Here is a 140,761-nt window from a genome sequence, read left to right as displayed (position 1 = left end):
TGGGAACACGGTCCCGACGAGATCGTGATTTTTTGAGAGCAGCTCGCCGCAAGGTTGCGACTTCCTTTCCATCCCCTCCTCGTCGAAGTGATAAACCACTTCGGTGTCACCATTGGCCAGATTCATCCGAACTCTATTCGGAACCTGGTGGGGACGATATCCCTTTTTTGCGAGCAGAATTTCCCCTTGGATTTAGAGATATTCTCCTCTATCTTGATGCTCAAGAGACAGGCGGGTCCTCTTCCTGGGGGGAGACGGGCGTACTACCTTACTCCTCGCCAGGGTTTTAAGCTTCTGCACGATCTCCCTAACAAGGTCCCGACGTGGAAGCGGGACTATTTCAGCGTGCGAAGTGCATAAGGATGGCCCTTTCAGACCGGGTGGGGTGAGCCGCTCCCGACTCGGGCGTAACTCTTGATAAAGAGACGGTGAAGGGTCTCCGGCAGTGGGCACGACAAGGCTTAAAGTGCCACCACTACTTAACGGAGGCTAAGCTTTTTGCAGCAGGCCTGAGTTCGGGTAGGTTTCTGGCTATGCGGTTTCTTGCTTGCTCTGTTCCTTCATTTTTTCTGATGTCGAACTCGTTCTGTAGCTGTGATGGATGCGGAGAGAACTCGCAGCGGACGTTTGTCACTTCTGCAGTTTGTCTACTGAGCTCACGCCAACCTTTCAGCTCGCGTCCAAGTCTTTTCCAGCTCGCGTCAAGGCTGTTTATACAGTTCACGGTTCTTTGGTTTTTCTTCAAACTTTCCGGTGAGCACTTTCTTGAATTCGTCTTTTCCCCAATGTCTAGCTTTGATAGCTCAGACGATTCTTCGAGTAGAGCCGATGTAGGTTCCACCAACCGAGCCGTGTCCCCAAACTGCCTCAGTGATCCTGAGGTGGAGTTTGAGGACTACGAACCAGTAGGTCAAGTCGCTTCGGGCAGTTTGGCGTCTACCTCCCGCCGAGGTCAGATGCTAGACCGGTTTGGCCCTTCGACCATGACGCTTGAGGGGCTTCAATCCATACTTCTGTCTTATAATCTTCCTGGGGGGTACACATATTTTATTCCTTCGGGCAGCTTTCCTTGGGAACACGGTCCCGACGAGATCGTGATTTTTCGAGAGCAGCTTGCTGTAGGGTTGCGACTTCCTTTCCATCCCCTTCTCATCGAAGTCATAAACCACTTCGGTGTCACCATTCCCTTTTTTGCGAGCAGAACTTTCCCTTAAACTTAGAGATATTCTCCTCTATCTTGATGCTCAAGAGACAGGCGGGTTCTCTTCCTGGGGGGAGACGGGCGTAATACCTTTCTCCTCGCCAGGGTTTTATGCTTTTGCACGATCTTCCTAATAAGGTCTCGGCTTGGAAGCGGGACTACTTCGGCGTGCGAAGTACACAAGGATGGCCCTTTCAGACCGGGTGGGGTGAGGCCGCTCCCGATTTGGGCGTAACTCTTGATAAAGAGACGGTGAAGGGTCTCCGGCAGTGGACACGGCAAGGCTTAAAGTGCCACCACTACTTAACGGAGGCTAAGCTTTTTGCAACCGGCCTGAGTTTGGGTAGGTTTCTGGCTATGCGGCTTTTTCTTTTTTTTTGATGTCGAACTCGTTTCTATAGGTGTGATGGATGCAGAGAGAACTCGTGGGGGGCGTTTGATCCAAGGTATGAAGAGGAGGAAGCGGGTCGCCAAGCGAACTCGTAACGAGCTGCCCCTGGATGAGGAGCCCCAAGCCCCAGACCATACGCCAGAGGATCTGCCCAAGGAGCCCGAAGTGACTCCATCGGTGCACGACACTGCCGGGGCGCCTTACGCTGAAACCACTCATACGGGCGCTCTTGCGTACTCAAGTGCTTCTGCTCACTCCGGGTCTGCTCATACACGGGCAAGGCCCTCAGGCTCGGGAGCTCAAGGGGAGTTTAGGAGCGTGTTGACGCCGAACTACGCTCTTCAGAAGAGTAGGGACGCTACTTTCCCCGAGGAAGTCCCGGCATGGACCGATCTTCCCTTGAATCAGGTCGCTTGCCGCGCCGTAACACATGCCATGGTGGTAAGTTAGATTCTGTCTTCCTTTTTTATTCTGTTGCTTCTGCTATCAACAGCATGAGCGACAGCCTCAGCAGCATGAATCGAGCAGTCATTTTGCTTCTTCGATTCATGCCTTGGCGGCCCAAGTGGAGATGAGCTCGCGACAGGCGCGAGCTGCTGAGGCTGCCGCTCATGCTGCTGAAGAAGCCTTCCGTGCTACAGAGGCAAATACCCGGGCTGCTGAGGCGGCTGCTTATGCTGCTGAAAAGGCTGCTCGCGTCGCGATGGCTAGACAGGCGAGGTCTCAGCGTGACGCCGAAGCCATGGGGGTAGTTGTCAAGCATATGGCGGACTTGAAGTTGGATTTGCAGCATCAAGTCGAGTATCTTCAGGAGGACATTAGGGAGAGAACACAGATTTTTTCCCAAGGCATTGAAGACGCCAAGAAGAAGACAGTTGAAAACTACATTGCCTCCCCGCGTTTTGACGATCTGATGGTGTAATCTTACAGGAGGGGGTTCAAGTTGAGCCGGTGGATGATCCGGAATACATACCCCGACCTCGATGTAAGTGCCATAACCACTTCGCGTATAACTCAGGAGATGGCCAATGCTGCCAATGGCGAGCCGGACTCTGAAGGAGAGGCAGGGCCTTCGGGTGTTGTTGAAGTGCCTTCCGATGGCGAAGTAGTGGATCCGGGCATGTAAAATTTTTTTTTTTGCCAGTGTACTGTTTCTTGCAATGGAGTGTCTTTTTCCCCTTCCTCATCTTCCCCGAGCCGTTTCTTTGCCGGGTTTTTAAATTTCCATGACCTTTTATGCCGCGAACTGATTTTTGCCGAACTGATAATGTGCTGAAGTTCCTCGGCTTGCCTTGTGGCACATGGCTTGATTTCGTCCACTTTGCTAGGTGGTTTATAGGTAGTATCGCCTTAAGTTCACGATGTTCCACGTTCGGGGTACTCATTTGCCTTCCAAGGTTTCGAGTTCGTATGCGCCCCCGAGCGTTGTTTTTACTTTATAGGGCCCTTCCCAATTAGGTCCAAGCTTGCCGACGCCGGGTTCGGGCACCATAATCTTACGAAGGACCAGGTCGCCGACTCGGAAGCTTTGTTGCTTGACTCTGCTATTGTAGTAGCGAGCTACCTGCTGCTGGTATGCCGATGTTCGGATGTGCACGAGGTACCTTACCTCGTCCAGTAGGTCGAGGTTGGTGCGTAACTCGTCTCCGTTCGTCCGATCGTCGTATGTTTCTAATCGCAACGTTGGTATTTCAATTTCCACCGGGATCACCGCTTCAGTGCCGTAGGAGAGGTTGAAGGGGGTTTCTCCCGTGGCTGCTTTTTCGGTCGTTCGGTGATCCCATAAGACACTTGGTAGCTCTTCGGCCCACAATCCCTTAGCACGATCCAGACGTGCTTTCAGTCTGCGCAGGATGGCTCTGTTCATCACTTCCGTCTGGCCGTTAGCCTGTGGGTGCGCGACTGACGTGAAATTTTGCCGAATCCCCATGTCCTGGCACCACTCTTGGAACTTGATATCCTCGAATTGTTTGCCGTTGTCGTAGATTAGAACCCGAGGTAATCCGAACCGACATACTATGTTCTTCCAAAAGAAGTTTTGTATGTTTCGGGCCGTAACAGTTGCCAGAGGTTCGACTTCTATCCACTTCGTAAAATAATCTACTACAACAACTGAGAATTTTCTTCCGCCTGTTGCTGGTGGGAATGGCCTTAGGAGGTCGATGCCCCATTGTGCAAAGGGCCACGGGCTGGCGAGGTAATTGAGGTCGGAGGCAGGTTGGTGGTGGATGTTAGCGTGCTTTTGACACTTGTCGCATTTTCTGACGAGCTCGACAGCTTCTGCTTTCATCGTTGGCCAGTAGTATCCTTGTCGAATTGCCTTTTGGGCGAGTGCTCTGCCCCCCAAGTGTCCACTGCACAGGCCTTCATGATTGTCGCGGAGTACAAACTCGGCTTCGGTAGGTCGCAGGCACCGCAAATAGGGGAGTGTGTACGACCGTCGGTATAACCGTTCGTCTATTATGACATATTTGGCCGCCTGGCGCTGCACCCTCTTGTGCAGCACTTGGTGCTGGTGAAGTTGGTGTTGCTGGAACTGTTGCATTTGGGCTTGCATTGCCCGCATGCACTGCATCAGGTCCTCCAATCGGTCTTGGCTAGCTGTCAGGGGGACGGCAGTTGGTTTAGTGAAGGTTGTCTCAATGGGGAGAGGAAATGGGACGTTTGTGGTAGGAGGGTTTATGGGTGCCACTGCTTGTGGCGTGTTCAGGATGGGGATCCCATCTGCCGAAAGGGGGATGGTGAACTGTCCAACGCACACTACGGGGACCTGAAGTTGCTCCCTGGTGGCGTTTGTCTCTGTGCCACGTCCGGTGTTGCTGGAGGAGGCCATGAGTGTTGGATTTTTTTTAAGAAAAAAGGGGGTATCGAAGTTAGGAGGGAGGCTTTTTGAAGCGTTTTCCCACAGACGACGCCAATTGATGGAGCGCGATCCGGCCGGTCTTAGCTGTCCGCTGCCTTGCTTTCGAACGGGGTAGCAAGGAACCTGAAACGGAGGAGATGGGAAAGCTCCGGGGGGAACCCGGTGTAGAGGCTCCGAAGCTCAAGTTAGAATCTTTCAAAAGCAAGGTAATACCAGATAGCACAAAGTTTGCATACCTCCGTTGTCGAGGGGCAGGGGGCTCTTATAGTCACTTCGTGTACTCGTCCCGAGGCCCTTGTCAGATCGGGTATGATTACCCTTGCGCTTGTCAACTCGGCCGTCGTCCCTTCTACTGAGACAAAACCGTCACTGCCTAACCGTCTAACTGGAGATGGCGGCGTCAGTAGCGGTGGCAGGTGGCCGTTTAGAGTGCTGCTACCAAACGTCAGATCCCAAGTCAGTCAGGCGTGGCGCCCTCGGGCACGGACTTCCCTGGTGTCAGGCATGGTACGACTTGTTTGGATTTGGTGCCCAGAAGATGATGTGAAGTGCTCAGCGAGGCGGTCTTGAGCTCGGAGGTATCCCGAACTGTTACAAGGTGGGTCAGTTCGGCGAAGTGTATCCCGAGCTGTTACAAGGTGGGTCAGTTCGGCGAAGTGTATCCCGAGTTGTTACAAGGTGGGTCAGTTTGGCGAAGTCTATCCCGAGCTGTTACAAGGTGGGTCAGTTCGGCGAAGTGTATCCCGAGCTGTTACAAGGTGGGTCAGTTCGGCGGTGTGTCCCCTTGTTCCCGCCTAGGCTTGACCCCTTCTGCCGAGCTGTCGTTTCTGCCATGTATCACATAATGAAGAGGTGGACCAAATCTTCCTTCATCACCTTGTATCTTATGTTTTATAGCAATATCAATATATCTAGATATGTTTAGATATATTCATAAACGGTTTTTTTTAAACAACTAAAACTTTAAAATGATGAATGTGACCCTTTAAAACCTATAAAATAGAAAAATAAAAAACATACCATATTATTTGCCATATTGATACACACCAATACTCTTGGATATGTTGATATCTTAATCCTTCAATCCAACCATTCATATTAAAGTCTATTTAATTTTCAACAATTCACTTTTTTAAAATGTATTTTCACCAAGATTAAAATCATTGTGTTGTTCATAAACTAAGTACAATTGGCCATTTTCTCAAAAAGAAAAAATTATAATTCAGAATAATGAACATGCATATACCCAACCCTTTTGAATATTGATGGATTCTCCCGCTTGTCATTGTTCCCAACACTATAGACTCGTAAAGATTTATAAGGTGGACTGAACAATAAAATCCCCCAAAAGGAGAGAGCTTATTGTTTTGAGTTTTCTCGAACACCCTTCTTTCTTTCTTTTTTTTTTTTTTTAAATTGACACAAGAATATCTATTACCATATAAAATAGGTATTTGACTTGGGTTGAGTATAGGTCATAAAAGTTAAATCCAACTATCATACATCAATACATACATGGTTAATAGTTATTTGTATATGATACATGCTCTTTCACCAAATACTATATAACATATTTGTAGAGACAATTAAGGGTGTCAATGGACTGGTTTTAGATTGGACCCCATTCAAAATTAATTTGGATGGATTTGTTTACTGCACTAATAACCCATAAACATGAACGATCAAGAGAGGAGAATAATTTTTCATTCCTTGCTTGCCAAACAAAATACCAAGTAATTGCTAGCCACTAGTCTCTCATTGTCTCCAGGGGTGTCAACTGGTCTGGGTTTGGTCCAATCCGATCCAGTCCAATGTGAGTTTATTACAAATGGACCAAGTCCAATCCAATCCAATGAATATTTTGGACCAGTCCAATCCAATTTCTGGACCGTCCAATCTATTCAAATTCATTTTAATTTATATTAATCTCAACCCAATCCCGGTCCATTGATACCTATATTCTTATCTTATATCAATGGACCAGGAAAGTTTCCTACACTTGAATGAAACAAAAATGCCTCTTTTAATAAAGGGTTTTTATGGCTAAAATGGTTATTTCCTTTTTTACTTGGGAAATAAAAAAAATATATGAGTAAATACACTTACCTACAGGTAAGTGTTTCCCAAGGAAATTTACCCAGATAAATAATTTACCAAAAGCATGGTTTTCAAAATCGGACTGGATCGGACGATCAGACTAGAAAAATCGATAACCGGTCAGCCATTCGGGTCCGGTTTTACTAAAAATTGGAAAATTGAAAAAACATTGAAAATTAAAAAAACCCGTTGACCCGGGCGATTGGACCGCTAAACTGTTCGACCCGGGTAGTGGTTTGTAGGTTAATATTTTTATTTTTAATGTTTTAAATAAAAACAAAAAATAAAATGCCAATTATATCCCACAATTTTCAAATCCCAATCCCTAGTCCCTTATTCGGTTTAGCCTTTAGGGTTCCCGAGTTCCCTCGTCACTCCTTAGTCCTCTCAAGTCTCAACCCTCACACCCTACCATATGCAGCAGCCATCAACTCCGGCATCCGACGGCAACACACATAGACGGCGACCAGCGAACTTGCAGCGGCGAAGAGTACCCAAGCAATTGCAGTGGCGAAGAGTACCCAAACACTTGCAGCGGTGGACGGCGAACGACTTGTAGTAGCGGCAACTTGTAGCGACGGACTACCAGAGCCCACCGCGACGAATCCCTGAAGGTATAATTTTTTTTTTTGTGATTTAATTGATTTTTTGAAATCTTTGGACCTACTAGAATGGTAATATATATATATATATATATATATATATATATATATATATATATATATATATATATTTTGCTTGTTTAGTAAGCATGAATTAATTTTTCTAGAGACAACTTGAGATTGAAAGAAAATTGCTAGGGACACTTAACTCCTTAATCCTTATTTTTACTGATTGATGAGGGAGCTCTTGATTCAATTGAATCAATCAATTTTCTTTCTTTTTTTTCTTCACAAAATATGTTTTGATATGAAATTTATGTTTTCTTCTCAAAATATGTTCAGATAATTTTTTTTTTCTGAACTGATGTGCTTTTCTCTTCTCAAAAAAAAAACAAAAAATCAGGTGCTCATTACATATTCTTGCTTACATATTTTTTCTATAATTTTTGGATTTTTTTTCTGCATTTTTTTTGTATTTTCTATATTTTATTATATGTATATTTAGATATTTTTATTTTTTTCATATGTTGTTCTTTTTCCTATATTTTTCTGTGTATTTTTTGTATTTTATTTAAAGTTCTATGTTATTTTTTATTATATAAATATTTTTTGTTTTTATTTATTTATGACGTTATAGGTCGAACCGCCAAACCGGAAAACGGTGCCCTGACCGGTTCGATCACCGATTCGGTTTTAAAAACCATGCCTAAAAGTGAACGAGGCCTATATTATCCAATTTCATGCGGTGGCTTTAGCTCCACCTGAAAAGCCTATATTTGGTGAAATGTTCAGAATATCTAATGCAGCTCAATCAAAGCTTAAGCTCTCCGATTTTTTTTTTTTTAGTAGAATAGGCGACAAGCAATAGCCGGCAGGGTAGGGCGTCAAGGGCATCGAACAAGGAAAAGAGTCTCCTTCACGGGTCACGGCGCCAAAATGATTTTGATTGATCATGAGGAAGAATGAACATTTGATTTCAACTCCGGATTGCGACTTTCGCGGTGTCTTGAACGGCTTAGCCGGATGCACCATCATTTCAATTCCCTTGTTTGGGCTCGGGAGTTGGGCCCCCTACATTTGAAAAACCAAGTTTTCGATGTCGACGTCCATGTCATCGATTAGATACTGCATAAGAACCAGCGGCGGCAGTTCATGTTCCAAATTTCAATCTTCCTCAAGTCAGGAGACTCGGGGCTTGCTTCACTTCGGGTCGGGTATATTTTGTTGGACATGCCCGGGTCCGTCAACCAAGTCCACGTGGCCCGCCCACCTAAGCAACATCGATCATGTGGGTTCGTGGTGGGCATCCACCAAGTTCCAACCCGGATGGACCCCATTGCCAGATGATGTTGGATGGCCCACAACGTAGACTTATTAGTGAGATCCGCAACCCAAACTGCACTAGATATATGATTACGCATGCAAAATAAAGAATAATGGTGTGTTTTACCACAATAATGACAGATCAAAGATTGGAATAATTGGAACTCTCTTTTGACGGGAATAGAACAACCAAAACCCGACAAATTCCGAGCGGTCCACGAGGCAGCCCAGTAAGGGACATATGTATTGGGCCTCCAGATTTTGACGGCAACCACTACGCTTCTAATCTCACTTCCCAAAGTTAAATAGGGCCATGCTCGCCATTTCCCTTTACAACCCAACAAAAAACGGGTTGTCGGGTTCTTATGGCTCGTTTTTATTCCCTGTTCCGTAGAAAGAGAAAGACAATGACCCACCCACGGCCCACGCCATCTCTTTTGTTTCCTTACAACCCAGACCCAGAGGCCCGGACCTGTGTTTGAATTGAAAATAAATTGTCATTTATCCCTTCCCACAACACTGCAATTCTACAAAATGCATGTTGATTTTCTCTATAAAAAAAAACAAACGAACCAGCTGCCCTCTTGGCTGTTGCACCACACGTTACAAAAAGTCCAACCTGATTTTGGCATTTTTGAGACAGCCCGAACCCCATATCAGGAGTTGGGTAGAAAACTTTGGACGGTTGTGATTATTGGTTTGTGCTCGATCTCTTGTCTTAATAATGAATAAGAGATGCCAATCATGTCAAAACAACAACAATCTCGATGAATTTAAAACAAGATTGTACATCGGTGTTTTTACCCGACCCGAAACCCCGAAAAAGGAGCCTGTCGGGTTAATAAATAGAGAGAAAAAAAGCTCTTCTAGGATCTATCTTGTGACACCACATGCAGACGTGGGTTATGATTAATAATTATGAACCCCTGCCCTTCGGATTGAAATCTGAAAATTTTCACGTTTTGAACTGCTTTCACCCGGCCCATTAAGAATCCTATATATGTTTTGTAGCCCCGGCCCACTAAGAGTTCTGCCTATATTTTGCATCTGTTATGATATGGGAGGATCATCGAACCGGACTCGGTGGCAAACAAACATCAGTACATCACTAAGATTTTAAATTATTTATTTATTTTGGATGAAAACATCACTAAGATTGCGACAAAGAAGAAGTTGTACATTCGGTAGTGATCTTCATGTGATGTTGCCATAATAGGACAGCCTTGACATTTGCGCAAATATATTTACTCAGATTAACAGCATTAATTAAGTAAATTTATTTTATATCAAGTTGAATGCACGTGCATAAGAGATGAGTAGAATGGGAAAGGGGAAAATGAATAGATTATATTTTTCTTCAATAATAATAATTCAAAAAAATATATCAGTTTTTTCAAAATGGTGGTTTGGATGTGAAATACCATTTTTTCTCTACTAAAAAAACATATTACATTCTAACCTAAAGCATTTTCAAAGGGGTGCCAATTTAAACCTATCCAAGTTGCACCCCAAAATTTTTCTTTTTCTAATTCTAGAGCTGTTAATAGTGGTGCAACTTGGTTCGGGTTGAATTGGAATTTTGCCAAAATTTCAATGGATTCAAACCCTAAATTGAGCCCAATGTAGTTGAAATTGTTCAAAGTAGGCAATCCGACTTTCAAACGAGATCAGATCAATTTTATAAAATCAAACACAGAACTAAAATAATTATTAATTGGATGTGACTCAATTAGACCCCATTATATTTGACATCTATAATTACTTATGATATAACAACTCAAATATCAATTTTTTATGATATAACTTTATTTGGAAATGGCAGGAAATAGAAATTTATTTTTTATGATGATAAAGTAAGTGTTTTTTAATTAAAACTATCTTATATACTCTTTATGAAATTTGCATCTTTAGACAAAATATAACAAAGTTTATATAAAAAAAAAACTATGAAATTTTATATATCATTATGTCTTAATCCGTTTGAAATAATAAGAATAGATTCTGCCCCAATCATAATCTAAACATAAAACTTAGAAGCAGAACGGATATAATCAATAAAATTTGGTTAAATATGCTAGACCCAATTAACTGACACCTATATTTTTTCAAATTTTTTTCCTTTTTCTATATAAATCATTTTCGATTCATTTTCTTTTTTGTTTTCAAAATTGCTTTTCAAGCTTCATGCATGTGAAGGTTGACAAACTTAGCCCTCTTTTGGAGTGGTTGGGTATAATATAAAGCAAACAAAGTAGTTACGGGGATCACCGAGCCCTTTCCATTGATAAAATCATCTGAGAAGTACGGAAGCATCCCATGCATAATTCTGAATTCCAGCCCTCCCTACTATTGGCCCTTTCCTCGTATAAACCATATCCTGTCCATGAATTTGACATCAATTCACGGTCAGGATACATTCCCCTGTACTATAAGACGATAAAATTCTGATATGCTGATTGGTCATTCTCCCTAAAATCATTCCCACAATCCTAAGAGGGAATTCCAATTTAACAAGCAAAGAATAAAGTACCCATTAAAATATCTAAACACAGCCTACGCTTTTAAGTATGTATATCCTTCATGTGACCTAGACTACTTTCGGCACAAATTATTATCTCACAGTCCCCCACGTCTCCTGTGTAAAGTAGAGTTGGAGTAGGACCGTGGGGAAGGTCAGTCTTGTAATTAAGAAGCAATCACAAGGGTAATTGGGTCCCCAAAACTTTGGGCGGGGGGGAGAGGAATCACTGTTTGGGCGGAGGAAGGAAGACAGCGGCAGTGTTGGGGAGTCATTGTCTTTTTCTGTCCCCTGCCAGCGCACCAGGAAATCAACATTGAGGACAGAATGGTACGAGCTATGTTGACGAAAATACCCTCGTTATTTACTAAATTACACAGTTGAATTATCATTCTACACATCCTTAAATGTAAGCTATCCATAAATAGTTGTCCTCCCTCCTGTTATCGATACTTGCTTATATCTCGTACAGTGTTTTAGTCTCTCTGCATCTTGCCATTGAGGTCAGAGAAAGCTTATATCTCGTACAGTGTTTTAGTCTCTCTGCATCTTTAGATTCTTTACTACATAAATGCCGATGCTTGCCTTGGCTTCACGTCAAGGCGACCAAGATAACGAGGGAGATCAAAACTACCCATAGAGATTGTTTGACCAAGTAGTCTAGTTTTTAATTCTTTTTTATTATAATTGAATTTCAGCATGAAATTGTACTTCAGACCCAATTATTCTAATTAGTAACTATAACTGATCTATTTGAAAATAGCATTAAACATTGAATATGACAATATGTCCTAAATGTTGGTATTTAACATTTTTGATGACCTTGAAAACCAATATGATATGGTACAATAAATATCAATTGTCATGTATATAACAAAATACGGTAAATTGTCCAAGAGTGTCCTTTTATTTTTGTGCCCCTGATTAAATGAATGCATCAATCAAGATGAAACAAGGGACCCTCCCAACAATGTGGACCCCATGCATTAGTCAATCACAATGTAAGTTGACAAATACAAAATACAGAAACAAGTACGTATGGGAGCACCCAAGCAAATAGAAGAGAAAGAAACACAAATCTCGATTTGAAATATGCCTGTGGCGAATGGAATTGATCGTCCCTTAAGCCTGCAAAATTATAGGTAGGGAGAGTCACCACTCACCAGAGAGAGAGGGGTACAGGGTATAATCCATTGCTCATAAATTATGTAAGGAATTCAAGGGTATTTTTGACAATTCAACTTTGGCTTGCCTCATTCCTGCTTACAGGCTTACATGTACATGGAGTAGAAAACACTACACCCGCTGCCTCTCTTTTAGCTACACTTGATATCTCCCTTCCTCTCGTTCCTTCGCATTCATGCCCAGCCATTTGACAACAGAGACAAAGGCTCATTGGATTTTCACAACACCCACCATCTCTCTCTCTCTCTGGTTTACTAAATTCTCCATTTTGATATTGGTCGTCCTTTCCACGAATTAAATCCGACCATTAGATATTCGCCCCTTCATCTTCCACTGCACTTCTCCTTTGCTCTGATAGCTTCTTCAGCCCTCCATCAAATATTCTCTTCTCTGGGGTATTTATGTTCTGTTGTTACTGTTCCGTTCCTTGTTAATGGCTGCTGCAGCTGCTACTCAAAGCTTTCAGAACAGCAACAATGACCGCCATCAAGTTAGTAGGCAAGAAATCCAGGTCGCCATTGCCAAAGCTGTAGAGCTCAGAGCTCTTCATGCTGCTTTGATTAAAGGGAACAGCCCTGCAAATCGCAGGTTCCCTAGCTCTGCTTCTCCCTCTCTTTCACGTCCTTCCTCTCAGCTCTCAGCTCATGATTACCCTGTTTTTACTCCGGTGAGTTTTCTCAGTTTCCCTTTTTTGGGTTTTGTTGGCTAATTTTTGTCCCATCAATTCCTAAGTTGAGTTGATGTCATCGGTTAATTTAATGTAAATTTCGTTATTGCAAATTTAATATGCTGTAATGCCATTACTGAGTTTTTCCTGTAATGCTAGCTTTTAAGGCTTAGGCTTAGAATTGAGTAAAACCTTCTGATAATTAATCTCTTTTATCGTGGCGGTCACCAATGTGTGCTTGCGATACTTTTGCCTAGTTAATTGAGTTGTGCTAGTTTGAACTTTGAACAGAGCTATGGAGAGGAGTCATTACCTGGGTTTCACCACAATCGATGGGAAAAAACTTCATCGGAAAATTTTGATGTAGGAAACGAGGATGGAGACCATCCGTCTGACACTACAAAGGATATTTCGCCTTCCTGGAAGGGGTTTCCTTCTGTTTTGTTTGGCAGAGAACCCCATGTCTGTCTGTCTGAAGATCATAAGTCTGTGAAAAGTTCTTGCACGAACCACATTACTACCCTTACATCCCCTGGAGCTGATTTTTTGAAGTCGAGCAGGAGTACCGGTTCCAGTGATTTCAAATCCGTCACAACCTGCAATAGATGCAAGCCTGCGGTTATTACCACTGGAAGTGATAATGGGTCCAAAATCATCAAGAATTCTAATCTCGTAGTGCCTCTATCGGATTCTCACTTGACAGTTCAGTCACAACCAAGGAGTAAAGGAGCTATCTTCTCATGGCTCTTTCCTCGGTTAAGGAAGAAGCACAAGAATGAGACGTCCCTAAACCGAACAGAATCTGAACAAGTATCTCAGATTTTCAAGGGCTTGGGAATCATGTCGCTCGAATCATTGAAGAAAGAACTGATGGAAGCTAACGAGCATAGAGATGCAGCTTTAATGGAGGTATCAGAGATGAAATCTTCCTTGGGGGATCTGAAACACAAGCTGGAGTACCTTGAGGCCTACTGCGAAGAGCTGAAGAAAGCTCTGAAACAAGCAATGCTGGGAAAAGATGCTCAAGTCCCTGAAAAGTCCATTAGTTTGCTGAAAAGAGGGAAATCAATTGATGGAAATGGTGATAACCTAATGCCTGTTAGCCATGAAGTAATGGTGGAGGGTTTTTTGCAAATTGTATCTGAAGCAAGATTATCAGTGAAACAGTTCTGCAAGATTCTTGTTGAGCAGATTCAAGAAACAGACAACAATTTGATGGAGAACCTAAATTTGCTTCTCCAACCACACAAGCTGACTTTTAACTCAAAGTATTCAAAGGCAGTATTGTACCATTTAGAAGCACTCATAAACCAGTCTCTCTTTCAGGATTTCGAGAACTGCATATTCCAGAAGAATGGTTCACCCAAAATCTTAGATCCTAAGCAAGAACGCCAAGCTCAGTTCTCATCATTTGTTGCACTGAGAAACCTAAGTTGGAATGAAGTTCTACGCAAGGGAACCAAGTATTACAGTAAAGAATTCAGTAGGTTCTGCGATCAGAAGATGAGTTGCATCATTTCCACACTGAATTGGACTAGACCATGGTCTGAACAGCTACTCCAATCATTCTTTGTAAGTGCCAAGTGCATTTGGTTACTCCATCTGCTTGCATTCTCATTCAATCCCCCAATAGCAATCTTGAGAGTTGAAGAGAATAGATGCTTTAATGCCCTATACATGGAGGATATATTTGTAGAACAACAGAGATCACAAACTCCAACTAGAGTTAAGATCATGGTGATGCCAGGATTTTATGTTCAAGATAGAGTGCTTAGGTGTAAGGTTCTCTGTAAGTATAAGGCCATTCGCTAATTTGCAATTCATTTCCGTGCCATTTTTGCTCTTCCTCCATGGCACTAACCAAAAGGCTGTATCATTTTTTCAGTTGTTCATGAGCAGCTTCAATCAAATGTATAAGTTTGTTTGTTTTGAATTTTAAGTTAATAAGTGCTTGAAAGAGAGCTTCTTTTTATTTCAATTCGAGGGAAGTCAGGTGAAAATTTGAAGCCCCATACATTTCAATGGTTGGTAATGCAGATTAGTATTTCCCTTCTTGTTTTTGTGGGATTACATCAGCCTGGATGTTCAGATTTGCCTCTTCAATTCATCAACCCCAATGACTGATTGGTTTCACATTGGGTTAGTACTTAGTACAACTGTATCCATTTGATCCATCTAGTTATTTGTGGAACATGTGTGTTTGATTACCTCAAACTCAAAGTTCATGTGCAACATTCTTACGTTAAGACTGAACATGGTTTAGCATCACAACTGTCCTAACTGCAGATCATTCATTTTATTCAGACAGAATCTTGATCATGATTTGATTATCCAACTTAGTTGATGTTCAACAAAGTACTGCTCTCAGAGTTCAGAACAATCAGTTGTGGAACTGATTCATTCCAAGCTGCAGTATAGGTTATAGCTAGTCACACTAGGCTGGACACGTTGAACCTGAGCTGGTCAGGGACAATGGGGTACGTAGTCTCAGACTGCTAGGCACAAGCTCGACGACCCATAAGGTTGTTAATTGCAATATGGGTATGCAAACATTACATTGGACATACCTGGGAGGGGGTTGGTTGGGGCACAGATGCATGACTTGGGCCAATTCTGTAGGTGGGTCAGATCTGTTTCTTCAAATGAAACTTGTCGAGCCCGATAAATTGTAGTGACATCTTTTAGAAAGGCTTTAATTGATGGTTTCATCCGACCAAATTTCTCCAACAACGTGAGAGCAATCAGGTAGTGGGTGCTTTTGCCAACATGAGATGTAAGCTTCAGGACGTTATAATATTTCATCATAAAAACGATAATTTAGAGAAGGTTCTTCCTTTTGTACTCAAAATTTATAAAAATAAGTATAGCTGTAAAGGAGTAGAGGCTCTCAGCTCGCCTCTCCCACACTCATCACTCACCGCTCACCAAAGGCAACAGAGGTGAAGCGGTGGACGTGTGGGTCTTGCATATGCACAGAGTGGTGGCCCATTCAGACAGGACATGGGCCGCAGTGAATTCATGGAAATTGGAAACCGGTGTCCGACTTGATTGATGCGCTCTATTCAGCCTCTGGCGTTGGTCTCCAGAATGATATTGTGAATCTTCAGTCTTGAATTCTTCCTGTAAGTTCAAGTCTGTGGATATTAATTATCGGGGTTTCTGGGCGTTTCTGAAGCAAGAGATGGGTTAAGAGTAAAACACCATTGTTTCCTCAGAAAATCTTGGGGTTGTTTTATTGTTGGTTTGAGTCAGTTCAGTTGGTGTTACAAACATAAATGCTGTCATATCAGTGCCAGATAGTTGTTTTGAGTTCAATGATAAATTTTCTGTTTGGTTGGAAAAGTTTTGAGTTAAAATAGAGACAACACTTTCCATGAGAATCCATGCTTGAGGGTGTTTCAAGATATATCAATTTGATGTTTTCTTGTTTTAAGAAGCAAATACCTATCGGTCAATGTTTAATTATTATGGGTTGAGATGTTAAGTGTAAGAGACCATTGAAACTTGTTTTATCTGATAAGTTATATCTTACTTAAGTTCATTGTCCTTGGCCTTCATAGGATGGATTGGCTCAAGGATCATTTAATGTAAATATCTGACCCATTAAAAACTCATATTGATGGATTCAAGGGTTCACAATACTTGACAGTGAATTCAACCTGAGCAACTTGCTTAATGGGCCATACAAAGTGAACCAATTGGGCTAGCAGCTACCTAGGGACGTGAGCAACTTGCTTAATGGGCTTGAAGCCTATGATTAATTGGATTAATCAAGTAATCACATGACAACTTAAACAATCGTATGATTTGGACAAATATGGGTTTAGAGCACCCATTCTCATAAAAAAATAACTCTTATTCTCTAATAGAATCTAAATCCAAATAAAAATTTGGATTACTAGCCTCCTAATTCAATTAGGAGTAATGCTTCTTAAGAAATAAGAAAAGAGATATCAATTCGCTTTAAGATATAAACCGTGTTTCAAATTCATAACGTTGTAGGTTGAAACACCAATGGTACCAAAGACAACCCTAGTCCAAGCAAAATAATGTATTAAATAAACCTGAATTCTTGACCCAACATGGATTCCTAATCTCAACCAACTATTCACATTCATCTAAATGGTATAGAAAGACTTCAACTAATCTAGCCCACCCAAATAATGTATCAAATTAACCCAAAGGTCTAAGCCATCAAAGTGGTTGGTTTCCTGACACCAGTAAATTACCCTCAATGTACCAGGATTTTAACCAATCGAAACCAGTTGGGATCACATTTAATATGCTTACTTATGTTGTACCTATTAGATCCGATCTCATCAAAACCACCTATATCATGTATCAAAGAGCCAAGGTGTTAATTAATCACACCATTCGAGTGATTCAATAACAATAGAAATCCAATCCAAAACGATGCACCAAACAAATATAAAATCTACACCATCAAAATGGCCTCCTAAGTACTTACATTAATCAACTAAACAACCAGCTATCCAAATAATTTAGCAAGATTAAACTACTCTAACCCATACAAATGATATACTAAATCAACTCAAAGATCTATGTCATCAGAACGGCCTCCTATAGCAACAGATTAATCACATCCATCCAAGTAATGCTCTAATAAACGAAACCAACTATGTGTCCAGTTTAATAAAGTGGTGTCCATTAATGAATTAATGGATTTAGGTCATTCAATTGTTAGAGTTTCCACACGGTAGAATATATGACTTCTGCCTTTAACCAAAATAATGTATCACCACTATCTCTAATTTTCTCTCTAATTCATGGTTTTAAAAAGTGACCCAGAAATGAAATTGTTTTGGTAACTAGTTTTCAGATTAAATGGTCTAATTGTCCGGTCTGAATCTCAATCAGACAGCTTTGGGGCCAAAACTAGATCCAGAGCCACGATCGGTTCCCAGATCAACCGATCCAACTGTTTAGTCTGTTCTGGTTTTCAAAACCATACTCTATACCACCATTTCCACCACCCAATATGCTCTCATCATTAAAGTAATATACGTCGCTTCTTTCAATCTTAACCTGTTAAACCATTAAAATGGCCCTTTCAGAGTTGTCAATATTAGAGGTGAGCAAATGTGTAGGTTTTACCTAAAATCAAATGGAACCAATCTCTAATCGGCCTTGAATCGATCATACCCAATTTGTTATAGGGTAGGTCTGGTTCCAAATTCTTGTACCAGCCTCCACCAAGGCTGGTTCCAGGGCCTAAGGGTTTACCTACCTGAACCAACCCAATGAATTGGCCTTGCTTGGCCTTGGTGGAATCGGCCTTAGAAGCAAATTTGCCTTGAAATAAACCCCAAAATGCTTTTGAGGATGTGAAGATTTAAACTTAAACACTCATGGTTAGAAAGGTCATGGTCTCACTTGACCATTGAGTTAAATGATTTGATGTTTGTTTTCATTTTAATATTTAAATGTGTATAAAAAGTAATGTACAAGTTAATATTTACAAAATTTAAATTATAATGATATATTTTAAAAGTAATGTACATATAATGATATATGTACAAATTAATATATTATGATAATCTACATATTAAATTATGCAATTTCATCAATAAAGATAATGCAAGTTTTAAACTATATATTATATTTATTAAAAGTCAAATTTTTATAAGATATTGTTTCTTTTTTTTTAAGCGGGGTAGTAAAACAAAGAATAGGTTCCACAGGAAGACCCTAGTATTGACCTCGGAACCACCAAGGCCATAATCGACCTTCACAGGATAGGTTTCAGTTCCAAAAAAAAACTAGAATCGACCCCTATAGAGTAGATTCTAGGTTCTACAATGGAACCAAACCGAACTGGCTCATGCTAACCCCTGGTCAATATATCTCAGTTACTCATGTAAGTGAAATATCAAATTTTCGAATACACTACATTCTTTATCACCTTCGTGGAAGGTGATGCTGAAATATGTTATAGGTTCTTGCCTACTCGGTGCTTGTTTGGGATGGATAACTTTGCCTGTTGGGGTCCAATAGCATAGGTTGTTGAGAGCAGTTTTGGGCTGGGCACATATTCACGCCCATGTCTTTCTTTTTTATCAAATTAAAATGGGATGCAATTACTAATTTGCCTACTTTTATGGTAACGTGGCATTCCTAAAATCACTCTCAACAGTATTGACTGTTGGTCCCCAATGGCCAAAATTTTTCCCGCGTTAATCCATTCATGCCCCTATTTGTATTTTTTATCAAAAGAAAAAAAGAAGAGATACAATTACTCTTTTACCCCACCCCATGAAGACATATCATGCCCAAAAACGTTTTCAACAGGCTAGGCTGTTGGGGGCCAACAGCCAAAGTTTACACAGGCTTCTGGCTTTGCAAGGTGGGTCCACTTGGACAGCTTACAAGTTATATTTAATGATAACCCCAGAGAGCCGAAAATGAATGTTTTAGAAGCCATGTTCCACTGAAGCTTCTTTTAGTGGCTTCTCAAAAGCCATTTAAACAACACTTAATCCCTCCAAAATGGACATTCATTAGTATCTAGCTTTTAAATTTTCACTCTTTATATGATGTTTACAAGTAGATCTGTCCATGGGCCGAGTTCAGATTTGACCTTTGACAAAATTTTAAAGCGCCCAGCCCGAACCCCGAATCTAAAACAGAGCAAAATTGAACTGAACCCTAAAGCTGGCCCATTAATAGGTCTATCACAACTCACAAGGTATTAGTATTAGAGATGGTGGCCCATTAATGGGGAGGTTGCATGCACATACGTGGAGATTAAATTCGGAAGGACAAGACTGGGACAAGTTGCAATCCGTTCGAATGTTGCAATGCTACATTGCTACATTGCTACAATGCCATTGGATTGGGCCTGGCACGACAGTCACTATTCAAAACGTAATGAAGGCTGACGTAGCCAAACCGATTACAATTCCCACAGTGATTCTTGACCAAAATCATGCTCAATTTGAATGAAAACAGTGTAGCATCCGTAATCTCAACTGGGCTAACCCAATAGGGTTGTATTCGGGTTGATCTCAATTGGGCTTCAGGTCAAGTTCCGGTTTAGGCTGGCCCACACTAAACCCATTTCATGAAGCGGGTTTTAAAAGCGAAAACTGAATTTTGGGGGTAGTGTCAAGTTATTAATCTAATTTTTAAACATGTCATTGGAGTTCTTAAATTTTCAAGAATTGTTAATTTGGTTACTGATATTAATACCGTAAGTTATTTATTGAAAATGTCAAAACTATCCTTCAAAAGAAGAGATTGTTTATTGTCTTCTATCTTGAGATTGAACTAGTTGAGGTATTTGAAATTTTAGACTACGGAAGTCATTGTCTTCTACCTTTAGATCTGAAACACATTCTTGTCTAGTTAATTTCTTTGCTTTCAGTTATTGTTTCCCTCCATCATATTTCATTTTTTTTTTCTTTGAAAGTAACCGGTTCAGTTTCAAAATAAAAAACAATGAATAGTGTCAGTGTCTTCATTTGAAAGATAGTTTTGATATTTTCAATAGATAATTGATGATCGATTAATGACAGGGACCAATTTGACACTTTTTCAAAGTTTAAATAGTGCAATTAATTGAAATTTAGGATATACACTACCCCTAAAATTCAGGGTACAAAATAAACACTCTTATTCCAATAACTCAAAAAGGTATAAGTTGAAAATTGTGAAATTTGAAAATGTTGCAAAGGAATCTCTTTTATGTAATGTAGCATGTAACTATTGAATTATAGAGTAAAACCCAGTTGCACCATTTTTGTTTCAATGATATCTATATGAAACAACGTATAACAAAAACGTGATTCATAAGACTTGAATCTTAATTATTAGAGATTTGTTTTTTATGTTTATATTTATGACATCACGTGTTACTAGTCAAATTGAGAGACAATCAATATCACCATTGCCAAGAATAGGTGGCACCGTTCATGGGACGGGTCTGGTTGGGTTTGCTAACCTAAAAGCAATGGCAGAGTGTGATTGCTTGGACACAACCGACAAGAGTCTATAAATAAAGGTTTAACTGTTTAAGGTTGACTTTTTTTGGATAAATTACAAAACCTTTTTGTACTATGGGGTCTGTGACAAAGACCCCCTGTACTTTTTTAATCCCATGCTACCAATGTGATAATTATTCTTAAAATTGAAAAAAAAAATATTGTTCATCTTCCCGACCTTAAGATACATGAAAGCTTCCGCTTTCCTCTCTTTTTCCGCTACTCTCTGGTCATAGCCGCAACAACTTTTTTCTTTTTTTTTTGACAAGTGAAATGTTTAAACCAGCATTTAGTGAGTGAGTGAATAACTCCACCACCTCGATGGCAGCTTCTCTCGTGACTCATACACCCACCACCTCAGCTCTAACACAACATACACGAATGGTTGTTGTTTTTTCTCCTCCCTCTCCTCGGAAATCAGTTCCCTGTTATTCTACTTTTGGTTTTGATTGTTCTTGACTTTCTTTCTCCACCCTCCCTTTGCTTTGTCAAGCAACTAATAAGGACAGAGTTTAGCGACAAGAATTTTAGAAATTCAAAATCCCAATTCTTGATAAAGAAAAAAGGAAAAAAAGAAAAAATAGTAGAATAGAAACAAAGATTAATAAAAAAAGGAAAAAAACGTGTTAACCCATCTTTGAAACATTGGATGGAAAAGTTCTTTGGTGGGTCAAGAGTCAGACAGACAACTGGAAGGGAAAAAGAGTTGTCGTGGTCTTTGTTCCTGCGCAGTTGCTTGTGAATTTTGTGGTGGTAGAAAGAGGAGTAGGGGAAGCACGTGATTCTTCTATTGCTCGCAAATCGCAATGGTGAATGAGGATTTAATTTTGGAGACTGTAGTTAAATTGGTTCTCACCTGCTCTCTTTCCCTCTTCCTTTTCTGGCAACGCACATCTAACTGACAATAGTGACCTTGAACTGGTGTCTCTTCTGGTTGAAGACTTGAGAGCTCTGGCTTGGCTTCTCCCCTCTCTCTCTCTCTCTCTCTCTCTCTCTCTCTCTCTCTCTTCTCCCCTCTCAAACCAGCCTCTTGAAACTCTGAAAGTTGGAATCTATCTTGGTTCCTCAATTCAGCTTTGAACAAGGAAAAGAAAAAGTTGCCGAATCTTTGTTCTTTCTTTCTTCTTTCTCACAGATCCAAAAAGATTCTCTACCACTGCGGGTTGTCAGCTTTGTGCCAATCGGAGGTTCAGTTTCTGCGCTCCAAAGATGCCACACTTCTGAGATAAGGAGAGAGAGAGAGCCTTGATGGATTCCTGTGCTTTTCCACTTTCAGTTCGAAATACAAGCACGAATGACTTTAAAAATATACAGTATCCTGGAAGATAAGCTTTTATTTAGAAACACAGTGAAAATAGCAATTTCATTCATTAAAAAAAAAAAAACAGGAAATAAGCTGTCAGTTGTAAATCGTAAGGAATAATGGTAATAAACAACTTTCGACGACTCTTTTATAGTTTTATTAAAAATGCATGTCGGACTTTATCTTATTACTGTGTATGGTGTTTTTGGTTTTATACAACCAAGTTTAAAGTTTAAACAAAGTTGAGTTGGACTTTATTTTTCTCCTACCATGATCGGACCAATGTTTTCGATTGCTTTTAAGAGAAAAAATAAAAGCAAGAAAAATAAAATAGGAAATATTTGGGAGGGTATTTTGGTAATTTAATGTTTTTCCGTTATCTGACTTAATGGCCAAGGAGGTCTTTGTCTAGGCTACAGTTCAAGGGGAGTTTTGTCGCAAAAGAAATCAAAGTACAGGGGGACTTTGTCACTGACCCCATAGTATAAGGGAGGTCTTTGATCAAAGTGAAGTGACAACTCAATTTGAAGGGTCTTTGTGTGGTAGTTAGTAAGTCACTTTTAGGTTGTGTTTGGTTTGAAAGAAAAATAGGGGAAGGAAGAAAAATGTAGGAAACCTTTACAAAACTTCTATAAGTTTCCCTATGTTTCTCTTCATTTTCCTACCTTTTTCTTCAAACCTAACATAGTCTTAGAGACATATTCTCCACACGTGTGGCCCATGGTAAAATCTATGATGCGATAAAGACACAGATGATTACCACTTTTATAATTTCAGATGATTTATCAGAAATTTTTTGGATGCCATATCTTTCCAAATTCCGATATCATAATCTTACCCTTTTTATTAAATTAATAGGATTATAAATAATAATTGTTTTATTTAAAAAGTTAAATGAAATATAAATAAGAAAATTGAAGGAGTGGAGAACCCATTGAGAGAGGAATTGGAAAAACCCTGTTTCCATTGGGGGGAGTGGAAACAAGGATGGAAATGGAAATTTCTGCAAAGATAGATGAAAATTGGCTTACTTGTTCTTACCTGCCTAGACCTGACAAAAAGTTGATCCAACCCGTGAATCAAACCTGAACCAACCCAAAAAAGCAAGGTTAGGATCTTATATTTAGCTACCTAGATTTGAGAATGACTTGACCCAACTCAACCCAACCCAGAAAAAATTGGGTTGGGTTGAGTTGGGTCATGGGTCAACCCATTAATGTTAGGTCTAGTTGGGACTATTTATGCATTGTTATAAGTTTTCACTCTTTAATTTTTACTATTTAGTTTTTACTCTTTATTGTTTACTCTTTGAAAACTTTCATAAATTTTTTTATTTTTTTTTATTTTGGTTTTTTGAAAATAACCAAAATTAACCCATGGGTCAATCCTAACCCAAACACTTAGGATCAGGATCTAACATTTGACAACCTAACCTCAAATTCAACCCGACCCAAAATCAACCTGAAGTATCTTAACCCAACCCACCCAACCCAATTGCCATGTCTAAACCTGCCCTTTGAGAGGAAAAATAAAGTTAGAGTATATTGGAGGAAGAAATAACAAGAGAAAACAAGTCAGATTTCCAAGTTTGGTCGGCTTAAATGAAGCAAAATAGGGTATAGAAGGGGGAAATGGTGAAATATTGCAAATTCTTGAATGCGATTTAACATTATCTGAATGCTTTGAATATATTCTGATTCTGGTTCATCCATGCAACATCAGAACCTTTCCCTTGGAAAGTCTCCCCAGCTTAAACTCCTCCGAAGGCTACCAAGTTGGTCTTGGTTTCTAACTTTCAAAGTTGGGATCATCTGATAAAAAATGCATTTGACTGAACACGGATCACCTATCATGGTGAAGATGATGATGAGCTAGCCATTCCAACAATCCATGCATCTACTTGGGTCAAACAGTACAATCGTCCAATCCAAACCTTGGCCATATAGTTTTTGGGTCCAAAATTAGACATGGGTCATGGCTCGACCACACAGTTCAATCTAGTTTTCAAAACCATGGTATATAGGTATATATGAATTTAATTATTACATGTTTTTATCTTATATATATATATATTCAAAAAAACAAGATTTAAGTTGTAAGCAAGGAGCCTATATAAGACTTAAGCTTAGATATGACGCAGTGTGGTCAGCCTATGATCACCTCCTATACGATTCTAACCTTCTTTTGTGCCAAAACTTTGGTGGCATTTGAAAACTTGAAGTTTGATGTCTGACAAAAAACTATTATTCAAATTTAAAATCTGAAACGAAGCAAAGATGATTTTTTGCTTTTTAATGTCTAAACAATTAAGATTGTTTGAGTTGAAGTGATTCTCCAACTTCTGAAACTATGAAAGTTACTTTTTTATCTCTAGAAATAGCCTATTTGGTAATATTAAGAATATTAAATAATAATAATAATTGATATTATTTATTATTAAATAAATAATATTTTATTATTATTAAATAAATAGCATTAACCATCTCATCACATCTAAAATGAGTCTAATTACGGTAAAAATATGAGACCATATCTAATGAACCCGGATTTTATCATCACAAATTTGATTGTCATAATGTCCTCACAACTCTTATAACCATAGATTGGGAACATATTCCCATGAATGAACAAGTACCAAGATGTTCCCAATGCATGACTGCAAATAAAAAAGCTATTATTTGGATCTAAAATTTGAAAAGAAGTATAATTGATTTTCTGCTTTTTAAGTGGAGCAATTCTCCAACACCCAAACTATGAAGCTTACTATTTTACTCTTAGAAATAAATTGTTTGATAATATATTATTAAACCCTATTATAAATAAAACAAATAGTATTAAAAAGAATGTGAAATAAAAATATTATTAAATTAATAAACAAATACTATTATTTATTGAAATAAATAATTATTTATTATTCAATTAATATTATTATTTATTTATCATTATTAACTAATAAATAAAAACATCTTAATTATTATTATTAAGCATATTATTTTATATTATTACTAAATACTATTAATTCTTTAAATAATAAAATATTATTATTATTTTAATAATAAATATTTAATAATAATATTTATTATTGTTTTTTTTATTAATTAGATGAATGATGGTTCAGCCATAATCAGAATTTTTATACAAAGTATCTCGGGATTGATGTCAATTCACTGTCAGGAATTGATGTATAGAATAGGGGACTTTTGACATTTTCAATGTTTATAGGTCGAAATGTGCATATTGTTGTGCCTGTATGTACTGTTCCGATTTGTTTAGGTGTGGACAGACATGGTAATTGGTAAATACTAAATACACACGTATATAACGTATGAAAAGCAAATTGTTATCAAACGCGAAAAGTGAGACGAGAGAAGATGTAGAGGGTGTTGAGTAGACCTAGCTGGGTGGGTTGTGCTTTTGCTCTTTATTAACAAGATTTTTTTAGGCCTGAGCCCAAGCCCGGCCTTCATAAAAAGCTTGAAGTCTGGACCCGAATCCGAAACTCGACCTAACAGAGGCTGAAATGTAGGACGACTGAGTTTACTAGTCGTGCGGCTGGCATTGGTGCCTGAGTTCGCCATTGTCGATGCTTAAGTTCACTGGTTCCTGGGAATATGCAACAATGCATGAGAATGAGAACTGCAAGAGAGACAAGAGAGAGAGGAATGGTGGAGAGAGAGAGAGAGAGAGAGAGAGAAGATTCACTGCCAGAGAGAGGGGTGACTGAGTTCACTAGTGGCGCGGCTAGCGTCGGTGCCTGAGTTCGTCGGTTCCTAAATCCTGAGAATATGCGAGTGCCCTACAAGTGAGAACTATGAGAGAGAGAGAGAGAGAGAGAGAGAGGGAGAGAGAAGATTCACCGCTATGAATGTGAACAGTGGTCGCTTGTTTGAATTCGCACCGATTATTGAGAGTGAGAATGAGGAGAGAAAGATAAAAGATGAAAAGAGGGAATAGGAAAGGTTAATCGACTAGGGTTTACAATAAAATACAAAATGTTGAGTCGTGCCGAGCTTTTGTGACAAATCCTGAGCCCAGCCCGTAAAATAGTTGGGCTCGGGAAACCCGCGGGCTAAAGTTCATGCACAAGCCCGTCCGAGGTCGGGCCAGGCCGGGCCGGCCCGTCGGGCTAGCCGGCCCATGAACAGGTCTAGTTTTGGCCACTTAACCCTACTGCCCTAACATTTCAAAATTACTTTGCCAACCTACCCATGACATACGTCAGTAGATGCGTCGGATTAGATTCCCTCTTTACTTCGTTGGCCAAATCTTTCTATTTCTAACACGAGAGAGAGAGAGAGAGAGAGAGAGAGAGAGAGAGAGATCGTCTCTTCTTTCTAGAGCATCGGTCTAGGTCAAGTCCTCTCTCTCTCTCAGATACCAAATGACTGAAAGGGAAAATGATGTTGTTCTGTTTCCATTCATGGCTCAAGGCCATCTAATCCCCTTCTTGGCGCTTGCTCACCGGATACAAGAGAGAACAGGCTACACTGTGACCTACGTCAACACCCCACTCAACATCAAAAACCTCCGCTCATCCCTCCCTTCCAACACCACCATCCGCTTTGCCGAGCTTCCTTTCTGCAGCGCCGACCATGGCCTCCCACCCGACTCCGAGAACACCGATGTCCTTCCTTATCCACTCATCGTTCGCCTCTTAGAAGCTAGTCTCTCTCTCAAACCCTCTTTCAAACGCCTCCTCTCCGATATCACCCATCAACAAAATGGTCGTCCTCCTCTTTGCATTATCGCCGACATGTTTTTCGGATGGTCGGCCGAGGTCGCCGACGACCTGGGTATATTTCATTCCGTTTTCAACGCTGGCGGTGCTTACGGCATGGCCATCTACTTTTCCATGTGGTCCCACCTCCCTCACTGCCAAACGGATTCTCCCGAGTTCCTGCTACCAGATTTTCCCGAGGTCTCTGTTATCCACCGCACCCAGCTCCCAAACAACATCAAGTACGCTAATGGGACTGATGCTTGGTCTAGATTCATACAGACACAGGTTCGTCTGTGGTTGAGATCCGACGGGCTTTTGTTTAACACGGTGGAGGACTTCGATCGGACTGGTTTACAATATTTCAGAAGGTTGAGTGGTCGGCCCGTTTGGGCGATTGGGCCTACCGCCTCTTCCTTGACCAACAAAACCCGTACGGACAAAGCCGCCGGAACCACACCGAATCAATGTATCGAGTGGCTCGATATGCAGCCTCCAGATTCTGTTCTTTACGTCTGCTTCGGTTCTCAGAACACAATCTCTGCGTCACAAATGACGGAATTGGCTATTGCTTTGGAGGCAAGCGGCAGGAATTTTATATGGGTCGTTAGGCCTCCGGTGGGATTTGACATAAACTCTGAATTCAGGGCAGATGACTGGTTGCCGGAAGGATTCGAGGAACGAATAAAAGCGCAAAACAGAGGATTATTGGTACGTAAATGGGCACCCCAGGTGGATATTCTATCTCACAGGTCTACCTCTGCCTTTCTGAGCCACTGCGGTTGGAATTCGGTGACGGAAAGCTTGAGCCGTGGCGTGCCAATCATCGGGTGGCCGATCGCCGCCGATCAGTTTTACAACACGAAATTTTTGGAGGAGGAAGTTGGCGTTTGCGTTGAGGTTTCTAGGGGAAACGAGTGTGAGGTCAGAAGCGAGCACATAAGAAGCGTGATTGAGTCGGTGATGGGTAGTGAGACAAAAGGAGCGGAGATGAGAAGGAAGGCCCGTGTTGTGAAGGAGCTGATAAAGGACGCCATTAGAGACGAGGAAGGTTACAAGGGTTCTTCTGTCAAAGCTCTGGATGAATTTATTGCCATGGCACACGCTGCGAAGAAGACGAAGAAGGAACTGAGCAACGGTTCGAGTGTGTGAAGAATGTTTAATGTGTTATTTTCCCCAAATTTCCAATGTTTTCTGTGTTTTTATATCCATGATAATTATTTTTCCGACCAACTCAGCCTCTTGTGCTGCTTTCGTGTAAGGATCGAAGGACTTCTGTTCCTAGCAGTATCAAATTACCTATGATTCCAATTAAATCAAATCTCTGGTCTTCTTCAGTCTTCGGTCTTCAAAAAATAAATAAATCTCCGGTCAACTTTCAACGAAAAGCCCCTACCTCATAAATTATTATTATTTTAGAAACCTCCTATAACATGCCCCGATGCCCCATCGCATTTTAACATATTCTATTATTCTTACATCTTCCTCGGTGCAAATTAATAACAATTTGGTGTAAACGGTATCCGATTATTCGATTTCTAATTCGATATTCAACTTAATTGAATCGAATTTGAATGATTGATAAATTTAATAGTAACATTTTATCAATTAATTTATCGAATTCCTATTATCCATACAATAAAATTCGAATTTGATTAATTATATATATATATATATATATTTTTTAATATATATTAATAATAAATATAATAAAATATAAAATTTATATCAATTTAAACATAAAGTCATAAAGAGGGATCATGTCCATCATAAAAAAAATGTTGACATCTTGGCTAACTGTAATGATGTCTCTTGAATGGTCATTCTCCCCCCTCCCCTCTCTTTCTCTCTCTTTTGTCCTTTCCTCTACCTCTTTTAACTTTTAATTTTATTTTTCTTCCTCTTTTTCTCTTCCTCTCTCTCCCTCCGTCTTTTTTATTCACTCTTCTTCTCTTTCTCTCTCCCTTTGTTTCTTTCATTTCCAATCTTTGATAGCAGCCGATCACTGGTCACCGGCCACTATCATCTCCTTGGTCCCTGCTCAACGCCTCAAGGCCCTCAACTGTCCAACATCACCAGCCAACATTGCTCACTAGTCACTACCACCGCATTTGCACCGCTATGATCACACACTTACACTCGGCCCATCGTCGGGAACCCACAATTGTTATCGTCAATCCCTTGCCTCTTTTCTCAAATTAATTATTTGTTTTTCTTTGTAAACTCAATCATTTAAGATTCTAGGCCTCATGCCAGTCGAATTCGAATCGATTCGAATATTCGATTTAATAATCAAATTCAAATTTAAATTGAAAGTCGGATATCGAATCGAATTCGAACATTGTTTTTTATAATCGATTTCGGATTCGAATCTAGCCTAATTCAATTCGAATTTGATTCGTTTACAGGCCTATTTTTTAGGCAGGGGAATTAATAAAAATCCCTTAATGATAATTTAAATATTCATTCAATTAATAGTGTGAGAAATTAAGGATACAAAGTTAAGAGTTCGGCTAAAGTCAGGGCAAAGCCCATTCGATAGAGTTGTTCACGGGTCGGGTTACCTGAGATGGAAACCGAAACCGACCCAGTGTTAAGCAAAACAGACCTGGTCAGTTTGAGTCGGTTTGGGTCAGTTTCGGTTCTAAGTTCATCCATGCCCCCCATGGCCCATGTGCCTGTGTAGTGCAAGTTTGGGTTGTCAGATATTCCAGTTTTTATGTAAAATTGAAATATCTTTATTTAACAGTTTTAAATATAAAATATATTTAAATTAAAATTGAAATATATATTTAAATAGATTAGGTCGATTTAATTTAAAATCAAAATATATATTTAAATAGTTAAGTAGGAACTAAGTTGGTTCGGTTTCGGTTTTCACACAAGAAAACCGAAACTGACCCAAACCATTGGTTTATGAATTTGTACAACCCAAAACCGACCAGTGCTGATGAAAACCCGATCAACTTGGGTTGGACCGGTCTGGGTTGGTCGGGTTGGGCCTTCTTATGAACAGCCCTACCATTCGGGCAGTTTTTATTGCCTTGTATTGAGAATATTTCTATACTTGTGTGCTTTATTTCATGGGGAGATATTCCCAATGCAAAGTTGCAAAAGGTTGTTAGAATGGTGTGGGCACAGATTTGCCCTATTAGAAGCCAATCTCCGAAGTTAAATGGTTTGAATACAAATATAAATATGTATGGTACAAATACTTTTAAAATAATACAAAATACAAAGTTTTTCACTGTACACATTTGTATTTATGTTCTTCCTAAACTATGCTAAGTGAAGAGTACAAATACAAATATGTTTAGTGCAAAACCTTATCTATGGTTATATTTACATTATATATATTTGTATTTACACTCTTGACCCTTCCTTAGGCTTAGTTTGGAAGGACTACAAATACAAATATGTAGAGTGCAACAAGGTAGGGATCATATTCCCTATCCATAATCGTCTATTATTTCGATCATAAAAGTTATCTTCCATCCCTAACCCTTGACAGAACAAGGATCGAGATTGTCATCCCTAACTTTAATCCATGGTTTTGAAAACTGAATCGGATCGAATGGTTGGACCAATTGACTCGAGAAGTGGTTATGGCTCCAGGTCCAATTTTGAACCAAAACACCGTCTAACTAGGGTTTGGATTGGATATTCAAATCATTTGACCTAAGAACCGATGGTCAAATCAATTCTGTTTTTTGTCCAATTTTCAAAGCCATGCTTAAATCGTGTTTGTATCAAAATTGTGTTGACTTATTTAGTCACCAATAAAAGGTGTTAATTTTAGGTTGACATGACTTATTTATGACCGGAAAAATTATGTAGTTTGTGTCAATCCAATTATGGCCTAAGGAAATATATTCTCATCAAGGCCTTTATATACCATTTAATTATGATACTAGAGGAGGGGGCCCTACGTTGTAGGACTCACTCATAAACAATCAAGCTCGATATCGATTTGAATTAGAAACTTGAGCTCGGCTCGAATTAAAAGCTTAGAAGTTCAAGCTTGACTACCTTTGATTGCAAGTCTTTCAATCATTCGAGGTGTTGAGCTTCCTCAATTGCCGAGGTGCCAAACCGATGTCTCCCTTAGTTGCTAAAGTGTCGAGCTAAGGTTTCCCTAACAGGCGAGGTGTCGAGCTAAGGTCTCCCTTAGTTGACAAGGTGCCAAGCCGATGTCTCCCTCAGTGGTTAATTTGAATTAGAGACTTAAACTTGAGATCAAAAGTTTGAGCTCGGCTCGGCTCAAACTTGACTACCTTTGAATGCAAGTCCCCCTAGCAGCCAAGATGCCAAGCTAAGGTCTCCCTCAGTTGGAGAGAGAGTGGCATTCTTGTAATTTAAAAGGAGAGAGAGAGAGAGAGAGAGAGAGAGAGGGAGAGAGAGAAAGAGAATTGATAGGAGAGAGTGGCATTCTTTTAATTTGAAAGAAAGAGAGAGAGAGAGAGAGAGAGAGAGAGGTTGGTAAAGAGTGGTATTCTTGTAATTTATATGAAAAAATGCAAAAAATACTATTAGATTTCATTTCCCTCATTCTCAGGCCTTCTCAAGTACACATTTCAGCTATATATATATATATATTGATTATAGTTTTAATATTTATTTTACTATTGAAATTTATTTATACTTTAATTTAAACAAGCTAATCATGTTGATTTCATATCAGTTCAGATTATACATGTCATTAGTATTGAAATAAATGGGTTAATGTGATCGTATTCATGTCTGAAATTTTGACAGAATGATTAATTATATTCATATAGACCTATGTGTCCAAATAATCTTACCTTGACACAACATGAAAAAACAAATTACCACCCCTAAAACTGAACAAACACCATCTTAGCATATAGTATAGTGTCGTCGGCTAATATTGAATTGGTGAGATTCCAATACCATTGTGACCTGTTCCTGAAGTAGTAGGTATAAGCACTCAACAAATACTCTTGTCTTAAGATTCAACAAATACTGCTACATTGTATGATTTAAAGGATAAGGCAGGAATATTTTTTAGAACAGCCGTCAGAATCATTGCCCTACCCATCACCCAGCTTAATATTTTAGGAAGCAGGTGTGAGAAAATTTCTAAAACAGCTATCAAACCATTGCCCTACCCACCATTCAGTTTAATATTTTAGGAAGCAGGTGTGAGAAATTTTCTAAAACAGCAGTCAGACTCGTTACCATACCCACCCAGCTTACAAAAGAATAGAATCTAATACGAGGATGAAGTAGTTTAATATCTATTCACAAATAAAACTCAACCCAAAAACTCTCCCCCTAATCCCCTATAGACTCTCTTCCCAACCCTCTTTGCAAATATCATAGCATAGTTTAGTCAACTTGAATTAATAATTGATAAAAGAATCCTGATGTGTAAGTAATATTTTGGTTGATTTATCAAGACACCTCCTGTACATCGTATTAATTAAGACATTTGGGAATGGTCAAGTGTTTCATTAAACAATGGAAGGGCATGATCTCACAACTTTTTATCCAAAAATACCTTTTAAACAAGCCATCCTCCGCTCCATTTGAAACCTCAAACGACATCGCAGAAAAGGACAATGTCAGCAATTCTGGGAGTATGAAAACAAATAAAGCCTCAAGGAAAGTCATTGCCCTACGATTCTACGAAGTCCCATATCTAACTTGTTAATAGATAACACAAAAAATACAGATAGTAGACAGAACAAATTCATGATGAAGCTTTCTGGGCTAACATTTGACTAATGATGGGTAAAGCTTGAAATCAACGCGTCTCATAGCCTTGGGATTGTAGCTTTAATATTTTGGTTTCTTTTTTTGGTTTTAAGATTTACAGCCTCCATGGACCTAATATGTGGAAAATCATGCACAATATTTTAACAACTGCCATCATACAAGTCAATAAAGCTAAACTACGACGGAATTAACAGACCACAACCATGATCATGCCTCAGGGTCGCATGCTCCTTGTTTCTTTTTTCCCCCCATTTTTTCAAGAGTCGAGAAACCCTGTGATCCGGTGAATGCTAGTCGCGGAGATAAGCTAACAAAAGGAAACTCAAGGAGACGCTACTTCATCAAACTAGCATCTTGGGTTACTGCTTTAAATGCATCTTATCCCCAACAGAATCACCATGAAAATGGAGGATGGGAAGTGTAAAATATAGGGGAAAGAGAAGGAATTCTATATGTAAATCGTATCGGATAGATGGCCCCCTGATTAAAAACAGACGGTGCCAACCATGCGACCTTTTCGCGAAACTATCCAAAACAAGAAATTTGCCAAAGAAAATTCCCTTCTGATCGAGGCAAACTAAGTTCAACTGAAGGATATATACAGGACAAATGGGAGCATCAACATGATGGGGTTCCCCAACAAAAAGAGCACTATTTATTCAATTGAGGACAGCTGTGTTGCTAGAACACAAGTATGAACACAAACCAAAATGAGATAGATAAGCAATCAGGAGCCTGGAGAGTTGCAGCCATCGCTCCACCAAAAGCTAACAGAGAAACTTGTTGTCAAAGACCTTACATAATGCCACCATTTTGGAGGAATATAAAGCATTTCACCTTCTTCTAAAATGCAGTCCACAAAATCCAAGCCTTGAACCTTTGGGAACTCTTTCTCATCTAGATTGTCAAGATCTACCTGAAAAGAGAAAGGGGAATAGAAAAATATATATCATTTAAGGTTTTGTTGCAGTGAGTGAGTTATTAACTTCCCATACATATATGCTTTCAAAATCAAGTTCTTCAAGGTCTAAACATGTAAAGCAGGTGATGAAACAGGAGCCTCATGCTTAAGCTGGAACAAAGACATCAATGAGAAATGAAACAAAAGTCAACAAACACTGACATGCAGCAAAACCATACAAGAAAATTTGAGAAAGCAATTCTTTGAGAACCACATCAAAAGAATTAACAGGAGCAACCCTATCCACCAAGTCAAAAATCCACACTAGTTCTAGCAAAAGACAGAATGGAGATGACCCTGCAGTTGATGACAGATCAGTGTACTTCCCACGGGATTTTTAGTTCCCACAACTTTGGTTGGTTTATTGTATAACCCCAACTTCATATAGGATACTTTAAATCTGAGGAGCAAATCTATTTCCATTTATGGGCAAACTGTACTAGGCTCAGGTCCGTATTTTGGTTGGTTGCTGAAAGAAGGCAAGAACCAAGATAGACTGACAAGGTTCCCATGCTGTAAAAGCTAACCAAGATGAATTAAGCCATCAGAAACAAAAGGTAAATTGATAGATTATTTTGGATTCAAAACAATATATAGTTTAGTTTTGTTTAGAAAAATAAGATATAGTTTCAAAAATAATTTTCAATAGTTTAAGCACAAAAACAAATAGTGTCTCATTAAATCAATATTGAAATTCAAAACGTAGCTTAACAAATAAAAAAAAAAACAATTCAAAACCTAGCTTACATGCATTAAATAAATATAAAATGAAATAACATTTGAAACTCATAGATTTATCAAAAGTGAAATGAAATCATATTTGAAACCCAAAAGCTTCAATATTTGTTGTTTTGCTTGTATGTTGACATATATTGCAAAAAGAAGGCCAAAAGTTTGGACCTTTTCCAATCTACCCCTCCCACTGGAACCAACATTGGGTGAGCCTTTAACTAATGCTTGTATGTTCATGTATATACTTTTTTTTGGTATTAATATGTTCATCTATATTACAATTATACAAACATACATGCCTATTCTTCCCTTAGTAGACAACTGATATGGTTTTGTCATGCCTATTCTTCATATAATGTATATTACCGATGCATGAATACATCAGTAACGAGTGAATTGATGCAAGGGCCCAAAGAGCAAAGGGAAAACCAAAGAATGCATAATTTCAAGTGATTGAAAACAATTAAGGACCTGTAATTTGACAGCAAACATGGTTCTTGATAGAGCAAAATGGTGGGATAGGATTTGAGCAGCCAACCCCAAATGGAGATTAATGCTGAATTGGGTTGAGGAAAACATTGGAAAATTAAACAAAAAAAAGGCCATTACCCAAAGTTGGTCCTAGCCATCTGAGGTCTTGGGAGGGGTAAACTGGATACAGTTGTAACCTCTGGCATTTTTTCCAAGAAGTGGCACAGATTCGAACCTGCTTCTCAGACTTGCAAGTGCAAGATTTTACCATTACACCAAGGTGAACACACTATGTGAAACATAGTCACTTTTCCTACAATATCTGAAGCATGTACTAATTACAGAAAGACAAAAAATAAACACACTACCCATGTCAAAAACATATAGACACGCAAACAACCAACTTAATAGTTAGGAAATATGCTGTTTATCAAATCTATAAGTATATCTGCAATACAAGACAATTTAATGGGAGCAGGTCTGCTAGTCAGGTCATTAAATGAAGATTGAGCAACCAAGACATCTTTCATGTGGCAAATTGATCTGGATCCCAAAATGACCCCATACTTTACGCTTGTAATCCACTATTAACAGGGATAATTTGATCCCAGAACCCTTGGTATGTGGCCAAAATAAATCACTTTTTTCAGGCAAATTAATATTTAAAAAATAGAATTTTCAAGGTCCAATATTACTTACGAAGTATACTTTTTTTTAAGAAGGTAAGGTATATTTGAATTAATAGTATAACAAAATATCAGGGTCTGTACAATGAGATTCTGATAAGGATTGAAAATTTGCAGAGGTGACGAATCCCTAGGGTTCCCTACTTGGTTGACAGTTTGGATTGCCGATGACATCCCTTCACAAGGCAAGTGTAACATGTTATGCACAAAGTTCCCTACTTGACCCATTTAAGAATCTTTTCCCCATTTAAAATAGTTGATTACAAATATTTTAATTGGTTATTGTTGCTTGCATTAGCTTATGCTTCATCATCTACTTTGCATTCTTTTCCAACATTTATTCAATTATTTTTATAAACTAATAGTACATAATATTACAAAAAAAAAAACCAAAAAAAAAAAACTAAAACTCAAAAATTGAAGTACACTTGTGGAGTCCCCAATTCCCTTTTTATTTTACAAAAAAAAATATCCTATTTTTCAGAATCACTGAGAGACACCCTTATCCAAGTGGTGTAGAAAGAATAGAGGTACATTCATCAAAAAAATAAAAAAGGTACCAACAAGTCAAATCTAGACAAGGTATATGCATATCCAGACCCAAAAACTATACTAGATATGCCAATTCAAGTTATGGTCAATTGGATACTGAACCTAATCCACCAAAAAACACGACTAACAGACCATACCAAATTAATTGCACAAATACAATTAAAACTTAGAGGAAAATGTTGATTCTTTATAAATTTCAAGATTCACATATCATTAGTTTAGCAGGTATCCATCCAGGACTAATGTTTGCAAACCCAGACCTGACTGGGGCCACCTGCGTTGGATATCCAGGCAATCAGGTACCCATTGACACCCAAAAAAGAAAGATATATAATTATTCCATACAGGCATACACATAACATATCCATCAAGGGATCCAAAACTTGAACATATACAGTGCGCTGAAAGAAAAGATTGGCATCCTCTACATGAGAAAGAAATGGCATAGAACTCAGAAACCACCAATTAGAAGATTGATGAAGCATTACAAACCAGTGGCACCAGAAATGATGATCCCTTGCATCCAAATTCGAATTTCTCAGGTCTTAACCTTTTCACCTCTCTTTCAAAGTTAGCATTGATATCTCTGACCCAGTGTTCTCAGATATCAATGATAAATCATAAAAGTACTTTGAAAAAATGCATTAAATCTAGCAAACAGGGGAACATTCTCAGTAAAAATAAAAGATAAAGGTTGTAAACAATAGTCAATACAGGGCTTGCTTCCAAAGGTGCTGTCGAAAGGAACCAGGTAGATGACCAAAATACCAGATTAACTTGTCTCAAATGAACTTTTTTTTAAGCAAGAGAGACTTGGAAGACAAGCTACCTGGCTGGAATTGTTAAGCATAGATTCACTGTAAGGATAAAGATCCTCTGATATCGAAGCAGGATAAAGCCTTACATACTTTTTTCCAACAACCTGAAGAAAGATAGATGAAGATCACTCAGAGTCATGTATGAGTGACTCAAAACATATGATATGCCTATGTGAGTATTTTGGTATCCAAGATAGAGATAGAGGTAAAAGTAATCATTATAAAAACATAATGCTCCTAAAGCAAGAGCATAGATGAGTGGGGAAATCACAGGATGCATGAAATTGTTATTCTAGATACCCTTGAAGAACAAGCTTTGACTTGGTTATAATGTTTATTATGAATCTAAAGCTGATGAAGACAAAAGATGTAATGTTACCAATATCAGGATAGGATTCATATTTTAAAACTGTCAAACTAAATATAGCATGGTTGGTTTTAGTTGAAACTTTGAGCTGTGTAAAACTGTAAATAACCTATCCTTGAAAGATTTTCTATTTGTATGGTTACTATTTCATACAATCGTATGAACAAATTACTCTTTAATTTTACTTGTTAATCATCTGACACTTTCAATACCTAGATAGGACATGACTCTGATACATCATCTGATCATCTACAACTAAATTAAAGCATCCAACATTAATATGATATCCATGTGGAACTATTCAAGTAATACCAGTGCATCTTTCCTTCCCTTCTTTTAATGAAAGTTTCCATTTCTCAAAAATACCAGTGCATCTTTCACCTAGCAACCTTCCACAAGAGGAGCTTCAATTTATTGTTATGTTGATTCTAATATTTATATAGCCAAGTCCTTTTGACATTTCACTTGTGACCACATCTCATCAATGTATCAAATATTGATATTGATCCATTCTTGCTTAAGAAAAACATGCTATGGTATTTCAACTTATTATTCATATTGTTTAGGTGTGATTTTGCACCGTAGGCTTTAAAAATACAATGACAAGGTCAATACGAACTCTGGTTCAGGTGATGAAAACGGTTTCAGTAGTCTATTCTTTAACAGAGTTTTATCATCCATAATGATGAAGTTTTATTGTATGGAAGAATGATATTCAACAATTTTTGGGTCGAGCACCCCAACAGATGACCTAGCTCCCAATAGTCACTTGATTTTCTTTACTAAGTATCTCTTTAGGGAATCATTCCCCAGTATGGTTGAATTCTATTAAGTCCTAATCTTGCCAACCCATCCACCATACTTTTGGCAGGCCTTAGGAGTGCAGTAATAAACTTGCTACCAAGATTGTAAAGAGCTGTGCAATCTCTCTTATTAGGCACCTATGTTTCCAAGATCCAGTGCTTTCTTTAACAGAGAATATGGTATATGATAACGTATATGGTTCAGATATTTATCCAACCCTACTTGCAGCAAGACAACTCTCCTCCTCTCTTTTGCCAATGCCAATGAGAAGGAGCATGTAAATTGCAGAACTCGCAGAATTGAATTTTTCATCCTCATTCTTCAAATACCTAAAATTAATAAGAAGATTAACATCAGACAATACACACACATAACTATTTTATTCTGTAATTGACTTCATATATTGGTGGTTGTGCCTTGTTATGGTTGGTACACCAGACAGGGCTTTCTTTCTATGCAGCTGCAGGGACCAGAATCTTAAAATTTTTTGGGAGGTAAGACAAACTGTAAGAAGTTTCTCCACTCTTCTTGGCTTCCTGTGCCTACAAAATAAATAAGATCATATCAGTTAAAAGACTTGAGTTTATGCAGATGGCACATGACCCATTGATTAAACAACCAGTGAAACCTCCAAAAAAATATTGGGAAGTTAATCCATTGGGTGTATTGACTTAAAACATGAATACGGATGGTTTTAAAACTTGGGTGATGTTTTAGGTTCTGCAGTAATTTCAGAATAAAAGCTTTCTTGGACAAATTGTAGGGCAAAGTGCAACTGGCTTTAAGGCTATTGTTAGGATTAACAATTAGACTATAGGGCTCAAAGGAAACAATATCTCGGCTTTATGACTAGTACAGGAAGTGGGGTGAGGAAGGGAGTAAAACCATAAGCAGGTAAAACAAAGTGAACTAAAAAGAATGAAACCTTCTCCAGAAAAATGGATAAAAAAGGTATACTGTCACTAATCATTTTGGAGATAATAGGGAAGGGTGTTGTTCCCTTTAAATGGAATCCTACCACCACTAAAGGGATGAAAACACCAGAAACATGCAGAAACAAAATGAATGTGGAAGTCTTTAAAGGAAAAAAGAAAAAGAATTATTTCAAGCAAGAGTATGTCGTCCAATAATTTTCTATTCAAAGAGAACATGTTTCAACTTTCAAATGGTAAGAATTATAGCTTAAAGAATATCTCATATATCCCCATAGTTCTAGAGTAGAACTAAAAATTAGGTAACTGGAAAACATGTCTGATACAACTAAACTTGATGCCCAACAGACACAGCTCTCTTGACTGAATAATATAATCCTACAATGTGGTGATCAACCAATGGGCTTCACATGCATCTTAGGGCTTTGTTAGACCATTGATTGAACAATTTGAGGTTAACAATGTACCCATGAGAGACCAGCTACCCGGTCTCAGATTTCTCAGTTATTTGCTTGCCATAACACCATGACATGAGCAATGAGAATTAACTCTTCTAGGGTATGTTTACACATGAAGAAAAATAGAAGCACAGTTCAAAACTCCTCCATTAGATGCTCCAGAGTATACTTGTAATGCCAGCTTCTGCAACATGCAATAACCAGATACAAGAAGCAAAATAAATAAATAAAGCATTTAAAGTTGCACTAGTCTGGGATAATTTTTGACAGTAAATTAGCTTCTTTCTGCGAGATGTTGAAGTATTAAAGAGCAACTCAACTAGCTTACGTAGAAAAATCACCCTTACAAATATAAAAAATGATGTTTTTATCATCAACCCAAGGACTTATTAATTTATCAACAACCCCTTACTTCAGAGAGGTAAGAGAGAGAGAGAGAGAGAGAACAAATACGATAATTATAGGCCAACATCTCATTACAAATATAAAATCACCCTTACAAACTGACCTCTCTATGCCCCCAACAACAGATTCTCCCTTGTTGCACTTCTATTGATAAGGCATCGGCAACATTGTTTGCTGTTATTGGTTTCCACCTAAATGAGTGATTCAGGAGCCAGGTGATCTTGTTAAAACCCAACCAACCACTCCTTGCCAGTCCTCTATTATCAGTTAATTCCATCCTGATGAACAGGCTAATCATTGAACTAGAGAAAAAAATTCAGATCACAAGAGATTTCCTTCCTCATCTGGCCCTTAAAAGTTTGGGATAATGTTGCCAAAACGGTCCCCTAGATACTCCACCCTTACACCTGACAAGCCCAAATTACCAAGACAACACCCACCATAGTTAGGTTTTGTTATCCCCATTTCTGGCACTATTCACACTGCATCCCCCTGATGTCTTCCTGGGTAAAAGCTAGCCACTGAAGACCAAATATAGAGTCCAACAACACACATTTAAACTCCTCTCTTTATGAGTACCCAACAACCTATCCTCACCGCAATGAAGTGAAAATGCTGCCCCCTCTTGCTCATTTGTATATATTTCTCCTAGCACATTCCATGTTTCTCAATTTCATTCTGTTACTCTTTATCAGGACCATGACTACAAAATTTTAGAAAACCGTTTGTCTCACCATTCTGCTTCTCATATTATTTTTTGAGAGAGTTTAACCAGAATTCATTAAGAAAAAGAGAGGGAACATGGGATCTCATATTATTTCCCACCAACATAAAAATTAGCTGCCAAAGTAAACATAAGTCCACCCAGTTGTTTTGTTTTATTGGTTCAAATCTGGTTTCTGGGTGCACATAAAAACAAGTTATTGTTCCTAGCTCCATGCTAAGGCCAGAAACAAGCACATGACCCTTACAATTGCACAATCAACAATGTTGGAAATCCCAAACTAACTTAAGCAAATTCATTGTAACAAACCAAATGCTAAATATACAAGTAGAAATATTGGCACTTCATTTGCAATTGGTTAATTGTAAAAATGCATTTTCTTCTTCAATACAAGTAGGGAACAAGTTTGGTTACCATCTTTAAGGCATTTCCTATTAAGAACAAAAAGAATAAGTAAAGAAGGCATTGGTATTTGGACAAGGCTTTGTGCAAAAAATGCCAATGGTTAGGTCTGAATGCACTCCACCCCTCCTCCCAAGATAGGGTAATGACCTGACATTTTGTAGAAAAATGTCAATGGTTAGGTCTGAATGCACTCCACCCCTCCTCCCAAGATTGGGTAATGACCTGACATTTTGTAGAAAAGATTCCTCAGTTCACAAAGTCTGAAATGACTATCCAGTATTATACACAATTTCCAGATCATCCCAAAAATACCTCATAAAAGTAGATACTGTAACAGAATTCTGTCCTTTTCCAAAGAATTGTTACATCTTATTGGCCACTATTCCATGTTTGACCTTTATTCCTTATATCTAGCCATGCTGCATCAACAATAACTGTACTTCTTGATGTACATGCAAGTCATTGAGACATTGACAAACGATAGGATTCCTCACATGGGGAAACATTTCTTCTCAATTATACATGGAGAACTGTTGGAAGCAGGATTTTCTGAAAAGGACAATTGCAGCATAGAAGTTTCAAAAGCTAAAATAGTCATGACTCATAAATTTCAAAAACAAGAGCAGACATAAAATACTGAAAAGGAAAACAGGGCTGAAGGAGGAAAAACATCCTAATAAATCTTCATATTTATCCAATGTATAACAATAAGACCAGTAAACCTGAGCAAGAATATTATGGTGAGGGTCATGGTGCAATGGTGTCACCGTCCCAGCTGGTCCAAACCAAGCATTAAGAGACCTGAGCTCTCCTCCACCAGCAAAACAATAGTCAGGGACAAAAATGTCTCTCCGCAGCTCTTGTATCTGCCAATTAATTGTAACATAAAGAATTGAGACATTGCCTAATAAACTCCAAAGAGAAATCTGGGGAGAAGCAAAAGGACAAATATGAGAGAAAAAATGAATCTAAGGTCAACATAAAATAAAGAGAAAGTAAGTCACTTTCTCCAAATACAATGATTGAGTTGTATCCAACCCCAAGTTGAAATTACTAATTTAATGGGTCATTTGGATAAGCTTTTACCCTTTTCTCCCTTTAGTCAAGGGCAAAATAGAGCAATTTTTTTCCTTGAAAACCTTGCACATCAACCCCAAGACAGTGAGAAGAGCATAATGACACGTTCTTATCAAAAAAGCAACATTCTTATGCTCCATAAAGAAGCTCAGGAAAGAGCTTTGCTTATCTAAACTTTGAATGTACTTTTCATTTGATGCCTGACCACAAACCCAGAATTCTTTTTTTTCTTTGCCTTTTGTTATCTTTTTTTTTTTAGATAAATTGTTTTTTGTCTTCTATTATCTTCAGCATAGCACTTCCTAAAGTTTATCCAAACAAACCCTAAGATTCTTTTTATGAGTAACTGTTAGAGAATTTATTGAACAAACCCTAAGGGGCCATTTGATAACAGCTGAAGTTACTGAACTAAATGACTTGTTGCTTTGTCATTTAGTGGATAAAATAATAAAATATTCAAGGGTATGGTAACCTACCCAACTTCAGCTTCAGTCATTAAGGAACCACTGACTTAAAATATTATTCACTAAAAGACGAAGCAATAAGCTTTTCAGTTCAGCCATTTCAGCTGTTATCAAACAGCCCCTAAGACTCTTTCAAGCTTAAAACATTTAAAATTAAAAGCCTAACAAATACGTAAAGCATTTTCCATTAACTTCAAAGATTTCATAAACTGTTGGAAGTTAGAAAATTTAGAAATCTGCATCTAATCTCCAGCCAATTACAACTGGATCCAATAAACCAAAATGGCACTGTATCCACAATTGGTACCTTTAATACACCAATTAGCAATCAACCCATCCATTCCTCATCAACTACCAACTGTTGACCATAAAATAACTAACCACATACTTGCTTCTTACGTTAATTTTAACCCTCCATTTCCTAAACTTACTTCCTTTTAACTTACATGATGCAAAATCAATTGGTTCTATCACGATATCACCTTTCAAAGTTATCTTTCATTTTGCAAATATAGTGATTGGAGTAGCTTCACACCAGAAATCATCCATAGTAAGGACAAATACCTGATCAAACAATGGATGTTGAGCAAGATATGTTGGGACATCAAAGGGACATTCACTAGATTGGATCCTTTCAAGAAACTCGGAAAAAGTAATTAGTTCTTGTTTCCACTCTGAGCACAGATAGTTCTTTCCTACCTGCAAAATATTTTTAACTTTACCAAACTTCAGTTCAAGTCATTTTGAGAATCAAATTTCTTCGAAATCATATAAGAATAAGGTTTTATAACAGCAAGAGAGAGAGAGAGAGAGAGATGACAACAAAGTAGGAAAAAAGAAAAGGAACAGAGAAGCATCAAATTATGGCAGATTATCCAAATGCCAGGTTTCAGCTTTGTTGTTTTAGAAATTAAAATGCAATAGGTCTACCGGAACAAAGTAACTACATGGTAAGATAAGGCCAAAAATATAAGAAACAACAAAAAATAAGTGGTGATTCTACTGATGAGATAAGTGGTTGCAAGGATGATGCATGGTATAGGTAGGAGTAGTGACTCTAATAGCTATCAAAAACCAAGTCCACAAATATTTTTCACCATTGCGCTACTGGAGAGAGGAATAAGGCAGCTGAAGTGTTAGGGAATATACACATACAGAGAAGATAAATCTGCTCCACTGCAGAAGAGAAGAAGAATTTACAGACCTCCCAAACAGGTTAATCAGTGCGAGAATATGTTGGACAAAAGCATTGGAGTGTTTATAACTCGGTCCATGATCTTGCTCCAACAGAAGAGGTTAGAGCCAGCATAAGACATGCCACACACCTGTACCCATCATTACTTCTAAGAAGCAGGTGAGCTAGATTCACATTAACCAAGAGGCTCGTTGACCCTTTCATTCAGCATTCACAATGAAACCCCTGAGACCCCATTGACTCATCCAGCAGAGTAACATAGGCCCAGGGTCAGATGTCACCTAGAAGAGCCCCTAGCTCAAACTTGTATTTAGGAATGCACGAAATGAAATCAGGAAGCATTTATATAAGCTAACTAGTTCACCAGACAAATACAATATATCATGACGTTTTAGCTCTGCCCCAAATGGCATAGATGTGGAATACCCAATGTCTTTTACAGTGAGCAAAAAGAAAACTGGTCCTTTCTACCAATATGCCTACAGAAGGAACTATAAAGAGCAGGTTTACATTCTTTAGGACCACAAGAAGAAATCCAGGGCATAGAAGTAAGCTGATCAACATATGTATTTGGAAATGGTTAACAATTCTCCTCTCAAGCAACAAATTAGGGATGTTTTGCTCAAGATAATGAAGTAATAAAATTAAGTGATATTAATCACCTCAACTGGAACTGTCCGATCACCTGCAACTCTTCTGAGATAATCCATTTCCTTCCAATTTGTCCTGGCAGGCCAATGACCCATGCAGTCTCTGATTATAACCGGAGAACCTGATAGGAAATAATCACAAAGGAATCCCTCCAAAGATAAAGAAGACCTCTTCTCAACTATCTTACAAGAAAGAGACTTTGTTGGCAGAATTTGAAGCACCTAATCAAAATGGGAAAAAATATTAGAGACACTAAAAATACTACAAAGAAATAGCAGGTTACCATAAGGAAATAACAAATAGTTCAATAAGTCATAACCAATAGGTCGAAATGCAGGATATAAGAAAATAACAAGAATATGAGACATTATAGGAAGGCAATATTCAAGTTACCTAATAAGTGAAGATAAACTGGAAGTAATAAAAGAAAAACAAATGCGGCAAAAATATTTTGTAATAACTATAATAGGCACATCTCTATTTGAATATTTAGTGCATAGCGAGCACCTTTCATCCCAAACTCTTGACATGATGTCAATAGGGCCGTAAATGGGTTGGATCCAACATATCAGACTCAGATATGTTGAAACTTCAAATCAGATCAAATTCCAGTCCAATCCAAAATCAAATATATCTGACTCAGATCAAATTCAGGTTATAGCATTAAAACAAAGAATTTTTTTAAAAATTTACTTTTTAACTTATACATATATATTATATTTATATAAATAGATATATTGAACTTATTAGTTATAAACCTTATAGAATTTATGTATAATATCTATATACAAACATGAGTATGCTACATATATATTATTTGGACTCAGATCTTAACCAGATCAGATGGGGTCAAAAATAGCATGGGCTAAGGTGGTAAGAAATTATTTGAGGCTCACAATTTAACAATGAACATGATCCTTGCAGGATTGTGTTGCCAACCCCTTATAGTTTGGATAATCGGATAAGGCTCTGTTGAATTAAGCTGAATAGGGTGCTATTTATTTATGGTACTGTCCCATACCATGATTTTATTGAGGTTGATGCGCTGGCCACTAGTGCACATTTAAATACCTGCTACCCACACGACATACCAAGGTATCACTGCTTTGATATGTGCAACCGGGCTACGTGATGACACAACAAAAAAAAAAAAGAATTTTCTGGTGCAAGTTGTAGGCTAAGGACAAAAAAAGGTCAGAAAAGTGTCAGTTGATCTTTTTTTATCAATATAAAAGTGTCTGTAGATGTAGTGTGAAAAAATTACATCCATGCTTTAAAAGAAGGCAAGGCCATAGAATGTGAAGCAAAGTCCTTTTCATAAATGTTAATCTGACTCGGCAAGGTAATGGCACTCTATGTTTTTTTTTTCGCGGGCCTTGCCCATCTTATCACCCTAGAAAATTAGAAATAGAGTGGGCTGGCAGCACAGGATCCACGTAGCCAACACAAATAGTTCAGATAAGGTTTGGATAATGATGATAATAGGTAAGAGGGGTAGAGAAGAGCTACTCTAGCCTATTTTACCACTTTGCCATTTCTTTTCTTTCTTTCTTTTGGGAGTGGGGGATGTTTTGCAGTAGATAAATGTGGTTCCACTGATTACTAACAAAATAGCATTTTTTAGGGGTTTATGTTGATTTTCGTTTAGAAACACGGGAATGACCTTAGTTCCTATTGTAAAGTGCATAGGTAGATGAATGGATTTAAGCAGTTCAATGATTTCACGAAAGAATTAATCTCCCTTCTTCATTGAGAGAGAAGATGGTTTCATTCACCTATCAGAAATTCGCTGGAGGGTCAGGAACTTGAAAGTTAGAATTCACTTCATTCCTTTAATTTGGAAAAGAAAGAAATAAAAGAACTCGGGAAAAAGGAAAGCAGGTATTTCCAACAATAATAAAGCATTAATTAAAATGATGAATTAAAAAACAGATATTAAGAAGGTGGAAATCGAAAGGAGGACAGAGAAAGGTGAACGGACCTCACCTCCGCCTTGTTTGGACACTCGCAACTTAGAACAAGCTCCTTTTTCCCACCTTCTTTTGTTGCTCCTTTCTGACTCTTAGCAACACTGGACTTCGTCATAATCTTCTCCACAGCCGCGTCCAAATCCTGACGCAGAAGGCTTCCTCCCATGATCAAGCCCATGTCAAGAACCCTAAGTGCCTCCCGGAAATCTCCGGCGCCGAGGTGGAACGCCGCGACGTGGAGGCAAGCCATCGAATAGGCGTCCCTCCACACAGGCAACACAGAGTGCCACGGACCCGAGTGGAGCTGCTCCCATGCCATCTCCCGCGCTGCCTCCGCCGCTCGGAAGTCACCGGCAGCACCCAGCGTAGCCACAGTAACATATGCATAACCGCCCTGGTCAGAGATTCTCTGGAGTAGATTTGATCTCTCGGCATCTAATATCGGCGTTTGAAGGATGTTTCCGTCTGTGGCAGCCATAGGCGGTTGTAGCGGTGACGACGACGATGGTGGTGGCGCGGTGCTACCGTTAACTAGAAGCTGGTGGAGCTAGATTTCTCACAGACAGAGAAGGGAAGTATGCACTTTCTGCACTTTTTGCAGAGTAGTTTTGGACTGTTGTGCATAAAGCGAAAAAACAAATGATTAGGTACGCCAGCTCTTATGTGAGGACAACCGAAACAGCCTTTCATTGGAAATCGATCTGTTATGGCTCCATGCATAGATTCCAATCGAAAGATGCTCGGTGAGGTTGTCGTCGTCGAAGATGCTTATGATTTGGTGTGGGACCTGATTCGGATTTCGGGGTTGATTAATTTAACAGGCAGAAACCGTCAATGAGTACGCCTATTATCCTCATGGAATTCTTTTGCTCTACGTCTAACCGAGGGCGAGGGATTTTCAATTCTATGTGCGCAGAAATGCAAATCGGTGGAAAGGAGGAGTACAAATACAAAACCTTACATTTTGTATGTATTTGTATTGTACATTTATATTTTTATTACTGAGTCATGTCTGATAAGAGCCAGTTAAGCAATGTCCCTGCTAAAAACATCGGGGGGTGAATCGATTGCTTTAATCGTCATGGAGCTGTGAGTGATCATATGAACAGCTAATTCCAATTCATCAACCCATTGAGTGGTTTCATGGTTAGGAATTAAGGGTATGTTTGGTTCGTGAGTTTGGTTCAGACAGGAATTGGAACTGGATTCATTGCTTGGTTCATGAAGAAGCTGGAATGAGAATCAATCATGATTTCTAATTTTGTTCTTAATAAAAATAAAAATAAAAACAGAAAATGAATGAAAATACTAAAATTTGCAAAAAGATTATAAGAAAGTTAAGAAATTACAATAATTTTGTAGAAAATTAAAAAATCCATGAAAATACTCAATTTTTGCAGAAATTGCAAAAAAAATATAGAAATTTTTTAGGAAAAATACAACAATTTCTATTATCTCTACTTTTTCTGATCTTCTAAAAGTGGATGAAACGAGTAGAACATAGGCCCACTTTGTGGGGAAGCTCGAGATGCATGTATACGATCATGGGGATTTGGGTGGAGCAATCTCACTAAAAAAATAAGAAAAGGGGAGTTGAGGTGGATATTGAAGTAATGAAGAGAGGGAAAGGGAGAGGGAGAGAGACGCTATGTACGAACGAAAAAACCCATGAGAATCAAGGGGGTTTAGAGAGAGAATGAGAGAGATAATAGAGTACCGTAGGTATTGTATGTGTACGCAGTAGACAGGGACCAGAGAGAATAGCCAAAATGACGAGCATAGCCTTCTTAGAAGAGCAAGCTTTCCTTCGTAACACACTGACAGTTTGACACATAAAGCACGCTCATTGTATACAGCCTCTCTCTCTCTCTCTCTCTAGTATACATTTCTTCTAATACCTATGCTGCATTGCATCTTTTTGGAATGGGAAGGGAGACGACGCAAACAATAACAAAAGCTCGAGTAGAAGAGTTGGAGTTGCGGAGGGAGCAGATCAGAAGCAAAGCAACGACATAAATCAATGCCGTTAATTCAATTATTGGCAGAGATAGTGGGTTCAGACTCTATTAGGCCAAGAAAGCCATATGAGGAGGAGCAAGAAGAGTGGTAGCTGATTTGGAGAAAGAAGAAGGAGGAGAAGGATGAGGAGGAGGAAGAGGATGAGAATGACGGTTGGTAGTGGTCTAACCTCACCAGAGATGGGGTTGACGGCGGCAATGGCAACGAATAGTATGGAGGTTGGAGGGATTCTTTGTTTTCATAACAACTCAATCACAGGTTGGGTTGGAGGGGGTTTTGTCCAAAAAGAAAAACGGAAACTAAATAGCGGAATGGGAGTCTCATTTCGGAGGAGGGGGTCAGGAATGGTCATTCCCCTGGCATTCCACCTAATCATTCCCATTCCGGTCGACCAAACATCTGGAAACGGAATGTCCCATTCCAATTCCGATTACAGGTCCTGTTCCCTCAAACCAGACATACCTTAAATATTGTAAACACACTCTCATCACCATTTATGAGTGCTCTTTGGTTGTGGCATTCCTCTAAGTGGGGATCAGTCGTGAATGAGGCGGGGATGGGGAGAGTACTTTCCACCCTCATGGGAACTTCGATCCCCACTAATATACGTATATATACATATACGTTTATATATGTATGTATCTATACATATGCCTATGTATTAATATTTTTAAAAATATAATTATATATATTTGAATATTTTCTAATATGATTCTAATTTTTAATTGTTTTACTTTTTAATAAAATAAAAAGCAAAAACAAAATAGTTGACATTATAAAAAATCACAGGGAATGGGGATCCTCGCAAGGATGGGGAGAGGCTCCCCGCCTCCATCTCGCCCTGTTGCCATTCCTAACTTCCAGTCCAAACTAAATTGACAAATCCTACAAGGCCATGGTCAACAAGAAATTGACTTCTATGCTCCCAAGACCATGCTCACTATGTTCACATAGTCCCTTGCAACCTTGCATTGGGAATATCTCACCATAAAATAAAGCATACAAGACCATGTTTGGGAGTGTTTATGTTGAAAACAAATGTTTATTGAATAAGTGGTTAAAAACATGTGCTTATTCGAATAAGCACTTATTTGCATTTGGCACCCAACTTTTTTAAGTGTTTATTTAAAAAATAATAATTTATTTCATATTGGGTGTTTGGTAGTCTTTTTCTTCAATAAGCACGTATGACTACTTTGTCATTCATCTTCTTTCAATTTTTCAAAATATACCATTGTGAAAGTACTTTTCTTAAATTACTTTTATAAAAACTTTATGAAAGTGTTTTTATGAAAGTTACACAAAGTACTTTTAGCAAATCACTTTAACAAAAGCATTTTTCTAAAAGTACTTTATGAAACCACTTTTACAAATGTACTTTTATAAATTTCAACTAGGGATAATTTTGGAAGAAAAATTTTGAATAAGTGCTTATTGTATAAACATTAAAAAAATGTGGAAATATAGGCTTAACAAATAAGCCCTTGTTTTTAAAATAAGCAGTTGTTTCAGGCTTATTTCCCAAACACTAATAAGTGCTTAATGGTGTGGTCCTTACCCAAATAAACACAGTGTTCCAAATAAGCACTTATTTTTTAGTACAACCAAATGTGGCCCAAGTGTATTGTATAAGTTTGTATCAACCAAGATGTAACATGTAAGAATATTTGTCGTTAATCACAAAAATATGCAAAAAAAGAGACCAGAAAAATCCATTATCATACATCCATCCCAAAATCCAAACTATAAATTGATTCATATAATCACAAGATCCATCAAAAAATGTAGTCAAAAGAAACAAAAGAAGAACAAGATGAACTGATAAGAAAGAAAACTGGGATTGTTCAATAATCAAAAACAATGAATGGTCTTTTATGGTCTAGATGACTATAGAAAATGAGACTCTTGAAGGAAATAAACGTAAGAGGAGGAGGAGAAAGAGAAGAAGAAGAAGAAGAAAGACACGAGAAAAAAAAAGGAAAACTAAAAAACAAAATAATAAACAAACTAGAGGGAGGAAGGAGAGTATATAACCTATTCATGTGAAGCCATTAACACTTAGGTGCCATTTGATTGTACTTTTTAGAGGTCTGAATTTGAAAGTGCTACTTTTCAAACCTCACCCCTTGTTTGGTTGTACCTCTTAAACTGGGTCTGAAACTAATTTTCAGATATGAAAATCACAGACCTTGGGCTGGTTCTTAATACATTCAAATGTGTTTAAGAGTCGACCCAATGTCCAAAATATCCTTATAATTTTCCGTAAATGACTCGAGTTACCCTTGATACCCCAAAACCCAGAAAACCAAAACATCAAACTTATCTCTATCTCTCTCCAACTATCTCTAACTCTCTCTCTCTATTTGCCCCTTGTATTCCCGCCACCACCGCTGCAAGCTTTATCTCCCCATGTCCTCTCTCTCTCTCTCTCTCTCTCTCTCTCTCTCTCTCTCTCTCTCTCTCCTTCCCTGTCTTCTACCGCTCACTCTCTCTCTTTCTCTCTCCCCTGTATTCCCACCACTATCGTCGCCACTGTCTTCTCTCTCTCCCCCTAGCGGTGGCTCTCTCCCCTATATTCTCTCTCTCGGTCTCACTCTCTCCTCATGTCTTTTCTCTCTCCCTCTCTCTCTCTCTCTCCATCCCCTTTCTTCCCACCATCGCCACCGCCGCTACAACAAGCAGTAGTGGTGGTTCAATACTTCGGTGAATAATAATAATGTTTTTATTAATTATTAATTATAAAATATTTGTATTCATTATTTTAATATTTTTTATTAAATTTACTTATGTTATTTATTAATTATTTTTATTACTTAATAAATTTTAATTATTTCATTATTTTTAAAAATATATTTTAAATTTTGTTTGTATAAATTATTTTAATATTTTTTATAATAATTATTTATTTTTTAATTTTAATTATTTAATTTATTAATTAGTAATTATTATTTTTTATATTATTTTGAGGTTGAAAATTATTTTTTATGAGATAATGTAAATTGAATTCAACAATTTCAAATTATATATTTTAGGGGTAAAATAGTAAAACCAATGATTTCAGATGGTAAAAGGTTGATACAACACAAACAAACTCATGGATTCAGATATTCTAAAAAGTAAAAAAGCAACTATACCTCTTTTTAGATTTCAAACACATTTAATATCTTTTTAACTTTTTAGATCTGAATTTTCAAAATTATCAAACGCCACCTTAGTTTTTTTGTTGGGGGGGGGAGGGGGTCAAATGAACACTTAGTTTAAGTTGCCTTGCGAGAACTCAATCAACGAGGAATTAGAAAAATGGGAAAAAACATTAAATATTTGGGTATGGCAGATATATATATATATTCCATGTTATTTTTATTTTTTTATTTTTTTATTCCATGTCATTTTTTAGTTGTCTTTATTTGTCTAAAACTTGTCTTTATTTTTTATTTTTTTATTCCATGTCATTTTTTAAACAACCAATGAGATTCTCTCATTCCCCATAAAAAATTATCTAAAATCACTCTCTCACTCTATCTCTCTCTAACTCTCCCACTCACGTTTTTTTTTCTAAGCCTAAAGGCACATTCGTTCAACTTTCAACAAGATCACTATATCTCAAAATGAAGTTTTGACCTTACAAATAAAATAGGTGATACCCAAGTTTTGGAAACATGATAGTAATTAGCATAGGTAGCAAGTTTGTGAGCTAGTTGATTACAACTTCGAGATGCAAAAAGCACTAAAGCTTAAGAAAAACAAAACAACAAAGATTTGCACTCCATAATTAAATGGTGTAATCTCTAGGGAGGGTCTATGTGGGAATTAAGCAGATCCACAATACATTTGTCCTCACTCTCAAGATGAAAAGCTTGTAAACCCAAACTTCGAGCCATCAATAAAACTTCCATAATGGCAATAACTTATGTTTATTTCATGGAAGAGGATTGGATTGGATGAGCCAAACCAAATAGGAAGTGGCTTGTTGAATCACGGATAGCAACACCGATGGTGGCTAAAGATTGATGCCAAGCACCATTTGTACTAATCTTAGCAAAACCAACAAGAGGTTTATCCCATTATAGTGAAGAGACTGATGTAGGGTGAACCTGGTTTTGCTTGTGAGAATTTTGTCTGCCTAAATGAATTAGCACTCCTGAAGAATGGGCTTGAATTGATGAAATTACAGAGGGTATAGAAATATGAGCATTGTTAAATACCACCTTGTTGTGATGCTTCCATATATACTACATAGTAATCACTCCCACCATGAAAAATGTGTTGGATGTAAGGATGCATTATCAATCTCCTAAACTACCTCTCACACTTTCTCTAAATTATCTCTAGTTCCTATTTATTCTTTCCCCCACTTTTTATCTATATTTATTTAAAGAAAGTTTGAATTAAAAAAGTTATTCCAATATTCAACAAAAATAATGCAATAACTTTAAAATGTTTATTGAAAACACAAAAAATAATTATAGTAGATTTAATACTATTCATATTATTAATAATTATATATGTTTACAAAATTCATCACGAAATTGCGTACTAACAATATAAATTATGATTTTATAGATTATTCAATTTAAATGTTTTTCAAACAATAAAAAATCAAATACTATTTAAATATTTCAATAACTAAACATCTTAAATAACAAAGTATTTAATATCATGTAATAACTTTAAAATAAATAAAATTTAAATAACAAAAAATTAAATATTATAAATAACGAAATATTTAACATGACTAGATTTTAAAAAGTTAAAATAACAAAGGTATGCAATAAATTTAAAAAAAAGTTCTTAAAAATATCAAAATAATTATAACGTAATAGTCAAATTAATAATCATTGAATATTTTACAAAATTAATAACGAAATTATGTAATAATAGCATAAATTATAATTTTACAATTTATTAGATTCAATAATTATTACTTTAAAACTTAAATAATGATAATTATTTAAATAATTAAATAATATTGTAAATAACTAATTTAAATTATATCAATTGATAATTCTAGAAACATAATTAATATCTATTAATAATATTTCTAAAATCTTGATATATATATATATATATTATATATATATTTATCTATACTAAAATCAATATTTATTGTATTTTTAATAATTATTTATTGTTCTTTTGTAAATAATTATATACAAATTTATTTTAATTTTGCAATTTAATTGAAAATTTTCACTAACTATTAGAGATTAAACTATCACTATTTAATTTTTAAATTTAATTTGTTGTACTTATCTATTTTTGTATAACTTATTAATTAACATTTAATAAAGATTAAACTATTTATTGAGTAATTTAATATAATTTTTAGTATTTATTATGTTTTTGTAATTATTGTATTTTTATTAGTTATTTATTGTATTTTCATTATTAATATATTTTCAATAATTATATATTTTTTCTATAAAATTTCAACAATTATTGGAGATTAAACTATTGTTATTTATTAGAGATTAAAATATTAATTTAGCTTAAATTAAGAGTGTCCATGAGTTGTTTCAATTTGATTGTATGCTATTTTGTCAACAAAATCAACCTAGTGAGGTTGGGGAGTTCGTTGCTCGAAATTGATTGACGATTAGTTAAAACTGACCAACTTGGGTTGTATTGGTTTGGATAGATTTTTTGTTTGTGCCATTATTGAAAAAATAAATTTATGATAGAAATATTTTAGACTAAGAAATATGGGAATTTTCTCACTTTCTTGTATTAAAAATATAATATATTTATGTTAAAGTCATTCAATTTTGCTTGATTTACAAATGACCAAAGCGAAAGTAAATCAACCTAATCGGGTTAGGAAATTGTTGAACCAAATCCGATCGAATATACTAGACAATTAACCAACTCGACTTAAGTTGGTCATGTTGATTGATTTCATCAATTTGATGAACAACCCTAGCTGAAATTAATTATTGTTATTTTTGTATTGTAAAAAAATATTCAAAATAGTATATAAAATATAAATACTTATTAATTACTTAAAACATACAAAATATAAAACAATTATATACTCTTATGTCTTTCTATTATTTAGCTTTTGCTTAATAAATCCAGTGCATTGCACGGGTCCCTACTAGTTTATTTCTTAAAAATTAACATCGGCACATGAATTGTTGTTTGGGTCAAACGTATCGAATATCCACACAAGCATTGCAGCAGTTTTCTTACTATTTCAACATTTTTTAAAAGGTTCTAAAATTACTATCCATTCACTAGCTGAGCGGTTCAACCATTCAGATCAATGATGATTTAAAAATATTGGTCCAGTGACCTCTAGTAAAATGCAAATACATCGGTGTTTGCAATAAACTTAATGTGTTACAACAATTATTTTTTATTTCAAACATTGGCATGTTCACATTTCATGGAAATCACTGAGCTTGTTCAAATATGGTAGTCTCAGGTAGTGTTTTCTTGTGTATATCGATGCATCCACCAAGCATGTTTTGGTTCCATGAACATATTATAGATGGGGGTGTTTGTTGCTTTTAAAGTTTCCCCAAATGCCTCATGCATGTAAATCCAAACATTTATATTTTTTATTATTTTTTGATAAACGTTGAAACTAAACAGTGGTTTCATGCATAATAAACATAAATGCCTATGTGATGCTGATATTGATAATAACTTGTTTTTTTTTCAATAAATATTCACGAAACTAAAAATAGCCAAAGTCTTTGTGACTTGCCATTTTTTTTGTATCATGGGTTATATAGCATACAAGCACCCCCATCCTGGTCAAACCCATTGCCACCATTTTCAGCTCTTTCAAACTCCACATGCCAATAGAGTTTTCCAAAATGACATAAATTGTGGCGAATGCATCCTTTGCCTCCCACACTTCCCTCTTTCTAGTACATGGATTTGTGTTCGTGTGTGGGAAACTCATTGACTTACCAAAGGTACCATATACCATTTTATTTATTTTTCATATTTTAGGTCTAATACATTGTAAGCTATAGCATTAATAATAATTGAGAGCATGACATTAGCATTTTCTATTGATTTTAATGTCAACATATCGGACCAATTGAGGGCTAGCTCGTTGGTGTATTAGTTGGTTTGTTCAAACGTTGACGCAGATTCCAATCCCGAAACCAACACTTTGGGGAAGAAGGAAGTCAAGGGAAGTCATTAATGGTGCATGGCATCCAAATATATATAAAAAGAAAAAAGAAAAAGAATCAACATATTAGTGATAGTGTCGAATGCTACTTGATCCGAGGTAGTTCTTGAACCGAGGTCGCAGTCAGACAATCATACCAACTGGACGGAGCCAAGGTGGAAGGACGAAGTTGTGCTGTAATACTTGAAACCATGAAAGTGGTCAAAGGCCTAATGAGTTATCCCTATGTAGGTACTTCAATGCTCAAGCTAGTCGAGAATAGTGGGCGCTCGGGCTGAGTAGTTAAAGAATGGTGCTGTTCCGAGTAGGGTAACAGTATGAAAGTCAAAAGTTAGATCCCTTACCTTGAGTGAGATGTACATTTTTTATAGCTCAAGATCCGTGTTCTGGTCGGATGAGGCTTTCAGGATTGTCGGGATGAGGTTGCCCGCAAAGGTATTTGGGATAAGACCTAATTCCCAACGGAGTTGTCGCCATTTGTACGACGTTCTCTTGTCTTTGTCACGCTTATCCATATGATGTGATGCTGACGTGGCCAAGGTGATAAGGCAACTGTGAAGGTGACATGTGGCATTCGAGATTAGCTCAACCATAAAGTAAACAGTTTCAATTATTTTGTATGTATTTTTACTGTATATATTTGTATATGTATTCTTTCCAAACATAACTTTATGAAATAATGTATGCACATTTTTGTTATTATTTACTATATATGTAAATATAATAAGTATATATGCCTACATGCATCACCGCGTATTGACTAGTATAAAGATAAAATCTATAATGTGGGAAAGACTTTTGACCTTGATAAATAACACATGATTGACTACCACGTTTATGATTCTAGTTGACTGGTCAGACGCTTTTCAAGTATCATATATTTTTCATATCACTAGTAGGGAACCCATGCGATGCATGGGAAAACCCAATGTCTAATTTGCTAGTAAAAATGATCAAAAGGATATATTGAATGTCAACTCCTAGTAAATTTCTAAAAGTATATATACTAAATTATTGATTTTTTAAATATATTAAATAATTTATTTTCTTTTTTAAATATATTATTTACAAAATTACACTAATTTATCTTTTACTTTTCAATATAAGTTAATTAATAATCTCCTTTTTCTAAAATTTTCCAATATTATACTAATTTATATTAACAACAGAAATAATTTGTGTAATTATTGGTTAAAATTAACGTTTTCCTTTACCAATACTAAGTTGTCTTTAATAGTTTAAAATGAAAATCACATAATTTTTAAATAATTTTCCAAAATCTATCAAATGTAATAAAAATTCCCAAATTTCCAAAATATTCCAATAATTTTCAATAATTATTTACTACATTTAAAAGAATTTTTCTAAAATTACATTAATATATATATTTTTTATTTTCTTCTCCAAAATTTTCCAAACTTATGATATTTTGTTTTCCAATTTGCAAACTCCACCAACTCTTTCCTGGAGCTATAATTGTTGAATTTATTTTTCAATTTTATAAATTTTAATTAATTTTAAATGACATTTATAAAGAAATTATTGGTTGAAAATTGTGTATATCCATTGATTTCTAGTAATTTTTATGGAAAATAACATAATTTAATTGTTAGTGTAATAAAATTAATTTTAAGAAATTGTAACTATAGTAAAACATTTATTATAATGATTGCTCCATTTAATTACTACACCAAAATTCCAATAATAATTATTAGTGTAATAATTATTTTGAAAAATAATTAATTTAACTACACTAATAATTATTATTGGAATTACATATAGTATTTTGAAAATAACAAATTTTGATATAATAATTAATGTAACTTAATAATTATTATTACACTAATAATAAAATTACACTAATGAAATTACATCAATAAATTTCTAAAAATGTAATAAGATGGAAATATATTTTAATTATAGGGGTATAAATGGAATAATGAAATCAGGGTCCTTTAACGATAACATTAAGCCAAGGTTCAAAATACCGGCCGACATATCAGGTGTTTCGATACTTTTTTTTTATTTTTTATTTTTTATTTTTTTTTCATAACTGGTTCAAGGGAACCGGTCTAGGACCCTTCCATCCCCTGAACCGATCAAACACCCGATACACCCACTATAGGGGCGTATTGGAAGGGTCCTGGAACGATACTTTGAATTTTGCATTGAGCCATTCTTATTTTTATTAATGGGTAAGATATACTTTTTTATTTTCTTTTCCAAAATTATGATATTTTGTTTGCCAATTTGCAAACTCCACCAACTCTTTCTTGGAGTTATAATTTTTGAATTTATTTTTCAAATTTGTAATTCTTAATTAATTTTAAATGACATTTATAAAGAAATTATTGATTGAAAATTTTGTATATTCATTGATTTCTAGTAATTTTTCTGGAAAATAACACAATTTAAATTGTTAGTGTAATAAAATTAATTTTAAGAAATTGTAACTATAGTAAAACATTCATTATAATGATTACTCCATTTAATTACTATACCGAAATTCCAATAATAATTATTTTGAAAAAAAAATTAATTTAACTACACTAATAATTATTATTGGAATTACAGTTATTTCAAAATCACTGTAATTACAGTATTTTGAAAATAACAATTTTTACTATTATAAATAATATAACTTAATAATTATTATTACACTAATAATAAAATTACATTAATAAATTTCTAAAAATATAATAAGATGAAAATATATTTTAATGACAGGGGTATAAATGGAAGAATGAAATCAGGGTCCTTTCGCGATAACATTGTGCCATTCTTATTTTTATTAATGGGTAAGATATTCGAACCTAATTTAAATGTACCTTTAATAAATAATGTATTATGTTGTATCGCGTATAAGCCTTGTATGCATATACTTATATATACATCTTTTTTTTTTGGTGAAATAGTTATATATACATCAACAAATACATGCAAAAGTTTAGTTATGGTCCAGCATGGCCCTAAAGCACTTCCAGGCAAGTTTAGTTAGCCCAATCGGGTTGGGATGACAAATAGGGGTGTCAATTGGATTGGATTTGGTCCAATCCGATCCACTCCAATGTGAATCCATTATAAATGGATTTGGTCTAATCCAATCCAATAAATAGTTTAGACCAATTTGGACCGGTCCAATTCAATATTTGGACCATCCAATCTGTTCAAATTCATTTTGATTTAAATTGGTTTCAACCCAAAATTGGTCAATTGATACATACATCCTTATCTTATATTAATAGACCAGATATTGGCTTAACCCAATCCAATATAAATTTGTTTCTGACAGACCAGGTCCAATCTAATATAATAAATATTTTGGATTGGATTGGTCCAATCCAATATGTCTTCATCCAAATTGATTTTCGACTACACAGGGTCTAATCCAAAACCGGTCCATTGACACCCTTAATGACAGAAATGTGATAAGGCCCTATTTAGTTCATGGGAACAGGGGTCTGGAGTCAGAATTGGAATGTGTTATTCCGATTCAACTATTTGGTTGGGTGGAATCGAAATCCCATACCCATTATTGCTAGAACGACATTTTCCCATTTGAGGAAATGGCCATTTCCTGCCTTTTCCTTGAAAATGAAATCACATTCCTGTTGATTTTAATTCCTACTTTAAATCATATCTGAACCAAATAGAAAATGGGAATGGACCATTTTTGATGTAGCGCGATCTGGGCACTCCTAGCTAACCGCTGACTGGCCCCTTGCTGGCAACGAGCGGGATATGAGAAGATGAAAAGAAGGATTTTCGGGGATTTACTCGGTGGGAATACTCCGATGCTTAAGTTAGTACTGTGTCCGGGAAGTAAAGGGAAAAACGAAGGCTAAGAGTGGAAGTCGCGCTGTTTTCCTGTACTCGTCGGCACAGACTGCCGAAAGGACAGGGACTGCGCCGTTAGTAGGGGATATGGCGCAGTTTGATTGGTACAGCCTGTCAGATAGAAACTTCCTGTGGAATGCTTGTGCGACCCACTCGCGAAGTATATTGTAGCGAACTCGAAATACTTCAGGAGTACCCTTAGTAGAATTATCATCGGGATGACTTGTCTGCTTAAGAGTTCGGGTGAGCTGATTTTCTTAGCTTGCAAGCTGGAGTTGCCTCGGAATATCCCTTTGGGGGTAGCTCGGGGAACCTGGAGCTTGCGTCGTGGTGAGCTGCTTTAGGGGCCTGTTACTTAGCTGTACCGGGCCACAATGCTGAGCTGTCGCTTACGTCGAGTCAGTGTCCACGTGTCGCCATTTCATAGATTGGGTCAAATCACCCTTCATCAATTTTGATTATGATTTTTGAAAAATTTTGTTTTGATTCCAATTCCTATTCCGGCTTCTCACATATATCACAATCCCAACACTTGTTTTGGGGTAATCGGATAAGGTTTTCTACCGGCTTCACCGCTACTATCAGTTCATCACCGCCGCTGAAAAATAACTCAAAGAAGAAGGTGGATGCAAGTATACATTACAGAATTTTTGAATTGTATTTTCTGTTTATTCTTCTATTGTTCAGTTTCACAAAATTATTTGTATATCACAATTTGGAATCTGATTCAAGAAATATTTTTTTCTTTGACTGTTCATATAAACCCTATACCCCAGCCGTATATTACAAAACAAAAAACATAGACTAGGGATGATGATGAACCGAGCTGGGCTTTGGGCCTATGTCACCAAAAGTGGAAAAGTAAAACTTTTATGAGAATCATACCACAAAAAATCGGTTCATGTGTTTATGTTGGTATCCCTCCATTCTTCTAGGCATACAAAGTGAATTCTTTCTTTGATTGGCTCTCTAAGTGTGGAAATTGGTGGGTTGGGCCGGCTTTAAGATCAACTCAAGCTCAGTTCTAACTTTTGGGCTTAAGGCCCGAGCCTAGACCAAGCCTGTACTTTTCATTTCTGGTCCGGTAGGCAAGTTCGTCCAACATTACTCAGACCATCGGGAGTCAGGAGACAGGACCGAGCCTAGACCAAGCCTAGACTCTAAGGTTGTGTTTGGGTTCCCTCAACTCTACGTTTTTTTCTTAATATCGAACCAAATTATAGCAAAGGCTGAAAGGCTCAGCTGTCGAAACCCTAAAAAGTTGAGAGTTTTTTTCCTTTTCTGGTAGCAAAAAGAAAGGCAGAGAGGCTTTGTTTGTTCGTTTTAACCACAAAAAATAATTTTGTCTTCTTTGACTGTACTCGGTCCCCTCTTTCCTTTTGGGTTCCACCGGACGGGAGTAGTACTAGAAGTCTAGAACCATTACCCATATCACCGACCCCGCCCCTCCCCCCAACGGCTCAAACCCAACCCTTGTGTAGGCGGGGTTCGATCGCAAGTCTCCGCTACTGCCGGCCAGAGACCTTACCGACGGACCCGGTTCGCATATTCTAAACGGGGATATATATAATCTCTAAGAGCTTAATGGGTTGGACGAATTCGCGGTTCCCAAGTTAATAACCTTTTCTTCGCAGTCATTGCATTAGCTTCAAGTGCCGCCGTCGTCCACTAGCTTCTCGTCGGCTGCTGTGCTGCGCAGGTCGATTCTTCTCCGCCCCTTTATCGTAGTGTTTAGTTTACTTCTTTTTTTTTGTCTTATTGAATGTTTATTCGCTATTGTCTATCCATCCTTCTGCAATCCGAGTATGCTTTGAGAGTTTACTTTAATCCGATGTTCAGTAGCTTCTTGTAGTTGTTCTTTCTGTACTGCTCTTTGTGGGTTCTCTATTTTTATGGGGGTTGTTCTTTTTTTCTTGGTCGGAAGGACCTGTTCTTCATCTATTATTTATATTTTTTTTGTATTCTCTTGTTTGTGGAGTTGGACATTTAATTTTTAGGAAGATTGATGGAGTTTCAAACGAAACTATAAATATTCTTCTGATTTTTGTACATAATTTCTCTAAAGAAAAATGGTATTTTGTTTTTCCATTTTAGATTTTTTGAAGACGTGCATACGTAATTCTTGAAGCATGCTTATTCATTACTTACTCTGCTTATTGTAAAATTGTTTTTAATTGAAGTTTTTTATGACTTACATTAATATTTGCATTAACTTATTTTCATCTGGTAATGACGACAAATGAAATAATTCAAATTTGTTTTGGTGGAATAGAGGGGTTCAACATGGCAGGAAAGCATAACAAAGCAAAAAATAGGAGGGTATCACAGAATGCCATGAACTCTACAGAACCGGTTTCCTCTAATGTTCCGATGAAAGATGAGTCTAGCACTTTAGAATCGGTCAAGGCTGATAGTAATGGAGTTTCTTCACCGAATGAATCCGCCAATACCAAGTCAGAGGTGACGGACGCTCCATCAGTGCCACCAACAAACCAGTCAAAGCAGGGTGAAATAACTCAGAATCATTCTGTTCCATCTTTTCTTTGTTTTCTCTTTAACCTTCCATGTGCATATACTAACTTTTGTTTTTCTTTATCCTCCTAAACACATTTAAACCAAAATCCAGGAAATAATGTCTTGACTGTTTCTATTTGTCTGTTTTTTGATCAATGTTTCTACTATGTCTATTATTGAATGTAAAAGCAGAAAATAAAATTTTTAGTATTGATTATATAAAATTTTGAAGAGTGCAAAAAATATCAATTAACTTGATGCATCCCCACTTTTCCTTGCATATTTTTTTGTTATATTTAGTTCAATTTGGAACCTGAAATGGATCTTCTAGAGGGGACAACAATCTCTATGCCAATCTAATAGGTATTAGACTCCAAATCCGGTTCACTGAACAGGACGGTCATGCCACTAAGGGCTAGATTGAGCTGATTAGTTTCAGGGCACCGTCTGTGGGAATCAAACCCATTTTCAGGGCTATGTCTTTATGTAAAAGAGAAGCCTGATGTGTGGGAAAAAAACTGAGAATAGGAGAAGAAACACTTGATGGTCATTGGTGCTATTGGCTCTTGGGCCTGTTCTTTTCTGTTTTGTTCTGGGGTCCATGTCCATGCATTTGCTTTGTGTGTATATGTGGGGCCGGGGGGGGTGTTTTCTGTCAGTGTTGGGCTGGTCTTGTTTAATCTTCATTAACCTATCATGACCTTTTGCTTCTCTTTTCTCGCTTGTTTTCCTTTTTCAGTAAATGCCAGTGTTGGCAAGAAAAATGATGTCTATTACAAGCACCATAAACTCCTTGTATACATATTCCCCCAATATCCTAATCTAAAATGGGGTTTTGGAAAGGGATATTGTCTCCTCTAATGTAGCACCTCTAAAATTATCTTCCTTGCATTTCTGATAAAAAGGATATTGGTCCTTTAGTGCTTTCAATGTAGTTAAAGCATCACCTAGGCGATTGCCTGGGTATTTCCAAGGCCCATTACTTAGGAGACCAGCTATGAGGGCGATATAAATATAAACATCTTAGTGGGTGAAAATAATTACTTATGTCCTCTTATTTATTGCTTTGAGTTTTTTAACCTATTTTGGTCAATAGAGGAATGTATTATAATTCTAAAAATTAAAACTTATAATTCTTGTGTACATGAATGCTTTTCTCTGAACCAAAGGGGATTGTTAAAAATCTTGTCATTGTTTTTGAAAATTAAGTTATCTTCTGGTGTTTTTGCCATTCTATTCTGTTAAGTGCCATATTCTGATATTCATAGTAAAAATGTGTATTTTTACTTATTCATTTTTGTAGCCTAGGGGAAGTCTAGTTGTTGGCTAGGATTTACTCGTCTTGTCAAGCCGAAATGCCTAGGCATCACCTAGCCATATTAACCACACTGAGTGCGTCCATTGATCTCATTTTCAATATCATTTTCTTTGATGTGAGAAAGAGAATAAATATAGACATATCTTGTCTGTATTTTTTGTTTTATATTTTACCTTCTTTGTTCCTTATAAATGATTTCAGTTCTCTGTAAACAGGTGACATCCATCTATATCCTGTTTCTGTCAAGACACAATCTGGCGAGAAGCTTGAGTTACAAGTAAGTGAAGACGTTGTAGCATGCTATTTTGGATATATTTTGTTTTTTTAACATTTTATCCTGTTTGGAATTTGGATGATTGCAAGTGAATCATGGAAGAGCTATTATGCACTTTTACACTATATAACTTAGGGTATTGTACTTTTTATTCTAACCTCTAATGTTTGCATGTTTTAAAGTTTCCATCATCTTATTAAGCTTCTCCATTCTTGAATTATATGCCTTTTGTTTTTGAACTACAAAATGTTTTCCTTGTCTACTATAAATGCCACTTCAATTGATAATGTGGATATTTGGTTCTAATGTGCAGTTAAGTCCAGGAGATTCTGTTATGGATTTGAGGCAGTTTCTTCTTGATGCTCCTGAGACCTGTTTTGTTACTTGCTATGATTTAATACTGCATACAAAGGATGGTTCAATTCATCATTTAGAAGATTACAATGAAATTTCTGAAGTTGCTGATATTACCACTGGTGGTTGCTCATTGGAGATGGTTGCTGGTGCGTTGAAGCTTTTCTAAATAAATATATTTTTTCCTGCTTGTATCATATAGTTTTGAAGTCTTGTTATATTCTGGGTTCTAATGATGTTTGTTGGATGGCAGCATTGTATGATGATAGGTCTATCCGGGCCCATGTTCACCGTGCTAGGGAGTTACTTTCTCTCTCCACACTCCACTCTTCATTATCAACATCACTTGCATTACAGCATGAGACTATGCAAAACACAACAACAGGTACCACATGTTCATGAATGTGCACTTATACATCTAATATGTTTGCTTTGTTTTTCTCATAGCATTGTTCTCCCTTCTGCCTTTTCTTCTTGAATATAGCTGCATGTCTTTAGTCTTATTACTTTGCTTGGTTCTCTACTTTATTGTGTTCCAGATTCTTCGAAAATTGAAGTTCCAGAGCTTGATGGATTAGGATTCATGGATGATGTTACCGGTTCGCTTGGTAGTTTGCTATCATCTTCTGCTCAAGAGATCAAATGTGTCGAGAGCATTGTCTTTTCTTCATTCAATCCTCCTCCAAGTTATAGGAGGTAAGTTATAAAATAGGTATCGTTCTTTGTTTTATTTGTATATTTCTCTCTTTTCTACAATTCCTCATAAATTGTCAAGAAAGGAAAAGAGAACTAAATATAATGACCTTTAGAGTATTTCTATGAAAGATGTGCAACACACTTATTCCAATCCACTTTCCTTTGTTCTTATTCTTTTTCTTAATCTCAAGGCTTGTTGGAGATTTGCTTTACCTGGATGTGGTGACACTGGAGGGAAATAGGTTCTGTATTACGGGAACCACAAAATCATTTTATGTGAACTCAAGCACTGGCAATACCCTAGACCCAAAACCGGTCAAAGCTTCATCTGAAGCAACAACCCTTATTGGACTTCTACAAAAGATTAGTTCCAGATTCAAGAAAGGTAAAAAATGGTAGATCATAACTTGATTCTGTGGCTTGAATGTTCCTTTTGAATATCCTGTTATTGGCTTCAATTGATGTGTGCTCCTTTTTTAATACTTTGAAGCTTTTCGTGAAACTTTGGAGCGGAAGGCCTCTGCACACCCTTTTGAAAATGTTCAGTCTCTATTGCCACCAAATTCATGGCTAGGAGTTTATCCTGTTCCTGGTAACTTTGGCTTCTCAAAAGTTAATGACGGAGTTTTGTAGCTTTTGTTTCAACATCTCTGGTTTGTGGAGATTCTGGAAGCCATAGATTTTGGTTTCTTCTTATTAAGCATGCTTTTCTTGTTTCAAGCTTTTCATGTATCAGTAAAGAACAAGGTGTAGTCACCTAATTGCTGTAATGTTCTACTCTGCTATCTACTTCTATGAATGACAGGTAGGTTTCTTTTCAATCTAATAAAATTTATGTAATTGTTGATTATAAAAAGAAGTTATAAAATTTATGTAATTGTTGATTATAAAAAGAAGTTATAAAATTTATGTAATTGTTGTTTATAAAAAGTTCTCTGCACAATTGCTAATTACATAATTTTTGTATTATTCAACTTTTGGTTAATTTATGTTTTAAAAACTTATCCTATAATTTATTAGTATCTCAATCTTTTTAGAATTTTGAAAAGGTGAAGATGCAACCACTCACTCTTCTTTCTGTCTATTTTTCAGGGGTGAAAACTTTCCCATTTTGTGCGTCTTTGGTGTCATTAGATAGGTTATTGGATGGCGTTTTCAATGAAATCATAATAGTGTAAACGTGATGCTTTTCAGTTGTGTTATGACTATATTTTGTAATGGTAGGTCTTTAATGGAATTAGGAACAAAGGCTCAATTTGGAAGGAGTAAAAATGCAAATATGTAGAGTGCAAAGCCTTGTATTTTGTATTATTTTGTTCATATTTGTACTATACATGTTGGCATTTGTACTCTTTCCAAACTGAGCCTTGCCTTTGTTCTTTTTTGGTTTATCTTGGAGTTATTTTTGGTTTTAGTTTTAATAGAATTTTGGAGGTTTGTCTTTGTTCTAAAGGAATTAGGATTTAGGAGTTCTTGGTCACTTTCAAGGTGGAATTCGAGTTTGTAGAGGGAAACCTGAGCCCTTCTGTTGAATGCTTGGCTCCTTGGCTCCTTGGCTCTCATGACCTCAAGCATAAGTGCTTGGCCCCTTACCTCTCAGCAACTCAACCAAGTGTTTGGTCCTTTACCTTTCATGAATTCACAGAAAAAATGAACTCTCATCTGGATATCGTATCATCTCCCTGCTTCCTACTGGATGAATTGGCATGATAAGGAATGCTTGCATACATGACAAAACAAACAAGGAATGCAATTTTTTTTTTTTATTAATGACCATCTTTCTAATCAACAACATTTTTTCAATGGTAATTTATTTAGGAAAAAGGTATATGCTTATGTTTTAATGGTAATTGCTGCAGATTTATCTGTTATTTTCTACTGCAAAAGTTCTTGGCTCTATGCCTTTATCTCCAAGTGATGTTTTTTTAATAGAAAGCTACAGTTTCTTTTTGTCCATTTCAATTTTTTAGATGTTCTTAAATTCAGGTTTATGGGTATTGATAAAAAAAATCAGGTTTATGGGTTCTTTCTATTGCAGATCACAAACGTGATGCGGCAAGAGCAGAGGATGCCCTGACCCTTTCATATGGCAGTGAGCTAATTGGCATGCAGAGGGACTGGAATGAGGAACTACAGTCTTGTCGGGAGTTCCCTCATACAACTCCTCAGGAAAGGTGTAGTTTTATCATTCTTTTACTGTTATGCATACATTTCATGACTACCTGATCTTCTCATCATCCATGGATTTTTAGTGTTAACTGTTTATTGATAACTTTCTTGACATTATATCTCTCCCCCCTCAAGTGTTTGTCAATTACAAGTGGCATCAGTGGTTTACATTATTTATCAAGATAATTTTTATTGCAGGATCTTGCGTGATAGGGCTCTCTATAAGGTTACATCTGATTTTGTTGATGCAGCGATTAGTGGTGCAATTGGAGTCATTAACAGATGCATACCTCCTATTAATCCAACTGATCCAGAGTGTTTTCACATGTAAGTTTGTACCAAAATATACCAAAATGTTTTTACATCTTGTTTTGTTCTAAATGGTTGAATAATGTTTCTGACAAATAGGTCTAAGGTGGCATGATCTGTAAAAAACACAGGTTGGGGGGAATTTCAACTTAACTCATGTCAACTCAGGAAGCATTGCCCTTGGGAGTCGCATTGCAAAACTGAATGGACTAACACACTTCATAATTTAAATGGAGTTGGCAAATTCTATAATATGGGTTCAAAATGTAGAAAATTCTATTGATAAAAATGTGGTCCTTGGTGCACGGCACATCTACTCAATAGAATTAGGAAATCCTTGGAAGACATGTTTTGGTTTAGATGGATCATTTTTAATCAGTAACAGTGAATACCATTGATACCTGTAAAAGCTTTGGATATCATTGATAATGGAAGGTTTGGAAGTACTGATAAAAAAATAGAAAGTTTGGAAGTACAACACTATCCTCCAATTTGTGTTGGAGTAGGACAGAAACCTTACGGCAGCTGTAGACTGTCAAAGTTCCATTAACACTAATACTATATAAGACTACTGATTTCCACTAGGCCCTTCATTCCCCTCTCTAACTTAACACCCATCCTTGCTAGAGTATCTGCTTAAGTGTTAGCAGACCTCAGAATCATATGAATGGGGAAGGTATAGGAAAAACATCTCAAAAATTAAAGTTGACCAAAGGAAGGTAGAAGATGCGGAGGAGATAACAGAGACTTTTCTTAACCATTTTAAAGAGCTCTATTCTAAGGAAAGTTTCAGAAAACTGACACTAAGAAGCTGGGATGGGCCGACCCTAACAGAAGAAACAATGAATTGGCTTGAAAGAGAATTTCAGGAACAAGAAACAAGGGAATCAGTTTTTGATGTTGATGGAGACAGAGCCCCTAGGCCAGATGGCTTTCCTATCTTCTTCTTTCAGACCTGTTGGGACATAAATAAAAAAAGATCTGTTAGAGGTATTCAAGGAGTTTTACTCTTTGGCTGTTGTAAATAAAGGCAATAATTCGACCTTTATTTGTCTGATCCCGAAAAAAGAGGTGTCTTGGAATTTAAGGATTTCAGGTCTATAAGTTTAGTAGGGAGTGTGTACAAAATCTTGGCAAAGGTGTTGGCAAAAAGGATCAGAGAAGTTCTAGGAGATTTGGTCTCACCTAATCAGTTTGCTTTTGTGAAAGGTCGACAAATTGTGGATGGTATCCTAATAGCAAATGAAAGTGTTGAAGAGAGAAGGAAGAGTGGCAGGTCGGGTCTTCTTGTCAAACTTGACCTTGAAAAGGCGTATGACAAAGTTGATTGGGGTAGCCTCTTTCAAGTCTTGAAACTGAGGGGCTTTGGAGTTAAATGGTTGCAGTGGATGAAAGGATGCATTAGCTCAACCTGTTTTTTTTTTTTTTTTTCAATCATCTTGAATGGAGAGTCCAAAAGTTATTTCAAGGCAAGCAGAGGTCTTCAACAGGGGTGCCCTCTCTCCCCTTTTCTTTTTACTCTGGTGATGGATGTTTTCAGCCAGCTCGTAGACAAGGCATAAAATCTAAATTTAATAAAAGGTTTTGAAGTAGGAAGAGATGCCCTCAACATTTCCCACCTCCAATTTGCAGATGATATTATTCTAATCTTGGAAGCTGATCTGGAGAACATAGGCCCTGTTTGGCACATCTTTTTGCATGGCCAGTTGACTATTTACAAGCCCAGTAGACCACATTTGTGTATTTTCTTGTTTGGTTCGTAGTAGATCTAGTTGCCAAAAGCCGATGCGCCAAAAAGATGCGAGAAGCCCATTTTGGGTGATTTTCGGGAAGCTCCAAATGAAGGTTTTCAATTTATTTATTTTTTCCGATTCATCTTTGCGCGGAAAGACTTGTGAAAAGACATGCCTGAACCAAACAATCTTCAGGCCGTCAAGATCTTAATGCAAAAGCTCACTGCGTCTTTTGACTGTCAGAGCTACCAGAAGATCTTCCCAAAAAAGACTTGCCAAACGGCCCCATAATTAATATGAACGTTTTGAACTAGTCACCGGACTGAGGGTTAACTTTACAAAGAGTATTATAGTGACAATCAATTCAGTTGAAGAAGCTCTCGTGGAAAGGTTCAAGGAAATTCTGAACTGCCGAGTGGAAAACCTTCCCCTATTTAGGCTTACCTTTGGGTGGGAACACAAGAAGTCCAAGTTTTTGGGAGCCGGTGTTGGAAAAATGTGAAAAGAAGCTAGCTACTTGGAAGCGATGTTATCTGTCAAAAGGGGGAAGGCTTACACTCATTAAGACTTCCCTTGCAAATCTGCCCTCCTATTTCTTCTCAGTGTTCCAAATTCCTGGCAAAATCAGAACACAAATTGAGAAACTTCAAAGAGACTTCCTTTGGGATGGTGGAGGGGAGATAAGAAATCTAGTGAGTTGGGCTCAGACTTGTAAATCTAAAGAGGTGGGAGGGCTGGAAATTGGTCACCTGAAAGAGAAGAACACTTTTCTACTTGGAAAATGACTTCTGGAGATTCCCTAAAGAGACAAACTCTCTTTGGGCAGCTGTCATCACCAGTAAGTATGGGTTGGACACCAATGGTTGGGACGGCAACCTTCATTCAAACTGTGTAACTTCATCAAGCCCTTGGAAAGGTATCATTTCAACCTCTAACAAATTCTTTCATTCATAAGGTTTATAGTGGGCAATGGTACTAGAATATAATTCTGGACTGATCTGTGGTGGGGCAACACTACTTTAGCACTTTCCTACCCTAGACTTTTTAACCTCACCCTAAACAAAGAAACAACCATCTCACAATGCCTCCCCTCTTCCCCCATTGAGAGCTGCATAAACTTGAGCCTTAGAAGACCCTTAGGCGAGTTCTCTTCCAATTCTTTCTTTAAGGTTCTGGTTGCAGAGGAGCAGAATTATCACTTCCTTTTCAAGAAGATCTGGTGCAACTACATCCCTTCTAGAGTGTATTTCTTTGTATGGGTGACTGTTTGCATAGGATAAACACTTGTGAGCTATTGCAAAAGAAGAATTTTGGCAGACTTTTCATCTCCCCTCATGTCTGCATCCTTTGCATGAGAGAAGGGGAATCAACTGACCATCTTTTCGTTCACTGTCAGGGAACCAGGGATATCTGGAGCCATTTTCTAAAGCTAGCTGGGTACAGCTGGGTTGCTCCAAACCACCTCCAGGACTTGCTTCATCAATGGCAAGGCAAAGAGCTGAGTAAAAGAGGTAAGGTATGTTGGCAAATAATTCTGCATGCTGTACTTTCGGAAGTTTGGGAAGAAAGGAACAACCGCTTGTTTGAGAACAAAGCTAAGACAAAGAATGATATGATCTCTCATATTACCTATCTATTTTATCATTGGGCTTCCAACTCAGACAAGCTTAAAGGAGTTTCTATAATTGACCTAAACAGGGATGCTGGTTTTTACCTTCTCTCCTCCCTCCTCACCTCTCTTCCCCATTCACAGGGGCCCCTTAACCAGGAGAGAAGGAACTTGGACTCTAAGTTTTGACGGAAGTGCTTCAGGGAACCCTGGTACTGCTTGTATTAGAGGAGTATTAAGGGATGAAAATGGGAACACTTGCTGGGTGTACAGTGGGCCGATAGGTATAGCTGACTCCTCAAAGGCAGAAGTGATGGCTGCACTTATAGGAATCCGATTAATCAAAAGACTAGTCATTCAGCATCTATCCATAGATGGAGACTCAACAAACACAATAAAGTGGTTAGGAAGACAGGATGCTGGGCCGTGGAGACTCAGTCATTTTCTGACAGAGGTAAAGGGTCTATTGGCCAGTGTTTTAAAAGCGTAAGGCGCACAAAAGGTGCAGGGGTCAAGTTGCGCCTGAGGCACAAGGCGCAAGGCGAGGCACATGCCTTTTTGAAGCAAGGCGCAAAAATACAAAAAAATGTCAAAATTAAAAAAAAGCCAAAAAATTCAAAAAATATAAAAATATTAAACATAATATTAATAAAAAAATACTTAAATTTTAAAATAAATGCTTTAAAAAACCTATTATCTAAGATTAAAATACATAGACATAAGATGTAAAGCATACTCAAATGAGAAATTAAAAATAAAATCAAACATATAAAACATTTTCAATCATGTAAAACCTCTAATCTCTTTTTTCAATCAATTTCATTCCTTCAAGTAGCTAATGTAATGTAAAACATATTACATTCCTGATTCTACGAGCCGCCTTTGTGCCATGTCCCTTGAGGCAAGCTTAAACAAGTCCACGTTAGGTCTTAAATTCTTAGTTTTCACACAAAAAATAACAATTTTATAGTTTTAATTGCTTTTTAAGAAAACATTTTATTAGGATGAATGAATGAGCAACATTACCAAATTGGGGGTTCTACTACGCTCTGGACTTGTTTGGGCTTGCCTCGAGGGGCATGGAATGGGGGTCCGGGGTGGAGCCCCCAGCCCAGCTGCTACGTTCAAAAAAAGCAAAAAAGCGTCAAATTTTCAAGAAGGCGCACACCTAGGCTGAGGCGCAAGGTGCATCAAGCGTTCGCCTAGGTGCACCAGGCGTGTGCCTTTTGAAAGTGCTGTGCCTAGGACCTAGGCAAGGTGCATACCCTGAAATGTGCCTCGCCTGTGTGCCTAGGCGCACCTCAGGCACGCCTTTTACTGGCAGCTACAAATGTACACCTGTGCATGATTCCAAGGGATCTTAATGCTCTTGCAGATGGGTTAGCAAAATTAGGTGCTTTTTAAGAAGTGCTGTACTGTGATAAGATCCATCCTGTGTAATTTTCAGGGGTCTGATCCCTGTTTATTTGTCTTCTTTGTACACCCTCTCGTGTACCCCTTTCTTTTCTTAAGGCTCAGTTTTGAAAGAGTACAAATACAATTTTGTAGAGTGCAAAACCTTGTATTTTGTATTATTTTGTATGTATTTGCACTGTACATATTTGTATTTGTACTCCTTTCCAAGTGAGCCTGATGAATTTGGTTAACTTTTCTCAATAAAATAAAAAAAGATTGGTAGATAACACAGTTTTCTGACAAGATATCTTAAAACCTAAGGTCCCTCTGTTAGCAAAAAGCCACATCTTACAACTTGTTACTTAAATTTCTTCTCAAACTTGGATTCCAGTTTCCTTCCTCTCCCTCTGGTGAGAACCCTTCTACAATCCTGTTATCCTTGTTCTGGACAATCTCAAACAGTGTTGGTAATTGCTCCCTTGGTGACCGGTCCCTACACCAAGTTTTGAACCAGAATCTTATCCTATATCACCCGTACCTCATATTTAATTCCTTTCTCCCTTCTTGACTTCATCAAAAAGATTGTTGTATGCCCCTCCACACAGCAAACCCATAAGATGCATAAAATTCACCTGGGTCCCAGTTAAAATTTCTAGACCCGTACTTCACAACAATCGTTCTTCTCCACAAGCTATTGGGTTACTCATTCCATCTTCAAAACCACTTTCCTAGTAGTACTGAATCAAACTTAATCATCTCACCCCTGAATCACTGGCCTTAGTGAAATATCCCTGAAGTTTCCTCATCTCTTCATGAAAAAAAAACCCATCGATAGCAAAATTTTGAATCATAATTGCTAGGAAATGGCAATAGAATTTTGGCCCCCTCCATCCAATCTAGGTAGACAATCCAAACTTAAGTTTACTACCACTTTACCTCTCTAGGAATCCATCAAAAGTTGAACCCAGATGTGCCCTCTGGCTCTATACCTTGGTCCCGGACCCAAACACAAGTTCTTTGGGTGGGCCCTGCTCCAACATCAGTTTTTTCTTTGAAGATAACCAACACAGGTGGCATGCTTCAACAGAGGACTAAATTGTGCCTCTCCTAGTATGTTGTTTGAAGAATGGTGAGAGTGCAACTCATCTTTTTTTTTTTTTTTCCTGGAATGCTCATTCACAACAAAAGGTATGGAGCTATTTTTTACTTGTGATGCCCAAATGGAAGTAGAGGATTTGTTCTCAAATCAGTTATGTTCCAAATGGAAGCCATCACAGTAGCACTTTAATCAGTTGTGTCCCATCTCAAATCAGTTATATACCAATATATACATATATTAGTAAATATATATTTCTTTGATACTTGATGTTGTTTAACAATACTTAACAATGTTCATTGGCTATTTAATAAATCTTACTATTCAATGATAAAAAAATTACAAACAACTCCATGCCATATTTGTTGCAATCCCATATAACTGGTCTCATTCTCTAAACGATCATTGTTTTTTTGTTAGGTTGCTTAATGTTTTCAGCAGTTATTTTATTAACATATTTGATTTTTATTCTACTTCAGGTATGTACACAATAATATATTTTTCAGTTTTGCTGTGGATGTGGATATTGGGCAATTCTACAAAAACCATGCGTCAAATGTTAAATTAAAGCTTGAGAACACAAATACTTCTCCCAATTCCTCTGAAAAGGCTTCAAGTGATGTGATTCATGAAACTGGGGCTATTTCCAAAGCAGATATATACAATGGCTCAAATTCAGAGGAAATTCATGAAGTTAAAGCTGTGGCTGCTGATGCATCTGTTGACTCCCAATTGGCTGAAAGTGAACAGGCTACGTATGCTTCTGCTAATAATGATTTGAAAGGCACTAGAGCTTATCAGGAAGTTGATGTTCCTGGACTTTATAATCTTGCCATGGCCATAATTGATTACAGAGGTCATAGAATAGTAGCACAGGTGGGGATTGAAAGTTAATGTGTGCTTATTTTTCTATATCTTAAAAGATGTTTTTGTTTTCATTTTCTCATTGTAGTAGCTTTAATTTCATCATCTTCGTCTTCTTCTTACATTGTTATAATCATCCTTTGCAGAGTATTATACCTGGAATTCTTCAGGGAGATAAGTCGGATTCTCTTTTGTATGGCTCAGTTGACAACGGAAAGAAAATTTGCTGGAATGAAGCGTTTCATTCCAAGGTGATGAACTTGCTTTTTGGTTTGTAAGCTTGATTCTTTGTAGTGTGTGTTGTTTTAATGTCTAATTGCAAAAGTTGATGGGTAGATGGTTTGCAATTAAGGAATGGGTTAGAGTATTTCACATAAGTGGGGCAGAAAGGCATGATTCACTTATTTTTTTTCCACAATATGCTTTTTTCCCAATATACTTTTGATAGAAATTAATGCCATCGTCTATGTTCTATGTTTTTTTTTTTCTTAGCAAGGAATGTTTATATGATTTGATCTTGGTTCTATTTTTATCATCATCTGATTAATTCCTTTTTTATGAGAACTAATTCTTTTATATCCTTAGGTATTAGAGGCTGCCAAGCGCCTACATTTAAAGGAACACACAGTCTTGGATGGATCGGGTAATGTTGTCAAACTAGCTGCACCTGTGGAATGCAAGGGTATTGTTGGAAGTGATGACAGGTGATCTTTTCTTGGTCTAACTTACTATCTGATGACTGATGAGTTTCATTTTGTCGATGCATGCACTTTTCTTGGTGTTTTCTGAATGTTTGCACTCAGCTCTCCTTGAGCTTTACAGAAAATAAGTATGCCCTCTGTAACCTAAGATGAGAGGCTGGACATTTCCCCCTCATTTATGTTTTTCTTTTTTCGTTTATTCTCTTAACCTTCCAAAGATTGGCATTGGCACTCAACTCTCCTTGAGCCTTATAGAAAATGAGCATGTCCTCACTGACCTAAGATGAGAGGCCTACACATCTCCTACCAGACCTGAAACACTGTTTTTTTTTTTTTTTTTTGATAGATTACCAGACATGAAACACTTGATAAGAACTGAGAGTACTCTGCCTTGGGTACAAAGATCTACTAAGAACATACTATGATAAAGAAGAATATAGGTCATGGTTCTGATTGTTAGTTTTGTATTCTTAATCTTCAAGAGACCTCTAGCACATCTAAGTTGTCTATTCTAGATTTTGATCAGGTGGTAGTGGAAGGTGATTCACAGGTTGGTATTGGTTCGATACTTTTCCCTTCCTCAGGCCCATGGTCTTTTATGTATTTCATCATCATCACCGATGCCTCAGCCCATTTTCCCAACTTTATGGACTCAGCTACATGAAGCCTATTTCACCATTTCATTATGTGTAGTGTCATATCTATTGTTAAATTATTAGTGCTGAAATCATTTCTTACTACTTGGATTCCAGATGTTATTTCTTATTTGGATGGTTCCAGTGTTGACTATTGCTTTGGAAGATAGTTCAGCTGCTTGGGAGGGTGGTTGATATGTGCTAGTTATACTAGTGATTATTGCAAACTAAAGGCACTTCTAGATTGGTTGTACATGGGGTCTGAACTCTGAAGAACTTTATTTGTGGTTATATAAACAATTAATCAAAGTCATTCTGGAGCTGTAAGGAGTTCAGGTTGCATACGAGCTAAACATGGAAAGCTTATTGATTGAAGGTGATTCTAAGCTGGTGGTTGGATGGTTGAAAGAACTGGAGTTTGCATGTTGGTGCTACAGAAATGAAATGAAGAAATTTATATGGCTAATAAGAAACATGACATTAAGGCTACAATGGGTGAGATTAGTGATTTAAAAGGCGCGCCTAGACGCACAGGCGAGGCACATTTTGGGGTATGCGCCACGCCCAGGTCCTAGGCGCGCACCCCTTTCAAAAGGTGCACGCCTGGTGCGCCTGATGTGCCTTGTGCCTCAGGCGTGGTACAAAGACCTATTTGTTAATGTTGTTCATTCATTATTGCAATAAAATATCTTCTTAAAAGGCAATGGAAGTTATAAAATCATTATTTTTTTTATGTGAGAAATAAGAATTTCAGACCCTAACATAGACTTGTTCGGGCTTGCCTCGTGGGGCGTGGTACAAAGGCGACTCATAGAATCAAGAATGCAATATGTTTTACATCACATTAGCTACTTGAAGCAATGCAAATAAGGAGAAAAAGAAATTGTGGGTTTTAGATGCTTGGAAATGCTTTATATGTTTGCTTTTATTTTTAAATTTTCATTTGAATACACTTTACATGTTATGTTTATGTATTTTAATTTTAGATAATAGGTTTTTTAAAACATTTGTTTTAGAATTTAAGTTTATATTTTTATTAACATTATGTTTAATATTTTTTGATTTTTTTTGCATTTTTTTGATTTTTCTGTTTTTTTTTTTTGATTTTTTAATCTTTTTTTTTGTAATTTTGCGCCTTTCTTAAGAAGGCGCATGCCTCACCTTGCGCCTTGTGCCTCAAGTGCAAATTGGCCCTTGCACTTTTAAAACACTGGGTGAGAAGGTTGACTAATGCATTTGCTAATATGTTAGCTAAACATGGGGTGAAAAGGGATTTGTTCGTGCTGGGCTCAATTGTAAGAAGTTATTTTTGTATCGCGCTTCTCCAGTCTCCAAGTGATGCTTTTATTGCTTATATTACATGATTAATGAATTTCTTTTACTTATCAATGAAAAAAAATCAATCAAAGTTCATGGCGTTGACTTGAGTATAAGCTAAACCGTGGGCCTACCAGCCTGCTAACATGCCTATGCCAATATCAAAATGAGTCTATTGTGACTGTTAAGCTTGTTAGAGACAAATTAGAAAGCATGTTTTCTCAAACCACCAGTGTCATGGCCCTTGTGCCTGTTTCCATCAGGTATCAACTAAGGCTCCCCCACTTTAAAATTTTCACCCAGTGTTGTATTATTATTCCACTGTATGTAGAAAAGCTACAGGATTAAACCTTGTCCATCCCTGAAATCTATAAACAATCGAGTGGGCTGGATTTTCTACTAGTGCGTTGTCATAATTATGCTTTTACAACATTTGTAACTGGTTGACTTCAAATTCTAGGTATCTCCTAGCTGAAATGGAATACCTAGTACCAGTTTCAGCTTTTATTGAATCAGTTTCCTGAATACATGCAAAATAATAATGGATCTATTCCTTTAAGCAAAACCTTCTTTTCTGTATCTGTTGTTTCATTAATCCTTCTTCTGCCATATTAAAGTTCTTACTATGTCTAATGAAGACCTGCTACCAATTTCAGTTGAGTCTTGTGACTGGATCTGATGCATTGAACTGTCCTTTTTGAGCTACAACCTTATGTGGTTTTGTCATAATGTTAACATATATTGTTGCTTATTTACATAATTTCTCTGTTTGCTGTGTCTATGATCCAGGCATTACCTTTTGGACTTGATGAGAGTAACTCCGCGGGATGCAAACTATACTGGGCCTGGATGCAGATTTTGTGTTTTGAGGCCAGAACTTGTTACATCCTTTTGCCAGGTAATTGCAAGATTTATTTCTTCCTTGCATAATCCGGCTGGATTTTTATGTTCCATTTCTAATTATTGCATGACTTGATCTAAGCAAGGCTGAAGCCACAGAGAAGGCAAAATGTAAATCTAAACCTGACGGAGGACTCCCTGTCTCCACTGATTCTTCCGATGTTAGTGATGTAGATGTGAAGCCAAACTCTCAGGTAAAGGGTGTTGTTTTTTGTTAGTCTTCTAATGTCATTTCACTATTGCAGTTAAGATTAGGTTTCAAAAATGTATTACAGTGTACAGTTTTTTCATGTGATACAATGTGTTTATATTTTTGTATTTTGATCGCTTTTTGCATGAACTAATTTTGTCTTACTAAAATTGTCCTTAAATTTTTATGTTTTGTAACCAACTTCATGTACCTGTCATCTGTCAATACTCAACATTCTCAATGAGGCTGGCTAAGCTACTTCATCCTCCATATCATTTACATTTCATCTTACAATAGGTTTCCCCATTACAGTTGTGCTCTGTTTGTCCCTTGTTTGGCGTATAACCAGCCAGCATATTAGCTGATATATGATTCCAATTGAATCTGATCCATCTGCCTTGTTAGTGAATGAATCTCCTTCATGATATTCCTGTAGGTGCAATATTTCTTGCTTGTTATATTTTAACTAGCGTACTACTACTTTTGAGTTTCCTTCCACTAAGAGTGAGGGCAATGATTTTCCTATCCTTAATCCTTGTGGTACAGCCAAAAGCTCAGCCCTCATGGAGTTCCGTATTCCTATGGGGCCTGAATAAAAATTGGATCATAGAAACTTCTTCCTATTAGTAACCTAGCTTGACAACTATGTTTACTAACTGAAATAACCTGTAACCTAGCTTAAGATGAATGAGGAAAACAATCAAGCAAATGTAAAGTCAAGAACACAAGCAAAAACTTTAATTTGTTTATGCTAGTACACTTGTGACTTGTGACGGACCTGCAAGATGATTTTAGGCCACAATTATAGTGAAACTCTCTCTCTCTCTCTTTCTCTACCATCACCATCACTACCACTACCACTACTACAACTTGTACTACTATTACATTAGGAAATCTTAATTTTGTTTTTCAATAGTTTTCTATTTATACACATTTTAGTTCTCTTATTTATATTCTTCTTATGCTTTGCAATATCATATAGTTATATGGCTGTCTAATTGCTATCTAAAAGTAAGAAAACTGGATGCCTTCTTTATGCTGCATATGCTATGCACGTTTTCTGCCCTTGTACTCCGGAAATTCAGCATTTTGAGTATCTTAATCAGTTTTAGTAATTCTTAGAAATATATATATATATTTTTCTGTAGGATAAAATAACAGAAGGGGATACTAGGGATGCCCAAGCGCATGATTCTCCACCTTCTGAAACTGGCACATTGTGTGAGGAAATACTTCTAAATCCAAATGTCTTTACTGAGTTCAAGCTTGCTGGGAGTGAAGAGGTAATTCATTTCCACTTTATTTTGTCTTCTTCCCTCCACACATGCATATTATATGTATCCTGTCTCTTTGTTATTTTCTTTATTTATGTTTTTTCCCTGCTCTTGCTCATCCTTTTCTTGTTCATCAGGAGATATCCTGTCTCTTTGTTATGTTCATTATTTATGTTTTTTTCCCTGCTCTTGCTCATCCTTTTCCTGTTCATCAGGAGATAGCTGCAGATGAAGAAGGTGTGAGGAAGGCTGGCTTGTATCTTAAAAATGTTGTGCTTCCAAAATTTGTACAGGATTTTTGCTCACTTGAGGTCTCGCCCATGGATGGCCAGACACTTACTGAGGCCTTGCATGCTCATGGAATTAATGTTCGCTATATTGGACAAGTAAGCATTTGCTGAAAATTGTAGATGGGAAGTAATCTCTTTATTTCCCTTCAAAAATATAAACATGGGAATCTGACCATCCATGAGTGAACTGGTCGTCTGTCTCACTTCCACACAGATTTATAGTGGCTCCTAGAAGTGTACAGTTGGTTATCAATTAATGGGTGTTCCTACACTGTTCACTGGGAGGGATTGTCTGACCAGCCATACTCGTTCTTAATTAGCAATTTGGAGAAATTTTCTTTTTCTATTTTGTTTTATTGTTTTTGACACTTTGTTTCATGTCATCCAGATAGCTGATATGGTCAAGCATTTACCTCATGTATGGGATCTTTGTCTCACTGAGGTCATTGTGAGGTCTGCGAAACATATTGCCAAGGTTATCATCTTTCCTGCCTATTATCTTATGTTCTTTTAAGTTTCTATTTTTCCCTTCCTTCCTGCATATATTGGTGCTTGTACTAAATAGATTGTTCACGTGCTTATCAAACTAAAAAAAAGCATTACAGTAAGGAGTAAATTAAGATATATTTTTGTTTCCATGCTAAACTTCACATTTTTCAGATGTTGTTACCGTCAATGATGGCTCTGGGTTTCTTTGGGCCTATAGGATAGAGAGACTCAACAGGGGCTGAAGTACCGGAAGGTCTACAGGATTGAAATTTGCTAAATCTCTAAATTTCCACAACTTTGTGGTAGGAGAGCACATGAAGGTGGTGGTTGGATGGATTGAAAATAGATTTACAGGGTTTTGAAAATACAGATATATCATCACAGAAGTTGTATCTTTGGCCAGCGAACTAAGAGCCACATTCATATGGACCTAAAACTCAGCTAACAGCATGTCTGATGCTTTGGCAAGGCAAAGGGGTAAATGGAAATCAATTGTTTTGGGAGACTGTCCCTAGGAGAATTAGATTTAATGCACAATGTTATATTGAGATAGCTATCTGATGCTAGCCTGTACCAAGTGTTGCGTGGTGCTTTTCATCTTTTACATCATTACTTTATGCATGCATCGTGATTAATAAAATTTGTTTGTTACTGATTAAAAAATTAATGGCTCTGGATCATGATTCCAGATTCCATATGACATTCCCTTTCTTATCAGAACTATCCATGATCTATATGCCATTAAAATGGTGTTTTCTAAGTGACAAGGAACCTTTGGTTGGGTCCTTTGCTAAAGGCCATGCATTATATAAGATGGTTCACAGCTAGGTGATAAGGCGTTTTCTCAAGTAAACAAAATTACAAGGCGGACACCTTATTGTAATATTACCATCCTCCTCCTCCAAGCCTTATCCCAACCATGTGGTTGGCTACACGAATCCTGTTTTGCCAATCTGTTATGTTTTAATGTCATATTCATTGTTAAGTTATTGGTGGTTAAATCATTTCTTATTACTTCTACCCATGTCCTTTTTGGTTTACTCCTAGCCCTTCTAGCCCCTTCAACTAGAGGTGTAAAATGGGCCGTGCCTCCCTCCATTGGGATATTTTGGGGGGTTGGCCCAGCATGGCCCACGGCCTGAGCCCGCCAAAATATACCCGTGTCGGGCCGGTCTATGGGCCGACACTTGGGATAGGTTGGGTCGTGCATCGGGCTGAAGATATTTATTTAAAAAAACTAAAAAAATTTAATTTTTTATTTTTATATGAATTTTTATGTATATAATTGCTTATATTAGTGATTTAAAAGGCGTGCTTAGGAGTACAGGTGAGGCGCATTTTGGGGTATGCGCCTTGCCCAGGTCCTAGGTGTACCCCTTTCAAAAGGTGACGCTTGTGCCTAGACCTGTTCATGGGCCGGGTGGCCTGACGGGTCGGCCCGGCCCCCGGATGGGCTTGAACAGGTATATGGGCCCGCGGGCTTAACCTCGGGCCAAAAAGCATGACTCACAATAAATCCGATCTGGGCTCGGGATTTGCCAAAATAGCCTGGCCCAAGCCCGGTCCGGCCCGACCTATAAATAAACCTAAAAACCCTAGTCAAATACCCCTCTTTTTTTCACCTCTTTCTCTTATTAGGTCGGGCTTCGGGCTCGGGCTTGAGCTTTGGGCTTTTTATCAGGGCTGGGCTCGGGCCCAAGTTGTAGGCCCATTGGTCGGGCCGGGCTCGGGCTCGGGCCTAACATATTTTCATTAATAAAGAGTAAAAGCCCGACCCGAGCCCGGCCCGGCCCATGAACAGGTCTATCTGTGCCTGCCTAGGCTTCGTCTGATGCACCTTGTGCCTCAGTCCAGGCGTGCGCCTTTTTAAAATTTTGCGTTTTTTTTCTAATGTTCATTCATTCATTGCAATAAAATATCTTCTTAAAAGGCAATGAAAGTTATAAAATCATTATTTTTTTTGTGAGAAATAAGAACTTTAGACCCTAACATAGACTTGTTCGGGCTTGCCTCGAGGGGTGTGGTACAAAGGCGACTCATAGAATCAAGAATGCAATATGTTTTACATCATTTTAGCTACTTGAAGCAATGCAATTAAGGAAAAAAAGAGATTGTGGGTTTTACATGCTTGAAAATGCTTTATATGTTTGCTTTTATTTTTAAATTTTCATTTGAATACACTTTACATGTTATGTTTATGTATTTTAATTTTAGATAATAGATTTTTTAAAACATTTATTTTAAAATTTAAGTTTATATTTTTTTAACATTATGTTTAATATCTATTGAAAATTTTGCATTTTTTTATAAATTTTGGCATTTTTTGAAATTTCTTACTTTTTTTTGATTTTTTAGTTTTTTTTTTTTGTAATTTTGCGCCTTGCTTAAAAAGGCACGTGCACGTGCCTCACCTTGCGCCTTGCGCCTCAGGCGCAAATTGGCTCTTGCTTTTTTAAAACATTGGCTTATATATACAATAATTAAATAAAATAGTATAATAAAATCGAAAAAAATCGTTTATTTTATTAATATATTATATACTATATATTATTATATAATTATAATTTATATAATATATAATATATTATATATAAATATATAATATTTATATAAAATATTTATAGGCCTTGCTGGGTCGGGCTGTGCCAGCCTGCGTTCCACGGGTGGCCTGGTATGACAGTGCAGGCCGTGCCAGCCCGACCCACTGACCTGCAACCCCAAGCCCAGCATGGCTATACAATTGTGCTGGGCCACGGCACGGCCCATGGACCATTGGGCCGGGCTGCGGGCGGCACGACCTGATTTACACCTCTACCTTCAAATTGCAACAAGTCGCTTTTTACGGGTGCTGTTGATGGCATTCTATGCATGTGATGAAACATCTTAGTTTACATTCTCTCATTTTATGCCCAACTTTTTGAAAAACTAATGGGGTTGGGTTGTTATTGATCAGGTAAAACTCCAATACAAGGTTGGGGTTGTGTAATGGGGCTGATATGGTGTGGACAAGAGGAAATGCTAGGATACTTGAAAGTAGGTTTAGTTTATTACACTGTTGTAAAGGCCCTGGAAGGATATAGTCATGGGGTACGTAGATGCTTTGTCCTTATAGTTCTTTTTTGATATGGGTACTCTTTTTTGTACCTATTAGGCATTTGTACTGATGTATGGTTTGGATGTGTGTTCGGGGAATAGCAACCTGCTGTGATGGTAGTAATTGTAGTTTTCTTGGATCAACACAATATATTATTATTTAAAAAAAAAGGGCTGATATGGAGTGTGAGATTGAACACGTGGTCAACCTCCATGTGGGGTTTTTTTAATGATCTCTTCAGTTTGGATCAAATTGAATTGACAGTTAAGTTGGACTAAGTCACTGTAACCTTCATTATTTTAGTAGAAGTGCTTTCAAAATTTTTTCTTGTGATCTTCAAAACCATGACAACAACTAGCATCAGGCTGTCTTCTAGTGCAATACTACTACCCCATGGATAGGTCAGAAAGTTTGTGGGGGTTGAATCTTCAAAACCCAAATTTTAGGATGCCCAATTTTGTAAGCATGTTCAAAGCAAAGCACCTTTAAGTATCGTAACTTGCTCATTTTATAATGTTGACCTAAATTATGCAAATTCCAAAATTACCCGTGAACAAAGCAAACACCTTTTTTGGGATGCCATAAAAACAATCTTGTTCATGGCACCATAAGCTGAAAAAAATTGAAATATCGTAAATTGAATTGGACCTGCTGAATAGTTTGCCAAAAAACTTACAGAATCATCTTCTTATGAACATGCAGGAAATTTTGAGGGAATCTCAAGATCATGATGTTGGGCCAGCAATCTCACATTTCTTGAATTGTTTATTTGGACATAGCCAACCTCTTGGTACAAAAGTTTCTGCCAATGGTATGCAGTCTCGAACTCAGAAAAAGGTATGCAAAACATATATATATATATATATGTCTCTTTCTACCTAGTGGAAGCATTATCTGTTAGAAAAAAAATCTAGAATCTATCTTATGCCATGTTTTGGGGACAAGGGAGCTGTAGTACTGGGAATAGTGAAATCTTATGATGCTTATGCATGAATTAGTTAAGTATTATTATTATTATTTCATTTTGGAGTTCTAGCTCTGTTCTAATTGTTTCCAGTGAATTTGGTTGTACAATTTTTCCAGGACCAAGCAGGGCAGCAAGGCTCAGGAAAGTCCTTTAGAGGGACAAAGTTGAAGAATGGAGTATCTGCAAGGAAAAGTCAATCATCATATGCACATATTACCTCAGAAAGCCTATGGATTGACATTCAGGAGTTTGCAAAATTTAAATATCAGGTATTTCTCTTACAAAAAAAAAGATTTTTCCAAGGGGAAGTTGATATCTATTAACCTGCTTGTATTCTTTATTTGGCTGTTTTTAAATGAAAGTTTCTTTTGTAGTTTGAGTTGCCAGAGGATGCAAGATTGCGAGTAAAAAGGGTTTTGGTTATTCGTAATTTGTGCCAAAAGGTATGTTTAAGTATTGTAAATGGAACAAAATTCTGATCTAGTAATTATAATACCATGGATTTCTGGTCCTTAGCTTTTAACTTTTTAGTATGAATGGTTCACTCCTTATCTCTTCCTTAATTCTTATAGATTGTCTTTTTCTATTTTCTAATAGTAAAGATTTTTTACCGAAAAAATAGAATGAAGCGCAACTTTTATAAGTAGATAGTGAATAAATAGGCAAACCATCATCATGAGAAGCAACCTTGCTACACTCCTTTTGAAACAGCTCCACTTGGATACTATCGAAAAATGTGAGAAAGTAACAATATAAGAAAATTTAACAATATGGTGCCTGCTACACAGCTCCCATAGGTGATAAAATGAAAGTAGATTGTGATGGTTTTATAACAAGAATAAAGGACCATCTACACCACCTATTAGAAGTGGACTGTTACAAGCTGAAGGGGCTAGAAGAGCTAGAGGTAGACTGAAAAGGACTTGTGTGGAACTGTGGAAGTAGTAAGAAATGATTTACGTGCCATAGTTTAACAATGGATATGAAACCGAACAGTACGGAATGGTGAAACAAGATTGGTGTAGCTGACTCCATATAGTTGGGGCAAGACTTAGATGATGATGACGTGCCTGCTACGTGAATCGTTTTCTGCCATTCCACTATGTTCAGTGCTGTATACATTATTAAACTATGGGCCCTCAAATCATTTCTCACTACTTAGACCTGCATAATTTTTGGTCTGACCCATGCTCTTCTAGATCCTTCAACTTATAACACACCAACTCTTTTGGTAGGTGTTTTATCTACATAAAATTTATATGCATCAATTAGTTAAATTGGTTGGTTCAAGTCTAATACAAATATGATTTGTTTCATATCTGGATATTAAATGGATCAAATTTGGATTTAGGTATATCTGATCTTTAAACAATTGCAATATTGGGGAAATGGTTTATAGAGTCTCAAATTACATATGGCCCCGTTTGGTTCGCAGGAATAGGGGTCTGGAATCGGAATCGGAATGGGCTATTCTGATTCCAACTGTTTGGTTGGGCGGAATCGGAATCCCATTCTCATTCCTGCTGGAATGGCATTCCCCCATTTGAGGGAATGGCTACTCCCTGCCCCTCCCTTGGGAATGAAATCTCATTTCTGCTGATTTTAATTCCCATTCCCATTCCTGTCTGAACCAAACAGATTATGGGAATGGACCATTCTGATTCTGACTGCAAACCAAATGGACCCTAAATGTTGTCCTTGGTGATCCCCTATGATCTGAATTGATAATAAATCTATTTTTAATTTTCACATCATGTAATATTTGACCTTGTGTACTTACAATGTATGCTAAACATTGAAAGGATTAATTGTGTTCGGTTAGGATTTGTGGTTTTTGAGACAAGGTTTGCTTGGGTTGAGTGTTTTTAGCTGGGATGGTCCACCCAGCACCATACAATCTGCAGACTAGCTTTGTGAATATTTTAATTATATGAAGGTATGATGTGGCATGTCTGTATGCATTTATTTTTGGTGATTTTCTACTTCTAGAATCATTTTTATGTTCTAATATGTGAAAATTACCAGAATTAATTCCTTCTAGGGCTGTTCACGGGTCGGGTTGGGTTGGTTTACTGCGGTTTTTCCAACCGACCCGACCTGGTCAGTTTGAGTCGGGTTGGGTCGGTTTCGGTTCTTAGTTCATCCCTGTGATAAAATCTTGCTAATTTTAAAAACAGTCATAAATTGAACATCATTTCAGTCATCTCCTATGATAAAATTTAAATGAAAAGTTAATCACAAAAGTTGTTCATTACTATTCACTAATCCAAAGTTTCTTGCAACCATTCAAAAACTAGGTGGCCTGATGGGCTTTGGAACATCATTTTTGAACTAGGAACTAAGTCGGTTCAGTTCGGGGCGGTTTCGGTTTTCTTGTGTGAAAACCGAAATCGACCCGAATCATCGGTTCAGGAATTTGCACAACCCGAAACCGACCTGTGCTGACTCGGGTTGGGTCGGTCCGGGTTGGTCGGGTTGGGCCTTCTTATGAACAGCCCTAATTCCTTCTTTTTGGATCAAACCTCATTCATAGAAGTGATTCTGTGGTGCTAAAAATTTTAGCTTCAGAAGAACCATTTTTAGCTCAAGGCTCAGATCACAATTAGTAATGCTCAGGAATAAAATTTAACTAATGCAGCCTAAATTTCTATTCTGGATCCATCTGACATTGTGCTGGTCATCCTAAGTTTCTACCTTCTGGTCTAAGGCTACTGCTTATACACGCTAATTACTGTCGATAAGAGAGGCATCTTGACATAGTTACTATTTTTCTGTATTGATTTGTCTTCAGTAAGTGTGTTTACATATAATTTGTAGTAAGGTTGAATGTGGTACTCTTAACAGGTAGGCATAACCGTTGCTGCTCGCAAATATGATCTCAATGCAGAAGCACCCTTCCAAATTTCAGATATCTTGGATCTTCAACCTGTAGTTAAGCATTCAATTCCAGTATGTTCAGAAGCCAGAGATCTTCTTGAAACAGGAAAAGTCCGATTGGCTGAGGTGTGTTATGTGCCTCTTATAGATTTTTCAGCCCAATATTTGCCTTTACATTGAAGATAAAAAACATTCTATGGTGTTCTTGTAAACTGATTTGGTAGAAAACATGGTTGACAACGAAATTGTTGCGTTTCAGGGAATGCTTAATGAAGCTTATACATTATTTTCTGAAGCATTCTCCATACTTCAGCAAGTATGATTTCTCCATTCATGTTGATCCATAGAATTTTCTGCTTTGTTGTTTTCCTTTAGTTTCATTTGTGTTTTCTCTTGGGTTGTAGGTGACTGGTCCAATGCATCGAGAAGTTGCTAACTGCTGTCGGTAAATCATTGTTTCCTCTAGTATTATGTTGCTTTTCTTGTAGTCATGTCATATCTTAAACCAAGCAGATGGGATGTCAAAATTAATAATACATTATTAATTTTAATCAGCAATTTTTCTTTACAAGTATACAAGGAAGGATTATTGCAGGTTCAAGTGACATTAAAGAATAATTGATTATCAATTAGAATAATTTTAATTTCTGATTTTTTTAATATTTTCAATAGTAATTCTCTGTACCTACCGATGGTAGGCTATAGCTATAGTACTGTACTATGAAGCAAAAAAAGGGTTATAGTTCTGGATGAGAATACTTGAGCAATTCATGCTTTGTAACTGTCTTACAATCATGATTCCATTTTTTGAAAGTTTTCTCACAAAGCAGTTCTGATTATCAGACTTTGAATTTGTTGCTTCTTTTTTGATTGGGTCTAGCTTTATAAAGGAATTTGTGTTTGCAATTGCTAGTGTTGGATACAAAGGGAATTCTTGAACACAGAAGAATGCTCATGATGTATTTGCCACCCTATTCACAGCTGATGTAATTTTTTAGGTACCTCGCCATGGTTCTTTATCATGCTGGAGACATGGCAGGAGCCATAATGCAGCAACATAAGGAGTTGATTATAAATGAGCGCTGCCTCGGGTTGGACCACCCTGATACTGCTCACAGGCATTAATTCTAATCACCCATTCGTTGTTTGTTGGTCATTGAATTTATGTTGTTATTTTCTTCACTGGTACCTTATTCCATGTCTGTATTTCTGTAGTTATGGCAACATGGCTCTTTTCTATCATGGTCTCAACCAAACAGAGCTTGCTCTGCGGCATATGTCTAGAACGCTGCTCCTTCTAAGTTTATCTTGTGGTCCAGATCATCCTGATGTGGCTGCAACTTTCATTAATGTTGCTATGATGTACCAGGATATTGGCAAGATGAATATAGCTCTTCGTTATTTGCAAGAAGCCTTGAAAAAGAATGAAAGGCTTCTAGGTGAGGAGCATATTCAAACTGCAGTATGTTATCATGCGCTTGCAATTGCATTCAATTGCATGGGTGCCTACAAACTCTCACTTCAGGTATGCATTTAGCCCCTAATGAGGAAATATAGTATATGTCCTATTAGTAAATATTATGAGGAGATTTGTTGCTAAGTGAACTAAGGTTGTTTGTGACAGCATGAAAAAAAGACTCATGATATACTTGTTAAGCAACTTGGTGAAGATGACTCCAGGACACAAGATTCAAAGAAGTGGATGGCGACATTCCAAATGCGTGATCGCCAAGTAAATTCATGCTACAGTAACAATGCTAGTATTGAAGTGTTCTTGCATGGTAGGTCCACATTGACGGTGCTTTTTTTTTCTTTCAGATGAATGCACAGAAGCAGAAGGGCCAAGCAGTGGATGCAGCTTCTGCTCAGAAGGCTATTGAGATATTGAAGGTATATTTTATCTTTTTCTTTAATCAAGTTAAGCTAGAACGTTGTCCATCATAAAGGTTCAATATGGTACTGGGTTGATAATGATTGTGCATTGTAAGTGTTGATATAACATTATAAATTTCTGAGCTAAAATCCGTGAATCAGCTGGTGTTACTGCTTGAAAAATGCTCATGGAAATTATTGTCAAGGAAAACCCTAGAGATAACTGTTACTTCCAAAAGGATTTGTTTTAGTGATGCTGTGAACTTTTACATGGGTAGTGATGTGCACTTGTCTCAAGGTGCCTGCCTTTTTTTTTTCCTACCACTTCATTTCAGAATACGATTGCCAATATTGTTAGATGGATGCACTGCTTAATTTAGGAGGTGTTCAACATGGTTGGAAACTGTTACGATCCATTTGTCCCATGTTGGTAGTATGGGATGCTAATGTGAGGTATCCCACATCGGTAGTATGGGATGCTGTTGTGGGATATATATGTATTTGAGTTCCCTCCCTCCAACAGCTAGCTTTTAGGGGTGAGTTCTCCTAAGGCACATATCAGAAACCATGTTGTCGAACAACCCTTCAATGTTGCCATTGGGTTGGAAAACATTTTGTTTCTATTTGATTAATTGGTATTAGTTTTTGATGTGATTTGCAATGCTTTTGCATGACAGGCCCGTCCAGACCTCATACAGGCATTCCAATCCGCTGCAGCTGGAGGTTCTGGAAATGCCAATTCATCAGTGAACAAATCCCTTAGTGCAGCAATTATTGGAGAGACCCTCCCTCGAGGGAGGGGGGTTGATGAACGGGCTGCCCGAGCAGCAGCAGAGGTTAGGAAGAAAGCTGCAGCTAGGGGTCTCCTTGTACGTCCACATGGTGTTCCTGTCCCAGCTTTGCCACAACTCACACAGCTTCTGAATATAATCAACTCAGGGATAGCTCCAGAAGCCTCGTCCAATGCACAATCAGAGGATCTGAAAAAAGAAGCCAATGGCCCAACCACGAATGAGTTAGGAGATGGCAAAGAGAATGGGTGTGCTACTACAGCCCAAGAAGCTCAGGCTCCTGTTGGATTGGGCACTGGCCTAACTGCTTTAGATCCTAAGAAGCAGAAAATGAAAACAAAAGTCACCACTTAGAAACTTGAAACGAGCAGAGTGGGATTTGCACGAGTAATTTGGCCTAAGTTTTGGTCGTTGCGGTGAGTTTTAAGGATTTGGTCCACCATTCTTTTGTTGGAGATTGCTTTTTTCCTTCATCAGATTTGAGTGGTAATGCTCCTTGGAGGTTGCATCGAGTATTGGATGATGCCCATGAAGCGTTTGTATTTTATTTTCTTAATTATTTTTGCTCATAATTAAGGATGCTTTTGGATCTCAAGAAGGTCCAGTCAAATTCCAACCGCAAGGTAAATTGTTACTTACCTAGGTGTAAGCTTTTTTATTAAATAATCTGAATGACGTTTTAGTTGATTAGTCATCTGATGATCTGATCTGCCTTTCTTTTGTGCAATTTATTTTTATTTTTATTTTTCATATTTAAATAATTACTGTAAAATAAAGTATTACTATTTGTCTAATTCCATCTGAATGGAATTAATCTCTATTATTATTGACTGGATGTATGTACAAGTAGCGACAAATGATTTTAAGCGCTAATAATTTAACAGTGGACGGATTGCTGAAACATGATTTTCCCACTCCAATTTAGTAGGGATGAGGCATGAAGCCATGATGATGATGTAGAACATGGTTCAAACTTCAAAGTATTAACATTTCGACAACTCTCACAACCTGCTTTCCGGGATGACCCCCAAACCAAATCTCTGGTTTTATCCGATAACATGCTGGTTGTGGTCCTTGTGGATGTTATTAATGCTATTCAATATCCAATTTTAACCCAAATCTGATTCAAACTAAGGCAAGATTCGACTTGAATCCAAATGTTAACAAATCAAAATTAGTTTTAGTTAATATCCTATGATCCTATCCTATCTGTTTGCTGGCCTATTTAGAACCTCCATCTGTTTCACAAGAAGTCAAAACAATAATCAGCAATTTCACCCGTCATCAAACGGCCCCCAAGTTGAACTTGTCAAACAAAGCTACTATTTGGAAAAACAAGAATTACATTAAGGCTTTTTTTTTTTTTTTAATATTAAAAGTTGGAAAGTTAAATAGCAAGCATCATTTGGCAATACGTTCAAAGGATGGCGTGTTATAGAGCTGAAGGTAAATAAGAAAATAGCATTCAACTTCATAGGTCTATGGAACAACTATGGTGTCCTAACTATCACATAGGCTACTTGACTTTATTTAATTCGAAAATTTTAATTTATTACAGCCACAAAACATTTTTCATGGTTTATGTACATAGGGCCTGGTTCACACTTCAAAGTACTGACACATGCAATATATAAAAATTGAGTATTATATACGATTCAAAGAGATGATACCCATGGATACCAAATGTTTTTGGTTTTAATCTTTGACCATAAGGTTATGTTTGGTTTGAAGGGAAAGGCTAGGGAAACCCATACTAGATTTGTAGAGGTTTCCCTAGCTTTCTCTACTTTTCCCTTCAAACCAAACACAGCCTAAGGGTATTAACTATGGAATATGGCCAAATATCTTAAGTCCCACTACTTAGCCTTTCTGTGGGTGTTTGATATCATGGCGTTGTTTGTCTTATTATTCCATTTCAATGATATGTACAAGCTATTATGCTTGAATTTTATTCAATTTCAATGTATTTTATTTTATTTCGAGTGTAAAACTCACTTTTAGAGGAAATATTTTTTTGACATTTTTCTGGTCTGATTCTATTTTGTCTGTGTGATGCCTAATGATGTTTAATGGCACTTATGTGTATATAATAAAACAAATAAAACAATTATTACTTTACACTTTATGCCCTTAACTATTTTTTTTTTCTTATTTCCAACACATAAACACAATAATAGACACAAAATGTAAGAAAAAAAGTGTGTAATGAATGTAAAGCCTACCTTTATATAGATTGGGGAATGGGGACGCTCGTGCTAATCTGCACGTAAGGCGGGACACATTCAAGTGACTTGTATGCCACGTTTAACCATACGTGGATAGGTGGAACAACCACATTGCCAAGTGATTGTCTAGGCGAACAGGGAAAGTTTATTTTCCCAATAAAGTTGGTCAATGGACCAAGTAAGTGATACCTATCTTCTAGGTGGGTAAATTAAGACAATGTTTGGTTCATTGCTCTAGGCTTCATTATTTCAGTTGCTCTTTTTAGGGAAGAATGAATAACATTAGAATTATTGGTTACAAAATTTTTACCATGGTTCACATTCTTTTTAAATAAAAAAATCAGCCCCACAGTACAAAAACTGAGTAGCTTGCAACATGAAAAATAATCATTCCGTATCTTGTTCATTTTCATTTTTTGAGGAAACTCTGGCTACAAAACTATTGCCATAGATGTTTACTTTTGCGAAAACACTTACAAAAGTTATAAAAGTAAATTTATGAAAAATACTTTTATGAAATCACTTTAATAAAGACACTTTTATGAAAACACTTTTACGAAAGTACTTTTATGAAAGTAATTTTATGGAAGTACTTTTGTAAAAGCATTTTTACGAAAATACTTTTTTACAAGCACTTTTGTGGAAGTATTTTTTTTTTTTACGAAAGTACTTTTGTAAAAGTATTTTTACAAAACGTATATGTCAGGTGGTAACCATTGACAATCAACCATCCATTAGTAAACATCTATGCCAACAGTTTTGGAGACCTAGGCTGGCGATTTATGAATATTGGTGCAATTTTTTTTTTTTTTAAGAATGAAAATGAGCAATATAAGACGCTTGTCAGTTTGAAAAGAATTCATTTTTAGGAAAAAAGTATTTGGTTCATAGCAATATTTTCTCATTCTAACTATTTTTACCCATTCTTATCCATTTTAAAGAATGAGAAAAAATGAGAATTAAACCAAACATTACTTAGCTTTTCCATTTTGGGAAATTTATCAATAGTTGAATAGAACAAAAATACCCCATTTTGATCATAAAATTTTTATGGTTAAAATGATCATTATTTTATTTAACTAAAAAAATAAAAGAACATGTTAACTGACAAGGTAGCTCAGATAATGTCTGAGGTTAGCGTTGGTTGTCCGGGGTCGCCATGTGTGTTGATGATGTTAATTATTGGGGTCATCTCCACCCCCATCAGTTATAAATGAGCCATTTGTGAACGACAACTGTTGGAGATGGGGGCTTAGATGAGAAGGTATTAAACAAGCATCAACTATTGAACTGAACATGTGGCCAAACCTTGATTTCCCTGTCTAATACCAAGGCTGAACCAGTGAATGGTCCCCCCGGAATTCACTCCATACCACAAAAACAATGGAGAGAGACGATAGGGAGAGAGTATTAACGTAGGCTGCGAGAATAAGTTAGTTGCCCACATTGCAAAGGGATATTCTCCAATATCTACCCAATGTAATGACAAATAAATGTGGTCATCATGATCAAAGATCAATTTAACGACTGACGAACTTAGCCCCGGAAAACAAACGGGACCTAGATGCATGCATTGGATGATCGGATAGACCTGGGGCCTGGGGGTGGTGACCCTGGGGAGCTGACCTTGTTCTACACCGACATAAATCCACGGATTTTGCCTTTTGTCCAACAATCAACAAATGGCATGTGGACGAGGTGGGACAAGAAATGTACATGATAGATGATACAAGCACACAGAGAAAAAAGCAATTCGAAACCAAGGGAGCTGGACATGGTTGACGAGTCAAAGTCTACTCTGACGTAATGAATGAATAAACTTAGCCACGTGTACTACAGCGTCTACCTCCTCTGTCCGTCTATAAATTAACATGTGTACATTGCATCTTAATCCATCCTCAGTCGCTACGCCACATACACAAACAGCTAGTGAAATTAAATTCATGGAGACTCACTTTTCTTCCCTCTCTCTTCTCTTCCTCTTTCTCTTCATCTCTTCATCTCTCCCATCTCCATCTCTCTCCGCCTCCGTCCGCTGCCACCCGAATGACAGAAGGGTCCTCCTGAGCATCAAGGAGTCCCTAAACAATCCTCCCATCCTCGCCTCCTGGAAACCCAATACCGACTGCTGTAACTGGGACCAAGTCGAATGCCACCCCAGAACAGACCGCATCACTCTACTCATCATCAGCAAAATCAATACTCCCGTCCAAATCCCAGAGGCCGTCGGCGACCTCCCTTACCTCGAAAGACTAATCTTCACTGAGATGAACCTCACCGGCTCCATTCCATACTCCATCACCAAGCTCAACAACCTCATGTTCCTTCGTGTCTGGATCACCACTCTCTCCTCCCTCATCCCTGAGTTCATCGGCCAACTCAAAAACCTCGAATACCTCGATCTCTCCGACAACCAGCTCTACGGCCCAATTCCTTCTTCCTTAGGAAACCTCAACAAACTGACTGGCCTTCAACTCGAAAAGAACAAACTCACGGGAAGCATACCCGACTCGTTTGGAAGGTTCAAAAACAGACTCGATTGGTTTGACGTCTCTCACAACCTGCTTTCTGGTAAGATTCCCAACTCGCTAGGAGAACTGGACTGTAAGACTACATCTATGGCTGATAACAAGCTCGTCGGGGACGCATCGATGCTATTCAAGGAGAACGGAAGGGTGACGTCCATAGATTTGTCGAACAACCGTTTGGACTTTGATATATCGAAAGTGAGGTTTCCAAAGAATGTGACATATGTGCAATTATCTCACAACAGGATTCGAGGGAGTATACCGGAGCAGGTCACCGAGTTAGTTAACCTGGAAGTGATGGATTTGAGTTATAACAGATTGTGTGGAAAGATTCCGTTCGGCGGGAAGGTGCAGGAGCTGGGTCTTTACTCGTTTGAACATAATCGTTGTTTGTGTGGTTCGCCACTGCCTGCCTGCAAATCAATCCGGTCACCATGATTGAAGACAATGGGTGTTTGAATATTCGAGTGTTTGGTATCTGCACAAAATTCCAGGTTAATTGAATAAAATGCAGCAAGCACTTCTTTTATGTTTTTTTTTTTTAATTATGCAATTTATGTGTGTTTTCTTCAGAAATAGTGGAAATAGTATTTTTTAATGTTTTGAATGTTAATTAATTTGCCATGAACTCTCACACAAGTATTTATTTGTTTACGGTGCAAATTTCATTTGCACTGGTGTTAATACATGAGGGTGCAATTAGGCATTGTGTAATTTCTGGTTTACTTCCTCATATTTGATTCACTCCGTATGAAACATAATATGGTCATCACTTTATATGAATTGATGCAAATTTTACATCAAATGGGACAAAAAAGGCATAAATTATAAATCAGATAGAGTTTAGAAGTGTAAATAATAAGCTACGCTTGGTAATAGAGCAAATGCAAATTCGTTCAATACAAATGAACAAAAGAATGGTTCATGCCATGTTCAGCCATATTTTAAAGATAGGTTGTATCGAGCGCATTTGTGTCTGATTGCAAAGCCACCTTACATAATTGTGATCGTTTTTTTAAAAGATTAATGCAAATGCAAAGCTCACTCTATTCCAAGCAACTTAGTGGATCAACTAAAGTTTGGTTAGGTACAGAACCCAGCTTGAAAATTTTATGCAGTACTGGGCCAGGTCCAAGGCCCATCCTAAATGTGCAGGCCCATTCAAGTTCTAACAAATACTCAATCTGAGCCTGGGTTTAAACCAGGGCTGTAATTGAGTTGAATTTAGGTAGGATCCAACTACATCCAAATCTTGATCCGACTATTGAAATCTTGAAATCTACTTAGGTCATATTTGAATTTAATCCAAATCCTCTTTATTGTATAATATCCATGTTAATTATTTTTTGATTCACACATATAATAAATATATAGGTACAAAATATTGAATTTATTAATTGTTAATTAATTCATATTTACATAATTATAAACTTCCTGGTGTAAGATTGTCTTACATACTGATTCCATGCTCGGATAAAAGAGATGGGTTGTATCAGGTTAGACGATATTAAACTTTTTGTTAAATCCTCGTGAATATGAATCTTGACTTTTTTTGTTTTTGTTTTTGTTTATACTAGAGTTTTTTTAAGGGAGCATTTGGTTTGATTTTCAGAATCAGAATCAGAATGGTTTATTTTTATAGTCTGTTTGGTTCATACAAGAATAGGAATAAGAATTGAAATAAGCTGGAATACGATTTAATTCGGAATAAGAATTGAAATAAGCTGGAATACGATTTAATTCTCAAGGGAGGAGGAGGGAATGACCATTCTGGGGCAATATCATTTCATCAGGAATGGGAATGGGTCGGATGGGGCAATATCATTTCACCAAGAATGGAAATGAGACTCGAATTCTGCCCAACCAAACAGTTGAAATTGAAATGATTCATTCTGATTTCAATTCCAAACCTCATTGCTGCAAACCAAATAGGACCTAAATAGAATGAATTGATGAAATAGCCAATCCCATATAATTGGGATAAGGCAGAGATCAAGGTTTTTAAAAATGGACTGGATAACGAACCATTCAGGGGTTCGGTTCCCGGGTTGAATGGTCCAACCATTCGAATTGAATGGGTGGCCCGTTTTAACCAAAAAAAAAGGTAAAAAACCATTAGACGGTTCAAACAGTTTGATCGCCTGAATCAACGGTTTACTGACCAAATCAATGATTTTAGCTAAAAGACGGTTTTGCGATAAAATGAAACCAATCAGGTGACCAATTCTCGGTTTTCCCAGCCCGATTTTGAAAAATTGGCAGGGATGATGATGATGACGCAGTATAATGATAAAATTTTAATAGGATTGAAATTAAAAACCAGCTCTAATTTGAACAGTTATATTCTGACTTTGATATTACGAGCATAGAAATCATGGAGAAAATGACTTTCATGAGGCCGAATTAATTATTTCATTACTTTGCCATCTGCGCATCGCTATAGTGTATAGTAGTATACCGTTGGCTTGCCTTGCCTATCAAAAATTCAAAATAGTCTTATACGATGGGCCTGTCACAAGGTAATCGGATCAATTGGTAGAGAAGTTTTAGGATTACGATCCATATCAAATTTATCCAAGCCACCAATGCTTCCTTTGGGACGGTTTCTGTATTTGAGGCGAGCTGCATTAATTAGTTGCTATTCGAGCTTGGCTTTACTCAGCTTGAGATTATACATAAATTAATATTAAGTATGTTAAAATATTTTTATAAAAGAATATAGATAAATTAATATTATAAATAAAAATATATTATGAAAATCAATTATACATAATTGTATTTAATTATTTGTATTATATATATATATATATATATATATATATATATATATATATATATATATATATATATTAAAAATAATATTTTACTATGAATTCGATTAAACTCATGAACCACTAAAATTAAGGGGGGTTTTTTTTTGAGATTTTGAGTGGGGGAAAGTTGGTCAATGGGATTTTGATTCCTATTGATCAATAATCCCGTGTTTATTTTTCAGATTAATGTGAGGAACAGGAAAATTTTATTTTCTTAGGTATCTCCTAGGTGGGGAAATAACTTGACAAAAATATCCCTTTTAATAATAAATTTTTACGACTAAAATGCACTTACCCAATAAATATTTACCCAGAAAATTGCATTTACGGAATACAAATTGACCAATTACTCGGTTTGAATCAAGCTGTAATTGATAAAGCCCTCCCAAAGGGCACTAGGTGACTAAATTCATATGAAGCTTCGTCAGCAAATCATCTATGTATTATTTCATTTCCGTTTTTTTTGTATTTCAAGATAACAATGGACACTCGCTATATTTCTTCGCTGTCTCTTCTCCTACTCCCTCTCGTTTTCTCTCCCATCTCCTACTCTTTTTGCCTCAATCCACTGCAACTCAGATGACAGGAAATCCCATCTCCTACTCTTCTCACAATCAAGAAATCCCTAAGCATCCCCGATCTCAACACCGGCTGCTGTAACTAGAGCTACGTCCAATGCAGTCCCAATACTAACCGCGTCATCCAACTCCTGGTTTACCAAACCACCATCAACTGTTCAATCCCGGCGGCCACCGTAGATCTCCCTTACCTGCAAACCCTGGAATTCACCGAGATCGCCAACCTCACTACCCCCATCCTCTATTCTACCACCAGACTTCAAAACCTCAAAAGATTCCGCATATAGAACACCACTCTCTCTGGTCCACTCCCTGCTTTCCTTTCTCAGCTCAAAAGTCTCGAATACCTCGAGCTATCCGTCAACCAGTTCTCCGACCTCATTCCCGGTTCCCTAGCAGAGCTCAATAAATTGACACATCTTGATCTCGGTTGGAACAAACTCACCGGAAAGCTACCCGACTCCTTCAGTAGACTGAAAGGTATCATAGACTTATCCGATAACATGCTTTCCGGTAAGATCCCCAAATCCTTCGGACATTTGAACTGTGAGGAGCTCTATCTGTCATCTAACAAACTCACTCGGGACGCATCAATCTTGTTGAGGGAGAATGCGACGATGACGTCGATGATTTTGTCGTGGAACCGACTCGACTATGATCTATCCAAGATCAAATTTGCCAAGAACCTGGCGTTTCTGGATTTGTCACATAACAGGATTCGACGAAGCATTCCGAAACAGATAACCGAACTGGATAATCTGCAATTGGGTTATAATCTGCTGTGTGGAATGATTTCGTTCGGAGGGAAGGTGCAGAAGCTCGGTGCTCGATCGTTTGTCCATAATTTGTGTTTACGTGGTGCACCTCTCCCTGACTGCAACTGATCCGGTTGCCGGAATATTGTTCAGTATCGCTGCAGCGAAAGGACCAAACCGAAACATCGTTACGTTGATGATTTTGGTTGGCCAGCCGCAGCCTAGGCTGCCTAGCCCGTAGTACATATCCTTTTTATTTTTAATTTATTTCTTGTATTGACAAATATGGCTGAGTAGAGGAAAACTATATTTCTGTATAAATCGGTTGGGATCTGAGTTCAAATCAGCCCCATCTCCGCCGTATATTAGAAACATCTACCAATGATAAAATCATCATTTTTGATATTATCATTGGAAAATATTTTCAATACATTGCATGTTCTGTGAAACGTTGTTGGGGGCTGATTTGATCTCTTGGGGTCTTAGATTCTTGTACAGCTGCGTTGCCGGGTCAGCTGACTAGTTCTAACGGCCTAACTGCCGTGTATTTCTCTAATATGGATCGTTATATGATGGATTTGATAAGCTTGCTCCTCACATCTCATCATATTACATAAGAAAAAATCTCTCCTAAGATTTCAACAAAAACCTCTCTTCCGTTAGTGATTCAGGAAAAAAATAAAATGACTAAATTACCCCTGATTAATTATCAGAGAATCAATAAAACATTTCAAAATGTAGAAATTGTCCTTGTTTCCCCTTCCTCTCACAATAGAAGGGAATGGCGTGAAACCCTACCTCCAATCTCCCCTCACTAGTTTTTCTCATTGATTTTTTCTTCTTCTTCTTCTTGGGAGCCTTGACCACATGGTCTTCTCCACTGCTCTCTGCAATAATCATCTACCACTGTGGCTGCTACGGTTATCCACAACCCGCCATTGCCAACTACTTCAATCACCATGTTCTTTCCTTCCTCGAAATAGAAATTGATTGGGCGAGGCTTTTTGGACAAATACATGGTTTACTTGTTCTCCTTCCCTGCAGCAAGCATCTAAAAGGCAGCAGATTAAGAAACAGCAAGAGTGGCTGTTCTAGAGCGATATAGTGAAAATGAAGTTGTGGGTTTTAAAGATCACAAAAATGAAAATAAAGTCATTGCGTGGATTTAAAGAATAATCACTTATAAATGAGAGCATTGGGGAGAGTGCGGGAACAAGAAAGTATTCGAACTCGACAAAGGGAGAGACAAAAATGAGGAACACGAAAATATGTGCTCAGCAAATGAAAGTAAGGGGGGAATTAAGTCATGAACCCATGTCTCGTCTTCAAAAATTGATAGACCATGACCAGCCGTGGAAAAGCATGAGAAACTCTATTGACAGTGGTAATCCCAGAAAAAGAAATAAGTGAATAGGGTGGAAACAGAGATGTGGGTATCATAGAGAAACAGATGACAAATAAAACCCATATGGAGGATTCTACGATTGGAGCCGTCAGTCATGGAAAAGAAAGAGAGAAATAGAGGTAGAGAGGTATTCATAGTGATGAGTTGAGGGAGGAAAAAATGTTTTTCCCCCTCTTTTTCTCGTTGTATTTATTTCTGTTTTATATTTCTTTTCAAGGCCTTTCAATTCACAGTCGAAAGAGAGAGAGAAGAAGAAATCAATGGGGGAGAACGGGGAAATGATTTCACGCCACTCCCTTCTATTGTGAGAGGAAGGGGATGCAGGGGCAATTTTGATATTTTGAAATGTTTTATTGACTCTCTCACAATTAATCAGGGGCAATTTAATAATTTTATTGGTTATTTTTGTTTGAATCACGGATGGAAGGGAGGTTTTTATTGAAATCTTTAAAAGTTCAGGGGATATTTTTGTTAAAATAAAATTATAAGGAAGGCTTATGATTTTCAAAACTTTAGGAAAAGATCCCAATTCGGATTTGGTGTGAAGTTTGCGTTGACCAGAGATCAATAAGGTGTGAAATGTTGACTTTTTCACTCCCGTTGGATTATCCTTTCATTACCGTTGACACGCTTTTCATTTTGCAACGCTATACATCTAATCTAATTGATCCCGTGGCGGTGCAAATCGAGTTTACACTAATAATATCATGCCACGTATGGTGGATAATCAAGGCAATCTCCGGTAAATCACTCTGAAAAAACGAAAATATAAAATAAAAGGAAAAAAACAGAAACAAAATTTCAGTAAATATTTCTTTGTGATCAATTATTTTATAAATCGACCCAGAACTGAAATTGCTTTCGGCACCGGTTTTTGGGTCAGTGATTATCCTGTCCGAACTCCAAATGGATGGTCTATTATAATTAAAAAAATAGAAATAATCAAAATCCATTATTTGGGTCAAAGGGGTCGATGATTCAATGGTTTTTGATAAAAGACGGATTCAGGGTGAAGTGAAACTAATTGCGTGGGCGGTTTCCATATTGAACAGTACATGATCTAGGCTCCATTTGGACAAGTGTTGGAACTTTGGGTAATTGAAAACTCAAAAACAAGCCAAAGGTATATTCATGTAATAGCATTTTTATAGGAACAAAGTTTTGCAATGTATGAAGGTGTATCAAGCATATCATATCATTCCATCCACATCCTGATACACTAATTAAATACTTGATGTTTGGGGATTTTGAAATATTCAGGAGATTGGCAAGAGCCTAAAAGTAAAACAGGCCCTTGTGAAATTTTGAAAAATAAAAAAATAACCTAGAGCGTGTTGGAAAACATCTGGTATGCACATCAGACGTAACTTTGTTTCTTACGTGTCAGTGTCTCAATACTTAGAACTTTTGGTATTTGAAAGTGGAGTTGCAAGTAGACTTGTTCATGGGCCGAGTCGGGCTTTCATTCTCTGTTAACAGATTTTTTTAAGGCCCGAGCCAGACCCCGGTCTATAATTTGGATTTGAGCCCGGCCCTTATAAAAAGCCCGAAGCCCGGGCCTGGGCCCGAGTCCGAAATTTAGCCTATGTTGTTACTACTATTGAAGCGATTGAATAGAGAGAGATAAATTATAAAGAAAAAATAAAAAATGTATATATTAAATTATAAATAAATATATATATATATATATTTCAATAAATATTATATTATTTATATAATATATAAAATACACATTATATACTTTATAAAATATATAATGCTGAATTAGGTCGGGCTAGGCTCGGACTGGACTTTTTTGACAAATCCTGAGCCCGGCCCGAAACACAGTCGGGCGTACTGTGTTAAGCCCGAGGTCAAGCCCGTGGGCCTAATTACATGACCCCGACCAGGGTGCAGGCCAGTCCGGGCCAGGCCGAGCCAAGCCAGGCTATCGAGCTGCCCGGCCCATAAACAAGTCTAATTGCAAGTCTTGTAGTAAATAAACATGCATATACACTACAACAGAATTGTATTTGCAAGTTGAGTTGTTTAGAGAAGAATATGAAGTCTTACTACATTCATGCAACAATTAAAATTTCAATATAAAAGACCTTACCATGTATTTGAATCAGCCCTTCAATCTATGGGCAAGTTTTATACTGAAAAATGAAACTTTGACTTCCCAAGTTTTGTTTGAGAAAACCATAGAGATAAGGTGAGGTGTAGTGTTAACTTAGACTAGTACAAGAGTAAATGAATGGACAACTCCACATTGACTAAAATATGATACTTGTGTGTAGGAAATTCTCTACTCAATGCAATTAGGGAACAAAGAAAAACAACAAGGAAGAAAGAAAGACTGGATTGTATTGGATCATACTAAGGTGCTATATATGAGTACGACCTAGATGGGCCAAAGTAACTAAAAATGGTTCTAAGATATATAGGGAAATGTCTAAGATAGACTAAATGTAACCCTAAAATGACAAAGTTATTCCCAAAGATAGAAACTTACAAAACAAGCCAAATTGTAAAAATGCCTCAAAGGTTGGAAAGAGTGATTATCTTATGAGCTGCTTTAATAAAATCCTCATCAGTGTCCTAGTATGTTCATCACTAGTAGATCTATTCATGGGTTGCCTACCTGTCGTCTGTGAAACTCAGAATGGTGGCTGCCTACCTGGGTTTGCACCGGTTCTTGAGAGTGAGAGTGAGGAGAGAAGATAAAAGATGAAAATAGGGAATAGGAAAGGGTTAATCAATTAGGGTTTACAATAAAATACAAAATGTCGGGTTGGGTCCAACTTTTGTGACAAATCCCGAGCTCAACTCATAAAATAGTTAGACTCGGGCTTTTAGTCCCAAGGTCAAACCCGTGGGTTAAAATCTATGCACAAGCCCGTCCGGGGGTCAGGCCGGGCCCAGCCAGCCCATAGGGCTACCCGGCCCATGAACAGGTAAAATCAGGCTCATCTAATCATCACGAGACCAATGAAATGCCTACACAATTACCCCTCCCCAATTGATGAATTCAATGACAGGAATATCCTAACAAAGGACAAAGATATGAAGACAATACCCATAAAAAGAAAATTAATGCCAATGAACACTGAAGGACATGTATAGCAAACGGCTCTCTATTTTAAGTGTAATAAAAATGAACTTTGCCACCGTCCAAATGAATATAATAACATCACAAAGTAGTGGTCTAGCTGTGGTGGTATACTGGTATTACAATTGCTTGTTTTTTTCTTTTTTTTTCTGGTTAATTAAGTAGATATCGTTGCTGGGAATTTGGGACACAGACAGTGGTGGATTACTGGATTTTGATCATTCTGAAAACCAGTGACTCAAGTTTCCACTGGACCCAGATCCGAGATATATGCTCGTACTGGGTATATAAAAATATACATGTTAATTAGCTGGAACCTCATTTGTCTTTTCAATTTTCATTCATTCATTTTGCGGTTTCGAATCCCCACTTGGATTTGAGTGAATTGTGCCGATGAAGTCATGGTCTCTCGCTTTAGATAAGTATCGATCAGTCCATATTGACTTTTAAGATTGAGATCCAGCGCGCAGAGATAAAAATTAATATCGAAGACGAAGACGAAGACAAAGCAAAACAAACCACTTAATTTGACAAGTTTATTTAGATAAAATTTTCAGCAGATGAGATGATCAAAAGATGAATCGAGCTTTTGGCAAGGAAATCGACTTTATATTTATATGTTTTTTTTTTATGGGGTGATATTCTCAAAGCAAGGCTTTAAGGAGAGTTGTGTGAGCATTGAAACCGATATATTTTGACAAGTGGCACAGTCCTTGCATACAGTTTTTAAAAGTTAGAAAAGACTAAAAAGCTTCAATTGTAACTTTCCCAAATTTGATGTTTTCGTTATTTTTGAGTCTTTTATTTTAGATCTTTCAAGCTTAACAAACTGCGCCTTAATCTGTTTGGTCTTTAATTTGATGAATATGACCATCTTCATGACCTATATATATTACAGGTAGTCTATCCTCTCTGTATACATACAGAGTCAGCTGAGTTGATGGACACTCACATCTCTACTAGTTCTGCTTCCCGCTCTCTCTTCCTTCTTTCTTTCCTCTTCATCTTGTCTTATCTTTCATCTCCCACTCTTTCCACCTCTGAGCGTTGCCACCCAGATGACAAAAGAGCTCTTCTAAGGATCAAGGAGGCTCTAAACATTCCTGACCACCTTGCCTCCTGGAATGTTAGCACAGATTGCTGTTACTGGGACTACGTCGGATGCCATACTGAAACCAACCGCATTTACCAACTCCTCATTTACGACACCAGCATCCACGGACCCATCCCACCGTCCGTCGGCGACCTTCCCTACCTCGAAACCCTTGTGTTCAGCGACATCAACAACCTCACTGGCCCCATCCCCTACTCCATCACCAAGCTTCAGAACCTCAAAATGCTGCGTATCATCTGGACCCCTCTCTCCGGCCGCATCCCTGATTTCATCAGTCAAGTAAAAAACCTCGAATACCTTGATTTGTCCCGCAACCAGTTCTCCGGTTCCATCCCGGCTTCCCTTGCCAATCTCCGGAAACTGACAGGTCTTCAACTGGAAGGAAACAAACTCTCCGGAAGCATACCCGACTCATTTGGTAGATTCAAGGACAACTTGTATGTGTTCGTCCTATCTCAGAACATGCTTTCCGGCAAGATTCCCAAGTCGTTAGGCCAACTGGACTGTGAGTCAATCGACTTATCTCATAATAAACTAGTTGGGGACGCAAAGATGTTGTTCAGGGAGAATTCAACGGTGAAGGGACTTGATTTGTCGAGGAATCGACTAGACTTTGATCTGTCAAATGTGAAGTTTCCCAAAAACCTGACGTTCTTGGACTTATCATACAACAGAATTCGGGGAAGTATCCCTCAGCAAGTCACAGAATTGGATTTGTGGCGGATGGATTTCAGTTATAATCGGTTATGTGGAAAGATCCCGGTTGGGGGGAAGGTGCAGCAGTTCGGCTATGAGTCATTTTCCCATAACCTCTGTTTGTGTGGTACGCCACTCCCCGAATGCAAGTGATCGGCTGGGTTGGCCGGCGACGGCATGAATGAAGGCCGCAAAGTTTGAATTTTCTGGTGTATGGCTTGTTTGATATAGTTGATTTGAAAATGATAAATAATAAATTACACTAAACCTCTAGTTTTACAATTACCACCAATAATATCATTTTGTAAATCATGGGTTCTAATGGCAATACATGATATGACAAAATTATCCCTATTAATAGTTAATAATGACTGGTGACTTGAACTGTAAGCTTTGTAAGACATACACAATTCTAGTAAAATGATCAGAAGCGATGATACGAGGAACGGGACCCCCAACAAGCATCCCATGAACAAAATATAGCACATCTTAATATTCAAGGATACAAGATATAGCAGATGACTTAGTAGGAGTTGTGCTTTAATGAACAAGGTGATTTAATGAATCTCTTTGCGACCTTGTAACTTTCTTGACAAAATAGGCATTATAGGTGCTTCATTCCTTTCCTGATTAGCGATACTACAATCACTGATAAAACGGAATTCTCTCCATTTTCTTAATTTCCATCTTCTCAATAGATATGTGATATCTATTGTATTACTGAGTTGCGACTGTGAAAAAATAACAACACAAGATATCTATAGGTTAGAATGAGGTCCAACAACGAAGGGTTTCCGTTCATCTCCTCTTCGTCGACTCAAACCAGGTATATTCAAACCTTTTTTTTTTTTTCACTTTTTTTTATATTTGAAAAATTAAAAAAGAAGGCATAAGAGAAGGGATGACCAGCCGTTTGATGATTTCACAGATATGAGATGTTGGTATTATGCGTGTGGTTGATGTGTTAAAATGCCCCATTAGTTTGTCAGTAAATAAGAGAGAGAAAGTTGATCAATGGATATCTTTCTTAGATAAAACTTATCTATCTCATCTGGGATAAAACATAATAAAATAATTTTGTTCATTTTAATATTATATTTTTTATAAATAAAAATGTCATCCTATTATTTCAGAATCCAAGGAAATAAAAAAAAAAAAAAAAACATGAATCACTTATCCAAATAAATTACAAAATTATAAGCCAAGAAGGCCGAAAAGAATGCAATAGATCCAGATCGATCATGAAACTCAAAAAATATGGATAAATACACTTTCCCCAAATCAATGAACGAATGAAAAACGACCAGGGCATTTTTGTTAATTCATTTACATTTTAATTTTCTTATACACTTGCCCATCAACTAAAAGTAAGATGCTTAAGATATTCTTTGTCACGTCCGGACCATCATTATATTTATCCATTTATTAGTCTCAACTATATCTTCTCTCCTTTGACGTGCCACACAAGCCCACAATGCGCGCACATGCCATACAGCTGAGCTAGTACTATATTAGGTGGATAGTCCACTACATAGTGAACCCATCGGTTATTTAATACGAATGGTCGTTATTACCTAATTGTATATGGATCAATTATATATGGGGCATGGAAAGCACTATTCTCCTACATATATACAATTTCAATGAAGTAGCTAGTTCCATCCATTCACATGGTAGAAGAAATGTAGAGTGGGCCACAAAGCTTATCCCTGCACCATTGTCTCCCAATTATATGGATTTGGTTACATGAATTAATTCTATCTATTCTATTCCATTAGGTGTTATATCCATTCTTAAATTATAAACCCTTCAGGCTTAGTTTCGGAAGGAATACAAATATAAATATATACAATGCAAATACATACAAAATAACACAAAATATATATGATTTTATACTCTATATATTTACATTTGAACCTAAAACAATTTTTATTACTTCAATTCCTAGCTCTTTCAGTCCTTTTACTGCATGAGTTCAACTAGAAATGCTTACTACCGATATCATATCTTTCCGGCAGCATAACTTTTCCTTTTGCGCATGTACTCAAATCAAAAGAAAATTTATCACCTATTGAAACTGCTACTATATCCAAAGTCCGAGCATCAGAAATTATGATTTGAGAAAGGATAGTGAGGGTTTTAAGCCGAGATTTGCAACATTGATAAAGGGTGGTCGTATATAAGAACATGCATTCTGCCTTTTTGTGGCCCCACCCTACCCTGCCCCCATATGGGGTTATGGAATATCCTGATACGTGGACTCCATTAAGGGACGCGGCTGAAAGACCTATGCCCTACATGTTACTTTTCAGCTAAAAACAAATATTTTTCTTTTCCTTTGTTGGAGAAGCTTATGTGGATGATTCATTATTAGGCTTCGTTTGTTTAAAGTGAAAATTTCTTTGCACTGGTGTAACAGTATGCAAATGTGTAAGTGTAAATTTTGATTTATTATTTATTCATTTATTTTATATTTAATTCAAAACAAAGTACGTATAATCCTAGGCAAAGTTGAATTAGAATTCACACTTCACACATTTTTTTTCATATGCACTCCCATACAGTTGTACTGGTGCAAATGAAATTGCACCGCCAACAAAGAGTCTTAAGGTCGATAATCTTATTTGGGAGGAAGTTTTATATGAAAATAAATTTTAGGGAAAATTTCAGATTAATACTCTATACTTTGGGGCTAGTTTCACTTTGGTCTCTCAAACAACCGAACTTCAAGATATGCTAATCTAGTACCTAAGTTTCTAAACTGTGCCAATTTATTCCCTATCATTAACAAGCCTGTTAGTTAATTATCTCTATCTCGTGATGACATGTGTGACTTAAAACTTTTGAAATATCAAAATTATCCTTTGAAATATAATATTGTTCATCATCTTCTTCCTCCATAATCAATATTGAACCAAAGCAATATTGATCTATCAAATCGATTTTTAACAAGCCTGTTAGTTAATTATCTCTATCTCGTGATGACATGTGTGACTTAAAACTTTTGAAATATCAAAATTATACTTTGAAATATAATATTGTTCATCATCTTCTTCCTCCATAATCAATATTGAACCAAAGCAATATTGATCTATCAAATTGATTTTTAATAAACTACTTTTCTCCATCAGATCAGTCTTTGACAAAACGAATTCAGTATGGCATTCTCTGGATTGTTTTCTGGTGTCATCTTCCACATATTAGATCCAGTGCAAAAAACTAGTTAATAAAGAAAACTAGATGACACCCAAAGGGCACTTGTGTCCTTTTATATGCTATTTAACGATTGAATAATTATAAATGCTAAATTAACACGCTTTGAAAGTTTAAATATTAAAATTTTGAGACCAAAGTAAGATTAAGCCCAAAATACAGGATACTAATATACAATTTTCCCTAAATTTTACTAGGAAGACTAATCTTTGCTATGGATGCCACTAACACAATGTCAATGTGTGGTATAAGGCTGATAATTTCTGGAGGACTGAACATGTGACCAATCCAGAAAGTCGTGTTTGAGTCCATTTACAGCTGCATGCAACACCATAAAAGATGCCAAATTACAAAAATGATCTTATGGAGGTCATTCCCAAAAAAGTGGCCCTTGATGAGCCACAATGACTACCAATGATTCTAATATAGAATAATCTCTAAAATTGCCCAATAAGTCTAAAACGATGGAGTTAATAAAATATAAAATACAAAATCAATTCCCCATTCCCAATCAGGCTAAAATGCATTTTAGCCTTACTAAAGGTCCGTTTAGTTTGCAATCCGAGTCGGAAGTGGAATTGAAATTGAGGTTTCAATTTGGTTTATGAGAATATGGCTTTGGAATCAGAATCAAAATGGGTCATATCCATTCTAAGTATTTGATTGGGTGGAATTGGAATTCAATTCTTATTCTTGGTGGAATGACATTCCTCTATTTAAGGGATGGCCGTTCCCTCGGCCATTCCCTCCCCTCTTTTGGCAGTGAAATCTCATTCCAGTTTATTCTAATTCCGATTCCAATTCTTGTTTGAATCAAATAGACTATAGGAATGGACCATTCCAATTCTGATTCCATCTATGAATCAAAGAGATCCTAAAGTTTGTCAAAATTGGAACCAGACTGATCTATTTCTATAATTTGTTTGGTTTATACAGGAATTAAAATACATTGGAATGGGATTTCATTCTCAAAAGAAGGGGAGGGTATAGCCATTACTTCCAATGGGTGAATGCCAGTCTATCCAACCAAACAGTTTGAATCAGAATGGCCCATTCTGGTTCTGATTGCACACCCCTATTCCTGCAAACGAAACAGGCCCTAAAAATATGACAACAAAAAAGCAGTTGTGTTTTTTTTTTTTTTTTCCATTTTTGAGCCTAGTCAATCCTATGTTGTATAATGGGAGGAAAAGCTCATCTTATTGCTTGTTATCACAAGACCTTTAAAATTCCTTAAATAATGTAAGAATATATCAATGTTTTTGAACCATCATTGACCCAGATGGTCGGACCGAGAATTGTTTAGGCAGTTGGTTCTGTCTTACCCCAATCCCGGTCCCCGACTAAAAACCCTTGAATTGGTCAATGACCTGTTGACTTGGGTGGTTGAACCATTAATTCGTTCAACGATTTTTGACTATTTTTTGTTTTAACTTTTTAATTTTTTATTAAAATGGGGTGATTGAACCGTCGGCCCAGAAATCAGTGACTAGAACAATTTCAGTTCCGAGTCATTTTTAAAACATTGGATTATATGGTAATATAAACAATTTTAACCCTAACAACAACTTTGAATAGTGTTAAAAATTTATAAATTATAGTTTTAATGGGACCTGAGAATATCACATATTAGAGTTGAGGTACTCTTACTTCAAGTTGGAACTGGATTGATATTAAACCCAACCCAACGGAATCCGGTCCAAGTTGCACCCTAGTCTCTGTATCTGCAACTAAGCCCATAGGTTGCCCGCGAAAAGCAAATTATATAATGATCTGAGATGACTGAATCATCTAATTCAAGCCGTCCTTTATCCTTGGCTTTCCAATGGGTGTAATGAAAATTATGAAACCCCACTCAAATGAATATAATAACTAGACGAAGCGGTGGTCATCTTTCAAGCTTATTTTCTTCTTAGATCTCTTTTATTGGGGAGTTGGGAGTTAAGGTGTCGATTGGATTGGATTTGATCCAATCTGATTCGGTTCAATATGTTTCTATTAAAGATGAATTAGGTCTAATCCAATTCAATGAATACTTTAGACCATTTTGGATTGGTCTAATTTAATGTTTGGATTGTCCAATTTGCTCAAATTGATTTTAATTTAGTATGTATTTGGAATCATAGGCCTTTATTCATTAAATGTTTGTATTTGATTTGTTTGCAAAACTAGGAAAAGTAATAATGAGCCCGTTTATTAACATTTATGCGCCACTAGGTGCCATTAGGCACCACATCAGCAAAACAATGAATAAATGACTACCTGTTTGGGAAGGTGCTAAAATGAAGTTTCCTCCAACAGTAGGCATGCACATAAATCAAGGCTTATTTTTTTGAATCTCTATGCATATGGATCCACATAATGAGGGAAATTCTGAAGTAGTGCCTATGTGGCAGCATTTATTCAATAAACGCTCACGGTTCAAAAACATGCTTAAATTAGTTCCTAAACACACACTTAAATTAGTTCCAACTCAAACCTGGTCCATTGACCCCTGTATTCTTATCTTCTATAAAGAATCAGATATTGGTTCAATCCAGCCAAATCTAATATAAATCCATTACATATAGGCTAGGACGAGTCCAATCCAATAAATACTTTAGACCATTGAAGTCTGGACTGGTTGGTTCAATTTAATATACTTTATTGGCCCATCCAATTCGTTTAAATTGATTTTGACTTTGATAGGATTCGGCCCAAAATTGATTAATTGATAGTTGAGTTCACATCTGTGTCCCATAGCACATCCCAACCTTATATTGAGAACATCTCTCGATAATGTCTTGTCATCCCCCGTACTTATCATCGGGAGATGTTCCCAATACAAGGTTGGGATGTGATGTGGAGTGCCGCGTAGATGTAAAATCTAATTCACATCCCTAACTAGGTGGGGCCTATTTTGATTTATTGGGCACCATTTGAGTTTAGATCTGCACCCCACAATGGGGCGCCCCACAATGTCCCACAGTGCATCCCCGCCTTGCATTAGAAACATCTCCCGATGATATCGTTCCCAATACACGGCGGGGATGCGCTGTGGGACATTGTGGGGCGCATATGTGAACTCTTTCCATTTTCCGATACACAGTTTAGATTTGCATGATTACGAGGATGAAGAATACATGTAAGCTGGTGGCTAACAATAATAAGAAATTGTTTTTGAAGACAAACAGCTTGGACATTAAGATGGAGCACACAGAAAGCAAACCAATTGAGTCCCTCTGGATTGACTAGTCAAATTCTCTGCCCTCTAAGAATAATCAAGATAGCATCTGGTAGTGCAGCGCGGCCACCTTCCTTTATAAATCAAGAGAGGTCGTCGTCTAAGTATCAACTCCTCTGACCTCTCACATACAGAGAATATGGACACACACAGTTCTGCTTCTACTTCTTCTTTGCTATCCCTTCTCCTTCTTACTCTCCTGCTCGTCTTGGGTTCTCTTCCATCTCCCACTCTTTCCACCTCTGAGCGCTGCCACCCAGATGATAAAAGAGCTCTCCTAAACATCAAGAAAGCTCTCAACATTCCTGAGCACCTTGCCTCCTGGAATGCCAGCACTGACTGCTGTTACTGGGACTACGTCGACTGCCACACTGAAACCAATCGCATCTACCGACTCCTCATGTACGACACCAGCATCCACCGCCCAATCCCGCCGTCCGTCGGAGACCTTCCCTACCTCGAAGCCCTTGTCTTCAATAACATCAACAACCTCACGGGCCCCATCCCCTACTCCATCACCAAGCTTCAGAACCTCAAGATGCTAAGTATCATCTGGACCCCTCTCTCTGGCCGCATCCCCAATTTCCTTGGTCAACTCAAAAGCCTCGAGTACCTGGATCTGTCCCACAATCAGTTCTCTGGTTCTATCCCCGCTTCCCTTGCCAATCTCCAGAACTTGACAGGTATTCAACTGGCAGCGAACAGACTCTCCGGAAGCATACCCGACTCATTTGGTAGGTTCAAGGACAACTTATATGTATTCGTCCTCTCACGAAACATGCTTTCCGGCAAGATTCCCAAGTCGTTAAGCCAATTGGACTGTGATTCGATCGACTTATCTCATAATAAACTGGTAGGTGACGCGTCGATGCTGTTCAAGGAGAATTCAACGGTTAGGGGGCTCGATTTGTCGTTTAATCGACTGGACTTTGATCTATCAAATGTGAAGTTTCCGAAAAACCTGACGTTCTTGGACTTGTCACACAACAGAATTAGGGGAAGTCTTCCTCAGCAGGTCACAGAATTGGATCTGTGGAGGATGGATTTCAGTTTCAATCGGTTGTGGAAGGATCCCAGTTGGCGGATAGGTGCAGCAGTTCAGCTATGAGTCATTTATCCAAAATCGCTGTTTGTGTGGTACGCCGCTGTCCGACTGTAGGTAATCGGGTTGGTCAGCCGGCGATGGCATGAATGAAGGCCACACGGTTTGAATTTTCTGGTGTATGGGTTTTTTTTTCATTTGTTCAGAAATTATCAGGTGTGAGCATATGTCTGTTCGATTCGGTTTCATGAGGGAGAACCCAGAACCTATCTTATAGGGGTTGGTCGCAGGTTTTTGGAATCCGAACTTATTCTCTGAAGGTCGGTTTTGGTCTTGGCTGTTCTAGGGTCGGTTTCAAGATCTATTCGTTCTTTCTTTACTCTCCCCGGAAAAAAATAAAACATGCCTTTTAAAAACTTGATTTTCAATAATAATAATAATATATATTTTAAAACTTATATTATCTCTATTGATTAAATTGATTAATTTAATATATAGATTATAAAAATATATTAATATATGGTTGAAAATTTGTCATTATAATTTAAATTTTATAAATATTATCTTTTACATTATTTATTATACACATATAAATATTAAAATGAAAATAAATGATTAAATCATTTAAATAACTCAATGGTCTAGTGAGACCATGGCTTTTGTAACAACGAGTGTTTGAGATCAAATATTCACATCTTTAAAAATATTTTAGAATTTATTTCAAAACAAGTTCAGTTCCAAGATCAGTTCTACCAAGGTCAATCAAGGCTGGTTCATCGAGTTGGTTCGGGTAGGATAAACCCCTAGACCCTAGAATCGACTTGGGTGGGGGTGAGTTCCATGAATTTGGAACCATATTCTACCCTATAACAGATCAGATAGAGTCAGTTCAAAACCGAATCCATTTGGTTTTGGGTAGAACCTACCCATTTGCTTAACCCTAGAAATTATTATTCAAATTAATAAATAGTAAATTACAGCATACCCTTGATATTTATGAAAAATATGATCAACTTTGAAGCATAATTTAAGATCCGTTTGGTTCTCCTTGGGGACGTGAAACAGTCCATGAACACCCAAATCCTTATCTCCCTAGCTGCTTAGCTATGCCAAGTTCATTATAACATGATGCCATGAAACAAATCCGGATTTGCACCAAAAAGATGGTGTAACAATTGATGGAACATCTAATCAGAAACAAACACGTCAACAGACTAATGGACAATTTAAGCTGATGTGATGAAAAACCCACAGTTGGTCCAGCTCAATTTGATGAACTGGGCTGAAATTTTGCCACATTACAGGCCAACAGGATGAAGGGTGCAACCTAAAATGTACCCTGTCAATCGCTGAAACTGAAAGACCGTGCTTAGCCCAATAACGATCAATTGGAATCTGTAAACTGTAATGTTAAAAGAAGAGATGATGTTTCAATATTAAGGCCATTGCATATATGAAATTGGACCCAAATCCCATTAATAAACTCGCCCATGCATGCGCCTTCCACTTCCTGTTTTAGAAGGTTGATTTGGATTTATAATTCTTCAGACCTACAGATTTATTTATCTTCTTAAGTAGATAACTGTATCGGGAATGTAGCTCAAATGGTAGAGCGCTCGCTTTGCATGCGAGAGGTACAGGGTTCGATCCCCTGCATCTCCACTAAAATCTTTTGCTTTCATTGTGATTAGATGCGTGGACAACTTCTGAATTTCATGAAACCAGCACCTTATTACACTTACGGTATTGGATAGCGAAGCAAGTCCTATTGGCCCGAATTAACTTTTGCTTTCATTGGGAGTGTGACTGCTGCTAAAAGTCAGTCTTGCAATCCATCCCACAATATCAGATGTCAACATCATTATTACCCCAAAAATTCCACAAAACTAGAAAAATCGATACGGGACTTTTGGCGGTATTCCCAACCGAGACAGTCTCTTGGAGCAAGATGTGTCTTCCTAAAGTTTGTGTTGCTGGCTTTCCCAAACAGTGTGAAGTTCACAAATCAAGCAGAAATACTTCCCCACATCCAATTTGTTTAATGCAAGAAAAAAAAAAAAATAACAGTTCTCCTTGGTGGCGGCATACCTAGAAACTCCTATCCACTCTCAAACCAAACATTCTGTGGATGATCAAGAATGGTTCAGAAATACTGGCATTTCAGGACTCTTGGATCCCTACCTTAAATGGAGGGTTGCCAAAGCCAACTCCAAATGCTCGGAATAACCCATGTATGAGAGTGAGAGACTTCCTAAGGCCAGATGGAGTCTGGAACCAAACAGCACTGCTCCAGTTTGTAGACCAGCACTCAATCCCTCATGTATTAAACATCACCCCAAATAATGAGATAGAGAGAGACACCCCCATCTGGAAGTTGACAAAAACAGGGAAATTCACGGTAAGTTCAGTACACCACTTCCTCTCCTCAAAGGTGTGCTCATCATCTTCATCATTCTTCGACTGGAAGCTGCTGTGGAACTCGAGAATCCCATATCGATTTCAATTGTTTGTATGGAGAATGCTATGGGAAGGGATACCCACGAAAGACAAAAATCACCGGTGGTTAGCTCAGGCAGACTTAGCATGTGTGATGTGTTCAAATGAAGTAGACACTTTTCACCACCTCTTCTTTCACTGTCACTTCACCCGAGCTATATGGTGCTCAGCCCAAGTCGGACTAACTCAGAAGCAATTACCAATCAACCTGCCCACACAATCCTCTCAAATTGGTACTAGAAACTCAGGTCCACACATCCAAAGGAAGTAGCAGTAGAGATATTGGGAAGAGGACGCATAATATTTTATCTTATATGAAATGCAAGAAACAGGAAACAGTTTGAAAACATCACATACACCCCTTAGGAAATCATAAAGAAATGGAGTACCCATCTAGCACTAGAGGGGCAATAAGCCTTGGGCAGTTATGCTGATGTTCAGTCCTCAGAAAATCTTCCCAGTGGAGTGGCCACTTTGCAAATTGATGGTTCATATGATCCTGTAACAGGAAGTGCAGGACGAGCATTCATCCTCCAACGATCGCTAAGAGAAGAAGCCATCTACGAAGGAAAACCTTGCTGGGCAATCTGCCCTTATGATGCGGAGCTAAAGGCATTAATTTCAGGTTTAGTGGCAGCAAGAAATCAAAAATTATCTTTAGTAGCAGTCTACAGTGACTTCATGCAGCTCAAGACCTTTTTGCAGGACATCCAAAAGCCAAAACTCTGGATTGAAAAGCTACATCAGCCGCGGATAGCTAAACTTCTGAAAGCTTTCACTAGTCTCCATTTTGTATATGTAAATAGATCAAACAATCAAGCTGCTCATATTTTAGCATATACAGCTTGTAAAGCAGCTTTATCTAGTCTCTACTACAAACAGTAAGATGTATGTACATTTAAGCCACATCAATGAATGATAGCTGCCTCTTTTTTTGGTAAAAAAAAAAATCTTGAGTTAAGGCGCTTTTCGTTTACCGATAAACAAGTTTTGTAAAGTTGGTTAATGGGTATCTTTTTTATAATCAAACAACTTTACCTATGTAAAAACATCATTCTATTACTTACAGAACAATCTTGAAAAAAAAAAAAAAAAAAAAACATGGTAAAGTTACAAATATGCAAAGGAGAGGCCTAAGAAAAACACCAACCCAATAAGGAGGAAAAGTTGGGTAGAAGTAAAACAACACAAAGACAACTTATTCCACTTAATGTAAATAACAATGAAAGAAACCTACAACACGTCTATTGCTAAGAGTATTGTCAGATTCCAATAAACGCCCAGCAAGATTTCTATCTCCTGCCCATGATAATTCTGCCCACGTCTACCACCCATAACATACTACCCGTGAATTGAAAACATCTCGCCCTGCATAATATTATATAGAAGAAAGAAATATTCTTTATGTGTGATTGTAATGTTATGTGGATAGACATGGACAGAGTTTGTGTCGGAAGGAGATCCAGATTCCTAAAAAAAAGTCTTATTGTTCATTGTCTCATTGAAAGGATTAATCACTTCGTAACAGAATCACCCGGAAATGCAAATAAAATTATAAAATGATAAAAATTCATTGTTATAAATGTATCATCTAATTTGCATACATTTCCCAAACATTTGCATATGCATATCATTCATCTGTACTTAGGTATTTTTAAAACATTTCCTTATCCCCACCCATATCTGAGGCTTTGAGCTATCCAATACTATCCAATACCAATATACTTTTTGATGAGGGTAGATTTGGCCCTCAAATGATATTGTGACACGTGACATCTCGAAACAATTGGGTGACACCCGGAATCACTTAAGCAACAACTTAGCCAAGATGATGGTGTCCTGAACTGGCGACCTAGCACATACCAACCTAGCGGCATGGCATAGGCACTGACTTGGCGACCTGCGAGACGTGCTTGCTGACAAATTCGGCATGTATATCCTAACACTCGTACGATACTTGAAAGTTGGCCCACGTGCCGAATGATCCGAAGGGTGGTCAGCGTGCATGGCGATTGACTTAGGGAATCTTGGACCACTTAGACGACTTCTCGAAAATCTTGGATGCGATGCGTGAAGCCCACGCCAAACAATGTCTATGTAAAGGCACCAACCCCAATGGCATAGGGGGGCAAGTAAGCATATTTTAGCTCTCATACTTTGTGATTTTTAGCTCGCAGTGTGCTATGAGAGTATTGACTTAAGCATCAGAGCGACCTCGCCGGGTTAATCACCCCGGGTCCTCAGACATTGATTCTTTGCAGGTCTCTAAAGAACTATGAAGCTCAACAATCAATCCAGCTCGCCACCAGGTAGCTTGGCATTCTGGTCAGCTCGTCACCAAACTTGCCTAGCTCGGCCCAGTCAGCTCGTCACATAACCTACCTAGCTCGGCCCACTCAGTTCAGCACCTAACCAGTCCAGCTCGGCATAGTTAACTTGGCATCTAATCTGCCCCAACTCGGCCTGGTCAGCTTGGCATCCAGGTCCTCATCCAGCAAAAGTTCACTACGGCTCTGAATCATCGGTCACTTAAAAGCAAACCAAATGATGAGGTACTTAACACAAAAATTGATACATCACCAAAAAATTAATTCATCACTTTTGATCTTTGTTCATTCATGAAACAAAAATCAACACCCAACGAGATGTGAACATAGCAATGCAATTAGAGTCCTCACGGTTTGGTTGGGGCATTTTTTTTGTAACTAAACTGGTAGTATTAGTTTTTGGAAAACTGGTAATCAAAATCTATCGGTTAATTGGTTAACCAATTTGGTTAATCATCAATTCGATTCATTGGTTTTTTGGGTTTTTAATTTTTACAATATATATTATAAAAATATAATAATAAAAAAAAAAATATATATATATATATATAATGCATATTTATTAATTTATAATATATAAAAATATATTTTAAATACATATAATTTACATAAATATAAAGAACATATAAAAATATAACCGAACTGTGGCATTTTTTGTAAACAAACCAGTAGTATTGGTTTTTGAAAACCGGTAAGCAAGACATCATTTAACCCGTTGACCAGTTTGGTTAACCCTCAATTCAGTTCAACAGTTTTTCAAATTTTTTAAAATTTTAAAATATATAATAAAAAATTGTAAATACATATATTTATATTTATATATATAATACATAAAAAATATATTTAAAACTTATACAATATCAGTTCAGTTAACCGCGAATTTTTTACCTTCAGTTTTTTCAAAACACCAAACCAAAACTAAGTTACTGACCAATTCGATTTTTTGGTTTTTTTCTCACCCCTAAATGCAATACATCCGCACGATCGGAATTTATTGAGGGGTGTCTGCATTGTTCTGCGAAGGCATCGCAAGATCAGCAATTTCCTCAGTTATTTCGATATGATTTCACCTGCCCACTAACGAAAACTCGGGTCTAATATCCTAAACACCTAATGCGGTATTTAATGCAATTCAAGAATGTCTGGAAAACTACTTCCCAAAGTATAGACCTTAATTATTATATATAGTCCAGGGAAAATCCAATGCCTAGAGGCTAAAACATGAAGTTATCACTCAACAAAATTCTTGCGTTGGGGGGAGAGCATACTATAAAAATAATCAACCCACTACAAATATAAAAATTGGAAGAAATGTCTGATTCCTAAGTTGCAAATGTTAAACAAAACAAACAAAATTATGGAGTCTTAAACGTTTCCTTAGAACACAAGCTCATGGGGTTTCATGCCCGCCTTAAGAGAGAACCTAGCTGCCAAGTATGCTTTCAAGTCTGGAACACCCTCAATAGCTTTTAACAATGGAGCATCAACAGACTTCTGATCATCTTTCTTCTCCTGTGGGAGTGCCGTCTTTTCCTATATTTTGCAAAAACAAGGAATTTAGTTTTTAGTAAAACCCACAAGTGCTAAGACAAACCATTGTATTAACAGGATCAGAGATGGGCTAACCTCTTTCTCTGGTTCAAAGAACTCGCCCTCCCCCTTTTTCTTCTTCTTTTCGGCTTCCTTTGTGAAGTACTTGTCATCGAATTTCTCCACATTTACTCCTGAAATATCAACCTTGGTGGAGGTTGCAATCACATAAGATTGGTTTACCCGCCTTAGGGGAACACCATTGATCTTGAAGGGCCCTGTGCCAGGAGGAAAGATGCATCAATAACCAACCAAACCTACAAATTAATAATTAGTCATTTTTCTTTATAATTATTTTTATTTCATTTGTTCAGAACCACCCTCCACAACAAATAAAAAATGTCAGACAGCCTTCAAAACTATTTAGCAATGCAATAACATTTGGTGACGGCAGTTATTGATCTTCAACTAAAATTCTTCCACATACAAGAGCTGCAACACAGCCAAAGTGGCATGCCCAGGGGTGCAATTTAATTCTTTTTGGAAAGAATCAAATACAATATAACGCAAAACTGAAAAAAAGTAAATGAAGGACAGATTTTTCCTGAATTTAGTACAGAGGATCATCAATCAATTAGATCTTGTTTCATATTTAAAAAAAAAACAATAAGATTTGTACGATGTGGAGCTTAATGAAAGTTCTGAGCAATACCAATTGATTACTCATAGTAGAAACCGTTTATATTAAATTTGCAGCTATGCTATATCACCGAGATATAGCAAGGAGACAATGACACAGCTAGAGTGTTTGTCATGGAAATTATACTATAAATGAAATATACTAGCAATGAAAAATCAGCAAGTAACTCAGTAACTCGTCAGGAGAATTAACCAGGAAATTTGAATGCAGACAATAAGAAAGAATGAGCTCCACTTCCGATGTTTTAATAACTAGTTCATATATTCCTGTAGAAGGTGTCCGCTAAAAGAATAAAATTAAACGAAGTGGTGCACCAACAATTCAAACAAAGGCATTACAGTTGGAGAATCCCAGTAAATCAAGTCTAAGATGCACACGATAAACAAATTCGTTACAGCACACGAACAAATAAATTCAACATTTAAATCAGTTGAACAAATTAACCCACAAGCAAAGGCCTAAACAAGTTAAATTAATCTAGTTTAATCCCTTGTATCGTGCTTCAAAGAAAATAAAATCCAATAAAAAACTTACATTTAAAAGGAACAATTAAATGAGTAAAAATAGATAGACTCACCAGTAACAAGAAGCAAACCGGATGGAAGTTGCTTCAGAAAAACAACTCTTTTCCCCTTAAACCTCCCAGCGAGAAGAATCAACACCGTCCCAGGAGTAATGCTCGCCCTTATTTTAAAAAGAAAAAAAAAAAAGAGATCAGACCGATAAGCCTATAAACAAAGCAATTGTAATGATATGGACATGGGAATTGGTGGTAGAACCTGAGCTTGGTAGGCTTGGGGTTGCGCTTGTTGACCAAGGGTTTCTTCACGTCATCCGCGGGATAAAACTTCGGCGGCTTCTCGGCGGGCTTCGGTTCTGCCGGTTTGGCGACGTGTCGGGGGAAGACGCCACCGTTCTTGGCCTTGATAGCCCAGAGACCGCGCTTGTGGTACATCTGCGACCTCGAATACTTGCCCACACCGCGTATCAGATCTGGGTTTCTGGAAACCCTGGGCTTTCTCTCCTTCGGCGCCATTGACGAAGATTGGGAGTCTCTCTGCAAACTCACTTCTATCTCACTCCTCAAACCCTAGGAGAAATAGCGATTCGTGAAAAGAGATAAAACCCGAAACCCTAATGGCTTTATAAAAGCCTTATAAATGGAATGATGCGGATCTACATCTTCACTCATAGACCCCATTCCGAAGACGACCAATTAGAATCTAAACTGAAGCCGGTCAACCGGGGCTTACAATAACAGCCCGATCTTCGAGCTACTATTAGACCGGTCACGGTCAGGCATTAAGCAGACGGTCAGACCGCAGAAAAATTCCAATCATGGATTGGGTTCACACAGCAGAGCAGACATGAAATAACCCAACCCAAATCTCTTCGTCTCGTCAGTCGTCAGTTGTTTTGCAAAATGAGGGCTTAATTAGGCCCATTATCAAAATCAGCACGTATAAGTAGGGATGTCAACGGGGTCGGTCTGGGTGGAACTGGAGCCGATGAGAAAATAAATTTTAAAGAAGTATGCAAATCAGGGTCTATAATTTTAAACCCAGAACCGACCAGATTATAATAAGCTTATTGAAAATATTGTATATTTAATATATAATTGATTAATATATTATATTTTTAATATATATAATTTATAATTATATATATTTTATAATCCACCGGATCGGACCAAATTCATCGACAGGCAATCTTGCATGTTAGATGTTTGTATAGATAAAGGGCCCAATATCGAAATTTTGGGCTTAGTCTGAGATTTGGGCTCTTGAAGAGCTTGAACAAATGTGAACCTTTTCCTCTCCTAGTACCCTTGCTTTCCATTTATGCCCATATTACCATATAGGTACAATTCAGCTCGTTATAAGGCCCAAAACAAAACGGAGTAAAATGATAAGCAACTACCCACCCCAGCATGGCAGCATTAGGCCGGATTTGTCGTGTCCAGGGTTCTGTTGGTCCGATGCAGAATTTTGGTTGAACCTGACCAACCCATCAGAACCATGATTGGTTTTGTGACAAATCTAGGCCTCAAGTTGAATTTGGGCTCGAAACTGTCTTAACTGACCAAGTACAAGAGCATAAGAGCATTGTGAAAATCATAAAAACCGAGGTTCAATCGTACCACTCCCGATCTGTTACCACAAGTTGTTCCCACATCGTTACCTACAGAGTTCCACCACCGTGTACTGGGAGCATCTCACCATTAATGATAAGGGAGATATTCCAAATATGCGACTGCAATGTCTCATGGCTAGAGATGTGGGAAGAGCTAGTTGGTAGCAGATCTTGGCAAATGGGTGGGTTGGATTGGGTTGGGTAAGGGTCGTTTGAATACCAATCCACCTATATTGCTTATGGGTCAGCACCCACCTTGATCTTCATCCACCCATATTGACCCACTTACCCGTCCATTATGATCCTTACTGATTCTCACCTATAAATGCAATTTTTTTTAAATATATTTCAACCAAAAAAAGAAATTACAAAAAGTACATAAAATGATAAAAACTCAAAAAATTATGTTTCAACTAAAATACATAATGATAAAAATTTATTATATATAACAAAAAAGTAGAAATTACAGAAAATACATTAAATGATAAAAAATCGAGAAAACACATAAAATTATAAAAAAATCAAAACATATATATTTCAGCCAAAAATCAGAAATTGCATAAAAATGATAAAAGATAAAAAAAGTATATTTATTTCATCTAAAAATGCACAAATTGCAGAAAATACAAAAATTAATATTGAGAAAAAATCAGAAATTGTAAAAAAATATAGAAATGCACAAAATGTAAAAAAAAAACAAAAAAAAAATAAAAAAACATAGCAAATGCAAATGTGTTTGCAAAAAAAATTATAGAAAATGAAAAATTGGGAGGAGGAGGGCATTCTTCCATTAAGCAAAAACCCAATGTTGAAAGGCCTTAGTTACAGAGGATGAAGAAGCCTTAATTCTATATCCATATACATTTATTTTCTGAAAATATTGAATAATGAACAAAGAGAGCTAAAAATTAAATTACAGAGAAAGCAGACGAAACATGGATTGGTGATCGAACATTATCGGTGATTGGTGAACGGAGGCAGAAGAGGAGAATAGACGAAGCACCGGTGGTGATTGATGAAGCTTCAAACTTGTAAACCCTAATTTCTTGTCTTCTCTACAAATAGGCATGGGGAGAGAGATTCAATCTTCTCTTGGTCGGAGCAAAATAAGCTTGTCTTCTCTACAAATAGACGAAGCACCGGCAGCGATTGAGTGATGCTTCAAACCTGAGAACTGACGAAGGTGAGGAGAAGAGAGGTAGCGATTGATTAAGCCTGAGAAATAACGAAGGTAAGGAGAACAGAAAAAAATGTCAAAACCTTAGACGTTTGAGAATGGTTGGTTGAGAAACATTAGAAGTTCCGAACCCTTAAGACTATAGACCCTCTAATGAAAGTACGAAACCTCAACCCAACCCATCTGACCCTTTGCTCTAACCCTTCTGGGTACCCTTAATCCAACCCCACTCTAACCCTCTACCCATGATCCTAATGGGTCATTCAGCCCATCTTCACCCACTGTTGTAATGGGTGGGTAAGAGTGGATATTTAAGCTGATGGACTGGGTGGATCAAATGGATTGGGGTCAACATTGTCACCCCTACATGCGGTGCGGCTAATCAAATATATCATTTATCTGATAGGCAATTTTGATCAGCCAAACAATCCCTCCATGTGGTAAAAATAGGAATTACGAAAGATTCTAATTAAAGCTCTTTTACATGTTTACAAGTACTAGCAAATGAGTACATGCTATAGCAATTTTAGACAACGATGATGAATGTGTTCAGCTTTTTTTTATTTTTTTATGTTTTTATGCCTATAAAAATGATTATCGTTTATCACGTTTATTTTTGTTTAATATGATGAATATGTAATGTTAGATATGTGTTCAAATGTTTTTCACAAATTTTATATATTTTCATAATATTTTGTGTTTTTATATTTTTTTATAATTTATTATTTAATTATGACATAATAGATTAACCCATTTGACCCAAACATTTGAATTGCTTCACTATCACATTGATAGATGAAGGTTTCTTATTTTTGGTCAGTTTAAAAGAATAGGTTTTATATTATTAAAAGCATTGGATATAGAGAATTGAAGTTAATATTTTAAATATATGTCTTAATGAGATGGAATTGAATGATGTAAAAAAAAAAATAATTCAAATTACATTTTCCATCTCCGTAATCACAAATGTACTAAATTTAAATAGGGGTATTTTAATAAAGAAAAATTCTACACCCTCATTTACAACTTTAATACTAGTATAATAAAATATAAATATAGAAATAATATTACAAATTGGATTGAGACCTCTATTCATTAACTGGGCTGGGTTAGACACCATCTTACCCCAAATTCAAAACCTAAGGTGCATATGTGGTGTTAAGTCCAATCTGATCTCAACTCAATCAGGATCAAAATCGAACAAAGAAATGGGGATAGAACGCCTTCTTCAGGAATATTTAATTCGTTAATATATTGCTCAAGAAATAGAAGAAGAAAAAAATGTCTGTATTGAGTCAAGTCCTGTAATTAAATTCAATATGACTTACGAAAGATCCATCGTTCAATTAAATTTTAGTAATATTCAAAAAAAAAAAAATGTTTTCAGCCTTTTCATCAATCAAATGTTGTAAGAGGAGAGAAGTAGAGTGATGGCTAGACAAGTGAATGAGATGTATGCACTTAATGGATGTTAGATTAGATAGGAAGCTACATGCATGTATCAATATCATTGAGCTCATGATGGCCTGTCAACTGCAAGTCCTTACCCAATTCAACATTTGGTCCAATTATCCTTCAAATGAATGTTATAATTTGCATTCGATTAATAATCAGATTGAATACTGATTTAATTTAATTATTCAATCAAACTCAAATAAATACTATTTTATATATATACAACTATATTATATATACACATTATATACTATTATATAAAATTTATAATTAATAAATTAAATAAGTCGGACTTGGATTAAATCCCAATCCATTCCAAAACTAACAAAAATAAAGTTTGGACATGGGATATTTTCCATGATTATTTGTTAGTCCAAGACTAGACTAGTCTCTCGTTTGAGTTTAGGGTTATTTTTGGTATTAATCATTGCATGACATCCCATAGGATTCAAAACCACACCACTGCTGAGACAATCTATGCACACCAACTGGACTACCCCTCATTGGTATTGAGTTCAGGGTTGGATCACACATTTCCAATTAATATTTTGGACTTGGGAAACTTGCATCTCTCTCTAACCTACCTATTTGAGGGCCTATTACCGCTGTTTTGTGATACAATATCCTAGATTAGGGATGGAAAATTTTCTTGTAAAACCAGGGCCCTACCCTAATTGGATGGGTTTTTCTTGATCTTAGATAAGGACGGGGTGGGGTGATGAGAATAAAATTTATCATATTTTTACTCCCAAATATTCAGACTTTTATACTGAATTAATGCTTATTTGGACTCATATTTCTTGTATTTTGGTTCAAGACAGGAAATGAGGCATCAGGAGAAAAGCAAGGCAAATCGGATGATTTTTTACAGTTTCGGCACCGTTCAGTAATCTGGGCCTAACTCTCGTATACGAGATCCAATTGGACTAATTCAAGACTCACTGAAAAGATAAGAGAGAAAGTTACAACTTTCATGTTTTGGGCTTTTGCAGATTCTACCTGCATCGAAATCAAATCTGGGCCCGAAGTCGGGGAAAATTCGTATGAAGGCTCAATTCGTAGCTGAAACCCAACTTGCAAAAAAAACCTTGCAATAACTCAATTCGCAGAGGCAGCCTAATACGAATGCAAGAACAAGAAACTAAGAAGAGTCCTATCAGATTTTAATTTGTGATGTAATCCTAGAAAGATAAAGAGATTGAGTTCACTAGATAAAGAGATAAGAATAGTATTATACTAGGACTTTTCTAATTTTGAGGATAATCTCGTAAGTGGAATTGAAGACCACCCCCTCCCCTTTAAGCTATATAAAGGGATGGGGGGCAGATTAGAGAGGTATCAAGATGTAGATGAGCAATCAGTCAAGAAAGCAAGAAGACTGCAAGAAGAAGGTGGCGGCAAGGAGAAGAGGAGACCTCAGCTCCAAGGGCGACACCATGAGTTCTTTCTTTCCTCTTATTTATTTTATTTCCTCTAGTATGAACTGATTTATTTGTAGGTAGGACTATGGAAAGCCTAATCGTAACAATGAATATATTTTTATTCTGATTTATCCAAGATCGTGATTTCCATATAGTCTATGAGTTATCTTGCTTAATGCTATTAGAAGTGACCATCTCTTAATTGATTAGGTTTATGTGAATGAATCGAGAGAGGAATTCATATAGCAAACCACATAATTCATGGTGTGAATTGAATGGTACATAGGGGTATATACACATGATTCATCTGAATGTAATAGTTTTTTCTTGAACTTAATGCACTTCTACCTTGAGAACTCTAGTCGAGAGATCGAAGGGTTACCTGATATAAGTAGTTTTAGTATATATCGAGAGAGAATATTAAATAAAATTGGAAAGACTTTAGCTTATGGGAATGGCAAATTATCTTGGGTAATCTCATACATTAATATTCATTGGAATGGTTAGGTGGACCAAAAGTCCTAACGAATTCAATCAATCGTTACATACTTCAGCATTGGTTACTTTTGCTCTTGTTTTCTTTTTCTGCTTTTCATTAGTTTTTATTCTTAAATCTGAAATTCGATTGTCCAAGTAATTAGGGAAGACTGTAATTCTAATACTTATTTGTTTAAATCCTCGTGGGAACGATATTTTTATACTACTTGATAACAAGTGCACTTGTTAGGGTTATAATCATAGCTATTATGAGTATAGGGAAAATACTTTTGCCTCGAATCGGAAACGGGGTGGGATGGGTTTTGCATATAATTTTCCAAATTTGATAGTAAATTATTAAAATATGCTTAAGTTTACTATTAATTTATAAAATATCTTTAAATTTTCCCAAATTCCTAAAACCTATAGGATCTAATAATTTAATATTTAAAATACCCATAAATTTTCATAATACAATATTTAAAATACTCCTAAATCCTTTTAATATAATTTCTAAAATACTCTAAATATGATATAGTTTTAGTAATTGACTAAGGGCGGGGAAAATTCAGAGATTCTCAATCCCTAAAGGAAATGCCCTGGACCACAATTAATTTCTCTCTCTAAACGAGTGATATTGAGAGAGAGATGCATGGGATAGCTAATTTGGCGTACATGTGATTCTGGGGGGTTACCATGCATTTGCTTTAAGCCACGGACTAATCACTAGCAAACCTTTGCGTGTATGTTCATTAGTGGGCCATCCTTAAATGCGTGCGGAGTACGGGAAAATTTGAAGAATTTAATAATTTTATTTTTTATTTAATATTGATTTATAGAAAATAATTATTGTTTAATTGAATATGAATAAATATTTTTTTAATAAATTTAGTTTTATTAATAATTTGTGGTAGTTTTAGTCATTTTTGTTCTTTTTATTATTTTTAAATGAAATTCTGATTAATTTTAAATAAATAAAAATAATTTTAAAGGTTAATATTTTTATTAATTCCACTAATAATTAACAATTATATAGGAATGACAACAGGGTGGGTTCAGGGTAGGGCACCCCATCCCTTTCTCTACCCCGTAGTCAAGACACTCTACCGATCTACCCCATCATCGCCCTGTCTCTAGTGTCATGCGGGTTCAGGGCAAGGTAACCATCCCTCATTGTCGGGCGAGTTCAAGGGCAAAGCACACCACTCCTCATCATGGATGGAGAATCATCGAATTTCCCTGCCCCATCCCTAATATTGGGCGGGTTCAAGTAGAGGTGTAAATTGGGTCGTGTTGGGTCAGCACAAGATGACCCGCACAAAGTGATAGTCATGTCATGCTGGCCCATGAGGCGTTTAGGTTCGGTTAGGCACAGCCTATGGCTTTAGCCCACACGGGCCCGTGCCGTGCCGTGGGTTGGGCCTGGGCTAGGCCATGCTGCACACCAAGCTAAGCTCAAGGTAGGGCACCCACTCCCTGTCCAAGGTTTTTAAAATTGGATCAGATAGGGAGTCATTTTGGGGTCAAATGGTCTGATTGTTCGGTTCAAACGGATGACCCACTCTGACAAAAAAATTAGAAAAGCAAAAAAAAAGGACAAAAAACTATTGTTCGGGTTGATAGTTCAACGGCCCAAGTCGAAGGTTCACTAACCAAATAAACAGTTTTTGGACAAAAAAGTGGTTATGAGGTGAAACGGTGTCCGATTCCCAATTTTTTCGCTCTAACCATCTAGTTTGATCCAGTTTTGAAAACACCATCCCATCAACCCAATATTCAATTTGATGAAAGAAATGATCAAAAGGATATATTGAGTATCAACGACATGGTAAATTTCTAAAAGTACTAAATTGTCTTTAGTATTAAAAAATGTAATTTTATGAAAATTTTGGAAAATTGATTGTACTTGTGTACTTTTGAAAATTAATTTAAATTTTTATTAAGTAATTGATTTTTTAAATGGTTTACTTACATAATTGTACTAATTTATCTTATAATTTCTAATATAAACAAACCAATAATTTCCTTTTTCCAATATTATACTAATTTATCTTAATAATTTTTGTAATTATTTGTTCAAATTATAGTTTTCCATTTCCCATAGTCATTTATTTTTAATAATTTTCAATAATTTGCAATAAAAATTACATAATTTTTCAATAGTTTTCCAAAATCTATCAAATGCAATAAATTTTTTCTAAAATTTCCAAAATATTTTAATAAATTTCAATAATTATTTAATGCATTTTAAATAAACTTTCAAATACTTTATATCTTTTTATTTAAAATTGTTATTTTTAGAAAATGTAGTTTTATGAAAATTTTTGAAAATTTTATTACATTTGTATAACTATAGGGATTTATTGATTTTTTTAAATTGTTATTAAATATATTTTTTATTTGGTAGTTTACTAACAAAATTATACTAATTTATCTTTTATTTTTCAATATAAATTAATTAATAATTTCATTTTCTAACAATATAATATTTTGTTCCCCCATTTATATTTGGTTATTAATTACAACAATAACAATAACTAAAATTTTATACTTTTTTATAATTGTTAAATAAAATTCTCAACTTTATAGAAATTAGTTAAAGAGTTTTCAATTTCTATAAAATGTTGCTAATGAGTTAATTAATAACAATATTTATTAACTTTTTATAATTTGCAAATCGTACTAATAAGAACATTTATTTTTGGTAATTACTAACCATATTTATTAACTTTTGGTAATAAAACTATTTAATACTCATTGAATATGGGTGAGATTAAATATTAACCGTATTTAACTATTTATTAATTAATATGCATATTTTTAAATGAGGGAGAGTGGATATAGATTAGGGGAGATGCATTTAGGAATTGATTAGAAAGTGGGGCATAATGATACTTTCCTACTAGTTTAAATGAAATACCTTAGGAGAGAGAGGTTATTGGAATATTTTAAGGTAGTTGGGTGACATGGCTTAATGAGAGTGGTGGGAAGGGGAGAGGAGAGAAAGTCAAAAGAGAATGAAGGGTGGGGATAATGGAGCAAGGAGAGGCATGGTGACAGGGACACGTGCTTTGTTAAGCAAAAGTTAAACACTAGAAATACATAAGAGTATAAAATTATTTTATATTTTAACTTTTTAATAAACAATTTAATCAAACAGAACTCGAGTTGGTCGGTTTTCTAGTATTTCAGATCGACTTTGGTTTAATAAATAAATATTAATATTTTATATTTTGAATTAAAATTTTTAATACAGAAAAGTAAGAAAATTCCCATATTTGTTAGTTTAAAATAATTTATATCATAGATTTAATTTTTATAATTAATTTTTTAATAATATCATTATAATTTATGAAATTTAAAGTTAATTTTTAAGTTTAAATCTTTTGAACAAACAAACTAAACCAAAATTAGACCCAAATTGATACAACCCGAGTTTGTGGATTTTCGCTAATGGTTAATCGGTTTCAAGTGACAAACTGCGAACTTGACCAGATCGATTTGGTTGGCGAAACAACTTACAACTGAACTGAACCAATCATTGAATACTTCTAATATCAATTAAATTTATAGTCTAACATCTAATAAATAACAATAGTTTATTCTCCAATAATTATTGAAAATTTATAGCAAACGTACACAATCATTGTAAATAAGTTTATAATGAAAGTATAATAAATATATAATAAAAATACAATAATTACAAAATTTTTATAAATACTAAAAATATACTAAATTAGTCAATAAATAGTGTAATCTTAAATAATATTTTAATCTCTAATAAGTATTAATCTAAATTATAAAAAATATGTAATTATTTAAAAATAAATTTATAATAGAAATACAATAAATGTGATAAATTAAATAAAAATAAATTTATAACAAAAATACAATAAATACGATAAATTAAATTATAAAAGTTAAATAATAGTTATTTAATTTCCAATAATTATTGATAATTTTCTATTAATAAAAAAAAAATAAAAACACTTTTATAAATAATTATTGAAAGCACATTTATAAAAAAACAATAAATAATTACAGAAAATAAAATAAATATTAATTATAGTATATATAAATATATAATGAATATACACTATTATTGTAAAATTATTACTAATAAATATAATTTTGTTGATAGTTATTTTCTATAATTATTAATTGATATAAGTGAAATTAGTTATTTACGATATTATTTAGTTATTGAAACAATATTGTTATTTAAATTCTTAAAATATCAATTATTTATTGAATTTCATAATCCATAAAATTATAATTGTACTATTATTACATAATTCATTATTAATTTTGTAAAATGTTAAAGTATTATTAATATGAATATGATGAATTATATCATAATTATTTTTATACTTTTAAGAATTTTTTAAATTTATTACATAATTTCGTTATTTTAACTATTTAAAATTTTGTCATGTTAAATATTTTTTATTTAGATATTTAAATAATATGTAAAATATTTAAAATTTTTCATTATCTGATTTTTTTATTTTAATGTTATTAGTAATATTAAATATTTTGTTATATTATTTAGCTATTTTTAATGTTTTTATTTAAGATTTTTAGTTATTGATTTATTTAAATAATTTTTTATTATTTGAATAACATTTAAATTGAATCATTCATAAAATTATAGTTTATATTGTTACTACATAATTTCATGATGAATTTTATAAAAATATTAAATTATTAATAATATGAATATTATTAAATCTATTAATTTTTTGTGTTTTGAATAAATATTTTAAATTTATTATTTAATTTCATTATAACATTTAAATAATTCTGAATTTTTTTAATTGAAAATTACTTTAGATAGATATGGATAAAATGTAGGGGAGAGGATAAATAGGAATTACAGATGGAATCCAACAGCTTGAGTTTTCCTCAGCCTGAGGTCCCATGGTGATATAGGCCTAACCCATGGAATCCAACAGGTTCATCCTCTTCTTGTTCTCCGATGCTGCTGCTTGCAACTTATTATGCCCGACAGTTTCAACAATCGGCTTTAGACGTTGCCAATCTGGTGCTTGGTTTATTCTCCAAGCATCACAATATCAGTAAGTAATAAATAGATGGAAGAATCAGATCATGAAGAAATAATGGAAGAAACCCAAGACCCTATTGTCTCTTTCATTTTTTGATTTAGTGTCGCTTCCAGTTAATTTATTGCACCTTGCTACTCAATGCGGAACAAGAGAACCTTTCTTGCCTCAGATACCCAAGAGCTACCTAAGAATCAAGTAAGTCTGTTACCTTTTCTTTCTTTCTTTTCCCTCCTTTTCTCTATGTCTGTGCTTTATGTTAATTTTATGAAAGGAAAACCGTGGTTATTGGTTAAACAACTCCTCGTCTAATCAACAGCATTTGTCCCTCCCCCCGTAAATTAATCTTGTCTTCTACAGAGATGGGAGAATGACAGTTCGATTGTTGATGAAATATCTGGTTAACAAGCTCAAACTAGAAAATGAATCAGATGTACTTAAAACCATCTTTGCATCTGCTTCACTTCTAAATGCTTATAGAATTAATGGTTGGTTTGGTATCATGTGCCATATATATATATATATATATATATATATGATTTATGTTTAGCTATTTGCATATTAAAATCACAACTCACGAATGCAAAATTGACAAAACATTAGTTATCCTTACAGACCAACACCAACCTCACAGAGGAGGCGCAGTTTTACGAGTTATGAGGTGTTGAACTGAAGGGTCGTATCCATCCTTTACTTCTCCACGTGGCCAAAGAGAGGACGGTGAGGGAGAGAAAAAGAAGAGAAGAAACGCAAGACAATATGTTAAATAGGTTTTAAGAGAAAAAAGGGAGGGTCTTTGTGGCAAAATGAAGTACAGGGGGGGCCTTTGTAATTTGCCCTAATATAAGGTTTTGCAGTGTACATGTTTGTATTTACACTCTTTCCAAACTGAGCCTAACGTTTTACGCTCTACATATTTGCACTTGTACTTCTTCCAAACTGAGCATAAGGCTTTTGTTTCAAGATATCCACTCCTAATCGGATTATTATTTGTTAATTGGGCCCAAAATTTCATAAAATCTGTTAAACGATAGCTTATCTGTAAGAACAAGATTGTATTGATATAAGCAAAGTTGCAGTATCAAAATCATTCAGAATTGAAATTGAAATCAAAATTCTTGGGAATTGAAATTGGAATGGTTTATTTCCATAATCTCTTTGATTCAGACAGGAATTGAAACATGAATTAGAATCAGTTGAAATGGGATTTTATTTTTAAGGGAGAGGGAGGGAATGGTCATTCCCTCAAATGAAAAAAATACTATTCCACCAAGAATGAAAATAAGATTTTGATTCCCTCCAACCAAACAGTTGCATTCGGAATGGTCCACATTCCAATTCCATTCCAGACCTCTGTTCCCGTAAACCAAGTGGGACCTTATAATGCAATGTCCATGTCCATGTCCATTAGGGGCAAAAAAGAAAACAAAAATGAAAAACAGTCCAAGAATTTCAATTATACTCCAAATATCTTCAGCTCTCAAGTGCGCCAATGTCCAATAAACTGAAAGACTAAGCAGTGAGCCATTCAGTTCAGTCACTTGAGTTTTTATGAAACCACCCCTAATTCACGCCCTATTTCTTTACTAACCAAGGTTTTGTTGCCTTCCAATCCTAGCTCGGTATTAATTAAGTTTAGGGGGTGTTTGGGAATGCTGCGTAAACCAAGTTTCAATATTAATATTGATGCATATCATGTGATGGTGTTTATGTCATATATATCAAAGTTATCCACAAGCCACTGATACGTGAAATAATGAGAGTTCAGGGATGTTAATAGTTTCATCTTATCTGTAAATATTAATGGTTCCAACTGTTAATATCCATCCTAACAAACCTATTTGTAAATATCAAGATGAAAACAATAAAAATAAAAAAAACGAGTTTTCATTGTTTGAAACACATGATAGACATTTTCTTGTGTATTATATTTTTTAAGCCTTATTATAACTTTAATTTTTATAATGAAAGCAATTGCCACATCAGAAAAAAGAAATATGTATAATTTTATTTTATGAAACAAAAGCAACTGCCATGTCAGCATAAACTTTTCTTTTTTTTGCGGGTGTTGCAATTCTTTTAATCTGGGATTATTCCACCCTATTCAACCGACCGTGAAGCCCTTCCAGTACTTCATTCATTTAGAATTAAAGAAGCACAACGATTGGTCACAAATCTGACTAATTGGGGCAAAACTTAGTTGTGAGGCTCACACAGTGCCCATTCAAAATTGGTCCCAATCCCATTAATTAACCCACACAATGGAGGCCCCATTGAGAAAGTTATCTCCCTCCCTCACCAACCCGAGTTGATCTGTATCATTCAAATTTCCAACATGGAAGTTTCTGGGGTGATCCCAATCCAAACCAACCCGACCCACGACTACCCCAAGTTGCTGACCATGGCGAAATGACTGAACATTTGGTTTTAGATTTATGTAACAGTTGTTATGACTGTTGGGCTACCAACCCTCCATGACTGTCAGTTTATGCCTAACAGAACGTCAGTACTTGACTTCAATGGAGAGCCATCACTACCCAAACTTAATAGAAAACTAGACTACTAGAGTTAGAATAAAAATGTCCTCGGTAGATGCTTCGTTGTCACATTTCGTCGAATAAGTCCAAAACACATGCACCCACCCATTAAAACGCCACATGGACGTTTGACTCGCACACTCGTCCTCTGCGTCCTTCCCCCAATTAAGCTAAAATCACATTGGCATTCTCGTTCTCTAGAAGATACAGTGAATCAATCAGCTCTCTTCTGTTCCATCCTTTCTTCATGCATGTGGTTGATATTCTTGAGTCTCGACCCTCTTAAATCATTACCTCTCCCAGTTTCCTATCCATATATAAAAGACAACGATAGAGAGAAGAGGAGAGTATCGATCTCTTTTTTAATAGATGAAATGTATATGTCTCAGTACACTGCTTTAATCTATCTGTTTATCTGGTTGGCTATACATCTCCATGTGAAAGGGTCCAAAGGGGTCTCTGATAAAGAAGAAGAAGAAGAAGGGTGATAGGATGACATGTTATTTAATCCAGGCGAGGGCGTGCCAGCCACAGAGAACTGAGAGCTCGAAGCCGGTGAAAGTACTCAGCGATGGCCAAGAAACATCTGGCAGCCTGGCGGGTCGTCAAGATCTGGTGAAGCCGGTAAAGGGTCTGCTGCCTCAGATTATCAGCCTGTAAGTCATCCAAACAACATTACCTCCTTGTACTTGCATTACAACTCATGCATCCCGTATCTGATACAAACTAGGGGTGATCATAAAAAAAAAAAAAAAAAAAAACCCAAATCTGAATCGAACCGATGAAATTGAATCGAAAATTTCGATTTAGTTTCAGTTTGGTATTTTTGAAACAGTTTTGGCCATCGGTTCCTAGGTCGAATGGTCGGTTTGAACGTACGGCCTCTTCTATTTTTAAGAAATAAACAAAATAAAAAATTGGTTAAAACTATTATCCAAATCGATGGATCGATGATTCAACCACCCGGGTTAGTGAGTCACCGATCAAATCAACGGTTTTTGGCCTCCCTGGAGTGGCGTGGTTTTAAGGTGAAACGAAACCAGTTAGCATCTGTGAGATTCCCGGGTCAACCGGTTACTGAAATAAATTTATTTATAATATATTATAAATATAAAAAATTAAAAAATAAAGAATCAAATCAATCAAACGATTAACTGATTGATTTCCATTTGAATTTATGAATCATTCAAACATATAGTATGTATCCCAAGTAGGGGTGATCATGGGCCGGGCTTAGCATCTGTGATATAGCCCGGCAGCCTAGGCTTATTATATAATATTTATATATAAAATATAAAATAAAAAACACATAAAATATGTATATATAATATAAATATAAATATGTGAATATGTGTATGAATAATGTAAATTAATATGCACGCCGGGCCGGAACACAGAACCAACCATCAATTAAAATCTCAATATTCCCTCCCTCAAATGGACAGAAGACAAAATCAAATATCACTCGCGGAGGAAAGCACAAGTCTATGGATCAAGACGGTTAGGGACCATGACATCATGTCCACATGGGCGTACAGATATCTCCAGAATGCGGACATGGTAGATATGGGGCCTACGTCCATGCCGGGTGTTAGGTTTCATTCCATTTCAAAGTAATACCGAGTTACCGACAATTGAAACAGATCAAAACAAAATTAGATTTAGATGGAATAAAACGATTCTTGGCTTGCCTGGAAAATTTTAAGAGAGAGAGAGAGTAGAGGGAGCTCCGTTTACCTGTCTAACGAAACCTTCAAGGGTGGAGAGCTTGTTAATGGCGATGGCCATCTGGCCCATGTAGTTAGCCATGTTAGAAGGGCAGTTCAGAGCGTCAGAAGCAATGGTGTCGGAGAGTGACTGGTGGAGGGCTTCGAGCCCTTGTGAGAGCGCCTCCTCGGCCTCCTGCGTCGACTGCTGTAGTCCACATATTCCCAATATCTGCTGCTCCGTCAATGGCTCCATGTGATTCAAAAGAATCTGCCCAACATATTTTTGAACCAAATCATGACATCAAGTACAAAACTGTTCCACTTTTCTTTTTCTATTTTCTCTCCTACAAACTTGTAAGAGATTCACTTATTTATTAAACAACAAAGAAGGAAGCAGAAATAGCTTTCATCAATGCAGCAAGAGAAAGAGAGTTCGAGATATTCGGTCTAGTGTCTAGATACGGAAGTAATACATGCATCTTTCGATCTAAACCACTATCCACCCATTATTGGAAAAAGTAATAAAAAACCTTCAAGTCTCTTTCTCTCTTCCTCTATGGTAACAGCAGAGATACAGACTGTAATTCTGTAACGTAACGCAGCATCACCTCGTCGCAGGTCACTTCACGCCGACTGACCGGCGGTGAAGCTGCAACCTTTCCGAGAGAAAAGAAGTGCACGGGCCGGGACGTATGAAAACTCTATGATGGTCGAGTTTATATACTCTACCACGACAGCTAATAAGTAATAGCAACCTTCACGAACACGATATCTATCGTCGTCATTAACTATTGGCCAGTATCCCGAGAACTAACTCTCCCCATGCATTAAATCTTTCTTTCCCAGCTTGGCATCTCAGTCTCACCATATATAGCCATTATCTTCAACCCTCGTTTATCATATCCACGTACATATTAAAACAAAGAGGATGATGAATGGTGATCATGCAGGAGCAGTTACACAGAGTAAATAGTGTGATCCGAACGTGTTCGTCACTTATTGGCCCAAAGCTTGTAAATTAAAGCTAACAAAACTTCTCTTTCCCTTCTTTATTTATCTTTTTCTCTTTCTAAACATGTAAATTCGGTCCAAAAAGATGAAAACTGTATTAGCTAGCTTTTTTATATTATATATTTTCTGTGTTACTGTATCACACTCCGAATTCGATACCCTTCGGGAGCAATAACCGATCCTAACCCATCATTCTCAGCTCTCTGAATTGGAAAATGCAGGAATTTGCAGCGGTGCAGTTGTTTCTGAATTTGTATGGGTTGTGAAATTAGAAAAGCATTATCTTTGGAAATGGTTCGAAGAAGTTATTGGGTTTGGACCTTAATTATCTCTGAGGGCCGGAATCCACCCATCCACATGAAGCAGCGCTCTGCCGGAGTTTTCCAGAGGCCGGAAACAATGTGAAAGACGTCGGATTTCACAATCATGCTCTTCAAGTTAATAATTTGATTGTAGTGTGCTAGACAATTGTCTACGAAGAGGCGCAACTCGTTCTCAGGCAAGTGTTCTTGCACCGCTGCTCGGAGGTCGCACATGAGCCGGTGATGCTCTTCAAGCCACCTTGCATACTCCATGTCGAACATTGCAGCATCTAAAACACAAAGAATATATATATGTATATTAATCACAACCGGATATAAGAAAAAGGTAGAACAATGAAACATGACTCTAAGGCTGATGAGCTGTTGCAGAGCCAACGTAGTTCGGCGGAAGAATATATAGAGGAATACCTGAACTCAGATTGGTGATACCCAGAGGGGTGCCTTGGTCTCCTAGGAGGGCTCCTCCACCAAATAATACGCCCTAGTGATCAAGAAGATGACCAGAGCAAACAAATTAGAACAGTATTAACCATGTCTACAATCTCGAGAAATAGTAGCTTCGGGTGTTAATTAAAAAAGACCCACTTGAGCTCTAGCTCTTTGGAGCTCCTGTTCCAGCTGAGTTAGCTTAATCCTACTAGACTCTAGTTGCTGAACATAGGCCTGTAATTGAAACATAACTCAGTTTCAGGTTGGTCGACAAGAAGAATTAGAGAAGAAATTTTAAATATGCTCATCCCTTTTTTTTTTTCAATTTTTCGAGGCTGTAGACTGACCTTCTTCCGTAGCCTGCTTTTCCTAGCTGCTTCTCTATTTTGAGCAAGCCGTCTTAATGTCTGGGCAGAAATAAACCAAAACACAAAACACAGTCAATGCTGAAAGAGAGCAGAAGCAATTAACAGAACTATAGATTTGTCTTGAAGTCAGTAGCCAGCCACCTTAGTGTCTGGTGTTTTCGGTCCTTCTTGCTCTGAACTCGATGTTGGGCCTTTTCGGTTTACTTCACGCTGCCCCCAACAACCAAAACCCACAAGAATCACAACTAATTCGAAAGAGAAACATAACAAAAGTTGGGAACTAACCTCAAAATAAGTATTTTTCCAAACCCATTCACCAATTTCTTTTTATCTCTTATCCTACCTTGGCAGTTTTTGCTGGTTCTGGACCAGATGCCTTATCATTTTTAGGGTTGGATAACTCCATGGTCGGCTCTGATGATCTCTTTGGACCAGTGTTTGTAGCTGTAGGAGAAACAAAAACTGCACTACCCTGCAAAAATAAAATGAAATATACCCATTTCAAATTATTATTAAAATAAGCAAAACCCACAATAAAGAAATAAAGAAAGAAACTTCCATGCTTTAGACTGCATACCTTTGCAGGAGATGGCTCTACATGCATTGGCTGAGAAGGGAAAATATTCAAAGTGGGTGGTCTGATCCCTGGGCTCTCTGCATATATACCATGAAATTAAATGAAACCCATCATGCCACACTACAGGCATTAAATAAATCTCTCCTAAATTTGCAATTCAAAGTTCAAACTTGAATTGTGTTTTTGAGAGAGAGAGAGAGAGAGAGAGAGAGAGGGAGGGAGGGCATATTCTTTTTTGCACGGACATAATGATTACAGGTGAACCCGAGTGAGAGGCAGGAGATAAAAGCTAAATGAAACACGAGCCATGAAAGAAAAAAAAGGTGAAAGGAATAGGAGTCTATGGCTCATGAGGGAGTGTAGGATCGCCATGCATTTGTGATTTGCAGCACTCAACCGTCCCAAGCAGGAAAGTAAGAAAAAAAAAAAAAAACCGTCCCAAGAAGAAAAGAGAAACAAAGACAAAAAGAAAAAAAAAAAATAAAGCAAAGAAAAGCAAAACTGATGCCCTCTTCGTACTCTTTACAGTACACTGGAATTTGCGAGGAATTCATGAGCAGTTTGTTAGATGTCACGGTCCCAATGAACTAGAAGAAAAGAAAAGAAAAACTTTAGAAAATAAGAAAAAAGTTATCTTGTCAAAATTTCACATATTTTATGTGTGGGAATCCAGTCAAACACAGTACAAGCAGATTCAGATTTGAATAATTGATCTGCAAAAAAACGCTTTTCCCATGACCGAAAGGATCTCATTGTCAAGAACATCAATGGTTCTCTCTCTCTTTCATGCCGAAGGGAAAAGCATAATAAATAATGAAATAAGAGGAAACATTATAGAAAGCCAGGAAACAAAAAACATGAAGAAGAAGAAGATAATAAAACTTACGTTTTTGTTCTTGTAGTGATGAGTGATCTTGTCCTTCGAGATACAGAAATAAAGCTTTATCCAATTCACCCAAGTCATAAGCTCCAGTGTCCTTACCGCTGCTGTCACAAACAAGAACTATGAGGCTCTCCGCACCACTAATTGATTCTTCTCTTAAGAAAATTTGACAGGAAAATTGAAAACATGGGTTGTGAATCTCTTGCTTTCTTCGATTATTACATGAGGTTTCCAGAGAAGGACGAAGTGGGTTGCATCATCCCAACGGAAATCTGATGGCGTTCGTGTTGTTGGGTTTGGTTGCTGTTGTCTTTATTAGCAGCCAGCCAGCCACAAATCAAGAGGACCCCGACGAGCTTTCTGTCCTTCTCTGCTTTAAGAGCTATGGAGCAAGCGTCCCATTAATGGCTAAACGATCTTCTGTTTTCTCCATGGCGATCATTTCTCGATGTCCATCATCATAGATGGGCAAGGGCAGAGAGAGAGAGAGAGAGAGAGAGAGAGAGTTTTGATCGAAGAGCTTAAGAAAAACTATAGCAGAAGAAATGAAGCACAAGTATGCAAAGAAGGAAAAGTAGAAGCTTTTTCTTTACTCTCTTCTCTTTCTCTCATCCCGACCTCCTCCGACGACTTTATGAGAGCAAACCACGACAATTCTCAGACAAAGAGAGAGCTGCTAAAGTCTCTCTTTCGCAGTTTCTCCCTCCACGCGGACAAAACCGCCGTAGACTTAAGAAAACTACTTCGGGGGGGAAGGTGGAAACCGACCTTTCAAGGTCTACCGAATACCGCCTTTCCCATTTCTTGTCTGAGCTTCTCTAAATTTCTTTAAATGACATAAACAGCCTTCCAAATGTAATTAACTACCATGGTTACCCTCATGCGTGTCGGACTTTTATCTGTACTCGTGCGCAGGTAATTTGTCGATACTATCTTGTCAAAATGTTCTTCCGGTTACGGTTCAAGTCTCCCCACCTCTCCTCTACAAGGAAAATTGGAAATTCCTTTTGAAACAACCAGTTCACACGTGGTCTGAACCACATAGCGGTGGGTCCAAAGCTTGTTTGAAATTGGCTGACCCAAATTCGACCACGAATGACTAAGCCAGGTAGAGGGAGAGTGGTCTGCTCAAACCCTAAAGTGTCATTTGGATTTGGTTATGACTTATGAATCAAAATACAAACAAAAACAAACAGTATTGAGTTCATATCAGCTGCATTTTTTTTTTTTTGTTTTAAATCAGGGGTGGGTCAGAAAAATGGACAATTGATTGGATGGTTACGATCTTTTGATGAGAGGTATATGTCAATTGATAATGTGTTTCTGGACGAAGATTATCGAATTGAGAATTAATTAAAACCCACTTGTGGGATATATTTACTAACTTTTCTTTGGTATCAAGCATCGAATTTGGTGAAAGCATCCAAAATAGGTCACAGTTTCAGGTCATAGACAGGTTTTTTTTCTTTGGAAAAAAATGTAAATTTTATTTTTTTTGTATTGATAAACATTCTTGGCAAAAGATATTGATCAATGATATCTTTTGTTCAATTCCTTTTAAAGTAAAAATATCTTTTATGAAATATAAATCAATAAAAATAAAATATTTTAATATATCATCACTTAAAATCTAAATTTAGTGTACAACCAATATTAATGAATGCGGAATAACTGAACTCAGCATTCTTCTTATTGTTTGAATGTGAATGTTCATTGTCTACAATCTAAATCTAAATAACATCGAGCCACTGCTCAGTTGATATGTTAGCTGCTTTGGCCGAATGAAGATGCGGATTTTAGTCTCATTACCATTGATTGATTTTGAAGGAGAGTTATTAAGTATATTACCGTGTTATTCTAAAAAAAAAGAAATGAGAAATAAGAAAAAAGGAATTACGGCCATTGTCGAAAAAATCTTAATCTAAATGGAAATAGAGTAAAATAGCCATGGAAATGGAATAAGTAAATTTAGGAACAAGTAAGGGTAGTTTTGTCATTTGGTGATTTTTTGATGGACCGGAACGAATCAGCGTAGGTAACTGTCATCATGCTGACATAAGCAAGACACTGGCACGTGCTCCCAAGAGGTGGGCCCGTTTTGCGGGAACAGAAAATCGGGGACGTTAGAGGATTGGACCCACAGTGCTTTACAAAATGAAAGAATCTAACGGCCAAGAGGTTCAAAAAGCACCAGATTCGTCAAATCAAATATCTGGAAGAATGGGTCCCAACCGACCAGCCCCCCTCTCCTTTCCGGCGATTTCTTTAGTTCCCGTTTCCAACCACTCCAAAATCCCGGACCAGCAGCTAATCTGCAAATGAAAATCAATCAAAAACACTAAAAAAAAGGGTCAATTATTATCAACAAATATTGGAAATTTAGAAGAATTTTAGAACAGACAAACAAACCCAATTCAGTTACGAGTCTTACTAACTTCTTTCTTCAGCTTCTG

The 140,761-nt window shown here is 36.9% G+C and overlaps 8 protein-coding genes, 1 non-coding gene and 1 pseudogene across 15 annotated transcripts; 7 read left to right on the top strand and 3 right to left on the bottom strand.

Annotated features, from left to right (window-relative positions):
- Positions 1-12,290: 12,290 nt before the first annotated feature.
- On the top strand, positions 12,291-14,825 carry LOC148844722 (DNA double-strand break repair RAD50 ATPase). The gene is made up of 2 exons (XM_088955103.1): positions 12,291-12,847; positions 13,139-14,825. The coding sequence occupies exons 1-2, from the start codon at positions 12,614-12,616 to the stop codon at positions 14,657-14,659; spliced, it is 1,755 nt and encodes a 584-aa protein (XP_088811229.1). The 5' UTR covers positions 12,291-12,613; the 3' UTR covers positions 14,660-14,825.
- An 11,261-nt stretch (positions 14,826-26,086) lies between these two features.
- LOC148844721 (UDP-Glycosyltransferase superfamily protein) lies at positions 26,087-28,188 on the top strand. The gene has a single exon (XM_088954111.1). The coding sequence runs from the start codon at positions 26,532-26,534 to the stop codon at positions 28,017-28,019; it is 1,488 nt and encodes a 495-aa protein (XP_088810237.1). The 5' UTR covers positions 26,087-26,531; the 3' UTR covers positions 28,020-28,188.
- Positions 28,189-33,148: 4,960 nt separating this feature from the next.
- JMJD5 (2-oxoglutarate (2OG) and Fe(II)-dependent oxygenase superfamily protein) lies at positions 33,149-46,879 on the bottom strand. 6 transcript variants are annotated; one of them, XR_016102111.1, is made up of 7 exons: positions 46,295-46,879; positions 44,320-44,529; positions 43,027-43,161; positions 41,644-41,787; positions 38,366-38,539; positions 36,838-36,930; positions 33,149-33,522 (listed from the first exon to the last, which is right to left on the bottom strand). XR_016102111.1 is itself a non-coding variant. In XM_088954108.1 (6 exons), the coding sequence occupies exons 1-6, from the start codon at positions 46,754-46,756 to the stop codon at positions 33,334-33,336; spliced, it is 1,233 nt and encodes a 410-aa protein (XP_088810234.1). In that variant the 5' UTR covers positions 46,757-46,879; the 3' UTR covers positions 33,149-33,333. The 6 variants fall into 6 exon arrangements, 3 of the variants coding, with proteins under 3 accessions (XP_088810234.1, XP_088810235.1, XP_088810236.1); XR_016102110.1 differs by having other exon boundaries at positions 38,373-38,539; XR_016102112.1 differs by having other exon boundaries at positions 38,414-38,539.
- A 13,755-nt stretch (positions 46,880-60,634) lies between these two features.
- Positions 60,635-89,703, top strand: NOXY38 (tetratricopeptide repeat (TPR)-containing protein). The gene is made up of 29 exons (XM_088954235.1): positions 60,635-60,980; positions 61,554-61,787; positions 63,329-63,390; positions 63,701-63,890; positions 63,995-64,126; positions 64,281-64,437; positions 64,629-64,822; positions 64,928-65,029; positions 66,476-66,611; positions 66,805-66,933; positions 73,228-73,624; positions 73,759-73,863; positions 74,198-74,316; positions 77,055-77,163; positions 77,252-77,359; positions 78,504-78,638; positions 78,845-79,015; positions 79,308-79,394; positions 83,205-83,339; positions 83,586-83,738; positions 83,844-83,912; positions 86,314-86,472; positions 86,606-86,662; positions 86,751-86,791; positions 87,345-87,464; positions 87,562-87,871; positions 87,971-88,078; positions 88,165-88,236; positions 88,896-89,703. Exons 2-29 carry the CDS (start codon positions 61,565-61,567, stop codon positions 89,361-89,363), a joined length of 4,248 nt encoding a protein of 1,415 aa, XP_088810361.1. The 5' UTR covers positions 60,635-60,980; positions 61,554-61,564; the 3' UTR covers positions 89,364-89,703.
- A 3,468-nt stretch (positions 89,704-93,171) lies between these two features.
- LOC148844718 (polygalacturonase inhibitor-like) lies at positions 93,172-94,373 on the top strand. The gene has a single exon (XM_088956308.1). The coding sequence runs from the start codon at positions 93,178-93,180 to the stop codon at positions 94,198-94,200; it is 1,023 nt and encodes a 340-aa protein (XP_088812434.1). The 5' UTR covers positions 93,172-93,177; the 3' UTR covers positions 94,201-94,373.
- Positions 94,374-103,228: 8,855 nt separating this feature from the next.
- On the top strand, positions 103,229-104,553 carry LOC148844717 (polygalacturonase inhibitor-like). The gene has a single exon (XM_088955777.1). It carries the CDS (start codon positions 103,345-103,347, stop codon positions 104,365-104,367), a length of 1,023 nt encoding a protein of 340 aa, XP_088811903.1. The 5' UTR covers positions 103,229-103,344; the 3' UTR covers positions 104,368-104,553.
- Positions 104,554-110,608: 6,055 nt separating this feature from the next.
- Positions 110,609-112,017, top strand: LOC148844716 (polygalacturonase inhibitor-like; annotated as a pseudogene).
- Positions 112,018-113,281: 1,264 nt separating this feature from the next.
- On the top strand, positions 113,282-113,354 carry TRNAA-UGC (transfer RNA alanine (anticodon UGC)). Its single transcript has one exon. It is a non-coding gene; the product is annotated as a tRNA-Ala (tRNA).
- A 4,315-nt stretch (positions 113,355-117,669) lies between these two features.
- Positions 117,670-122,158, bottom strand: LOC148844714 (large ribosomal subunit protein eL6). The gene is made up of 4 exons (XM_088954234.1): positions 119,525-122,158; positions 119,323-119,429; positions 118,142-118,323; positions 117,670-118,048 (listed from the first exon to the last, which is right to left on the bottom strand). Exons 1-4 carry the CDS (start codon positions 119,779-119,781, stop codon positions 117,893-117,895), a joined length of 702 nt encoding a protein of 233 aa, XP_088810360.1. The 5' UTR covers positions 119,782-122,158; the 3' UTR covers positions 117,670-117,892.
- Positions 122,159-133,341: 11,183 nt separating this feature from the next.
- Positions 133,342-139,138, bottom strand: LOC148844713 (bZIP transcription factor TGA10-like). 2 transcript variants are annotated; one of them, XM_088953238.1, is made up of 11 exons: positions 138,531-139,138; positions 138,312-138,412; positions 137,426-137,502; positions 137,192-137,320; positions 136,990-137,058; positions 136,828-136,887; positions 136,637-136,714; positions 136,460-136,532; positions 136,049-136,320; positions 134,746-134,985; positions 133,342-133,662 (listed from the first exon to the last, which is right to left on the bottom strand). In XM_088953238.1, exons 1-11 carry the CDS (start codon positions 138,566-138,568, stop codon positions 133,513-133,515), a joined length of 1,287 nt encoding a protein of 428 aa, XP_088809364.1. In that variant the 5' UTR covers positions 138,569-139,138; the 3' UTR covers positions 133,342-133,512. The 2 variants fall into 2 exon arrangements, with proteins under 2 accessions (XP_088809364.1, XP_088809365.1); XM_088953239.1 differs by having other exon boundaries at positions 138,312-138,409; positions 138,531-139,084.
- Positions 139,139-140,761: the final 1,623 nt, after the last annotated feature.

This window comes from Nelumbo lutea, chromosome 7, assembly GCF_056320005.1.
Source record: "Nelumbo lutea isolate HS-2025 chromosome 7, American lotus-T2T, whole genome shotgun sequence".
NCBI lineage: Eukaryota > Viridiplantae > Streptophyta > Magnoliopsida > Proteales > Nelumbonaceae > Nelumbo > Nelumbo lutea.
Note: the sequence above shows the minus strand (reverse complement) of the source record. Positions and strands in the feature narration are given on the sequence as shown.

Excerpts from the sequence above, each read along its gene's own strand:
- LOC148844722 (XM_088955103.1), top strand. The coding sequence starts at position 12,614 with ATGGCTGCTGCAGCTGCTACTCAAAGCTTTCAGAACAGCAACAATGAC. Across the intron at positions 12,848-13,138 it reads ATTACCCTGTTTTTACTCCG|AGCTATGGAGAGGAGTCATT; the intron begins GTGAGTTTTCTC and ends AACTTTGAACAG.
- LOC148844721 (XM_088954111.1), top strand. The coding sequence starts at position 26,532 with ATGACTGAAAGGGAAAATGATGTTGTTCTGTTTCCATTCATGGCTCAA.
- JMJD5 (XM_088954108.1), bottom strand. The coding sequence starts at position 46,756 with ATGGCTGCCACAGACGGAAACATCCTTCAAACGCCGATATTAGATGCC. Across the intron at positions 44,530-46,294 it reads AGTGTCCAAACAAGGCGGAG|GTGCTTCAAATTCTGCCAAC; the intron begins GTGAGGTCCGTT and ends CATTTTGATTAG. Across the intron at positions 36,931-41,643 it reads ACCATAATATTCTTGCTCAG|GTTGTTGGAAAAAAGTATGT; the intron begins GTTTACTGGTCT and ends ATCTTTCTTCAG.
- NOXY38 (XM_088954235.1), top strand. The coding sequence starts at position 61,565 with ATGGCAGGAAAGCATAACAAAGCAAAAAATAGGAGGGTATCACAGAAT. Across the intron at positions 77,360-78,503 it reads ATGTGAAGCCAAACTCTCAG|GATAAAATAACAGAAGGGGA; the intron begins GTAAAGGGTGTT and ends ATTTTTCTGTAG. Across the intron at positions 79,016-79,307 it reads ATGTTCGCTATATTGGACAA|ATAGCTGATATGGTCAAGCA; the intron begins GTAAGCATTTGC and ends CATGTCATCCAG.
- LOC148844718 (XM_088956308.1), top strand. The coding sequence starts at position 93,178 with ATGGAGACTCACTTTTCTTCCCTCTCTCTTCTCTTCCTCTTTCTCTTC.
- LOC148844717 (XM_088955777.1), top strand. The coding sequence starts at position 103,345 with ATGGACACTCACATCTCTACTAGTTCTGCTTCCCGCTCTCTCTTCCTT.
- LOC148844714 (XM_088954234.1), bottom strand. The coding sequence starts at position 119,781 with ATGGCGCCGAAGGAGAGAAAGCCCAGGGTTTCCAGAAACCCAGATCTG. Across the intron at positions 119,430-119,524 it reads CCCAAGCCTACCAAGCTCAG|GGCGAGCATTACTCCTGGGA; the intron begins GTTCTACCACCA and ends TTTTAAAATAAG. Across the intron at positions 118,049-118,141 it reads TCTTTGAACCAGAGAAAGAG|GAAAAGACGGCACTCCCACA; the intron begins GTTAGCCCATCT and ends TGCAAAATATAG.
- LOC148844713 (XM_088953238.1), bottom strand. The coding sequence starts at position 138,568 with ATGATGCAACCCACTTCGTCCTTCTCTGGAAACCTCAT. Across the intron at positions 138,413-138,530 it reads TCCTTCTCTGGAAACCTCAT|CAGCGGTAAGGACACTGGAG; the intron begins GTAATAATCGAA and ends TGTTTGTGACAG. Across the intron at positions 137,503-138,311 it reads ATCACTACAAGAACAAAAAC|AGAGCCCAGGGATCAGACCA; the intron begins GTAAGTTTTATT and ends GTATATATGCAG.